The sequence below is a fragment of the Homo sapiens genome, chromosome 3, assembly GCF_000001405.40.
Source record: "Homo sapiens chromosome 3, GRCh38.p14 Primary Assembly".
NCBI classification, from domain to species: domain Eukaryota; kingdom Metazoa; phylum Chordata; class Mammalia; order Primates; family Hominidae; genus Homo; species Homo sapiens.
This window is the reverse complement of record NC_000003.12, coordinates 146,054,415-146,175,929: the sequence shown is the minus strand read 5'-3', so window position 1 is coordinate 146,175,929 and position 121,515 is coordinate 146,054,415. Positions and strand designations below refer to the sequence as shown.

General features: G+C 35.9%; 1 protein-coding gene and 1 long non-coding RNA gene across 6 annotated transcripts, besides 3 other annotated features; both read left to right on the top strand.

Annotated features, from left to right (window-relative positions):
• PLOD2 (procollagen-lysine,2-oxoglutarate 5-dioxygenase 2) lies at nt 14,746–106,490 on the top strand. 5 transcript variants are annotated; one of them, XM_017006625.3, is made up of 21 exons: nt 51,699–51,792; nt 52,605–52,665; nt 53,897–53,959; nt 54,682–54,818; nt 65,482–65,645; nt 69,286–69,398; nt 71,588–71,651; nt 73,078–73,175; nt 84,029–84,130; nt 87,219–87,344; nt 89,022–89,143; nt 90,657–90,761; nt 94,067–94,192; nt 96,673–96,814; nt 98,006–98,068; nt 99,035–99,148; nt 102,578–102,643; nt 103,265–103,369; nt 104,507–104,653; nt 104,763–104,888; nt 105,058–106,490. In XM_017006625.3, the coding sequence occupies exons 4-21, from the start codon at nt 54,757–54,759 to the stop codon at nt 105,211–105,213; spliced, it is 2,001 nt and encodes a 666-aa protein (XP_016862114.1). In that variant the 5' UTR covers nt 51,699–51,792; nt 52,605–52,665; nt 53,897–53,959; nt 54,682–54,756; the 3' UTR covers nt 105,214–106,490. The 5 variants fall into 5 exon arrangements, with proteins under 5 accessions (NP_891988.1, NP_000926.2, XP_047304276.1 ...); NM_182943.3 differs by lacking the exons at nt 52,605–52,665; nt 53,897–53,959 and adding an exon at nt 14,746–15,049 and having other exon boundaries at nt 51,701–51,792; XM_047448319.1 differs by lacking the exon at nt 53,897–53,959.
• Nucleotides 40,888–41,660: an enhancer, noted in NCBI's record as "OCT4-NANOG hESC enhancer chr3:145852057-145852829 (GRCh37/hg19 assembly coordinates)". NCBI's record gives its function as "activates a minimal SCP1, AML or CMV promoter by ChIP-STARR-seq in primed H9 embryonic stem cells {active_cell/tissue: H9 hESC(primed)}" and the evidence as "EXISTENCE:reporter gene assay evidence [ECO:0000049][PMID:30033119]".
• Nucleotides 65,471–65,671: a silencer, noted in NCBI's record as "peak4856 fragment used in MPRA reporter construct". NCBI's record gives its function as "represses an SCP1 promoter by STARR-seq MPRAs in K562 erythroleukemia cells {active_cell/tissue: K562}" and the evidence as "EXISTENCE:reporter gene assay evidence [ECO:0000049][PMID:32103011]".
• Nucleotides 78,039–78,588: an enhancer, noted in NCBI's record as "OCT4-NANOG-H3K27ac hESC enhancer chr3:145815129-145815678 (GRCh37/hg19 assembly coordinates)". NCBI's record gives its function as "activates a minimal SCP1, AML or CMV promoter by ChIP-STARR-seq in primed H9 embryonic stem cells {active_cell/tissue: H9 hESC(primed)}" and the evidence as "EXISTENCE:reporter gene assay evidence [ECO:0000049][PMID:30033119]".
• Nucleotides 106,745–109,586, top strand: LNCSRLR (lncRNA sorafenib resistance in renal cell carcinoma associated). Its single transcript, NR_146297.1, has 2 exons — nt 106,745–107,111; nt 109,245–109,586. It is a non-coding gene; the product is annotated as a lncRNA sorafenib resistance in renal cell carcinoma associated (long non-coding RNA).
• Nucleotides 109,587–121,515: the final 11,929 nt, after the last annotated feature.

Below are 121,515 nucleotides of genomic sequence, written 5' to 3'. Positions count from 1 at the left end.
GAGTCTGTATTGTATTTAAGTGCTTCTAAATGTAAAGAGAGAGAGGTGAGTGTGTAGGAGAGAGGGCCATTGATAAGGTACAGTGTGTGAGGAAGTTGCAAGTGAGTGGATCCAGAGCAAAATTGGAGAGACTTTCCCGGGAGAGTCAGCAATGACAGTAAATGCAAGTCCATCTATGGTTGGAGCAACAGAAGTAGGAGGGGAAGTTAGTTCAAAATCTTTATACTGATGACCTCTGCTTTTTCTGTAAAGTAAACGGTAAGAATTATTTTAAGAATGACACTGTGGGTTGGATGCTGAGGAAAGAGGTAGATAGTTGTACAAGCCATTCAATTAACAGAGAAAGCTTCCAAGGATCAGATAGCCTTACGTTGGCAAATGATCGAAAATGAGTTCTTGCATTCCTGAAATGTCTCATGGAAAAAGTTAATGGTTTTCTGTTGTTATTTAATATTGTTTATTCAGATTGTACTTAGCTCTTGCAAAGAGCAAAAAATTGAGAAAAAGGTTATCTTATAAAAAAGATAATAATAACAACTTGGAGTTAGGCATCTTAGGTACATCTCATTAAATTGAACAGCAAATTAAACAGTTTTTAAAATTTTATTTTAGGAAAGGTTGTTACATTCTTCTTTATGCCCACTACAGAGTAAAAACAATGTGACTATTTCTAATGTAGTATATGGCTTGCAAGTACAGAGCAAGAGTTATTTCATTTGTGAGGTTGGAAACTAATACTTGATCAAAAATCATTTGTCAAACTAACTTCCAAAGTTTCCTAAAACAGAATCGCACTGATGTAACTTTAAAAATAAATATTGGGCTTTACCCTGTTTCTGATTCAACCAAAGAAGACATAACCCTTTCAAGCAATTCGATGAAAATATCAAACAATGCTATATCAAATTAATTCATAATTCAGGTTGATAAGACATGTTTTCCTGGGAGTTCACACTGTGAGGTTGGTAGAAAGCCTTGGTGTAGCTCTGGGCCTGCTATCTGTCATGGGCCCAGGAGGTAAGAGAAGGCACTTTCTGATAAGAACTCATTGGAGAAGCAGAAGATCTCCATGCATAGTGACCTTACACAACATCTTCCTTTTTACAATTACTACATTCCTTTGAAAGAGGCTAAATGTTTTATCTCTGAAATGCACACAGTGATTACTGGCACTATGAATGATGCCAAATTGTATTAGCAGATCCTTGTGGCAACTCAGGGAAATGTAAAACCTATGCCTCACGTTCCATAGCTACCTCTTCACTCTGTCATGAGACCAAGACCAAACTTTCTTCAAATGATGCACTAAAAAAGTCAATAAAATTCCTTTTGTAGGTGGGCATATGAAAGCCTCAGCAACATTTGATATGAAGGGAACAATATTGATTTAGATTGTCTTGATGGTGACCTTAGTATCTATGAGTACTTGATTCTCAGAGTTATGTTACTCTAGTACTGCAGATCATCCACAGATTTATTTTATAATTTGAATACAATTGGTTTCTTAGTTACGTTGAAAATTGAACTTTGTTTAATTTTTGAATGTATTTTCTCAAATTACTGCAAAGAACAAATTAATGCAAAATAAAATAGCAGATGTTTTGTGGACCTTCTCTCTTGCATTAGTGCTTAAAATCATTATAGGAAAAACACTGGATTGAGTTTAGAAAAATGAAAAACTAATTTGTCTTGGTTGTAAAGATTATATGTTTTGAGAGTTTTTATTAAAACTGATATTGAATTTGAACTACTTTGATAGCTTTAACTTTCGTTTAAATTTTTTTGACTTAATGCTAAACTGAATTTATATTTAAAATAATTTAAATATACTACAAAGGTTTCAGAATATACAAATGCAGTTACAAATCATGTGCTGTCTAGAAAGCTTGCTAGGCATATTGTTTTACATGTTTACATATTGTTCATGTTTTACATGAACAATTGGAGGTTCCAGTTTGTTTATGGAAGTTTTTGAAAGGATTTAAATTATTTCATAATCAAGCTTTTAAATTTTACTTTATGCAAAATCTTATTAAAAGCAATCTTAACAGGGCTATAGTTCAATTTAAAATCTTTCTAGTTTTTATGTGTATAATACTTAATTATTTCTTTTTTGTTTTGTTTTTTTGAGACAGAGTATGGCTGTGTCGACCAGGCTAGAATGAAGTGGCACGATCTTGGCTCACTGCAACCTCCACCTTCCGGATTCAAGTGATTCTCCTGTCTCAGCCTCCCAAGTAGCTGGGATTACAGGTGCCTGCAATCACGCCCAGCTAATTTTTGTATTTTTAGTAGAGACAGGGTTTTGCCATGTTGGCCAGGCTGGTCTCGAACTCCTGACCTCAGGTGTTATTTTAATTCTATTCACTTTATGGAAAAAAAAGGATGAAATTGAGCTCTCTTTGGACCATACCCAAAAGGTAGAGTCACCTCCAATCCATTTTTTACATGGCAGTTGGAAAGATATTTTTCAACAGCAAATCTGATTATGTTTCCCTTGCATTTCAAACTCTTCAACAACTTCCAATTGACATTCCCATAAAAGCCAACTCTCTTCCACCAAACGTTCTTCCAACTCCACCCTGCCTCTTCAGTTCCACCTCCTCTCACACACCTTGCTCACTACTGGTGAGCAATTTGTGTTTGTCTTCATGCTTTATGATTTTCAAATCCCTACAATACTCTCTCCCTAACTCCTCCTTCATCTAGTGAGTCTTACAATTTCGGTCTTCATTTAAACATTTTCTTATGAAACCCTTCCCTGACTATGTTAACCCTCCATACCAGCCCACATCCACACACTTTGTACTTCTTCCTTTCATCACATTTACAACACTTTTAATTATTTTTTCATCATCATTCCCTATGCTAGATTGCAGGTTCCCAAAGGACTGGAAATGTTTCTGTTCCCAACACACTCTATTCCCAGTACACATGATGTACACGGTGCCCAAAGTTCTACAGATGAATCAATACATTTTTTATTTAATAAAGCATCAAAATAGTTTCATAAAAGACATTTTCATCCAGTCCCTGAGAGCTGCATCTATTGATTTAAAGTACCTAACTTAGCACATTTTATTTCTTCAAACAGAAGCATGAATAAAGCAGAGTAGTTTAGTTGGAATCACAAGTATGTCCTTATCAGCAGATGAAACAAACACAGACTTTCTACAAAGAACCCTTAAAACATTTTCCTCCAGATCACCTCATTCCCACAGGTCAAGTTCAAATTTTATTGAGGTGTAATTATATAGATACAGTAAAATAAATATATGTTATGGAATGTTGACACCATCAAGCTCACTCTTTAGTGATTAAGTTCATTTTGATGATACAGTTTTTAAAGAATATATGTTTAATATGTTGATCATTCAGACTTTATATACAAGTTTCAAGAAGCTGAAATTTGTATGCCTGCAGATGAAAATTTCAGTAAGAAACAAAGCAGTTCTTGTTAGAAAAAGACTCATAATTTGGAGCTAGTATGTATGTTGGAATGTGAAGTTATGTGATAGGGCCACAAGCCAAATATAAAGTCTTTATAGGAAGTCTCTGTGCCTCAGATCCTCTGTCTCTCCTGGCATAGACAGAAAACTATTCCTCCTTTGACTTCAACTCTTCAGTGAAATGGGGAATTATTGTCTGCAGTATGTAGGATAGAAGGAATTGACTAAGGAACTCACCTAAGATGAATATAACATAAAGTAACACACTAAAATTATGGCAGCTAAATGAATCTCTACATTCTGAGTAGTAAGACCCACATGATTATTTTAGCCCACCCTATTCAAGAACTAGAATATAACAGCCAAACTTAAAGGCCATACTTCCCCTACATTCAGGAGATCGAAGTTTTCTTCTATAGAGAAGTTGCATCAAGGCTGGGCGCAGTGGCTCATGCCTGTAATCCCAGCACTTTGGGAGGCCAAGGTAGGCAGATCACCTGAGGTCAGGAGTTCAAGACCAGCCTGGCCAACATGGTGTAACCCCCTTCTACTAAAAATACAAAAATTAGCTGGGTGTGGTGGTGCATGCTTGTAGTCCCAGCTACTAAGGAGGCTGAGACAGGAGGATTGCTTGAACCCAGGAAGCAGAGGCTGCAGTGAGCTGAGATCACGCCACTGCACTCCAGCCTGAGTGACAGAGAGAGACTCTGACTCAAAAAAAAAAAAAAAGGTAGCGTCAAAAGATACTGACATTGGGAGCCTTCCCCAAACAAAATGTTTAGATGTTCTCTTCTCTCATCACCTTACAAAATGTACGCCAGTTGACAAACCCCACCTTTGCACATAGAGCTGTCATCTTTTAAACACCTTTTCTGACTAGAAAGTCAAGGATAAGTGGACCATATGAGGCAAGCTTTCACATAAATATAGTGGCCAAAACAAAGGAACTGAAGAAAACAGAGCGCAGGCATGAAATTGAAGAAAACGATTAAAAAAACCACTCTATTATACTTGAAGAATTAAAAGACAGTGTATTCATAAAACAATGGACTGACATTTAAAGATGAACATTCAGAAAATAAGAAACGGCTTCTAAAATTCAAATTATGAAATAAAAATTTGAAAGAGGCAGATACATTTAAATAATATTCTAAATAGAATAAAAAGGCAAATAAATGAAAAATCAGAGAAGGTAAGGAAATTAGAGGATCAATATAGGAGAGAGAATAGAGAAAATGGAGTGGAAAATTTTTCAAAAAATGGTTCACTGAATACACAAAACAATGAATGACAGAAGATTTACCCCAAAATGCATCATTATGTCACTGTGAATTTTAGAATACTGTGAATACAAAAGATTATAGAGGGAGGGAGGGAGACAGAGAGAGAGAGAAGAGATACAGATGGTAAACACAAGCTTGATCAGAAGTCATTGTAACAATAAAACAATCTGAAATACTGAAGGAAAGTGAAAAACAATCTAAAGTTCTATATTCGCTGAAACTAGCATTTAACTTATAAGAGTGGAATGAGTAGATTTTTAGGCATGAAAAGTTTCAAAACATTTACATTTCATGAACTTTTTCTCAGAAAGTTACTGGAGGATGTGTTCCACCAAAACAATGGAATGAATCACAGGAATGAGGATCTAATAAAGGAGAGAAGTTAAGGGATTCCAATGATTACAATGATGAGAAATCCCATGGGAATTTCAGCTCCATCAATCCAGGTAGGAGAAGGATGAAGGTTTCCTCTAAGAGAGTCATCTCCAAGACAAAAGACAAAGAAATTGCTGGATGTGACTGACCCCATTGGTTGAAGTTTTACAGCTTATCCCAAAGAATTAAAATGTAGTGGTGGCACATAGAAAACTAAGCAACTGAATAAAGAATTTAATGATAGTTTAGTACACAGTAAATAAATTTAAAAGGCAATTATTAATTCCAGGAAAAGCAGAAAACATACAAGAAAGGAAACTGAATTATGGTAGATTACTTAGCTTAACAATAAATATTATTTATACAACCACAATCATGCAAACACTATTAATCTAACTAAAATTGTGACACACATGCAGAGGATTGGCGATGGTATGTTTGTGAGTGTGAATGTGTGTATGTATGTGTGTGTGTGTTGGGGGGGGGAGAGAGACAGAGAGAGAGAGATAGAGAAACAGAAAGACAGAGAGAGAAAAGAGACTTCTGCCAATCTACCATCTTCCTTGGTAGGCAGTCAACTAATAGGTAATGGACTATGTTGGTTACCCAACCATTCATAATTCTTGCTCATGGGGCCTAAATTTTGTTTAAGTTTCCAAATCAAACTGTCTCCTGTGTGATTCAGAGAGAGCTGACATCATCTACAGCTCTAGGGATAGATATGAAGCTAAACATGAATGGCAATCATTTTCCTCTGGCACGATTGGTTTAAAAATGGCCACATGACCTAATTCTGGCCAGTGACACAAGGGGATGTCTTCTAGGCAGTTTCTGGGTAAAGACAGAAATATCAGCACTTCTTTTTCTTTTTCTGGGTAACTTCCTGTCAACATAATGCCCAGGACTTCTGCAAACATGTTGTTACCAGTACAAGAACCATAGGAGGGCAGGCCAATAACATCAGAGAGAAAGAGAGGCAGAGACCTAATAGACTGTGCCTGGGGACTTCCCTGTCTCTGGACAACTTCATATGTGCAATAATAAGTTTTATTTAATTTCAGCCAAATCAAGAGGCTAAGAAACAGCCCAGGGTTTCATAGATGATAAGTGGCAAAATCAGGATTGGAACCCAGATTGGCCTGAGTCAAAGACTTGAGGTCAACATAATTTCATACTGTCATTGTTGAGCAGTCTTTAAAGCATCCTCTTAAAAATGGAAATCAAATTTGTGATAGAGAAAGAAATTAGTGCGTGTGAAAGTGAGGGGATGTGCCCTATTGTCAACAATAAAGACTACAAATAAACTCTAGTAACTTACCTTCTATTGTTTTATTCTCACAATAAAAGTGGTATTTTTGGTTTTAGGTGGCTGCAATGTCAAAATTGATTAGTTTCTTGACTATGAAATAATTATGTAACTTTAATTACTTAATTATAGACCATTGTCAAATACACCTTAGCGATATCAACAACAAATGACAACAAACTATTACCTTAAAAAGATAATTCAAATTATTATTTTATCTGGGACACTATAATATATTCAAAATAATCCAGTTTCCCAAATTCAGAAAATTTATTTTTTCTTTAATATGTTTTAATTTTGATATATTACAGACTAAATCAAGTTATAACAATTTAATTTATTATTTAGCAGAGTGATTTGCTTTTGTATGTAGGTATTCAAAGAGAAAGCAGGATCTAATTCATTTTGAAAGCTGAAAGACAAAGAGCAGTGTCTGGAATGTGGTCCCTGCACTAAAACTATTTGTTGAATGAAAAACTGTGCATCTACTTTAAGAAAATCATAAGTGGAATAAAGATAAAATGAGATTTTTGACTTTTGGGATTGATTTTGGCCAAATTTGCTGTGTGGCTACTAATTGTATCATTTATTTATTTTGATTTAGGCAATAAATTATAATTATTGAAAAACTGAAGAATTCAAAGAAGGCATTAAAGTAGTTGATTTGATAATATTTCTCATTTCTTGAAATTTAAAATGTTTAAGGAAAAAATTTTTATTTAATAACTTGTTCAAATAAGTATTTGTCTTTTATTATAGCTAAAACCTTTTTTGGTAAATACTGATAATCCTTTGCACTTAAATAATGTTTTTAGGATAAAATTGGTGTCAATAGTCTCTGAATTCCAATTTTTAAGAACCATATTAACAGCTGGAAAAAAAAAAAAGAGGGCCCACAGACATTAACAAAGTAACACTGCAACAGTAATTAAGAAAAATACTGTGGTTGAAGTAAAAGATAATTAGAGGGCAGTAACCAAATGGTTACCTTTCAATATCAGAGTGGTGTGATGTAATGTTAGAGAACTTTGCAAAATAAGATGTCTGCAGGGAGTTCACCGACCATTTCACATGCATTCAGCAAATGGGCTGCATGATCATTATAGTGATCTTCAAAAAGGATGAAGTGGCTCTGTGCATTGTGATCTGTGTCTATAATACAGAAAATTATACCTGATGTAAACCATCCCTTTTAGAAACCTGTAATGAAAAAATACTCTTAAAGAAGACAACACTTATAATTCTAAGGTGCTGCAGTGAGACTGGGCATGGTGTGGCACACTGGCCAATGCCATGCTTTTCTCTATTGGTATATGCTTTAAAGTAAATTCTCCTTACTTTCAGTTCTATTGCAAAAATGTTTCCTTTTTTGGAAAAAAAAAGCCACATAATGCATTACCCAGATTTTAAGAATGGCAGATTAGGAATACCATTTGTACTTTTATGCCATATTTCTGAAGGATATCCACTTCCCTAAGACCAAAGTTTTATAATTTTCTATGATTTTATGCTCTCTGTTCTTTATATAACATCTAATATTAGAGTTATTTACATCTTTAACAAAATAACATCTAACATTAGAGTTTTACAACTGTTTCTATTACATAATAGATCTCAATATTTTCTTAGGTAGACTATACTTCATTTCAAGATAGCATCCTTAGAGATCTCACCAAGTAGAATTATAATACAATTATTTAACTGAAAGTTTCTGGTTGAATCAAACACTTGTAATCAATGTATGTTAATCTCATGTCCGTCATAAAAAGCTCTGCCAGAATAGGGATGATCAGAACCAGCAGACTAAGAGCCATGGGAAAGACAGGTAAAGAAATACCTAATAGCAGATGGTAAGACAATGCAGGCAGGAGGCCTTGAGGAGGTTCAGAGATTCAATTAAGTGACAGAACTCCATTTTCTGGAAAACTTAGAAGAAGATCAGGAAAGATCTCAGTCTGAGATGAATTAGGCAATCAGACAGGGATCCAAAATAGTGACTAAAATACTTGAACCAAGGTATATAAGGGCATGCTTAATCATAGAGGAATAAAGTAACAATATCATTATCAGAAATTGAGTATAGCATACAATCAGAACTGACTTAGAAAGATTCAATTGCATGCTGAGCCCAAGAATTATTGATCATAGACTCCTTGTGTTCTCAATTCTTACGGAAAGGATTGGTTTTAGATTCTAGGGGTAGGACAAGAAGCCAGTCAAAATTTATGGGGGTCTAAAACATTAGAGATCTTTTTAAAAAAGATTATGTGAGTTACAAGTATAAAATAAAATAAAGAAGTGAGTACTTATTTAGAATAAGAAAAGAAAGCCCAATAATTTAGAGAATCCTTGGAGCTCAGGGCCCTTTTTTCTAAGATTTCCCCAGGCCGTTTCCAAGAAGTGTTTTCTTAGTGATTGTTCCTGATTACAGCTTGGCTTCCCTTCCAGCCTAGCATATCGTACAACTCCCAGACACTCCTAGCACTTACAGGGGCCTTTGCAAGTGAGGGGCATTGACATTTAAGCTTCAATAGTTTCAGGGTAAATCTGCCTCTGGGCAGAGCAGATGTCAGAGAAAGGAGCTAAATGGTCCCGAGAAGCAGGAGAATGAGAGATTATAAGGGCAGAGAGTCAGTTAAAAAAAAAAAAAAATCATTAGAAACTACTGTTGAACAAGAAAATGTTGACTATACACGGTGATTAATCATAATTAATGCTAATCTGGTGTTACCTATGCCAACACGTAGGTCATCGTGTGGAACTTTGGTCAAACATATTTGGAAGACTGAATGTGAATGCCACAGTGATTGCTGACCCTGAAGGATGATTCACGGCCTAGACAGTTCTGCCCAATCATTTTGACTAGTCACAAACATCTGCTAGAATCATCTTCAAAATACTTGTGTTTGCTGGCATTCTTTCCTATCCTGGCATGCTCTTCTTACTTTGAACTTGGCTGAGCTTAGTTTTACATCTGACATCATTTTGCTAGGTACAAGGGTTTCACAACTCATATCCACAGAAAGAAGATTCCAGATAAGCACACTAAGATGACTAAAACGTAGAATTAGTGTTATTTAAAAAATATACTTTAAAGTGTCCTTATCTTCTCTTGAAGACAAATAAGAAATGAAAGAAATAAAACACCTCAGAAAATAAACCATGCTCATTTTCCCTGTGATAAATTACTGTTTTTGTTGCACGAGGAAACCTGTTTTACTTTTGTGTTAAGCAGGTCATTTATTGTTTAAGTCTAGCTCCTAGGAAATTCTTCCCTTTACTATTTTTGTTTGGTTCTTTTTATTTTTAACTTCTTAAAATGTAGTTGGTCTCATATAGGCTTTGTTTGAAAGGACGTTCAGCCTTGAAAAAGTCACCTGGTAAATCATTCCTGTCAAATTACAGCTTAAAGAATTAAAAGGGAAAACTGCTGGGGCCCACGGACTATACTGCAAACCTCTCATATATAAAGGGGAGCTTCAGATTTGTGGCAACTTGATCATCCTAAAATTAGAGAGGTCATCCCCTGACATCTGCAGCAGAGACCTGATTTAGAATGAAGAGTCACAGCACAAAAGTTCTGCTTCATGGTATTCTCTAAGCCCTCATCTCCAGTTTATATCTTATATTCACTGTAGTTTCTACTCCCATCTAAGTTCTGATCTTAAACTTGTGTTTCCCAATGCTATAATCAATGACCTCTCTGAGGCTTCCTCCTATTCCCCAGTCTCTCTTCTGTAATACTTTTCCTATTTATCTGACTTTAACAGTCTCCTTTGCTGATTTCTTTTTTCCTCTTTCCTCAAAAGGGTCCGCCCTCTCTGAGTTTCAGCTCTTGGATGTCTGGTGGTTTTTCTTTGTCCTCTAATTCATTTAACATCCCCCTTCCTCTGTACCTCCAGGGTTATTCCGCGAATTCCCAAAGCTTTACTTCTTATTCACTCCACAAATATTCATTGAATAAATATTCGTTGACTCCTTTTTCTCTCCTACGCCCACATTCAGACATCAAATTTTGTTGACTCTACATTCAAATCTATCTGGAAATTGACCTTCATTTACTGCTACTGACTTGCTTAAAGCCTCCGTCATCTCTCTCCTGGACCACTGCATTAGCTTTCAAGTTGGTCTACAGGTCTACAGACTTTCTGTTTTATTTCTCCACTCACTCTCCCTTATCTTCCTCTAATGTGGCAGCTGTGGACTCTGTGATCCTTTTTAAATCCTACTTCAGATCATGTCACTGCTCTGCTTAGAACCATCCAAATGGCTTTTCAATTCATCCAGGGTAAAGGACAAAGCTGTTACTAGGTTCTACCCTTATCACACTGTCTGTTTATCTGCTTGCCTCCGCCCTGCTTGTTACCTTCTCAGGCTTCATCTCCTACTATTCTTATGCACAGTCACTGAACATTCAATTGCCCTCTTGCTTCCTCACAACACTCCAGGTATTTCTGGTCTCACAGTCCTTGCACTTCCTGTTTCTTCTGCCTGGAACACAGGTCCCCTGTACATCCTGGCCCCCTCTTTTTCTCACCACTTTCAGGTCTTTGCTCAAGAATCGTCTTCTCAGTGGGGCTTTCCCAGGATCCCTTACTAAGGTTTTGGTATACCTCCCCTCCTTATTGGTCCTTCCCAGTTACCTTTCCTGATTTACTTTCTCTCTACCACTTATTACCTTATATGTTTATCTCTGTTTCACCTGAAACTAAAGCACAGTAGATTTTTGTTTTTTCTGTCACTAATAAATTTGTTTTTACCAATATCTATCTAGAACAATGCCTGAGATATAGTAGTCATGGAATATTTTTTGAATGAATCAATGAATAAACAAATGTGCTACTATGGTACTTACTCTTTGATGATGAAAAATAATTGAATCCTGACCTTAACAGACACACTGTCTAATAATAATTCTAAGAAAAGACCCTGTCACAAATGAGAGAGGTTTGCTTCAGAAGTTAGAAATCATGGAACAGGGACATCTAAACCCATCCTGAGGTAGGGTAAGTTACCCCAGTTGGGCTTCCTGTAGGAGGTGGCACTTGAGCTTGACAGACATTAGCCCAATGAAGGAAGGAGGACAGGTTTTGTCATCCTTTTTTTTTTTAGATATAGGGATAACATGAACAAAGGTATGGTTGCTGAGCAAATGCTGCTTCTCTCATTTCTCCTCAAATTTCCTTACCATTTCTGAGCATGTCACCCTGACTTCTTATGATCAAGAGTTACATCATCAGAGTGGCTGCTACCATAGCAGGTTGGGAATGCCTGGGAATTAATGAGTGTCCCTCAGCCCTTAAGTCAATGACTGATAGGTGTTGGGAATATATATCCCAGTTCTCTGACCCATTGACCAGGATATTTTTGAGTGATATATAGTACATCAATTTTGTGGGATTAAGCTCCCATTACCCACTGTGGTTGATTTAATTGGATATTTTCCCTTTCCTGTGTCATTTTAGCTTCACCTATCTGGTTTTCTCAAAACTCTCCACAAACCGCTAGTCACTGAATTTGGGCTCATGCTTGGGCTTCAGAGGAACCCAAATGATTCCTACCTAAACTTTAGAGAATTAAAGTGACAAAGTATTTGGTCTGCTTTAGGAGATAATAAAGCAAACTACGTTGGTTGGGTTTAGTTTGGCATGAAGGAATCTGAATACTAGGTTAGGGAATGTGGATTGTTTCCAAATCTGTTATGAAATCTGTTTGGGGATGAAGCAATCAAAAGGATATCTGAGTATGATTAATCTAGTTGTGGTATATAGTGGTATTACACTGGTGGTAGGGAAAGTCTACAGGAAATGGCATAGGATACACTCAAGAGTGCATTAGTTAGTGAGGTAGCAGTGAGAATGGAAAGGAATAGATGAAGAGAGAACATGAAGGGAAAAAATGACAAGATTTGGAGTCCGGCTCTGTGAGTTGGCGGGTGTGGGGGATGGAAAGAGAGAAGTAAAAATGTCTGAGGCCATATGAGTTAGAGAGCAGTAGTATCAACAGAGATGAGGGAGCCGAGTGGGATCTGGATTTGATGAGTTAAAAGACATATCAGGCCGGGCTTGGTGGCTCACGCCTGTAATCCCAACACTTTGGGAGGCCGAGGCGGGCGGATCACGAGGTCAGGAGATCGAGACCATCCTGGCTAACACGGTGAAACCCCGTTTCGACTAAAAATACAAAAAAAAAAAAAAAAAATTAGCCGGGCCTGGTGGCGAGCGCCTGTAGTCCCAGCTACTCAGGAGGCTGAGGCAGGAGAATGGTGTGAACCCGGGAGGCGGAGGGAGCTTGCAGTGAGGGGATATCGCACCACCGCACTCTAGCCTAGGCAAAAGAGCGAGACTGTCTCAAAAAAAAAAAAAAAAGACATATCGAGTTTTTGCCAATGGAACATCCAAGTAGAAATGTTCAGCAGATGGCTGGAAATGTAAGAAAGCAGGAAGGATTTGGTTTGAGAATTGGGGCTCTTTCAGACTGTTAGAAATGTCTAGGTATTTGAAAATCCCAACACTTGCTTTATACGAGTCTCACAGCACAGATGTTGTGACTCTTAACAGAGAAGGAAGAATGTCAAAATAACCTGAAATTATTAGTGGACTTTTGGAGTTTAAACACACACACACACCTGTGATGCAGAGAAGCCGGTAAGCATTCATGAGGGGAACGGGGGTTTGGGAGGGCAGGAAGCCAGGTTGTAGCTCTCCAAGTTCTTAAAGATACTGGAGAACCAAGGAAGCAAGAAGTCAAGTTCAAGGAGTTTGGCAATTGCAGGTTTGGCTTTCTGGAGACAGATCTGGCCAAAACACCAGCCATTCCTAGCAGAGTCCTTGGACTCAGAGGACTGATGCTGTTTGCTTTGTGCCTAGTTTTATGAAGCTGTACTTGCCACACATGAAAGGCTGTTATTAAGGAATCCATCTTTTAGCTTTTTTTTTCCCCTTCAGACTAAATAAACCTTATTTCATTCTTCTCACAGGTCATAGTTTCCACTTCTTTAATTATTTGTTACTCTTCTCAGAACTTTCTCCAGTTTTCCTCTTCTTTTAAAAAACTGAGACCAAACCTTCAAAACAGAGTAATAACTGGCTTAGTTCTGGGCACAGGAAATGATTCTTTCTAAAATGTCACATCCCAGGCAAGATTTCTTTGCAGGGTTTTCCACCTGTTTTTAATGCTATCAAGATGAAAGCATTAAGTTCATGTTATCTTGATATGTTAATTTTAGACAAAACGTGATCATAATGGAACACATTTTTCCATAATTTTCTGTCTTAATTTCAAAGGCCCAGAGTTATAACGGGTGTTGTCTCGATTCTGTTTTTTTCTAATTTCACGAAAATTTAGGCAGGAGATTCCAGAATGGTAGCAGTTTGGTTCTCTTTCTCCTATAAAATAGCTTATGTCATTAAATGTATGAGGCAAAACTGTCAAGCTTTTTTCTTAATTGTGCTTTTGCTCCCACTCATTCCAACAAGTTAAACCCTTGGCTAGTTAAAATGTGAGAACAGAAAAAAGGGAATTTTCTTAGACATCAGTCAAAAGTGGAAGCAGTGGGGGCCAAGGCTCAGAGATCTCGACCTCTCCGACCACGTCTTTGGGAGTAATTTTCCATGCGGACTGGAGCACGATCTTGTAAGCACAGCCCCGGCATTACACACGTTGGGCTCCGATTCCGCAGGATTTACAAGCCTCATTACTGGAAAGAGTCTAAGGCTCTCTTGGCACAAGCGGCGGAGCAAGAAATGTTCACTGGACAATAAAACTTTCGGTTTACGGAGTAAAATAAAATCACGGCCTTCCTTTTACAGGGTGATGAACCTGCCCCTGAATTAATGAGGGGCGATCCATTTCCATGGCTTAAGAGTCTGGCGAGGTCCCAGTCAGCCAAGATTGCCGCAGATTTGCAGTCACTTCAGACTGGGTGGAGTATCCAAGTCCATAGAAGAGCAAATTCTCACCCTTCGAGGCTGCTGTGGAAGCTACCGGGGCTGGGACAGCAGAGAGGAACCCAGACGGGAACACCGCCCTCCCGCCAGACTCCCGGCGGCTCCTCCTCCCTCTCCCAAACCCACTCCCAAAGCTAAGTGCAGGCTTCCCCGTTCCAGCCAGAAGCGCTGCGTGAGCCTCCACACGTAGCCGCAGGCAGCTCCTTAAATAGCGTCCGCGCTGAGCAAACAGTCCAGACGTGGGGCCCAGGAGGGCGAGCTGAGGCGACCGCACCGGGCGCGCAGCGGCGGCGGGTCAGCCGGCGGCCAATAGCCAGGGCGCGGCCCGCCCCGTCGCCTCCCCTCGGGGAGCCTATAAGGCCTCCGCAGCGCCCCGGGCGCCTGCTGCTCCGTGCCTCCACCGACGACCTCACTCAGCTGCGTTACGCGCCGCTCCGGCTGCCGGCCGCGCGCCTTGCCCGCCGGCTCCCGCCCGCAATCGGCGGCTCAGGGCGGACCCGGGTCTCTGCGTTCTCGCGAGAAGCGCGGCGCTGCGGGGCCGTGGGCGCCTGAGCCCGCGCGGCCCTCGAGGGCCGAATATGGGGGGATGCACGGTGAAGCCTCAGCTGCTGCTCCTGGCGCTCGTCCTCCACCCCTGGAATCCCTGTCTGGGTGCGGACTCGGAGAAGCCCTCGAGCATCCCCACAGGTGAGCACCCCGCGGTCCGCCGCTGTCCCGCGAGGCTCGGCCGGCGGGGGGGCAGTTCATTCATCCACCAGCCCTTCCGCGGGGCTGGCCAGGTGAGTAGTGGGGGCCTGTCCCTCCTCTCCAGGACCGCCGGGGTCTTCCCCAGAATTGCGGTCGGGCGGCGCTGGTCCCTGGGGAAGTGTAGGGGCACCCGCCCTCGTTGACTCCTTGGAGTTCTCGGTGAACTCAGCGTGCCCGAATTTCCCTGCAGAACAAGTTGGAGTTTCCTTTTGGACTTGCAGGTCATGGGCACCAACACCTTTCCTGCAGCTCTCCTTTCCCCTCCTTTCCGAGAGTTGGCATGGATTTATCCTTGATGGACGAGGCAGTACTCCTTCTGTGACCTAAACACGGGGCTTAGTGTACTTTCTAATTGATGGTGACACATTCCTTCCAGCACCCCAGGAAGCAGCCGGTAACACCTCCCTCTTGCCAAAAACAACGCTCGCTCGAAAACCTTAGTTGTTTTCAGTAAGGCTGCCTGGCTACCCAGTACCTCCAGGCGGCAGCTTTCTTCCTTTGGGATCTGAAGGGGAAGCTGTGGACACACAGCTGCTCCCCTTACCTACCCTTTTCTTGAGCCCGGTGCTGTCTCTCGTTTTCAGAAGCTGTGTAAAACAAAACGTTTTATATTTAGCCAGATTAAAGAGAGTTTCACCACGTCTGTCTAAACATGCTTTGCTGCCTTTTGTGGCACATGAAAAATCCTTGGAGTTTTCCACATTTGTGCTCTTTGTGCTCAACTCTCTGAAATTAGATCTTGCATTTAAATGACCTTCTAATGTCCTTTTTGTTTTGTTTTGTTTTTTGTTAAGTCATCTTGGCACCATTTTTTCCCCCAAGTTTATAATAGAGTGCTTTTCTACTTGAACTTTTCTTAAGCCTAAGGACAGAAATTTCTATTTCAGAGTTACATTCAGAAAGTGACATTTGGTTTGCAGTCCAGCTAATCCATGTAGCGATAGTTTTGTCTTCATCTTTAAGTGTTTCAGAAAGCGTCAGCAGGCTGAACTGCCTATCTTTCTACAAAACAGTGCTTGCTTTGTTAGCTTGAGAAACTTCAGCATTCAGATGGATTTCTATCAGTTACAGGATGCTTTTCTTTCTGTTAGGTATATGTGACCATTTAAAAATGGATTTCTGAACCCGTGTGATTCCTCTAAATTTGAACTAAACTTTTGCATAATTTAAAAATATTTCTTCTAACATAATATCTGGAAAGTAGAAAGTAAATACTTTCAGCAAATTTGGAAGTAGAGAAATTTAAAAAGGAAAAACAGAACAAAAAGCCTTCCCCAGAAAAATGTCTTTCTTTGTTGAAACACCCAAGGAGACTTTAACTGGGAAATAAAATAACCTCTAAGGACTTTGTAATATTTAGAGAGGCCTCTTTGGCCTTTGTATATTTTATTCCACTTCATTGCCAACACCCCTAACTTTTTAATAGAGGACATCCCTTTGTATCTGCCTTTATATTTATAGTCAAAATCAAATTCCCTTCTCACTCTGGATTTTAAATTTCATGGAACTGGACAGTAAACTTTTAATGGATTGTGATATCAGAGAAAGAGAATTTTAGGTATGAAAGTTTCCTCAGGAAACGACCACATGAAACCCACTGTTTAAATCTGAGGACTGGTCACTTGGTAAGCAGGCATGGAGAATTCGGTTAGGGTCGAAATGTGGGAAAATACTAATTTGTGATAGGTGAAGCCAGCAGTAGTCAGTTTGATTACAAATTTCGGTGTAGGTAGGTGTTCTCATAGGTTATGTGATAAACTAATAAATGTAGAGGTAAACTGCTTGATAAAGTGGGCAGAATCATGGACTGTGGTCTATTTTATTCTTTACAAGTTTCAACTGAAAATTACTAAATAGAAGCTTATTCGTTGACATAAATATCAAGATCTTCTATAGGACCCTAAATTGTCTAGCTTAATAGTTCTTTAAGAAGAGTGCTTATCATCTCTAACCCTGTATATTTGTCAACATGTCCCAGCTAACCAAGAAGAAATGGTTTAAATCACAATTTCTTGGCCCTATTGACATTTTGAGCCAGACACTTCTTTGCTTTGAGGGACTATCCTGTGCATTGATGTTTAGCAGTATCCTTAACCTCTGTGCACTAGATGCCAGTAGTATAACCTTTCTAATCTGAGCACCAAAAAAACAAAAAAGGCCTAATGTCCCCAGAGGGACAAAATTGCCCAGGGTTAAGAATCCCTGGATTAGACTAATCTATTTGTATTTGAGGCAATATGGCATTATAGTGTTACTGGAATGATAACAGCAAATTATTTTTGAAAACAAATATTTATAGTGATTTTCAGTTTACCCACTGTAGTTGGGAATGTGATACACATTCATCAATTTTTGGAGTGTAGTTTTTCCTAGCTCTGGTGCTTTGTTGACCAGAGTTGAGAACATAGATTTTTGTTAAATTTTTGAGAGTTCTGTGTGCTGTATTGATTCCTTTTGGTTGCCACTTTATTCTTAGCATGGAAAGACTAAATAAGATTTTGGCTAAAATAATCATTTTCTCTGAAAATAACGTATAGGAATTGTTACCTGAAAATTATATCCTTATGGGAGCTTTCAGAGGCAGAACCTTCTTAATCAGTGCCAGTAAATCAGGTTCATACCCTGATTTATCTTTCCTGCCCTTTCTGCCTTCTAGATGGGATAAGGAGAAGGTGGATGTATTCCTGCCAAGTCTTTGCCGTCATGTCTCCAGACCTGGATAAAATTTGTGTGTGTTTTCTGAGGCACCTTACTATTCTATGATCCAAACTGGGCAGAAACCAAGTTTTGGGCAAAAACAAAGGAAATGGTTTCAAATGTTTCTGTCAAGACCAGTATTTTTGTACCACATTCATTCATTTATAAACTCTCTAATTTACTGTGGTACATTCAAGGAAAAAAGGAAAGGTTTGTCCCTATCTACTGATGCAAACCAGCAATTTATGGGGTGGAGAGGAAAAGAGCAAGGGCCTGGAGAAACCTCTGGAAGAGAGAGGGTCTTGTCCTCTGTACTTTCTGTATTCTGTGCTTCAGCCACACAGAATGACATATCATCCATAAACAGACTGTGCCTTTTATTTCACATGACAACAGACATATAAAACTACTATAGAGAATGTGAAGACAAGAAATGAAAATTAAATTGAGCTACCCTTTTCTATCCAACACATGGGACAAAGCATCTTAAAATAAACTCTGATTGTACCAAATGTCAGGATGGGAATTGACCGTTGATGGAAGCACAGTGTCTTTGGAGAACAATTTAATAATATCTACTGGAATTGAGAATCCGCATGTCCTGTAATCCTAGATATGTGCATGAATAGCACTCTCAAATTTCTGTTCCTTCCTTTTTAGTTTTTTGAAATCCTGTTTATTGTTTAAGTCTAGCTCCTAGGAAATTCTTCTCCTGGCTATTTTTGTTTGGTTCTTTTTATTTTTAACTTCTTAATGTAGCTGGTTTATACAAATCATATTTACTTTGTACTATAGGTCCTTATGTTTAATAAATTGTAAACTCTTCAAAGTGAAGGGCTGAGTTTTATTCATTTTTATGCTCTTCAGTATCTACACTGTTGTTTTGCCACAGACATTCTCAGGTTTTGCTTACTGAGTTTCTGGCCTGTTCTGAGAATTATGAAAAGTAGCGTGCAGTCAATGAGGTTGCTAGTTTCTTCTTCCCCCAGAACTTTATCTGAATTCACTGAGCTTCCTTTCTCTGCTTGGGAACCCATATGCTACATGATTTAACAGCTTAGAAGTGAAATATCTGCTGCCTTGTTTCTGAACCATGTTTGGCAACCCTTCTCCACGGGTTGTATTTCCCGCTTTACCTGCTTTACTCAATACAAAGTGGCACCTTCACTATTACTTTCAGGTAGTTGGGTGCCATAATTTTTTTTATTGGTGGTGAAATGGAGATTTGGGATGGTTACATACCTTGCACAAGCTCACATAGGTGGAAAGCAGTAGAAGAGGGGCCTGTGCCCCTTCTTCAGGCTGTGCTTGTCTTTCCTGACCTCATAATTGTTCTCTTGGACTTTTGGGACCTATGAGAAAGAAACAGAAACTGGCCATCAGTGACTTAGAGAAACAAAAGGAAAGCTTTGCTAAAAGGGAAAAGGCATAATTTGCAGGTTATGTAAAAGGAGGAGAAAGGAGTAGGCACAGGCTGAAGGAAAACTGGGCCCTAGGCCAGAGTGGTAAATTATGGCCCATAGGCCAAATCTAGCAGACCCCAAACAGCTACCTGTGTTTGTGTGGTCTGTGAACTAACAGAGATGTTTACATTTTTAAATGGTTGAAAAATATCAAAAGGAGAATAATATATTATGAAACATGAAAATTATATGAAATTAAAGTTTTATTGGCTCTCAGCCACATTCATTTGTTTACTTATTGTCTGGCTGCTTTGGTGCTACAAGGCAGAGCTGAGTAGTAGTTACAGAGACTATGAGGCCTGCAAAGTCTGAGATATTGACTAGCTGGTCCTGTACAGAAAAACTTTGCCGAACCTTGCCTTAGGAGATGACATTCCCACTTAAGTTGTGGCTCATGCCGATCTGCTGCTCTGTGGGAAGGAGCTGGCTTCTGGACAGTAGCAGCTGGCTCTGGGCATTTCAGAGACCTGTTTTTCATTTTAGAATTTGCCGGTGATTCCTGTGGTGTTTTGCGTTCAAACATAGAGTTTCTCTGTTACATCTTTTTAAACACAGCACTTGAAGCTATCAAGACATGTTCTTTGGTGTAAGTAGTGTTCTCATGATCAAAAATGAATTAAAAACACTGATGGCTAGTTGGAAAGGAGATGCATATTTCTTCTTCAGAGCTTGAGTATATTCTAGAAATTTGTTCTAGAAACCTGGTTATGAATTTGTGGCTGAGCTCCTGGGAGGAAATAATTAGCACGTTTATCAATGAGTATTTTTATTTTTCTTTAATCATTGCTATAAATTAGGCTAAACTGAGAATTTGGTGGCTTTTAAAATGACATATTCTTTTTAATTTACATCTTACTCATTTGCATTTGTTGTAGAATGCTTGCCTCCCCAAACTGAACTGAACAGAACTAATTTTCTTTCTTTTTTCTTTTTTTTTTTTTTTTTTGAGACAGAGTCTCGTTCTGTCGCCCAGGCTGGAGTGCAGTGGCGTGATCTCGGCTCACTGCAACCTCTGCCTCCCGGGTTCAAGCAATTGTCTGCCTCAGCCTCCTGAGAAGCTGGGATTACAGGTGCCCGCCACCATGCCCAGCTAATTTTTGTATTTTTTTTTTAGTAGAGATGGGGTTTCACCATCTTGGCTAGGCTGGTCTTGAACTCCTGACCTCGTGATCCAACCCCCTCGGCTTCCCAAACTGCTGGGATTGCAGGTGTGAGCCACCGCGCCTGGCCAATGAAACTAATTTTCAAAGCTATTGAGATTGCAGTTAAAAATAGTTATCTAGAATAGTAGAATTATAGAGACTGTTATTTAATTAATTAATTAATTAATTTATTTATAGACAGGGTCTCACTCTGTAGGTCAGGCTAGAATGCAGTGACGCTATCATAGCTCACTACAGCCTGAAACTGCTGGGCTCAGATGATCCTGCTTATCACCTCAGCCTCCCAAGTAGCTGGGACTGCAACTCTGTTGTTGTTATCTTTATTCTGCTTACCACCTTAAAGCCTACATGTTGCAACCCATATTTGGTAATTACACTACTAAAGATGGTGCAGCAGTACAGAATTGATTACTGCCCGACTGTGTCACAAAGATACCTCTTCAAAAAATAGTTTATAATTTAAAAATGTAGTATCTTCAAATAAGTTTTTGTTTTCAGAGTAACTTTACAAGCAATTCAAAGAGCAAAGATACATCGTTTTTATACACAAAAGGAAGATTTTCATTACAGATTTTCTTTTGTGTATTAAAAGAGGGAAGTGTACTTTTGTTAATTTTAATTTGGTTTTCTTCAAAACAATACAATCAGGTTTATGCATTTACATACTTAGTTACTGATTGACTCATGCATTTTTTTCAGGCCTTGATTGTTTTAGTAGCACATTGTGGCAGATTTAGGAAAATAAAAATCATTTTAAAATTTCTATTAAAATATGGATATACTCCCCCTTTCTTGAATTTATTTCTTAAAGGAGATGTGATTAAGTGAGAAAATGCTTAATTTGTTAGTGTGGAAATATGCTTCATGTTTACAATTTCTTTTCCGCTATAAGAAATTAGGTTTAAAGTTTAGTTTGTATAGGTTTGTAATTAAATTTTAACCAGGAAAAAATCTATAAATAGCAACTGGATAACCTTTGCTCTTCATTTCAAGAGCAATTAACACTAACTTTTTTTTTTTTTTGCTGTTCTTTTTTATTATTAGTCTTCTCACAAGGGAGTATCAGTTTCTGTGCAAGTTCATGAGTGATGGGGATACTCCCCAGGCATTATCAATACAGAAGTGACAAGGTATACTACATTGGAGTGTCCTTTCCTTTTTTGGTTGAAGAACTACTGTATTTATAATAAAAATCTACACCAGAAGTTTAAAGAAAAAACCGTATTTCAAGTTTGAATACAATAAAGAACATGATTATTACTGTAAATATACTCAATAGACTTTTAATACAAATAAAAGTCTTGGTGAACATATGGCTAAAATGAGGGGCTACTTGAGGCAGGAAAGTGGTCAGGAAAAGTGTTTCATATAAACATTGGTGAATTTTCAAAAATGGGCCAGAGTTGAAATTAAATATCATTTGTTACACTGATAGTTTATTGATTTTAATATTGCTTTTATTATCTTGTGTGCATAAGACATCCTGGTGCATTAACTAATCATCTGCTCATTTAATTTGGGGTTATATTCTCAAATTTTTACAAAGAACTTTCTCATTTGCTTTCTAGTTACTGCTAACCTATTTTAGGGTTCCTTCCAAACGGTAGGTGAGAGATAGGACTTTCCTCTGATTTAAATGCTGTTTTTCTTATCTTTTTTTTTTTTTTTGTGCTGTGGACAGGTAAAAATTCTTTATGGAACAAAGGAATTTTCAAGTACACATAATTTTTATTGTTCTTGACAGTACTCCTGGTCAGTCTCGGACACTCAAGTGCAGTAAGGAGATACTGAATATGCATCATGCTCCACAGCTTGACCCTCCCACAGGCACAGCAACAAGCGAAATAGATATGTGGATTTTGGCAACCTTGGCTTTGTGATGCTAGGGCATCGATCTGGCCTGGGAGAAGAAAAGCTCCAGAAGCTATACTTTATTCCAGAGCCCCAGCACACAGTGTCTCATAGGCAAGGCTGCTCTGTCATTGACTATTCTGTTTTAAATGGTTTGAAGCCACAACTTTTGTGGGCTTTCAGGTGCGAAATACTTAACAGATGCTGCACACAGGGCTAAGAAGGGGGCCAGTAACATTTAGGTCTTTTAAAATGCATTCTCTAACAGGTTCTTTAAACATTTAAATCTTTCCTTCCTGTTTCTAGCAATGTACTAAACACCAACAGCTATCTCATCTTTAAAAATTCTGCAAATACAGAATTTAAATTATTTCTTTTTGAAAAAAGGAACCAGCTAACAGTTTGCTGGTAGACTAAAATGATCTCCATAATGTGATCACCTGGGGAAGTCTTAGAGCGCTGTTGTTATGAAGAGGGCGGATGGGTTCTTTGATGGGATTTTCCGGTCTTGTCCAAGCCAGCTCTGAGGCACCTTGTCTTCAGAGGCCTCTTCTCCTGCTCTGGCTATGCTGGTTCTTTCCTGGCCTCCAGCTGGCACCACAGTGGTGACCAGAATGCCCTGCTGGTCCAGGGCCTCTGGAATTCCTGCCGGCCACGTCTAGAGAAGGACAATCCTCCTTTTCTTCTTAGTTTAGTTTAGACAAGGTTGGAATTTTTTAAACAGTGACTTTACTAAGTAACCAAGGGCAAAACAAAACAAAACCTCACACTGGAAAATCACCGAAGCAAAGAAATGAACAGACTTACAAAGCAGAGATTCAGAGTTCTTACTCTTCTCTGACTTTGGTATAGTTCTGTATTGAAATTCTAAGATTCTTGCAGGGAAAATAATGTATATATAAAACTGAGCAAATCAAAGAAGCACTTATGGGTAAGCAACCTGGATACCTGCACACCCAGCACATTTTGAGGGTTCATGAATTCTGTGTCCTTGTCCAGCGTTTCTTTCTCCCCTCTTCACTCTCATTCCTCACTTCTTCCTACCACTTTCTTTTACACAGATGACTCTTCTCCATGATTGGAGTCCATGAGATCCATGGGTAGACAAGTGGTAATAGATGGTCTAGGTATATTTGTCATTTCTTAGGGACATATTACATTACATATTAGCATAACTGTAGCCATTGGACACTTAATTTTCTTCACTAGATAGAATTTTTTTTTTTTGAGACGGAGTCTTGCTCTGTCGTCCAGACTGGAGTGGAGTGGTGCAATCTCGGCTCACTGCAACCTCTGCCTCCCGGGTTCAAGCGATGCTCCTGCCTCAGCCTCCTGAGTAGCTGGCATTACAGGTGCGTGCCACCACGGCCAGGTAATTTTTGTATATTTAGTAGAAACGGGGGTTTCACCATATTGGTCAGGCTGGTCTTAAACTCCTGACCTCAGATGATCCACCTGCCTCAGCCTCCCAAAGTGCTGGGATTACAGGCATGAGCCACTGCACCTGGCCAATAGGTAGAAAATTTTTATGCTGTTGCCCATGACTATTTTTGTATTGCTTTAATTCTTGATTTTAGTAGCAGTTTGTGTATGCTTTTATAAACCTATATAATTTAGTAAATCTACATTAGTTTATTTAGCTAAGCTTTACAAATTCCCTCATAATACAACTTTTTTAGAGGTAACTAACAGCATTGTAAATTTTTAGATGCAAATGTATGCCAACAATAATTCCCATTGTGTAATACTGTGAAATTTTGGTAATTAATATTTTAAAAAATAATTGGAGTATTTATTGACTGGCTAGTCTGTGTTCTGTTGCTTTGTGTGAAGGAAAAACAGAAAAAACAAACCAGAATGAACAAACAAAAACCACACAAGGCTCAGTTCCTGTTCTGTATTGAAATTCTAAGATTCTTACAGGGAAAATAATGTATGTATAAAACGGAGCAAATCTGAGAAGCACTTACGGGTAAGCAACCTGGGCTGCAGGGAAGAACACACACATCTGGCATCAGGAAACCTACATCTAAGTTCTCATCCTTCCACTCACCAACCTTGAGCCGATTCTTGAGCCTCGTCAGATTTTACTTGTAATTTGTGATCCTTACAGTGCTGTGATTTGATGTCTCTTGACTTTTTTTTTTTTGAAACGGAGTTTCGTTCTTCTTGTCCAGGCTGGAGTGCAATGGCGCGATCTTGGCTCACTGCAACCTCCGCCTCTCGGGTTCAAGCGATTCTTCTGCCTCAGCCTCCTCAGTTGCTGGGATTACAGGCATGCGCTACTATGCCCTGCTAATTTTGTATTTTTAGAAGAGACCGGGTTTCTCTATTTTTGTCAGGCTGGTCTTGAACTCCCAACCTCAGGTGATCCGCCCACCTCAGCCTCTTGAAGTGCTGGGATTACAGGCGTGAGCCACCGTGCTTGGCCAATGTCTCTTGACTTTTAAGTGTCAGAATGGTGGTAGAGACAGAGTGCTGCAGGAATCAGAAAAGAGGTCTCAAGAAAACTTACTATTATTTGTTAGGCCAAAGAAGGCATAGATATAAGGTTGTTTTGTGTTTTAAATTCTACTTTTTCTACTGGTTGTTGTATCAAGATCTGGACTTGGCCAGGACTTGGTGTTGCTTTTTTCTCTTAATTAGCTTTTGATTTAGATGCAGGACAGTAGGCCAAGAATAACTAGAATTAAATTTACATTTAAAAAGGTTCCAAGTGTTTTTATATGAGAAGAGAAAACAAGTCTGGTGTTTTTATGAAGCTATTTTCTGTTTTCAGAGAGGAACCGTATCCTCTTCAGTACATTTAAATATTGTATGCTGTTAAAAAAATAAACTTATATTCATCTGTTTCAGTCCTGACCTTTAAGTCAAATAAATTAATAACAATTATGCTGGTAACTTTTTTTTTTAACTTTTATTTAGGGTTCAGGGGTACATGTGACGGTTTGTTACACAGGTGAACTCATGTAATGGGAGTTTGTTGTACAGACTATTTCATCACCCAGGTATTAAGCCCAGTACTCAGTAGTTATCTTCTTTGCTCCTCTGTCTCCTCTCACTGTCACCCTTAAGTTGAGCCCAGTATCTGTTGTTCCTTTCTTTGTGTTTATGAGTTCTCATCATTTAGCTTCCACATATAAGTGAGAATATTCGGTATTTGGATTTCTGTTCCTGTGTTAGTTTGCTAAGGATAATAGCCTCCAGCTCCATCCATGTTCTCGCAAAAAACATGATCTCATTTTTTTTTTAATGGCTACGTAGAAGTTAAAACGAAGTTTTATGGTATGTGCTACTTAAAAATTGGGGACCCTTTTCTAACTTGTTACATAAATAGTCATCAGAATACCTAGATTCAACTTTTGGATTCATTAATTATCTTTAAAATATGATTGCATTTAGTGAACTGAAAACATGGCAAATAAAAACGAAATCAGTTTGTGGGAGCAAAGTATTTATGTGCATACGTATATGTGTATATGTGTATGTACACATTTGTGTTTACTAGCCATGGAGGTTATTGTTGAGCCTTAAGAAAGGAATAGAAAGTATGAATACATTTTAATCTGGACTTCTTTGATATCTTGCTAGGTCATTGTCACAGCAGCATTTGTTCTACATGTGTTTGCATCTTTAGAATGGAGCATATCTAGTGAGTGGTACACTCTGAGACTTAATCCTTGGAGAAGATGGTGGTGTGCACTGCTTTTTTTTCTGGCTATTTTTCCTACTGTTTCCAGGTGGATTTTATGTAAATTGAAGGAAGCAGTTCAAGCAGAACAACTGGAAGGGAAAGAGTGTGACTTAATTTTAAAAACATATATAGTTACTTATACAGTTGTTTTTTACGTGTAAGATTAGCAAATATTAACAGAAGTATTTAGCCTGGGTGTTGGTTTTGGAAATTAACTGTTATTTATTGAATAAGCAAATAAATACCAGTAGCTGAGTCTTTTGTACAGTATATTAGGTTGAAGAAAAATTTGGTTTATTAAAATGATAAACTTTTATCTTATTAATATCACTTGATATTTTATGTTCCTCAAGCATAAACATATTTTTTTAAAAAATGAAGTATTACATTTTAAACAGCAAGTAAATATCCTAAAAAACCGGGCTCCTTCTCACTGAATGGCTGTGTTACACCAGTACTGTCAGCTCCATGGGTTATGGCAGAGTGGATAAGTGAGATTTTTTTTTCATGTTGAGATAAAAGATAAACTAAGAAGTCTACTTTTGAACCATAGACACAAACTTAAAAAATAACTATAATTGATAATTATATCTGATTTTCTATAACCAGATTTAAATTCTTTATTGATGCAAGACATGAATTTTTCTTAATAATTCTCAGAATATCCCACACTTAAATTAGTTTAAAAGCATATTTGGTTTGTAGAAACTTCTTTCGAAAAAGAGTCCTATTCAGTTTGAAGAGGTGATGGGAGTGAGAGGGTCAGTGAAATAGAGGAAGGGAAGTTGCTTTTAAGTGTGGTACAAAATTACAAAATATGTGACTTGAATGAGTTCACAATTAATTCAGAAAAATCTGAACTAGAAGCCACTGCTGAGTGCTGGCAAGGGAAATTATGCTTATGTAAAATGTGACACTGAATTCTTCCCTGAACAGAAATTTGGTTTGGGTAGTTTCATCCTTGGGATTTATTTCTGTGGATTATGCTTATTGTGGTTGTAGCATTTCATATTAACCGTAACAAATGGAATATCCCAGCCATTCTTTGCATGCTATGACTTTCAGCCTATGGTCCAGTGTGCATGGACCCTCTTGCAACATATACACTGAGACAGTGTATAGTGCTGAATTTGTTTTTTATTTGGTTTCAGGAAGTCAGCTGGTTACTTCAGTAATCAGCAGAGATTCAGAAATATAGATGTTGTAATATTATGCAACCATGGATGTGTTTTATATCACTTGGTATTTCTGATAAATTGAGGTACAAGTCTGTTGTGCTTTGAATTATTGGAGAGTTGTGTTATTTCCTCTTTTATTATGATTAAGTGTATTACAAAGAATTTGAGGATGATGTTTTTAAAATACTAGGGTAAATGCAGAAACAGTACAGAGGAGTGTTTGCTTTCTTGATATAGCCAGAGGGCGCTCACTATACAAGGAGACTAGAGACCTCTAACTTTGAACTTCAAAACTTTGAAGTCATTTTTTTCTCATTCCTCTGATTTATTCTTCGTATTTAGGTATAGTGCTTTGCTCATTATTTTGTCTCTGTCTTTTTTTGTTTGTTTCATCTGTAGTGAAAAGTGTGTGTGTGTGTGTGTGTGTGTGTGTGTGCGTGCCTGCCTGCCTGCCTGCCTGTATAAATAATTAGATATCTATTAGATATTTGAAACGGGTAAAGATTATTTTTAACATGATCTTAATATTGTTATTGCATTCAACAGTGATTCCTTAATGTTATTTAATACCTATCCAAATTCACCTTTGCCTCTTTTTCTCAAGTATGTCTTTTTATAGTTGGTTTGTTTGATCCGGATCCATAAATTTATCTTCCTAAACACCTTCCAAGCTGTCACTTACCTTAGTCTACACTGCAGGACTCTGGTAGCTTCAGGGTCAAATCTAGCCTAAATATTGTTTTTCAAAAGCCTCAAATTAAGTTCTATGTTTCAGGAAATTTTACTTAAAAATCAGAATCTTTCTTGTTTTGGAGGAGAAAAAAGGAAAAGAAGGCCTGGAAACCCTGGGTTTTCCTTCCCGTATGGCAACAACAGCTGGCTGACTCTGAGAAGTCCTCTCCTTGGATGGGGTGCTTGTGCACTCCAGTCACCATAGCAGGTGCCTGGCCTCTTCACTGATGTGTTTGCAGCCCCCTCTCTGTATACATCACTGAATTAGATAATTATCATTGTTTCTGAAATTATTTTTCTTGTCTCATCTTTCTTAAGTCCAGTGACTCTTCGCATGCTATGACTTTCAGCCTATGGTCCAGTGGTTTTGTCCCCCCTGGAATATTTGGTAACGTCTAGAGACATTTTGTTTTGAGCAGTGGGTGCTACTTGCATCCTGTCGGTTGAGTCCAGGGACCCTGCTAAAGTGTCCTGCATTACACAGCATGACCCCATCACTCTCTCCCAGCCCCACCCCAAGAAAGAATTATCTGGCCCCAAATGTCAATAGTGCTGAAGTTGGGAAACTCTGCTACAGTCTGATGGCACACTTCTAATTTCACTGCCCCGCTTCTAGTGTCTTCTCTATTTCCAAATGTATTTATTATCATTTCCCAATTTGCACTCTGTTCATACTGGATTCCTCACTATCCAGTCAAGAGATCATGCTTTTACACATCTTTTGGAGGAGGGGGGATTATATTTCCAGGTTCCTTGACTGTGAAAATACTGTCTGTCATTTTTTAAGGCCTGAACATAGATATATTAAGTCTTATATTCTAGTGATTTTTTTGTAGATTTTTATTGTTCCTTCAATGTTGAACTCCTACAGTATTCTCTGCAAATATATAATCTGTGATTTAAATTAGTATTTAGTATGTTATTCTCAGTCTTTTCATATGAACTAACTTTACATTCTTAGTTGGATTTTAACCTGCAAGAGGATAGAGATCGTATCTCTTGAATTGCTGTGCCTTAGAACTCCCAACCTCGGAAGCTTCTCTGCCTATAGGCCTTACAGAGGGATAGTCCATTAACCCATGGCTTGCCCTAGTCACAACTAACAAGATAAGCAGGAACCCTATGTTGGTCAGGGTTCTATTCAAACGAAGAACCCATTTTAGATATCTTGAGCAAAAACAGATTTAACAAAAGTAATTACAAGCTTATACAATTACTGGAAAGCCTGGAAGAATGGGCTTTAGCAAAACTTTCAGCAGTGACTTCTAGAATAGCAGAAATAGCTGACCAAACTAGGAGGCTACTACCTCTGTCCCAGCGGGGAATCAGGAGCCCACCATTGGAAGTATTGAATTCAGAAATAGGCTTCCATAAATGTAACCCAGGGATGGAGAAGCTGTCTCTGTTGATTCCTTATGCCCATGAGGCAGTGACTATACCAACAATGCAGAATTCAGCCACAGCCTTTGCTGCTGTCCATATGTCTGTCTGTCTCTCTGCCTCTCTCTCTCTTTCTCTCCCTCTCCGTCCACCCGCCCTCCTCCCCAGTTCCCACAAAGTGTGAGATTGACCCTAGAACACTGGTGTAGGGTAAACCGTATCCTTCTGACCATGCTTACCAATGGAAATGGCCAAAAGTGATAGGGATAGGACCATCTGTTTTTCAAATCTCACAGGAATACATCTTAGAGGAGGGGTATAATTTACATCCAAATGTTTAGCTCCAAAGAACTTGGAGAAATGCACCTTTAATATTTGATTTTCTCATGACTTTTTCAGTAATTGTTCTTCCTGAAGCTTGGCAAAGCATTAAATTATTTTAAATTTTTATGGATGTTTTTGACAATAGGGACCCAAGTAAGGGCTTAGCATTACATGAAATACATGCTTTTTAACGTGGAGCTCTATTATAAAGTTCTAAGCATGTTGAATACTTTGTCAGCTTTTAAGAAGACCAATTTCTAATAAAGTCATGGGAAAAAAAGAAACTTATGAAATAGAGGCAACTAAGTAATAGAAATTTATGTCCCCTCACCATCCTTATTGTTTTGAGGCCAGTGGATTGTAACTTTTATGGAAGAGACGGCATGGTACAACTTAATCCTAATTACAATTTTATGATATTTGTTTGACTTATTCATTCATTTCTTATTTACTAGTGCTCTTATTTTATACAGCACCCTATAACTTTCAGTAAATTCTTAGCTGACTAGTGTCACTTTTCTGAGATAAAAGTGGGGCTTACTCACAGCTTCTGGATTTTGATAATGTCAGTAATAAAATTCTGGCTCATTAAGGAAGGAAGGATTTAATTTGACTCAGCCTTTTAAAAATTCATGATAACAAAAGTACAAAAGAAAACTTTGTGGACTACCATAACTGTACTTTCTAATTGTAAATTTATGTTTCACAATTTTTATTTGAAAGTTTGGTTTTTATGTAATTGTTTTTTACTTTTGTAGTTTCTTTGCTCGTAACAGTAACTATAGTTAAGCTTATGGCTGAAACTCCTGCTGAACAAATCTACAGAGGAGTATCTTGCATTCAAATTAGAATGTTGATCTTCCTCACATTATTTGGAGTTGGGACACCCCAACTACACATGGTATTTATTTATTTTAAAATTTCATTTGTTTTGCTCATTGTGATAATTTCAGGTGGTAGGTAGATGTACCTTAGTGTTCAAATTAACACATAGACAAAACTAGATTGGGAATGGCTGGATTAGATTAATACATGCCTATCTAGGTTTATTATGTCACCATAGCAGTTTTAGTTTTTGGTTTTGTATGTGTGTGTTTAAAATGATACAGCTAAAAACATTTGCTTTTATTTTGATGAAGACAAAAATATTTGGGGAATCTGGATTTGTTTTGGTGATATGCCTAGGATGTAGTCAGTTTAGCCCTTCAAATGACGTTTGTCATCTAAATTATTCTGAAAGCTCTAGTAAGAAATGACAGAGCTCCTATAAGAAATGTTGAAGCACCAGTAGAAATCAGTAAGAACTAGGATATGGTAGATCTAATGAAGATGGCATAACTTCGTTTAAGAGTTGTATTTTCGGTTACAATGACAATAAATGCTTGTAACTGAAAACAGAGATAGTTAAGAATAAATTTAAATTTGTCCATGAACACACTATCAATTAGTAAACAATGTAAAACACTGTGATAGTATTCATTTTTTTGTTTGTATATCTTCATGTATTTTCTTTATAAAATCAAGATATACATACATATTGATAAACAATAAAGCCACAGTTTTGTATTTGTCTTATTTACAAAATAGTATATTTTAAGCATTTCCCATGGCATTGAATATTCTTCAAGCCATGATTTTTAAGTAACATTTTTATATCTGTCACGGGATTATACCATAAGTTTTATAACCATTACCTTATTCGATATATAGCTTGTTTGCCATTTGACACTAACAAAAATAATATTGTAAGGGTATTATTGAAAATAAGTTTTGGTTTCCATTTTTACCTATTTTTATAGGAAAAGTTCATGAAACAAAATATTTAAATAAAAAGATATGTACTCTTTCTGTCTCTTGTTACATATTGTGGAGTTGATTTCCAGAAGGTTTTATGGATTTTCACTTCCACGAGCAGTGTACAAAAGGGTATGGAAATCTTGGCAAGCATTACTTTTCAAAATACTTTCTTCAAGGTTTTAGGGGAAAATAGTGTCTGATTCTCTTTATCCTCCTTTTTTATTTCTTAAATTTATAGTGATTTATTTACTTGCTAAAATATTTTTTGCCACTTCTGTTTCTTATGTGAGTTGCATATTCGTATCAGTGGTGTGTACATTCTAGTGGAGTTAGAAAGGACGGTAAACAAATGTATTGGGAAGGTATAAATCTTAAAAAGAAAAATAAAATGAGATTAGAGTGATTAGGTTGAAGAATACCATTATAAGTACTGTTTTCAGGAGATGCTTTTTATCTTTGGTTACATTTGAGCATAGAAGGGTGGAGGCTTTCTGAGAGAGGAGGATTACAGGCAGCGGGGACCACAGTATAAACGCTCTTAGCTGAGGATGTGTTTGATGTGTCTGCAGAGCAGCCAGGAGAACAGTGTGCCTGCATTAGGGACAAGGAGGGGATAGTGATGGAAGAGATCAGATTGACAGTCAAGACCAGATCTCTTAGGTACTTGGAGTGTGGACTAGGGTAAGGAGTTTGGATTTTATTGAGAACAAGAGGTAAACCCTTAAAAAAATTTGGAGAGAAACGCAAGATATGTGTGTGAATTAGAATAGGTTATTTTATCTGGACTTTTGGTTGGTGAATGTAGTACAGGCTGATTTCAGCCCCATTTTCCCCTTTAGCCTCTCTAAAGGGTGGCTGTATTATATAGTACAGTTGCTAAACTATATACATTGTGGCCCTGAATTGATAGAGTTACAGCTATATCATTCCGGCCAGTAGAAAGAAGGGATTGACAATGGCCAGGGTAGATACAGGGAAATTCTTTAAGAGATGATTTCAGTAGTCTAGGGAGAAGAGGATGGTGCCTAGGTTTAGACTACTCACAGAAAAGATGGTTAGGAGAGGCTGGATCCTGTAATGCTGATAGAATTTGTGGTCAACTTAGATGGGGAATGTGAGAGAAAAACAGGAGTTAAGGATGACTCCAAATTTTATTCTTAAAATTTTGCATCTTAGAAGTTTTAATTTGTTTAAGTCTTAACACCAATTGAGTATATACTCTACATGCTTTTTTTTTATATTCTCACTCATGTTTACATAGATTGTAAACACGAGTTACTCTGGTGACTGCTTTACTCTTATTTTAATACTTACTATTAAAACTTATAGTCTTCTTTGTGTCTGTAATGTTATCTAAATGTTTATTCAGCAGAATGCTAGTGGTGGAAAACAGGACCCTAAAAATATTTTTACAAGGGCGGTCGGAGTGTTTAACTCTAGGAAGTAGGCCAAAATAGCTGCTGTGATGCACTGAGCAGTGAGTTTGGGAAAAAGCATTCTGCAAAATGTCAGCCGATAGCATTGAAAAATAGCAGAGCTGCTTGAAGCAGATTTTTCAGTTTACAGAAATTGTGTTATAACCAAAGCATGGAAGATGGGAACAAATGGCAGGGGAAATCTGGCTACATGACTGTAAGATCAGTGCTGCTGCAGAGAGTCCCTGAGTCAGCTTTGGTTTGTACCAAGGCATCAAGTGTATTTGGTTTGACAAGAGATTGGAATGTGCTGACAATGCCCCTTTCTTATAATCTTAGGCAGTATATTACAAAGCTTTATTTTGAATGTAGCTTTTATCGTTTGTTATTTATTGTACTTAAATTATGTTTAAAGGCAAGCACTGGGATATTTGTGTGCTTAAACTTTGTTTAAGGGCAAGAACTGGAGATTTGTGTGCCTGGAACAGACCCTACTCTGCCTCCACTTTCCATTTAGGTCAGTGGGCAATTAATCTTGTAATATGAAAGGTTTCAGGTTTGTAGTGTTTTTATTGACCAACCTTTACATGAAAGTACATCTACCATGTAGCTGGAAAAAGATCCCTGATAACTTTTCTATGTACCACCCTTAGTTTTTGGAAATAGGTAAAGGAAGAAAAAGTGACAGACTGAGAATGAATAGGCAGAGAGATGGAAAAAACAGTAGAGAGAAGCACCAGGAGGGGTAGATTCATACAGCTGGATGGTGAATTTTGCACTGATTTGTTTTGCTAACTTAAAACTTGTTGGATTACATAAATTTCTATTAAAAAAGAAAACACTGCATTCGTATTAATTTAGGCATTATTTTTCTTGATGACAAAAATCTGAATAAAAAAACTAGTTCCTTTTAATAAAGGACATTAAATATCAGTAGATAATAGCTTTACTTGTAGTTTATTTAGAGATACTTTCAAGGGATAAATACTTTTCTCATCTTTTTGAAAGTTATAATTTGGCAATTGTTTTCTGACAGGAACATTTGGTTACATACAGTAGATGTATGGTTAGATACAGTAAATGATGTTTTTGCCAATTTTCTAACTCTCTGGGAACAGAAGTGGAGAATGTTGAATCCCATTCCCCTGTTACACACATTTCTTCACCTGGTGAACTCATTTGTCCTCAGTTTTAGGGCGAATTCCTCACAATTTTTTTCATAAACTTCCAATTTAAAATAACTTTCTCTGTTAAAACCTTTCATCCTCTTCGTGTTGTTGAACTTATTCTTAGTTTTACTGCAGTTTCCATTTTAAATTGTTTGTGGAATTATTTGCCACTGTCTCCCCTCACAACTGTATTGTAAGACCCATGAAGACAGGGATTGATTTTTCCAAAAATGTTTATTGAGTGACTTCCTTCCAAAAATATTTATTGAGTGCCTACTGTGTATCAACTAGGATTTGGGGATCTATTAGGTTTACATTCTCTTCAATTCCAGCATTTACTTCGTTTACCATTATGTCTCCAACATGTAGCACAGTGCCTGATAAACAGTGAATGTCAGTATCTGTTGAAAGAATAAAGATGAAAGCCCTTTGAGGAGTATTTGCAGGGCTCAAATGTGGTGTGGAGTCAGGGGTTAAATCTGTAGTTGAGGAACATGAACTTCTCCTGAGGTTGGGGATTTCTTTCCCCATCTCAATCTGAAATTTCCAACTGTCCCTGTTCTAACTTTTCTTTCAATAAAAACGAGAACTTCCTTAGTGTTAGATCCATTTTGTAAACTGCGTCTGGGGAATGTATGCAGTTTAAGTAAACTGCAAGATAAATCACAGAAGAGTTAATGCAGTAGTGATCATTTTATTAGCGGTCCACATTAATAGAATACAGCAATTTAAATTGTAATGTAGTTAACTTTGTCCTTTTTTGGGGTTGTAATTAATCTAAACATCCAGCTATTTATGTTACTTATAATTAAAGGTAGGAAAGCCATTAGATAACTCATTTGTTCATACTGTGTATTCAATTATCTGATTTATTATTTATCTAGTTTATGTACTGAGAGTACATAATAAAACTTAATAAAACCTCATAATAAAACTTATTAGGGGGCAGTAAATGAAGAAACATGTTGTGTTCTTGACAGAGCAGGTACATGGACACTCAGACATTAAAATGGAGACCAGGAAATTAAAGATCAGAAGCAGCATGTGGAAAACATTCTGTCTGGGGCCACTTATTATAGGAATAAACAGCTCTGTAGATTTAGATGTTCTGGGGAAGTACCCTATCATTGGAAAATATGGTAAGTGATCATGAGTCCTCAAGAAGAGGTTATATTTGTTTGGTATTCTTTGCTTAATTATCACATTTGACAGAATGATTTGCATTATTAACATTATTAATAGAAAGTGTTTAGAGAAAGTTGAAAGGCACCATGGTTTAATTGACTGGAATGCTTTATGACTAAAAATGCAGAGAGTAGTTTGTGAATTTTCAGGAACTGATCCTATTCTTTATTAAAGCGTATTGTGTATTTCTGAAAAAGCACACATAGTATAGTTTAATTCAGACTCTCTGAGCTGTATATACTTCTAATTATATACTAGTTTATGAAATTACTGAGTTCCTTCTACTTTGAGAAATTCTGGAATTAAGAATGAGTGAGGATTGTTGGGGAGAGGTCGTTGAAGCTGACAAAACACTGAATGCTTACCCTCGTTTCTAGGTCACAGTGAAATCAGACTTCACTGGGGAGCAGTTTTCTGATGAGGAATGTCATGAATCCTTTCAGAAATGGGAATGTCTCTGTGTTTGTCTCTGTAATGTAGAGGCATCTTGAGAGGCTGGACTTTTGATGAATTGTCATAAGAACTGACCCCATATAGCATTGGCTCAGCTTTCTAACAAGGGATTCTTATTTCCTGCTACATAAATTCCCCAAATGAAACATTGACTCTTTCAGACATAACCTGACCCAGTGCACTGGGTCATACTGGAGTATCCTGACCCTGTATGGATTTATACTGCTGAGAAAATTTAAATTGCGTTCAAAAGAGAGCTATTTTATGAACATCTACCTTAAATATGCATCTTGCTTATGACTAATTAATGCCTTGCTATGTTTTTGTGGAGCAGTCTTGAAGAACCAGGTGGCGAACCATTCATTTCTAATGTGTTGTAGCTAGGAATTAGTTGAATTTGACTGTATACGAGGTGAGGAAAGAGAAAGGGAGGAAGGCAGGGAAAGACCAGCTTTTCCACAGTGACATTCTTCAACAGTATTTTTTGCCAGCAGCTGATATTTCTTCCCTAGTGCTGTTTCAATGTGTATATTCTAAGCCTTGTAATAAATTTCTTGCTAATGACTTAAAGTGATGGCATTTGTACAGGAATGTGTAACTGTTGGCTTGATTTTATTTTACAAACTGGTTTGAAAAAGAGAGAAAATCCTCTGAATATTCATTTCTGCTTAAGTCCAGTGGAAATCTCAGTAAAATATTGGATGTGCAGAAAAGCTTTACACTTTAGGATGAGCTGCATTATTATCTTTTTCCTGCATCATAATAAAACCCTTAATCCAACATTTAGGTTGTTTGATAGTTGGCGTTTATAACGCTACCGGGGTGAGCATTTATCAAGATAAATTGTGGAGATTTGTGTTCCTTCAGGATAGGGAATGTGGCATTTAGAATTCTTATTGTTTAGAAAGTCACAGAAGATACTTTAAACATTTCTTAAAATTTTATTTATGTAACAGACTCATCTTTTCAGGTTAGATTTATGAGATAATTTGGAGTCCTTCACTACTTTAAACATTTTCTTAAAATTTTATTGATGCAGGAGACTCATCTTTTAAGATTAGTCTTATGAAATAACTTGGAATCCTTCTTCACTGCTCTTTTTCACAAACCCTGTTTAATCTGTCCATCAATGTTGTTTAGTCTGCCTTAGAAACATATTCAAATGGATGACTTTTTACCTCCTTTACTACCGTTCCTTGTCTGTATCACCATGGTCTCTAACCTAGAACACTGTTCAGAACACTCTTCAACAGATTTCCTAATTTTGTCCTTGGCCTCTCCTGTGATAGCAACCAGGGTAATCCTGTTAAACTTGAGTCAGATTATGAGATGCAGTATTGCATAGCAGTTAAGAGCACAGCCTCTGGAGCTAGTCTTTCTCGGTTCAAATATGAGCTCTGCCACTTACCATATATTTAAAGTTGGGCAACACAGTTAAATGTAATATTGGAAGAGCAGTAATACTTGGATTAAATGAATTAATAGTATCTATATGGTAGACATTGTTATTATTGTATTGTTATTACTGTTATTTTAGTAGCTATTATATCATCTCTTTACTCAGAATCCTCTACTAGCTTGCTATTACATTTGAAGTAAAAACCAGAATCTTTACAATGACCTCCTAGGCCCTGCACAGTCTATTCATTCTGACTTCTGAACTCATCTCATTTTCCCTTGCATAGTCTCTTCTGGCCATTCTGGATGCCTGCTGTCCTCCCTTTTCTTCCACTGCCAATGTATGAGGCCTGAACCCAGCCCAGTCATATTCTCTGTATTTGTTGTTTCCTTTTACTGGAAAGATGTCCCTCAAATATCTGCATAGCTCACTTCCTTTGCTTCAGGTCACCCTCTCAGTGAAACTTGGTTATGTCATCCAAGATAGCAACCCATTCAAGACTCCCTGCGACACTCTATGACACTTCGTTCTTTATCTTTAGCCCTGAAAGTTAAATGCAAATTTTTGTTTGTTTTTTTTTTTGGTTCCCTGTATTGGAATATAAACTCCATGATGGCAGAGGCTTATTTTTGGTCTCTTGTCCTGTCTTGAATGCTGAGTCTCTAGAACAGTGGCACATAGTAGGCACACAGTAACATTGAAGGAATTAGTGAACTTATGGCACCTGGTTAATTCTCTGCTCACAACCTCATGTGGTATCATCTTTCCCATGTATACCCAGTATTCTCTTAGCTGTGCCCCCTGTGGTCTGTGATCTGCTCCATCTTGGCTTCCAGCTGTCCACTCTTAATTCTAAATGGTAATTTGCAATTAACCATTTCCTGTCTTTTGAATAATGAAAACACGAATCCCTCTCCATTTCTGACTAGCAAAATATTCTCATGTCTTTGAGACCCACTTAACTGTTTCTTCCCCCTGCGGTATTACCTCAACTTGTCTTGATTTCTTCCTCCTGTGATTTATCGTTGCCCTTCATTGTTTAACCTCCTCATAGGGCTGTTATCTAGAATCAGAAATACCAATTTTTTTATTATTTGGCATACCTAGGATGGTATTTTTTTTAGTGTGATCCCTGTTGAGCGTCATCCGCATCTCTTCATGATGATACCTGGTACTCGGAATTTATTCCCCAGGAGCTCCCCATACAAACTGAATCAGAAACTCTTGGGGTGTGACCCAACAATCTCTTGTTTATACAAGTATTTGGGTAGTTGTTCTAGTCCATGCTAATGCTTGAAAAGCACTGAGCAAGGACATTGGCATGATGGTCCAGTTTCCAGACTGGGAATATCTGAGATTAAGGGTCCAGTTGGGGCCAGTGCTGTGGCTCATGTCTGTAATCCCAGCACTTGGGGAGCCCAAGGCAGGCAGATCACTTGAGACCAGGAGTTATAGACCAGCCTGACCAACATAGTAAAACCCTATGTCTACCAGAAATACAAATTTATTAGCGGGGTTTGGTGGTGAGCACCTGTAGTCCCAGCTACTCAGGAGGCTGAGGTGGGAGTATCACACTTAAACAGTGGGAGCTAATTGAATCAGAGGTCATTACGTCTTAGGAGAGTTTTTGTGAATGTGGCAGATAGAGCTTCTTACTGCATCAAAATGGTGCTATAAAGCCAATTATTTAGAAGCAACATTATGGAGCTGTATTCCTGTTATTTTCAGAATTTTTATGCTTTGATATATGGAAAATACCTTTTAGTCAATTCCATCTTTTTTAAAAAATCGCAGGTCATCTTGGAATCATAGTTGAAATAAATAGTATTTCTCATTAAAGCATTAACATGTCAGTTCATCATAAGTTTGGTAATTCAGAATGGAACCAAAGAACTTCATTGTTTGGAATACAGGTTGGATATCCCTTATGCAAAATGCTTGGGACCAGAAGTGTTTCAGATTTCCAGTTTTTACAGATTTTGGAATACAATCATCTGTTGCATAACGACAAAGATACCTTCTGAGAATTGAGTCATTAGGCAATTTCGTCATTGTAGAAACATCATAGAGTGTACCTATGTAAACCTAGATGGTGTAGCTTACCACACCTAGACAATATAGTTTACACTACTGTTTCTACACTACAAACCTGTAAGGAATGTTACTGTACCGAATATTTAGGTAGTTGTCACACAATGGTATTTGTGTATCTAAATATATCTAAACATAAAAAAGGCAACCCATTGTGCTATGACTGCTACTATATCACTAGATGACAGGAATTTTTCAGCTCCATTGTAATATTATGGGACCAGTGTTGTATATGTGGCTCATCATTGATGGGAACATCATGTGGCACATTACTGTATTTATATACACATAATGAGATATCTTGGGGATGGGACCCAAGTCTCAACATGAAATTCGTGTATGTTTCATATATACCTTTTACATATAATGCAATATTATATAATGTTTTAAATAATTTTATGCAAGAAGTAAAGTTTTCGCTGTCCTCCTCACATTAGGTCAGGTGTAGAATTTTACACTTGTGGTCTTTCAGCACTCAAAAAGTTTTAGTTTGAATTTTGGATTTCTGGGCTAGGAATGCTCAACCTGTAATATGAATTGGTAAAGTCTCATCAGGTTCAGTATTTCATTTATTCAGCACTATGCATATGACAAGATATCAGTGTAAAAAATGAAACTATAAAAGTACTGGAAGAAAATATGAATAATTATTTTATAATTGCAACATGTAGAAGGCATTTCTGAAGTGTGAGAAACAAAACCCAGAAGATGTAAGAATTAATGGCCGATTTTAAAAAGTCATAGAAAAATAAAAATTCTATCTGGAAAAAAAATCATACAATCAAAACAAAGTTCAAAGATAAATGGTAAGTGGGGAGAAAATGTTCAACCCACAAGGTTTACTTGGAATTTATTGTAGAGATACAATCTTACATGTAAGAAATTACTTGTGACCATCTTTATCAATTGCAGTTTTTTGATATTTAATTTTTTTTTTTGGACAGCAGTGCAATGGAAACAGCTTAAATTTTTACCAGCATGCTGGTTAAATAATGGTTCATTCATACAACAGAATATTATATGTCTGTACTCTATTTGGAAATATCTCGAAGAAATACAAAAATTTTAAAAAGATGCCGAGTGGAATAGAGAGTATGCACGTGTATGAGAAGTATCCACTTGTGCATGCATTAAAATATCTCTTAAAGCATACATCAGAACCAGTTTTATTGATATTTTCTGAAGGGAAGTCAGTTAAATATCTGGTAAAGATTATCACTTTCTACGTCACCTAGTCCAAAATTTAAATTACAAATAAGGAAAGATCAGTCACATATATAAATATATTTTTTAGATCTCCAACTTGGCACGGTGAATGCTAGAATGTTTCTTGTATTTTCTGGGATATACTCCATAAAAAGATACCTCCTTACATAAAGATGAGAATTTATGACAGTTTTCAACACAGAGTGAATAATAAACTTTTTTGGAGTCTTGTGGTAATTCCATAGAAGATGATATTTGTAGTTGTCTTCATCAAATCATCATTTAATTTTATGTACTGAAAATACATAATATACAGATTCAATTTTCTAGTAATATCTTATATAGCAACTTCAACTCGTAGAACAATGTGGAGAACTTCAGCAACTTGTTAGGGGAGGATTCTGAGCTGCCAAAACTGATGCTATAAAACTTTCAAGACAGTATGAGGATGGGCTGCTCCTCAATTTAAATGTATTCATTTTATGCAAGGTAGATGCAATGGAAGATATAAAATCAACTATAAAAATCATGTTATTATGTGTTCATGGCAATGTGGAGTAAAGTAAGCAAATATTTCACTATAATTGAAGATGGTAAATGAAAGTTATGACTTCTGTCCATTTTTGTTCCTGTTTCAGTCACACCACGCTTTATCAGGTCTGCTTTTAATTTTGTGTAACTCATCCATTTATTTTCATTGCTTTAATTTCGGCAGACTTGTACATAAAGGCTGTTTATTTTCCGTTATGAAGAATAAAATGTTATCTTGATTCAGGCACCTCACCCTTACAACTTTCTCTTAGAGCATGGCTTGCCTAAGCATAAGCCTAACTCAAGCTTTCTGCTCCAGGGCAACTCTCCTTATTCATATGCGAATTGGCAGGAATGTATTACCTCAGCCTGTGCTGGTTTGTCCTGGTTCCTGACTTTACTATTGATCCCCTTTTCATATAAGCATTGAAAATATTTTTAGTGTCTGTGTAAAATATGAAATAAACAGTAACAGATCATATGTGTTTCAGCAAGCTACATAACCTTGGTATCAGATTTCTGGCAGGCAGTTCATATTCTCTAATAAAGCATTTGGCTAGCAGATGGGTTACCCCATCCCACTCAAAGAAGGTTTCTCATTCATTTGTGGAGGTTGCTGAAACCTTTGAACCCTTGGAATTCAGCAGATTAAAGTCCGCTCTATTTGTGAAGGGGCAGATCCATTTTCCTTTGACATTAAAATTATATCTAGTATATACATTTTTATAACATTTGAAGGGATCAAATGTGTTTTCCAAGTCATAAATTCTGGAAAATGGTCCTATACTCTTTGTTTTAATTTTTATAAAGATAGGAAACATACTGCTTTTCCAAGATAATCTTTTCATTTTGGATATTGTTTATTGTACTTTGTATTGATATGTAATCCGCACTCCTCATTAATTCCCTTCTCTATTTCCACCCCAGCCAGTTCTTTCCACTAAAATCATATAGAGAAAATCTAGTATTGTTTTCTCTTCAAATGTAATGAGTTGGTGGGGAGATAGTGAATCTTTCTTCTTTTTTTCATGTAGAAAAATTCTCAATCCCTCAACTATTCAGTAATGATGTGATTGCTAGACCCCTGAACCTACTGGTTAAACTCCTTATTTGTCAAAATTCTCCTTAATTTAGCATCCCAAGCTCTTATAATTTTCCACAGATGGGCTATACAGATTACAGTGTAATCATCACTTCTCTTGTTAAGATAGCTTTTGTTTTTGTTTGTTTGGTTTGGTCAGCCATCTCACATTTTGGCTCATTTTTGAGTTTGTATTCAAGTAAGGCCCATAACACACTTTTTTCCCCCAACTTTTTAAAGTCAAGTTTTACTCTGATTGAACCTCCTCCCCGCCCTGTGTGATCATTCTTTGCTGTTTGAATTTTACTTTTCCCTTCTGAACTCTGGAAAGAATTTGCTGAAACTCAGTGTATAGTCCTTGGCTGCAATCCAGCCCTTTCATTTCATCTCTCTGTTTCTGGGAAGGGATTGGCATACATGTGGAGGAGCAGCTCCCACCTTTTTTAACTGCTTATCATGTTTAGGTTGAGTTCTTACCTTTTAGGTCATGGACAATTGTTGAGACGCAGAAGTAGAGAGGTATAGGGGTGATGAGGGCCTGTGGGATTTACTGAAGGGAGTTATTGCAAGCAGTTCTAAGTAAAGTGTTTTTTTGTACAGATTGGAAAAATTATATGGTTCATATGTATGTATTAATGACTTTCTGAAGTATATGGATACTTTTGAGATTGTGAGAATGTAAATTTATTTAAATGTCACTGTATTTATTTCAAGGTTTTCTCATAATTTTCTTGATCAGTTGTTGCTATAACATGGTTATAGAGTAGCCCACAATATTTTATATTAAAAATTACACCTCATACTAGGAAAATGGAGCCTTTTATTTTTATTTTTTTGAGACGGAATCTTGCTCTGTCGCCCAGGCCGGAATGCAGTGGCGTGATCTCCGCTCACTGCAAGCTCCGCCTCCTGGGTTCACGCCATTCTCCTGCCTCAGCTTCCCAAGTAGCTGGGACTACAGGTGCCAGCCACCACACCCGGCTAATTTTTTTGTATTTTTAGTAGAGACCGGGTTTCACCATAGCCAGGATGGTCTCGATCTCCTGACCTCATGATCCGCCCACCTTGGCCTCCCAAAGTGCTGGGATTACAGGCATGAGCTACCGGATCCAGCCAGGCTTTTATTTTAAAATTCAAATCTTTGTCTAATATTTATTCAAGTTTTATTGACCATAAATATACAAATTTTGATTTTTTTTGCAGTATAATCTGTATGTTTTAAAAAATGTCTTGAAGCTTTCATAGCATTTTGAAAGTTACTAGCTACTAGAAATTCTTGATCATAATATTCCTTTGAGTTCTGTCTTGAAATTTGTCAAACATTCACTATTGGGTTACCTAACAGACCAAAGCACACATGTGGGTATATCACTGGAAAAAATGAGTATCCAAAGGGATGATCAGGAAACCTAAAAAAAAAAGTTCTTAATGTTGGCATGTATAAAATTTTTATTTGAAAAGAATGATAAAGATATATCATGGTTTGGTTTGAAGTATCTATAAAGGATGGGGATGGTCTCGGTGCACCTTGGTCTTTCACATATCTATTATCTCTGGAAGTCTTGATCTATCCTTCTACATTTGGTATCTAGTTAGTATTGGACCTTATGGTTCTAGAAGAGTTTATTTTTAACTTCATGACTCCTATCCAGGACCATTTGTCTTACAGCCTTTCTGTAAATAACTGGCGATACTTGCCCTCTCCATCCCACTGCACATACTGCTATGGTGACCAACTCATTCCAGTTTGCCTAGGACTTTTCCAGTTTTAAAACTGAAAGCCCTGTATTTCTGGAATCTCCTCAGCCCTGGGCATACTGGGATGGTGAGTCATTCTGCATACTACCCTCCACTTTTCAGCACTTCTCTTAATTTGTGGTTTGTCTGTTCATTGTCCAGAGTGGGCTGTGGAAGCCCAGGCATCCATGTGAAAGCTAGTGTGTGTGAAGATGCCCTCTATGTAGCATTAGAGGTTGGAAGTGACTTTTTTCTTTAAGCATACCATTGCCCCTCTTTTTCTACAAAAATGGTAGGAAATCATTGGATGTCTCTTGACACATCCTTTTTAGGTTTTTTTTTTCTTGTTGAAATTGTGACGTGAATTACTCTTGAGGAATTTTTGTCTTGAATTTTTTTCAACAGTTCTGCAAAATAAAATTAATTCTCTTCAACAATTCCACAAAATAAAATTAGACTTCGTGCCTTCAGTTCGTCATAGTTTTTGGTGACTCAGTACTTAACAAAGCAACAAAATTGTGTGCAATGAAACCTAGGAAAACCAAGTTTTTTAGTAACTGTGAATCCCGAGTTGTCTTAGATTGGTTACCACTTAACTGCAGGATCCTGGATAAGTCTTGTTTTCTCTTTAGATTATGGTTTCCTCCTTCATGAAAGAAGTGGGCTTTGCTAGACTGACCCTGAGGTCATAATTCACATTAAAGGAAATGACTTTCAGTCAGTGGAAGAGCAGGGTATGATTACTTTATGTACCAAATACTTATTTTCTGGAATCCATTTGGAGTCATTTTTATATCTCTCTAGCTTCGCCTCTGAGTACAGAACACAGCATAATGCACTATCCCCATAGTACCTCTTTCAGATAAGACTTTCTGACTGTAGCTAGGATAATATGTCGGACATCCCCAAGACCACCTGCGGGTTCAGTGATTCACCAGGAGGACCTACAGGATTCAGCATATGGTTGTACTCATGTCTATGACTTATTATTGTGAAAGGATACAAAGCAAAATCAGCAATGAGAAAAAACACATGGGTGAGGTCCAGGGAAACCAGGAATAAGCTTCTAACAGTTCTTTTCCAGTGAAGTCACACAAGATCTGCTTAATTCTCCAAGCAACTAACTGGTTGTGACAACATGTGTGAAATGTTTACCTACCATGGAAGCTCATTAGAGATTCAGTGCCCATAACTTTTCTGGAGAATGGTCACATAGGCAGCCTCTGTACCAAAATTTCAAGCACCCAGAAGGAAGGCAGGTGTTCAGCATAAACCGCATTGTTTGTATAATTTAGCCACAGTGAGCCATCTTATCTAGGAATGATGGGAACCCTTCCCATTGGAAGACCATCTGGAAACCATATGGAATCCAACTTTTCAGATGCCTGCCAAGGACCAACCTTACAAGCAGATCTTTCTAAGGATAGAAGTCTTAAGTTGCTATCTCTTTTCTGAACATAATAAAACTCAATGATTGCTTCAGCCCTTAACCTGTTGTCACCAGGGGAGGCCACATGACATTGAGGAATAACTCTGAAGTTCTACTTCTGGCCCTACTAGTAATTTGTTAGGTGACTTTGGCTAAGTCGATTACTTTACTGGAGTTTAACCACCTGTGAATTTGAGATGATTATGCTAACTACATAGGGATTTTGTTAAATTATTTCATTCACACCTACATGCAAGACATATGATATTACTTGCCCCTGAGTCCACTCATTCTGAAATGTTTTTTAAGAACCTACTGTGTGCTTAATATTGTGATAAGCTCTGGAGGTCTAATTGTGAGCAAAAGAATGTTCTCTGCCTTTCTGTAACTTACAGTCTCATTGGAGAGAGAGACTTTAATCTCACATAATTTGAGATTATTCATAATTTGAGATTATGCAAATTAATATGTAATTACAATTTGTGGTGAGTGCCCTGAAAGAAAGGTAGAAAGTGCAGTGAAAACATGGGTACTGGCCTACTCTAGTAGGTCAGAGAGGGTCTCTCTAAGGAAATAGCATATGTGTAAGAATCTCAGGTTTACCTAGGCAGTGGCCACATCAAGATGTCAGGGAGGAATATTAGATAATGGTCTTGAAAAGGCTCTTCTCTTTGAATGGGAGGGTGCAGGCATTATTAGAAAATAAAAATACAGGCCAATGTGGTTGGAGAAGAGAGAACAAAGTGGAGAGAGAAAGTGGATGAGATTGGAGAGGAGAGAAGTAACCTAGGACCACATTGTGGTAATGGAGTTTCTCTACTATCCTAAGAGGGTATTTACCAATGAAGTGACATGGTCAGATATCTAACTGTTTTGAAATGATCACTCTAGCTGCTTTGTAAACAGAGGTTTAGAGTGTACAAAGTTGGCCTAAGAGACGATTGCAGAAACCTGAGCTAGTGCTGATTATAACTTGAGTTAGAGTTATTATAGCTTGCTGGGAGATGGAGAGGAATGTAAAGATTTGAGAAGGCGTATCTAGAGTTACTTGCTAAACTGTTTGAATAAACAGCTTCACGACTATTTTTCCATAATTTTTAAAAACAATCTGGATAGCATCTCTGGTAGAGAAAGGGATGGGAGTTATAACTCGCTGAGTTTTGCACATCACCTACAGTCTATCTTGCACATGCATCCTTTGAATATATGTGTGAGATGCTGCCTAACACATATGTAGGAGTTTGTGTCGACTGCTTTATATATACTAACTCATTTTACTCTCATGGAAATACTGTCAGGTAGATGCTATTACAGACATATTACAGTTGAGACGCAGAGTTTAAGTAACTGACCAAGTCAAAACCAAGAAGAAATAATAGAGCTGGGATTTAAGCTTTACTTTGCCTTCAGATCCATATGGCCAACTATATGGATAAGTAGCAAACTTATGACCCTTAGGCCAATTCTGGCCCTTGGCTGTTTTTGCACAGCCAGCCAGACAACTACAAATGTTTTTTACATTTTTAAAAGGTTGTAAAAAAATAAGGAAAAAATCAAATTGTATTAGACAGTGTATGTGGCCCATAAGGCCTGAAATATTTACTATTTGACCTTTTGCAGAAGAAGTTTCTCAACATCTCTATTATGCTTTTACTACGAAAACATTTTTCTTTAGTAGAAAGTTGAGAAACAGTAATCTTTACAGATAAAAGACATGTCTGGTCATAAAATCAGTTAGTTGTAGAATGAGAACAGTGTACTCACAGTTACTTCTGTGGCACAATAATTTTTTTTTATTGTTGCCAGTTTAAAATTAAGAACTGTGTTTAAAGTTACTTGAGAAGATATGGATAAAAGGCAGCTGGGCTAGTGCTGTTATTTAACTGTGATGCCCTCATTAAGAAAATTGATTTCAGTGCCACTGAGACTCCGTCTCAAAAAAAAAAAAAAAAAAAAAAAAAAAAAGGATTTCAGATGGACTTCAGAAGCTGCTTTAGCATTTGGTGACAGGATATATTAGCAAAAACACTTTCTGTTTTAAAACCATGGTTTGTTTTTGAATAGAAAAATTGTGTCACCACTGAATATTGGTAAATTGTGTTCAGATATCAACAGCTATTTGGAGAAAAAAATGACTCCAACAATGCATTTTTTTTTTCTTCTAGAGCTTTGAGGACATAGCATGTTTTGGCCTTTCTAAACAAATTGACTTCTTGATTTTTGGGGAAATTATGAAATTCATCTGAATTTTCAGACAGAGCAAAATATACAGCCATTTAACAAATATTTATTAAATCTTACTGTAGTGATAGGCATTTTGGAGGATTATGTAAAGATGATTACATAGTCTGCCACTGATTTTCATTTGGTAAGTTGTTGTTCAAATCTACCACACTGTATAGATGCATCACCTGTTTCTTATTCATGGAAACTGTATTGATCTGTTATCTAATAGAGTCCAAAGGTGGCAATAGAGGTTACATTTGGCTACTGATGAGCTTCCATTTGCTTGTTTTTTTAACCTCATGGTGCCAGGTATCTTGCTGAAACGAAGAAAATGAGATAGCTTTTGCTGTTATAGATTGGTGGTATTAGTGGTTGGCAGGTGCCTGTTATTGAAGCACCATTCCTTAGTCATCTCACTGTATCATTCATTTGGCTTGTGGAGGGTGGATTGGAAAAGGTATTAATTATAGTTATTTAAATTATAATACTGTTTGGTTAAAGAACTCTGTACATTTTATCTTTCCTTATCCTTAGATGTGTCAGTCTGCTAAAAGATTTACATTGCATAATTTTCTATCTTTCTTTTGATTGGAAGTTTAGAGATTTTACATAAAGTTGTACTCTGTCTTTATAGGAATTCTATATTTTTAGTTATTTGATAACTTTCCATACTATTTTCCATGGAGGTTGAACTAATTTACATTCCCACAAGCAATGTGTAAGTGTTCCCTTTTCTTTGCATCCATGCCAACATCTGTTGTTTTTTGACCTGTTAACAATAGCCATTCTGACTGGTGTGAAATGGTATCTCATTGTGGCTTTGATTTTCACTTCTCTGATGATTAGTGATGTTGAGGATTTGTTCATATATTTCTTGGCCACTCGTATTTCTTCGTTTGAGAAGTATCTCTTCAGCCATCGCAGTACTGGGTATCTACTCAAAGGGAAAGAAGTCATTACATAAAAAAGACGCCTATACTCATAAGTTTATTGCAGCACTATTCACAACAACAAAGTCATGGAACCAACCTAAAAGTCCATCAGTGGTTGACTGGATAAAGAAAATGTGATATATATATATACGATGGGATATGACACAGCTATTAAAAAAAAATGAAATCCTGTCCTTTGCAGCAGGATGAATGGAGCTGGAGGCCATTATCCTATGTGAGCTAACTTGGAAAACCGAATGCCACGTGTTCTCGCTTATAAGTGGGAGCTAAACAATGGGTACACATGGACATAAAGATGGAAAAAATAGACACTGGGGACTCCAAAAAGCAGGAGGTTGGGAGAGGGTTGAAAAGGGTTGAAAAGTTACCTGTTGGGTACAGTGTTCACTATGTGGGTAATGGATATACTAGAAGCCAAATCCCCACCAATATGCAATATACCTATGTAACAAACACGCTCCTGTATCCTCTGAATCTAAAATGAAATTTAAATAAATAATAAAAAGAACTATTCAGCTGAGCTCATATTGCTGAACCATACGAAAATAAAGTTTTATGTTTTTTAACACTGAATTTTGTGTTTGTATGCAACAATGAGTAACTGAACGAGGGACTTGGAAAATATGTGTTGACTGAATAAGTGAATGAATAGATGGAAAAATAGTAATTATAGGGATTTTTAAACATAACAAAAAATGCAGTTTCAGTATTTATCACATATGGCCAGTCTTGTTTTAATCTATCTACCCCAATTAACTTTAAAACAGATTGCAGGCATGATATCATTTGATAGGGTATTACTTCAGTATGTGTCTCTAAATTATAAGGACTCTTTTTTAAAAAAAAGTAAATGAAATTAGCATGCTAAAAAATTAACTAATTTCTCAACATCACCAAATACCTAATTAGTGTTCAAATTTCTCTAATTTTCTCACAAATGCTTTTTTATAGCTTTTACAAATCAGGTCCCAACTCAGGTCCGTGACTAACATTTGTTTGAAATGTCTCTTATGTTAATATTCTATATATTTCCCTTCCCTTTTCTGTCTTTTGCCATCGATTACATAAATCATTTGTCCTATAGAATTTCTCATGTTCTGAATTTTATTGCTGACATCTCTTTCCTGTCACCATATCTTTGTCTCTTTATTTCTGGTAAATTTGTAGCATAAATGGTAGTGAAATCTGAAAAGTACGTATCCAGTTTAGGTTACGTTTTCTAACAGTAATACTTCATAAATGGTGAGATGGTTGAATTCTTGAATTGGTTAAAAAAAAGCATGTGGGTGATACATGTCAACACTATTTTTTTTCTCCAACTAAGATTTTTTTCTTATCATAGTCATGATACTGAATAGCAACTTAGAGGAAACAGCTGTTCATGTGTAATATTACTAACCAGACCTTTCTTTAACAAAATTATGTATTTGTGATTTGGTTGAGGTTATTTATAAAGAGCAATAGTACTGAAACAGTAGGAGTTCTTATTTGGCATAGGATTGCTGGACATGGTCAGACTACACATGATTAAGCTTTGCCTTCTGAGTCATTGGATTTGGTAACATTTTTGTCTACTCAAGGGTCTGGCCAACTTTACTTTTCCTATTAAGGATGATGAAATCCTTGCTGTTAACTTTATACTGGAATTGTAAGTGTGAAAATCCATCCAGTAAAAACTGAAACTTGTAGTTAATTCTTATGATTTATATAGACAAATTTAAGAAATGTAACTTTAAATAGAGTAATTTTATTACAGATAGACTTTAAAAAGCTCTTTGTTCTTATAAAATAAAATGTGGTATTCCCTATTTTGAAATTTACTCTGAATAATGTTAAATTTTCATAATCAGTTAAGCTCTGTTTGAAACTTTATAAATGAAAACTTTTTTAAATAGTTAATTTTAAAAAGTATTCTTAAAATACATTTACTAGGGCCTCATCACCTAGGCTGGAGTGCAGCCGTGTGATCTTGGCTCACTACCATCTCCGCCCCCCGAGTTCAAGCGATTCTCCTATCTCAGCCTCTTAAGTAGCTGGGATTACAAGTGTGTGCCACCATACCCGACTAATTTTTGTATTTTCAGTAGAGATGAGGTTTCACCATGTTGACCAGGCTGGTCTCAAACTGCTGCTCTCAAGTGATATGCTCACCTCGGCCTCCCAAAGTGCTGAGATTACAGGCATGACCTACCGTGCCTGGCCAAGAAATACCTTTTTCTTAGAAAAAAATCTAAGAATGTTGATGTTTATCTTCATGGAAATTATTTTTTTTGGTTGACTATTGAATGTTTGAATTTAGTATTTCTTTGTATATTGTACTTACTTATATTTTATTGTAGTTACTTTCAAAATTTGACAGATAGATACATTGGTTCATCTGCTATAATTTTTAACTGATTCCTATAATGCATTATTGCCATGTTTGGTGATTGTTGCTTAGGGGATACTCAAAACCTGAATTCTTTTCTTATAAATAGAGGGCAAGTGAGAAACAAATGATGTTACTCAGAGAATATTGAAAAGATGTTAGTTTTGCTTTCTTAGTGTGTAGGTCCTTCTAAATCTTCAGTTAAAAAAAAATGTTCCAGCCCTTTTGGCATTTGTTGATGCACTTGTTTCTTTTGTGCATTTTTCCAACATGCCTTTTCCTATTAAAAATAATCATTATCTGTAGTAGCTTATGTAGGTGTTTTGAGACAATTCCTTAAATCTATCTAATTTTACTAAAAAGAAGTGTTATGTTGGATTGAAAGTAATATTTCATTATAAAATGGTAGCTAATAGTTGTATATTTACTAGGGCAGTGGTTATTTTGATTCCATTTATTCTTTAAAGAGAAACCAAAACACAATAAATAATGTTGTCGCTTGTAAGAATTTTCATGAAAAAGCAATCCCGGATAGGAGAAAAAAATTAAGATTTTGTTTTAAATATTTGCTCCCAGTTGTCACAATTTATTTTAGAAAATTAGAATCAGATTTAATGATTGTATCTGTTTTTTTTGTGTATGTCATTATTTTGATGAATGTAATTTGCTGATCTCCTCACTGGTGATGTCATAAATCAGGAATGATTTATCGATGATGTTGAAGTTTGTTGATTAGATAATGTCAGAGAATCTTAATCATGGATTATAAAGTTCATTTTATGGAAGTTTTTCTCAATATTGAAATACTTTATTGATGGCATGATTTTTCTTAATCATCAATATACTTTTTTGCGTTGAAATAATTGTCATTTGAAGGTTCATCATTTGGCAGTAATACAACCAATTTGAGTCATCTATTTTTTCGACAGCTCTTTGTTTAGTCTTGTGTAGATAAGTAAACCAGAATATTCCCACGGGTTTAGTGAGGTCTCAATTACTGTAGTGAGTTGTAAAATGTGAGCATTTGATATCTTGGTAAACCTTCTTTTGTTTCCTTTTGTCTTTGCAGATAAATTATTAGTCATAACTGTAGCAACAAAAGAAAGTGATGGATTCCATCGATTTATGCAGTCAGCCAAATATTTCAATTATACTGTGAAGGTATGGTATATCCTTTAACCTATGAAGATCCTATAATGTGTGCCTAAAGTATGTTTTTCATAACAGCAGTACAATCTGTAATCCTCACAAGGAAGATAGCATTTGGTTACATAATTACTGTTAGTTCATGTAGTTTTTGGCTTTATTAATATTTCCTAACACAAAGAAATGGTGGTAAATGCTTGAGGTGAGGGGATAGCCAAAGTATTCTGATTTGATCATTACACATTATATGCCTGTATCAAAATATCACATGTACCCCATAAATATGCAACTATTATGCACCTGTAATAATTAAGATAAAATAATGCTGTGCCACTCAAACAATAATTTCTGAATTTTTGCCAATGCTTTGTATAAATATACTCTATAAAACAGCAAAAAAAAGTTAATATGTATTTGCATATATATATATAATTTCTTTCTGGCAGGTCATGTACAAATACAATGTAAATAAGATTTGGCAGGGATTTTTTTCACTGACTGCATAATTTTTTCTGTAATGGGTTTTGCTATCGTAGGATGATTCTTTGTTTGCAGGGAATTAGAAACAAATGTGAAGAGGGTGCCTTTTCTGTCTATTATTGAGAATTGCTTTTGTTTTTGCTTTTTTTGTTTGTTTGTTTGTTTTCATTTAGAGGTATTTGGGAGGATTGTTAATGTATTTTTAACCAAAGCATTTTAGAAAACTTATCTCCAGGTGAACATCTCATTGACAAGTGATCAGAGGAAACTTGGGGAAATTGATAGAACTATTAAACTCAGCTATGAGAGGCCTGCCATTTTATTTACTTACTTGTTTTTTTTAATAGAAAGAAGGATCTGTCAGCCAAGTCTTTTCTACAAATAAGAGGAGAACAAGGAGATACCTAGGTAGGAACACAAAAAGCAAAAAACTTTTTTTTTAAAAAAGAAGAAAGATTACTTTTTGGAGAAAAACTGATCCATTTGAGTATGTAGTATATTAAAAAGGTAGTTTTTATTAAATAACCACTGGAATACTAAGTATAGATGTAAATATAGAACAGCTAAGTGTTAATATAGAACAGCTAATAAACAGCTAAACTTTGCTGAAAAAGAGATGTAGTGGTAACAACTAGATGTTTAATATAGGATAAATGAAAAACATGTTAGAAATATGTTACTATGATAGATGGAAAATGTAGCAGTATGCACTGATAGGAGACACTGTGGAAATAAAATTAGGATAAAATAATGCTGAAATCTAGTTGGGGAATCGTTAGGGTTCAGAATGGAGAGAGAGTAGAATGTTTCTTATGTGCAAGGCACCTTGTAAGGAACTTTATATATGATATGCTGTTAAGTCACTATATGAACCATGTAAGGTAGATACTACTTTATTTCTGGATGAGGAAAACTTGTCCCAAGGCAAATAACTATATAAAGTATAATATCAGATCTTGGACCCCATCCCCACTTAACTTACTGGAGTTTATGATCCTTTTGCTCTCTCCTCATGTAATGCAGTGGTTCCCAAAGTGTGGACCCCAGACCACCAACATCTGCATTGCCTGGCTACTGATAAGAAAGAAAAAATAATCAGGCTCCCCCTCAGACCGACTGAATTACAAATCCTGGGAGTGATACCCTGAAGTCTGTGTTTGAACAAGGCTTCCATGAGATTCAGATGCACACTGAAATTTGACAACCACTAGTGTAGTGGAAAGAACATAGAGGGTGGTGCTTAACATGGTGTATTGCACAGAGTAGACTCTCAGATGTCGTTGGGTCCAATGTTGCATTAGGATTAGGGATTCCAGATGGGTTGTGGAACAAATCTCAGGGCCAGAGGAGGCCAATTTTTAGAGCAAGTACTATTAATGCTTCTAGATTAGCCTAGTTTGAATCCAGATCCAAAACAGCTTGAGTTTTCTTGGGTTGTGTTTTTCCCTCAACCTGCCACATAGGAAGTGATAAGTTATAACAGGACATTTGAGGCTGGGAGCCCCACAGGCTTTGCCAGCAAGATTTATCTCCGGCTCAGTATTAAGTAAAGTTAGAACTAGTGGTATTTATTATTAAATTTTATTTTATCCTTTTCTTGTGTGTTTATTTTTAATTTCATTCTCCATTAATTTCCCAGATCTCTTAGTAGATCATTATAATGGCAACTTCAGACTTTGTTTTGATGAAATGAAGAGAAAAGGTGTGTGTTGTGTGGGGGAAGGGACGTGTATTGCACTTTCTGTTCCCTTAGAGTCAGTGTGTCATCATGCATTTCCAATTCAGGGAGCAGCTGCTGAGGCTCAAGCAAATAGTGAAGAGAAAGGGTACAGGGTAATTAAAATCAAATTTAAATTAATCATACTTAGGCAATATCTTGCATTGAAAAATCCTTATTAAGCTTTAGACAATTACATAAGTTTAAGATGTATAAGGTAAAGAAGGTGATTTTTTTCTTGATGCCCTCTGCAATTCCCTGAAAAACCCATTTTGGTTCAGTAGGAAAATTGCTTAAAGGCCCCTCATCAAGGAGTCACTGAGCTTCAATGTTGATCATAAAGATTTCCTGCCAGATTGAAAAAAAAGTGATATGGGAAATTTATTCATTTTTCTTCTTTATGGTCTAAACAAATAGGAATAAAATGATGTAATGTGAGAAATACTTTCTGGGTCTACTTCCTTGGATTAGACTCACAACTTTTGAGATGGTAAAAATTGAGAAGGGCATTTTGGGGATGGATAACATTGAAGAATTATGATCTGATTTAGGCATCTAGATTTTTTTTTCTAGAATCATGATTCCATGAAACATTAGAAGAGTGGTTACGGTACAGTACTGTTCAAGTTGATGATGTCTTTAAGTTTTTCATAGTACTTTCATAATTTGAGTTTTGCTCAGGAATGAAATGTTGATTTTGTTTATAGGTCCTTGGTCAAGGAGAAGAATGGAGAGGTGGTGATGGAATTAATAGTATTGGAGGGGGCCAGAAAGTGAGATTAATGAAAGAAGTCATGGAACACTATGCTGATCAAGATGATCTGGTTGTCATGTTTACTGAATGGTAGGAGAAACACCCTGTGGATTTTAAAATCTATATTCAATTACTTTTTAAAGAGCTGAGATTTATATTTGTAGATGATGTATTAAAATATGGTTGGGCACGGTGGCTCACGCCTGTAATCCTAGCACTTTGGGAGGCCTAGGCAGCTGGATCACAAGGTCAGGAGTTCAAGACCAGCCTGGCCAAGATGGTGAAACCCTGTCTCTACTAAAAATACAAAAAATTAGCCGGGCGTGGTGGCAGGTGCCTGTAATCACAGCTACTTGGGAGGCTGAGGCAGAGAATTGCTTGAACCCAGGAGCAAGGTTGCAGTGAGCCGAGATTGCGCCACTCTACTCCATCCTGGCAACAGAGCAAGACTCCATTTCAAAAAAAAATTATTGACAAGGAATTATTGTTTTAAAAAGTAGATATTACTATTCTGTAGGTTGCCCGTTCGCTCTGATGGTAGTTTCTTTTGCTGTGCAGAAGCTCTTTAGCTTAATTAGATCCCATTTGTCAATTTTGGCTTTTGTTGCCATTACTTTTGGTGTTTTAGACATGAAGTCCTTGCCCATGCCTATGTCCTGAATGGTATTGCCTAGGTTTTCTTCTAGGGCTTTTATGGTTTCAGGTCTAACATTTAAGTCTTTAATCCATCTTGAATTAATTTTTGTGTAAGGTGTAAGGAAGGGATCAAGTTTCAGCTTTCTACATATGGCTAGCCAGTTTTCCCAGCACCATACAGAAAGGGAGAAAATTTTTGCAATCTACTCATCTGACAAAGGGCTAATATCCAGAATCTACAATGAACTCAAACAAATTTACAAGAAAAAAACAAATAGGGCCATCAAAAAGTGTGTGAAGGATGTGAACAGACACTTCTCAAAAGAAGACATTTATGCAGCCAAAATACACATGAAAAAATGCTCATCATCACTGGCCATCAGAGAAATGCAAATCAAAACCACAATGAGATACCATCTCACACGAGTTAGAATGGCGATCATTAAAAAATCAGGAAACAACAGGTGCTGGAGAGGATGTGGAGAAATAGGAACACTTTTACACTGTTGGTGGGACTGTAAACTAGTTCAACCATTGTGGAAGTCAGTGTGGTGATTCCTCAGGGATCTAGAACTAGAAATACCATTTGACCCAGCCATCCCATTACTGGGTATATACCCAAAGGATTATAAATCATGCTGCTATAAAGACACATGCACAGGTATGTTTATCGCGGCACTATTCACGATAGCAAAGACTTGGAACCAACCCAGATGTCCAACAATGATAGACTGGATTAAGAAAATGTGGCACATACACACCATGGAATACTATGCAGCCATAAAAAATGATGAGTTCATGTCCTTTGTAGGGACATGGATGAAGCTGGAAACCATCATTCTCAGCAAACTATCGCAAGGACAAAAAACCAAACACCGCATATTCTCACTCATAGGTGGGAATTGAACAATGAGATCACATGGACACAGGAAGGGGAACATCACACACGGGGGCCTGTTGTGGAGTGGGGGAATGGGGGAGGGATAGCATTAGGAGATATACCTAATGTTAAATGACAAGTTACTGGGTGCAGCACACCAACATGGCACATGTATACATATGTAACTAACCTGCACGTTGTGCACATGTACCCTAAAACTTAAAGTATAATAAAAAAAAAGAGGCAAAAGTAGATATTACTAGTTATAAAACTATTGTATTAATCAGTTCTTGTGCTGCTACAAATTCCTGAGACTGCATAATTTATAAAGAAAAGAGATTTAGTTGGCTCACAATTTCACAGGCTGTACAGGAAACATGATGCTGGCCAGCTGCTTGGCTTCTGGAGAGGCCTCAGGAAACTTAGGATCATGGCAGAAGGCAAAGGAGGAATGAAGGTCTCACATGATTGGAGCAGGAGGAAGTGAGGGGATGTGCTACATGCTTTTAAACAATCAGATCTCATGAGAACTCTATAATGAGAACATCACTAGGGTGATGGTGCTAAACCATTAGAAACTGCCCTCATGATCCAATCACCTCCCACCCAACCCCACCTCCAGCACTGAGGGTTACGTTTCAACATGAGATGTGGGTGGGGACGTAGATTCAAATTATATCAACTATGGTCTGAGATGATGTAATTAAAGATGATGAATTACCATAAACACTAATGAGACAACATGGCAAGAGCTAACGTTTTTGTGAAATTCATACTTTAGTCTTGAGTTAAGAATAAAGATCATAGTGAGCTTTACTATTGAGACGGGTAACTTAATGGATTCTGGTTAAACAGAAGAAAAAAGACCACGCAAAGTTATAAATACAAGTGAGACATTAGAAAGCCTGTGTTACTAAGAAAGAAGAACCTTTTTAATGTAAATGTATTTTGTGTAATATTTCACTCTCCTAATTAAAATATCCACTCTTTTTTGCCATCTTCTTATAATTTTATAATAACATCAAATTGTCATGAGTTATTAGTTACTACTTCCTTTATTTTATTTTCTGTGTCTTATTTGTTTTTGTTATTGATTGCTCATTTTAAGTCCCCATGAATTTTCCCCTCTAACTTAGGAAGGTCTTTTTACATATTTTTTCTCAATTTGAAAATATAAAGACACAAATTATTTGCAGATGAAAATAAGAGTAATATTTTTATGCATTAGTATAAATAAGAAAGTTATAAATTATGAAATGAAAATAGATGTTAATATAATGAAGTCCCAGTGCCGTACACACTTAAAAATTTTCAAAAGATACATAACACTTGCATCTGTAAAATTTTCCTGTTATATTTTACACAAAATATTAAGTTCTGCTTGTGGTTACCTATTTTGCAAGATGAAGTATGGTAAGGCAAGTGTTAGCCATAGTGTACTGGGAATTTTTCTACAGCATTTGTTATTTTTTTTACACTTAGAAAAAGAATACCAAGTTCATTAAAATAGCTCTGTAGAATAAATACTGGGTATGTTTTGGTTTAAAATTACCATGGATTTCAAACAACCATATTAGTCAGCTTAAACTTGCCACATGTACATTTTCACTTTGGCTCTGAGGCAGATTCTCCTTGTAAGAGTTACTACATGTGAGTCAGAAATGATTTTACATCCTCAAGCTTCCTTTTGGGTTTTAGGAAGAACTTTTCTCTACCATCACTCTCGCATCACCATCCCCCACCTCCGGCCCCCTATCTAATATTTGTCCTTGTGGACAACTGGTATAGTGAGGGACCTATTTTTTTCTCATGAGAAGAAGGACACTGTGATATACCTAAAGCCTGCTTGAGGTTGAGTTTGTTGATTTAGATGATACTTTAGGACCCAGCTTGACAGAAAAGATAATAAAATTTTAATGGAAGACACAGTGTCTTCCAGGCACTGTTAGTGTTTGGGATATATAATGGAAACAAACAGATAAAATTTCTGACATCTCCTGTGAGAACAGCCAGCTAACTGAAAACATGGGTGCCCACTCAGCCAAGTTGTTGTCTAAGAAGAGTCATTAACATTTTCTGCATCATTACCTACCATGACTATCCTGTGGAAAAAACCTAGGGGTCATGAGAAAGTAACCAGGAGGTTAAAGAGGGATGAGCAATTGAAGCCACATAAGAAATTTTTTTTACCCTTCTTATTTTTTAAAAACAACACCCTTTTTAAAAAGTTTATACAGAGTAATGAATCTAGTTGAAAATTGTAATCTAGGGCCTGGGAGAATGAATTAAACTGTTTGTAAATGGTTTGAAATATGATGCCCATTCTGTAACACAATTCCTAAACTCTTAATTAAGGTTAGCTCTGGTAAAGGTCCAGAATTCAGGATATGTTCATTTTAATAAAGCAAAACATTCTTATTTTTTATGTGGTATTTTTAAGGACAACTCAACTGTTTTATGGAAGCATAGGTCACTATCATATGAAAATATACACAGATGTATATACTTAGTGGTTTAGATGAGCCTTTTAAGAAACACAGCTTTGTTAGGGCATAATTTATATAACATGCCATAAACATTTGTAAGTGTAAAATTCAATGAATTTAATTAAATTTACAGAGTCGTGCAGTCATCCCCATTATGCAATTTTAGAATGTTTCCAATACCCCATAATTATCCCGTATTCCATTTAGACATGCTAAAAAGCCTGAATTAATTTAGAAACAATTTTGTCGCATTCCTTCCATGGAATATGTATTCTAAACTTACTTTTGGATGAACGTTTAAAATTAGAAACTGGCTCTTTATAATCTGTAGGGTAAGATTTATTATATTTAATTTAGATAAAAAAATTTAGATATTTGGCAAGGTTTTAGGTTATTCTCAGAACAAAAGGAAAACTGAAGATATCCATATATGAGTGAGACCATCTGATACTGTCTTTTTGTGCATGGCTTATATCATTAACCTAGTAACCTCCAGTTGTAACCATTTTATTGTTGCAAATAACAGGATTTCCTTCTTTTTTATGGGTGAATAATATTCCATTATGTGTGTACTCCGTATTTCCTTTATCCATTCATCTGTTGATACATACTTAGATTTGTTCCATATATTTACTATTATAAGTAGTGTTGCAGTAAACATGGAAGTATAGGTATCCCATTGATATACTTATTTTCTTTCCAACAGCACAACAAAAATATCCCCCATGATCAAGTGGGATTTATCCCAGGAATGCCAGGATGGTTCAATATTTATCTGTTAAAATTGTATTTGTTTTATGCCAACTAACTCCCTTTCCCTCCCTCCAAAATTTATAAAATAATTTTAATCATTTTATTGTGATTTTATCATAATCTGTTGTGCAAAGTCAACTGGGTACGTGGGTGTTTTTAACTGTGTGTGTGCGTGTGTGTGTCTGTGTGTCTGTGTCTGTGTGTCTGTGTCTGTGTGTTTTGAGGGTGGGTGGTTAGGAGTGGATCCATAGTATTGGTTTGTGATGTTAATTATCTCTGGAAATATAGACATATGCTTCAGGTGAAGATATGATGAAAGAATTATCAGGTGTGAAGCTACTTCTGTGCTGCTAATAGTTTGGATGATTATAATTTTTGCTGAAGTTTATGCCAATAATGATAAAGGATTGGGGCTAAATGACAAGGTTAGGGAACACTTCTGTTGCTTTCTTTTTTGGCTATATGGGAGCTTTTGCTTCTTGTTGAGACTCAAGATGATGGATTCTGTGGCTTGTACCACTGCCTGTTTTTGTAAAAAGTTTTATTGAAATGCAGCTGTGCTCATTTGTTTACATATTGTCTGTGGTGGCTTTTGCAACACAGTGACAGAGTTCAGTCACTGTGACAGACAATATGGTCATCAGGACCTAAAATATTTTCTGTAAAAGGCCAGAGAGTAAATATTTACTGACTCCCGCTTTAGGCCATAGTTGAGAACCATTGATACAGTCTGGGAACTGGCACAGAATCATTTTTAAAATAGTTTGTCAGACAGTCTTATTTATGAGTGAGGAAGAGATGGGTAATGTAGAGGTCTCTAGGGTTTTAAAATTAATCTAGCCTTGTGCCTTCTAGTGGGAGTGGAGAGGATTTGAATGCAAAATAAATTAAGTAGATGGAATCAATAGGATTAAGGAAAAGATTCCATGAGATAGGCCATGGAAAGAGAGGAGTGAAGGGTGAATGAAAGATTTTCAACCTAGGTGACTATGTGGTTGATGTTGTCACAGAAGTAGGGAACACAGAAGGACAAAAAGGAAAAACACTTAGAAAATCTCAATCATCTATTGAGATAGAACACTGACATGTCTGGCAGGGGACTCAGTATGACCACATCAGGTAGAATCTTATGGTTTTTTCAGGACCCAGGCATACTTACCACAGTTATATGTGGAAAATTTTATTTTCTTCACATGTAGATCGACTCAATTTCTGTGAGAATATTTTTATGACCTGTGTATCGGGGGAACCACCCCCAATATTTCAACGTAGGTTCTTTCCTATTTCCCTAAGTGTTGGCCGGTCTGAGAAATAAAGGGAAAGAGTACAAAAGAGAGAAATTTTAAAGCTGGGTGTCCGGGGGAGACATCACATGTTGGCAGGTTCCGTGCTGCCCCCCAAGCCGCAAAACCAGCAAGTTTTTTTGTTTTGTTTTGTTTTCTATATTCATTTTATTAATTCATCCCCCCCAAGTTTTCTACAGAATCCTGGAATTCTTCTCAGTGTAGTCAATACATTGATAGTTTGTCGATTTTAATGAAGACATCCCTCTCAGAGCCTGTGCTGTTCCGCAGTTGGGATTGATGCGTCTCTAGGCCTGCAGGGACTTCCCTTCACCATCATATGGGAATCCTCTGTGACTCTACCCTGTGTGGATTCTTCTGTGCCCTGTTTTTCATGTCTTCCTCTTTCTTAGTTTATTCCCTTAATTTGGTGGAGCACGTTCTCCAGTAGCTACCTCTACTTTCCTTTTCCCCACTCTTCGTACCAAATTTTGCAGATTGGGTTCTCCAGAAAGTAGAATCTTAGGTGGAAATTAGTGTGTGGGAGGCTTATTAGGAATGCTTGTTGGATCAATGCTTATGATTATGCAGTTTGGTTGGATTCATCTGTGTTCTTCTACTGATTTTTCCTGGGGTCACTTTTGTGGCTGCAGTAATCTGGCTGCTCCACTGAGAGTATGTCTGGTTGTTAGCTGGGACTGTTGGCTGGATACTTTTGCTTATCTACAGGTCATCTCTTCGAGGATAATTTGGGTTTCTTTTGCTGTATTAGTCCATTTTCACGCTGCTATAAGAAATACCTGAGACGTACTTGGTTTTCAGGGCACTACATTGCCTTGAAAACCAGCAAGTTTTTATTAGTGATTTTCAAAGGGGAGGCAGTGTATGAATAGGGTGTGGGTCACAGAGGCACACAGAGGCAATAAAATATCACAAGGCAAATGGGGGCAAAGCGAGATCACAGGACCGGGGCGAAATTAAAATTGCTAATGAAATTTCGGGTATGCATTGTCATTGATAACGTCTTATCAGGAGACAGGGTTTGAGAGCAGACAACTGGTCTGACTAAAATTTACTAGGCAGGAATTTCCTCGTCCTAATAGGCCTGGGAGTGCTACCAGAGACTGGGGCTATTTCATCCCTTATCTGCAACCGTGTAAGACAGACATTCCTAGAGCGGCCATTTTAGAGACCTACCCCTAGGAAAGCATTTTCTTTCTCAGGGCTGTTCCTTACTGAGAAAAAGAATTCAGCGATATTTCTCCTATTCGCTTTTGTAAGAAGAGAAATATGGCTCTGTTCCGCCCGGCTCTCAGGCAGTCAGACCTGATGGTTACCTCCCTTGTTCCCTGAACATCGCTGTTATCCTGTTCTTTTTTCAAGGTGCCCAGATTTCATATTGTTTAAACACACATGATTTACTAACGATTTGCACAGTTAATGCAATCATCACAGGGTCCTAAGGCTACGCACATCCTCAGCTTACGAAGATGACGGGATTAAGAGATTAAAGTAAAGACAGGCATAGGAAATCACAAGAGTATTGATTAGGGAAGTGATAAATGTCCATGAAATCTTCATAATTTATGTTCAGAGATTGCAGTAAAGACAGGCATAAGAAATTATAAAAGTATTAATTTGGGGAACTAATAAATGTCCATGAAATCTTCACAATTTATGTTCTTCTGCCATGGCTTCAGCCGGTCCCTCCATTTGGGGTCCCTGACTTCCCGCAACACCTGTGTGCATTTTTTTAAATTTGACAATTTGACTTTTTACAGCCAAAATAAATTTAAGTAGGAAACCTTCCTTGCCCTTTGAGAAGTTTTAAGTAAGTTCAAATAACTTTTCTAAAGTATTTAAACACAGAAATAGCAGTGCTACTCGAATGAGATAGGAAAGGTTTCAGCAACGTGAAATTTTTCTTCAAAGGCAATTATGTGATAACTTTTGTCTTAACTTTTTGCTTTAAAATAATTGTGTTTTGTTATAAAGATAATACAGGCTTATAAAACGCTAAATTATAAAAGTTGCCATAACTCTTTTTCAAACAACTGACATTTATTAATAGTTTGAGCTATACTGTTTATATAATCTGTATCCATCATTAGGGTTTCAAAGACAAAAAATATTCACTCACATTCCAAAAGTGCATTTATAACTTTTTTTAATTTTTAAATTTTATTATTATTTTACTTCAAGTTCTGGGATATATGTGCAGAACGTGCAGGTTTGTTACATAGGTATACATGTGCCATGGTGGTTTGCCGCACCTATTACCCCATCATCTAGAGTTTTGTTTTTTTTTTTTTTTGAGACCAAGTCTCACTCTGTCACCAGGCTGGAGTGCAGTGGCATGATCTCAGCTCACTGCAACCTCCACCTCTCGGGTTCAAGCAATTCTCCTGCCTTAGCCTCCCAAGTAGCTGGGATTACAGGCGCACATCACCACGCACAGCTAATTTTTGTATTTTTAGTAGAGATGGGTTTTCACTATGTTGGCCAGGATGGTCTTGATCTCTTGACCTCATGATCCGCCCGCCTTGACCTCCCAAAGTGCTGGGATTGCAGGCATGAGCCACTGTGCCCGGCCTCATCTAGGTTTTAAGCCCTGCATGAATTAGGTATTTGTCCTAATGCTCTCCCTCTCCTTGCCCCCCGCCCACCGACAAACTCCACTGTGTGATGTTCCCCTCTCTGTGTCCATGTATTCTCATTGTTCAGCTCCCACTTATGAGTGAGAACACGTGGTGTTTGGTTTTCTGTTTCTGTGTTAGTTTGCTGAGAATTATGGGATTCCACCTTCATCCATGTCCCTGCAAAGGACATGAACTCATTCTTTTTATGGCTGAATAGTATTCCATGTTGTATATGTGTCACATTTTCTTTTTCCAGTTTATCATTAATGGGCATTTGGGTTGGTTCCAAGTCTTTGCTATTGTAAATAATGCTGCAGTAGACATATGTGTGCATGTAACTTTATAGAAGAATGATTTGTAATTGTTTGGGTTTATACCCAGCAATGGGATTGCTGGGTCAAATGGCATTTCTGATTCTAGATCTTTGAGGAATTGCCACACTGTATGCATGCTGCTACCTGCAAAATTTCAGACTCAGTTTAGTCAGAGTCTCCAATCGTAAGATGCTCTGACATCACAAGCTATTTTTCCCCATCTCCAGGCAATGCACAAAGGGTCTGTTTATCACTCGCATGGTAGTCGCTCTTTCAGAGACTTTAGTTTATTTGCCTCACTTCTCATGGCCTAATTACCCATAAAACTGGTCTTATTTCCCAGTCTTCATTATTAAAAAAAAAAATTATCAACAACTTATAGTCTTGAGGAAAATATCACCGTTAAATCCGGTTGAGGAAATCAGTTGTACTTAGCAGAAAAAGTACAGTGTTGTGTTTTGTAATGTCAGATTAATCAGTTTTTTTTTTAATAAACAGGGCAAAGTTTGAGGTTTCAGTCAGAAAAATTTTATTGTAACTTAAAGTTCAGTTTCAAAAGTACAAGTATTTGGCTAAAAATAAAATTTTTTAACATACACATTTGTAAAAACTTTGAAGTGAGTTTTCCTCTGTCTCTCCCTTTACTGTAGTCCCTTTCATGTTAATTTTTAACTTTGTTCAGTGTTTACAGTGTGCCAGGAGTTATTTTTAATTTTTTTAAATTATAACTTGAGGATATAGATACTACTTTTCCCTCCATTTTATACTTTACACTTAAGTGTAAAGAGGTTAAGTGACTTGTCCTAAGGTTATTCTCATATCAAGTGGCAGAGGTGGGATTAGAAACCCACCTGGCAGACTTCAAATTGTATGCTGTGAGTGACTTTACAATTATGCTGTTAGCTACCTGGGATGGTAAGTCATTAATTTATCATCATTGGAAACCTTTGGTCTTAAGGTGCACTGATGTAAAAAAATGTAAAATAATTTGTGATTGTAATGAATAAAGAACTTATTGCAGAGTAGAAAAATTTTAGATAGTGGCTGTTATACTTCACATTTTGTTAAGTCATTGTGATTCTGTGAATGAACCATGAGGAAGAAAGTCATCAGAAAAATCAATGAAATTATATTATATTAATTAAATTATAGTGTCAGTTTTTACAAAAATTAAATTATAGTGTCAGTTTTTACAAAAATTTTCTCCCAAGTGTATTGAGCTTTAAAAACCTGCAGTTGTCTGAACGCACTTATTTTAAGATTCCATGCTAAACAGTCATTCAGATATTAAACATACATTGATGACATTTAGCAGTTAAACACATTTTGTCAAAAATAATTCTTCAGAAACTAATGGACTGGTACAAATTTACTTGAAATATTAGGCAGTTATGGCAACTTCCGTAAATGATTCTATCTGTATTATAAAGTTATACAACAAGTAACTGTATTTCTAACATTTTAATGCTGTTTCAGAATTTCAATTTGGGAATAAGTGATTCCTGAAAAAAAAATTAAGGCTAACACTAAAAAAGCTGACTTTTATTTGGACTTCATTTGCTAATGTAAACTAATAATTCAATACAATTCATATAATTTAAGTTGAGAGAAATTTTGTTTGGTGTTCTGTGTAAATAGTTGGCACAGGTATTAATCTTGCATTGTATTCTTGATTCTGACTTTTGTTAGAGAACTTTTCATGGTTTATGTGCCTAGATTCTGACAAGTGTATTTTAAAACACATTTTTTCCTCATTGAACAGCTTTGATGTCATATTTGCTGGTGGTCCAGAAGAAGTTCTAAAAAAATTCCAAAAGGCAAACCACAAAGTGGTCTTTGCAGCAGATGGAATTTTGTGGCCAGATAAAAGACTAGCAGACAAGTATCCTGTTGTGCACATTGGGAAACGCTATCTGAATTCAGGAGGTGAGTTAGATACTGGAAGAAAAGTTTAATGCAAGTTATAAAGACTAATGAAACAACCATTTTTGTAGATGTAGTAACTTTAGATATGAAGTTTTAAATAACCCTTATTTTATTATTAGTATATTGACAAAGCATTTTCCCATGTATTATGTGAGTTGGTGTTCCTAAAAACACTAGGTAATATAAATGTTATAATTACCAAATTATAAGTGAGGAAACTCATGTTTTTCAAATTTAAGTGACTTCTAGAGATATTCTGTTGTTAAAGGAAGAAAAGTATGGATCCAGTTCCTTTAATTATGACACATTGAGAATTTTCTTGCTCTAGGATAATAAGTTTAGTAAGCTTCCTTACTTGAAAAAAAATTATTCTCAGTCCGCAATCAAGTAGCTTTTAAGAATAGGTATTACTTAATATTATCTGATTTTAAACATTATGGGATTAAATAAATGATTTGTCTTGAACCCAGTAGTGAAAAATATCTAACATTGAGTGTCTGGGTATACTTAAAATATTGCATTAGCTGTGCTACCACGGATTAAAGGAATGAATTACCACATTCCTCAGTCCAGCCTTTAGAAAATTAAATAAAATTTGACCTTGGAAATTATAATGGCTACAAATTTATTTTTACTAGTTTGAGATTAATGTAAACATAGGGACAAAAGACATAACCAAATAGGATGAAGGACATGTTAGAGAAACAAATTGGGTACAAATTGCAAACCACATTGGAAAAATGGATTTTGGGGGTGATCTACGTGTATATAACCAGTACTATCCAGGCTAGTTAAAATAAGTGCTGCTTCAGGTAGCAGCATATCTGGGTTCTAGGCTTTGCTTAGCCACTAGGAAGTGATTTAGTTTCTTGGTAATGCCTCAATTTCAGCTCTTTGCACCTGCACTTTATTTTATCAACATATTCCCACAGTTGTACCTTGGAACTTTGATAGCTCATATAGATTTTGTACTTTTGAAACCTTAAATTCCAGTTTGCACTGCCTGGTTTGAAATCTCTTTTCCTCTTCGTCTCAATATTTCTACAGATAATGCTTTCTGGGATCTCTTGACCATTTTCTTTTCTCCAAATCTATCTACCACCTTTGGATTTAACTTCCATATTCAAGTGAGAACCCAAGGTTTATCATATTGGTTACTCTGTGCTTCTTGCCTTAGCAGTCTTTCTCTGTTAGATTTCCAGCTTGTGAACCGTCAAAGCCTCTCCCTAATATGGCTACCCACCATCACTTCTCTGCTTGAGCATGCGGCTCATGGATGGGTGCTGCTTCCACATCATGGCCTCCATACTGTCAAGACCTCAGTAATATATGGCTAATCTTGCAACTTATTCTAAGTCCTCCATTGTTTAAAACCAATTTTTTAAAGGAAGTATGTAGCCATGGGACTCTGAGACATGTTTTATTTTATACTTGTTGAAATTTTTCTGAAGATGACTTGCATAGTGAAATCTCGTAAATTTATTTCAAATAGTGATGTATGTACTCAGGTGGTTAGGTTTCAGACAGACTCACAGTGCTTTGGAAGCAGCAAGAAATTAGCAAGCAAGTGCAGTTGTAAGTCAGTTTAATTAAGGAAAAGGTGTTTTAAGTGGGAAAGTAATCATAAAAGGACATCGAAGCATCATCCTTATGCTTTCTGTAGTCAAAATAATTAGAGAAGGGCAGAAAATATAAATATGTTTAATAAAAGTTTGAATAATTTCATAGATCACATATTTACAGTTATTTAAGGGACATGAGTTGTTTGTGGGCATACTATTTAGTTTTTAAAAATAGTTTTTGGCCAGGCACGGTGTCTCAAACCTGTAATCCCAGCACTTTGGGAGGCCTAGACAGGAAGGTGACTTGAGCCCAGGTGTTCAGGCCAGGCTGTGCAACGTAGGGAAATCCCATTTCTACTAAAATTTTTTTTTAAATTATCTGGGCATGGTGGCACATGGCTGTGGTCCTAGCTACTTTGGAGACTGAGGTGAGGAGATTGTTTGAGCCCAGGAGGTCGAGGCTGCAGTGAGCCATGAGTGCACCATTGCACTCTAGCCTGGGTGGCAGAGTGAGAGCCCCATCTCCAAAAACAACAACAAAAAGAGTTTTTAATAGAAAAATATAAATCACATAAAATATGTAATGTGAAAATAGATGTTTTTTTTTCATTTATTGAGGACATTTGGGGTCTGTAAAATAAGGAAACAATTTTTGAAGAACAGTAATATAAACCATTGGAAAATGTTGAGTGTCTCTGTGTGGTACATTTTTCATCACAGAAAATTGGCCATGGGATTTAAAAAATGTATTGTCTTCTCCCCAGAATTTTTTTATTTGATGCCAGGCATGGTGGCTCACGCCTCTAATCTCAGCACTTTGGGAGGCTGAGGCGGGCAGATCACCTGAGGTCAGGAGTTCGAGACCAGTCTGACCAACATGGCGAAACCCCATCTCTACTAAAAATACAAAAATTAGTCGGGCATGGTGATGGGTGCCTGTAATCCCAACTACTTGAGAGGCTGAGGCAGGAGGTGGAAGGCGGAGGGGAACTCGGGAGGCATAGGTTGCAGTGAGCCAAGATTGTGCCTTTGCACTCCAGCCTGGGTGACAGAGCGAGACTCTGTCTCCAAAAAAAAAAAAAAAAAAAAAAAAAAAAAAATTTATATGGCAAGAACCAAAAAATGAGCAACCATTGATTGGTTTTGGTCATGTTTTCATTTTTTCTTTTTTCTCCAATAACAGTAATTTCCCTGGACCTATTTTTTTAATTCTTTTAAGAAAATTTTAATTTTGACAGTTAAAAAATAGATTTTTCTTCAACTCACAGGAGTAACATTGGTTCCTTTTTAAAAGTATTGAATGTCAATGAAACATAGCAGCTTGGCTGCATTTCCATAATTCAGAGGAAGATTCAGACAAGAAAAATGATTCCGTTCGTGTCTTTAATAGACAAATGTTATTGGCGGTCTTAATGCTTATGCTTTAAGGCCAAGGAGAACAATCCAATTTTAGACTTCCTTTTTCCAGACTATGACACAAAAAACCTAGCCAGAAAATGGTTTAGCAGGCACAATAATGACTGGCCAAAGTAATGGAAACATTTCCAAAATGTCTTAGATATAAAATTTCTTTGGGATGTTTGCAGTTAGTGACAAATCCAGCATTCGTTTGATTGCATTAGCATCTCTGGCACTGACAGTAAAACCACTGTAGTAGAGATTTTATTCTGTAAGAAAGAGTGAGTTCTCCGCAGAGAATCCAAGAAGAGCTTTTTAGAAGGTCAGAGAAAAAATTCTTGTCTCAGTCTATTCTTTTCCTAGTAAATCTGTTTCCCTTAGGAGCCTTGGAAAACATTAGTTCTCCCTCTTTTGTCAATTACTTTTGGAGACACATTTATTTAAAAAGAGTTTGGTTATTTTCTGTTTTGCAGTTGGTAGCAAACACTCTATTGGAGTTTATATATAAAACAAGGGGCACTCAATAATTCATATTTCTTTCATGGTGAGCTGTGAAATTCCAGCCTAAGAATTAGGCTTCATGACTTCACAACTCTGTTCAACTGGTCAGTGAAATTAACATGACACCAGTTTTGGTCTTTGAATCCTAAATTATCTACTTTCTCTCTGCTGTGTTGCAGGATTTATTGGCTATGCTCCATATGTCAACCGTATAGTTCAACAATGGAATCTCCAGGATAATGATGATGATCAGCTCTTTTACACTAAAGTTTACATTGATCCACTGAAAAGGGTGTGTAACAGCTGCAATTTTTTTGTTTTATTGATTTGGTTGTTTTGTGTGTTATATTGTGTTAATGTGGAGTGGTCAGAAACAAAGGTTTTATGATAGTATGGCAAATGGTAAACTGAATTTCAAAATGTTGAAAACATATTTTAATAGGTGAGATTGGTTTATGTCACCTGGCTGGATATCAGCACTAGCTTAGTATGTCTTTATGGCTTCTCTTTTGTGGCCAAGTTGGCAAACTTGCCGAACTTGGTTGGATCAGGCAGAAGGAAAGAAGAACTATATAATGCAGTGCTATATGTATTGAAACACATATTGAAATGACTTGATACTAAAATGAAATGGCAGCCCTCACACCACTGTCATGGCCCTACCTCCACTGCATACTCACTTAGGCTGCCTTAAAATAACAGAATAGGTTACATTATCAAAACTTCTGAGCTTGGAGATTTAAAGAGACAATAATGAAATCCTAAAGATTCTAGACAATGTCTTCTTTTATATTCTTGAATAAATAACTGTCATTTATTAACATAGAGCATTAGAAATGTGTATTCTTGTATTCACTCCATCTTGGCAGCTATAATTGTTTTCTCAGAAGCTACACCAAAGCCATTTGATACCAGAGTGAACTTTTGCAGTTTAAAAAAATGCAGTGTATTCTCATTTGTAGTCTTTAGCCTTGCAAAGCCCTTTGTACCTCTCTGAGCTTCTTTGATCCTAGATAGGCTAGAGGCTAGACTCTGTATCCACACTTTATCAGTAGAGAAACTGAGACCACATAGTCTGTGACATTGTAGGGACTGGATCCTTGGTTCCCTGAAAACCAAAATCTGGACTTTTTTTCTGTTTCATATGATGATAACATAGACTTTATGTGTTTAATTGGCTACAATTTTAAAAGAACACATTTTCTGGTATTTTGAAATGACATGTGAATAAAGCCACTCAAAAGACAGTTTTTAATTTGAAAATTACCTGTGATACCCTTGAGGACAGAGACCTTCCTCTGAGATTTGGAGCCTGGAGATTATGGGTGTTGAGAAAACATTGAAGCCAAAAGCCCTGGTCATTGTTCAAGTGTTTGGTGGCCCAGAGTGGATAGAGCCTGTAAGGATGGGTGTGATCCTTTTTAGGAGACTTTATAGCCAATTTGTGGATTTCAAATATTTGAGAATTTGGAGCCTGAAGATTCAAAGAGATGATAATGAAATCCCTAAGAGGTTAGAGCCTGAGGATCCACGGGACTGTGCTATAGACACAGGCTTTTGTCTTTTATTCATAAGAACACTTAAACTGTAATAAATAAAGCAACTCAAAATAGCAGTGGTCTAAATAAGAAATATGTTTTATTTAAGTTTTTTCCTTCTGTCACATTGAAAGTAATTAAGAAGTAGGGAGCACAAGGCTGTTAGGGAGGCTTTATGCTGTCAAGAGGGATAGCTCTTTTGTTGCTCCACCATTGGTCCATAGCTCCCAGTTTTAATCTTACTTCCTTGTCCAAAATTGCTACTTGAGTTTCAGTCGTTGCATTCGTATTCTGGGCAGCTAAGAGAGGCACGGTAGTAAAAACAGGCCATCTCAGTTTCATCACTCTCTTTAAGTTGCCTTTCTAGAAGTCTTACCAAATAGTTTCTCATACTTTGATCAGAACGTATGTATGTGCCCACTCATAATACCCAAAGGAAAATCTGTTTTTTTATTTTAAGCAGATATATGCTCCTGAAATCTGAGTTCCCTTATTGGGGAGTTGAGGGAATGTTGGGTACAATAAGCAGTCTTCCATAGACCCTAGAGAGAATATTCCTGAAATTGATGTGAGTGAAACTCTGGAGTACAGTAAAGCAAGATTTTCTAATTTGAGAATACTTTTATCATATTTACCAATATAAGTTGATATTTAATAAATTTACTGTATATATTGGATACAGATATAAAAGTTACTTGTGTGTTTGTAGTTGCTGTCATTAGGAAACAAGATTTTCTTTAAGTGTATTTTGCAATGAGTTGCAACTATCGCAGTTTCTACCTTTTAGCTAAATACTTTAGTCATCTAAATATTTTGATTAGACACTTAAGATATAAGAATATTAAACTTTAAATTCCCTCAAAGAACAAACTATATTAATATGATAGGAATGTTTGCTGTTTTTGTTGTCATTTTCAATATCATTTCTATTCTTATGTTTTAGGAAGCTATTAACATCACATTGGATCACAAATGCAAAATTTTCCAGACCTTAAATGGAGCTGTAGGTATGCTTCCTAAATACCGGATTGCTTACGTATACAAACAAACACCTGTGTTTTCAACTATCTTTCCTTTGTTATGTCCATTTGGGGGCTGTGACTAAGGTCGACAGTGTAAATATTGTAATTATTGTAACTTAACAAAAATACTAGACTTGAACTTAACATCAGTACATTAAATTAAAATCATTTCCTATGACTAGTGTGAAAAAGATAAGCTTCTGGCTTTAGGTAACTTAAAATTTAGTGTCTCACCATTTGGGAATTTTAGATAAGTTTATAAATTAATTACACTTTATTATTACACATTTTCTAGTGAAATTCTTTGTATTACGAATTACCCAGAGTATTAGAGTAGATCCTTTTGACCCAGCTGAAAGATAACTGGTGACAACTAGACAGTAGACTGGGGAAGAGTGTGTGTGTGTGTGTGTGTGTGTGTGTGTGTGTGTGTGTGTACATGCTCGTGTGGATATGCATATGTGCCTGTGTATTATAGATACATATATCTTGATAAAATACATTAAAACTAATCAATACAGTAAAATTTAAAATATAATTTATTAACACATAAATACTTTTAAATATACATATAAAAATTGAGAATATATTGCAATTCAATCAATACTTCAAGTCAGTCCATTTAGTAAAAAGATTCTTAAAATCTAGTCAGGCATGGTGGTGCGTGCCTATAGTCCCAGCTATATGAGAGGCTGAGGATTGATTGATCCCAGGAGTTCGAGGCTGCAATGACCTGTGATTGTGTCCTTGCACTCCAGCCGGGGCCAGAAAGTGAGACCCAGTCTCTAAAAAAAAAAAAAAAATTCCCACAATGCAAAATGTTTAGTTTGGAGTGCTCAGGAAATTTTAAGACGATGGCTCTGCTCCTCTCTGACTTGAGTTTTATCTTGCTTAATGTGCTAAGTCTGATTTTTAAGAACTGGAAATATTATCATTGGTAGCCAATTGTAGAACCCTTGCTTATGCCAGACAATATTCTACTCACCATGCATATATTGTTATTATCTTCATAATAACCCTAAAAGACAGACGTGGATACCATTTGATAGATGACTAAACTGAGTTACTAATTTAACTTGGCAAGAATAACAATACTATGAAGGGGCAAAGGCAGGATTGCAAGATGAATTATTCTGACAGACAGCTCACTGGCTTAGCACCTCAATCACTTTACTGGTGCCAGGTTGGAGTGAGTTTGGTATCTGTATCTGTTGTCACTGTCATCCTTCATTTTGGGTATCTGCTGGCTTGGAGTAGATGAAGTTACTAGAAGTGTTGTAGCACTTGGAATATTACATCCATGAGAAATTTTGTAATGATGATACACACACATACACACACAGACACACGAATACAGACACACACACACGTATTTTAAATTACTAAAGCCTATTTTCTCTTTTTAACCCAGATGAAGTTGTTTTAAAATTTGAAAATGGCAAAGCCAGAGCTAAGAATACATTTTATGAAACATTACCAGTGGCAATTAATGGAAATGGACCCACCAAGGTAAGTAACAGTTACTTTTATTTGGCCAATTCTTGGAGATAGACTATGGATTGATATGTGGAATGTCATCTATTTTATTTTTAAAAATTTCTTTCAAAGACTTTATTTTGGTGCTAAAATAAAGACTTCATCTTTTACACAGTATATCATCTGGTTTTATACTAATTAATTAATCAAACTGATTTTTCCTCAGCAGAGTGATAGCCTTTTATTCTATTTACAGCACATTTGGCGTTTTATTAAATAATAACAACTAACTTGGGAGTGAGCCACATTTCTCTCATACTGGGTATCCTTTCTCATTAGGAATTGCTCAGGACATTAAGAGATCATTTGTTTCACCTGACTTGCCGTTTTCTAAGTTAACAACACTGTTAAGATTGGGGTATTACAATATGGCCAGAAAGCTTCCTCTTTCTCTTATTTCATTAACTACAGTTAATGAAAGTGACATAATTTGACCAATAAAATTTTGGATGCCTTTCTGTTTCAAATGTGTATAATTGAGCTTGCTAAAAATGTTATTGACTGCAAAATTTATAGATGAAAAGTTTGTTTTGCTTGGGTCCAATCAAGCTGGAACATAAATTGCATTGAAAAAATATAGTAATACTGTGCTTACAACAACCTTCTGACATGCTGAAATGCCTGGTTTAAGTACCTAGAAAAGGGATTAACAGATTTTTGTTGTGGGAAGAAAATACTGGGGGATGTGGGCTTCTGTTCCAGAGGAGTGAGTGATCTGAATTCCAGGAAAAGCTATGTGAATGGAAAGAAATGCAAGGAAAACGCATGCTGGCAACTTCTGCTCCATCAAACTGAAAGAAGTAGATTCCCGTCTCTTCTAGTTAATCTTTCCCCTTTGGTTTTCATCCCATTCCAGCCTTCCTACAAAGCAATCTCTATCTTGTGCCCTCCTTCAGTCTCTATCTTATAATCAGTTTCCCCAGCTCTGTCATCTCCTCATTAGCATTTTAAAGACCAGTAAGTCTCCTCCATCTTACAAATGAAACCAAACCAAGCCAACACAAGGTAGAACATCCTCTTCAATCCACACTGCCTTCCAGGCTGCACCTGGCTTTTCTCCTCCCCTTCACAGCCAAAGTTTCTTAAAATATAGATAACTCGCTGTCACTACTCCACCTCTTCCCATCACAGTAAGAAATGCTCCTGTTAAGGTCCATTGTGAAATCTTTGTTGAGTAGTGGACATTGTTCAGCCCTTATTTTTATTTCACCTAAAGACAGCATCTGACAATTCATTGATTTCGTTTGGTCCTACTTGAATGCTCCTTCCCTTTGCTTCCACGATGCTCTGCTGCTTTGTCTATTTATTTTCTGGGCTTTCCTCTTCAATCTCTATGGTTCTTCAAAATATTTATTTTAAAAATTTTACAGCTCAGTTTGTGTGCATGTAGTGACCCTCATCCTTACTGTTTTAGTAAATGTTCACAGGGGCCTGTCTGGGGCCTCTTCCTTTTCTTTTCCATATACATTGTTGGGTAATTTGAGTCATTTCCTCATCAGTGAATTCTCTCAATGCTGGTGGTTTTCAAATCCTTCCTCTAACTCCTGTGTCTTTCCTAAGCTCCAGGTCAGAATACTCAAGTGGTAGATTTCTGTGTTACATATACCCAGAGATTAAGACTTGCAGCATTACCTCCCCTTATAACCCAGTGGTTAACCAGAACCTGGGTTTTGTTTTGGCTCTAGGCACTTCCCACTCCAAAAGCCCTCTGTTCTAACTCCTGTGCATGCTGGTTTTATCTGATTTTCTCAGTGGCCATAGCAACTTTCTTAGTTCAGGCCACCTGCAACCTCCTTCTAGTAGCAATCACACCCCCAGCAGCCTGGAACTAGAGTATTCTGCCAAAGCAGAAACCCTGTCACTCTACTCACCTATATAATGATTTTCTGTGAACTTAGGTATGAAGTTGAAAATCCTCAACTTGTCATACAAGGCTCTTTATGTTGCTCCTGCTTTAGTGGCCACCAATCTACCACCCCATTCACTCTCCCACTCCCAACCCTACACATGCACACCCTCTTCACATTCAATTTCTTCTCCTTTCTCCCTCTCCGCTCAGCAATACTACATTACTTTCAACTTTGCAGAAGTTTCATGTTGCTGTGTCTACAAATCTTCTGTACATACATGCTTTTTATATATCCTGGAATCCTCTCCCCCTAATTCCCACCTGCTGCATCTCTACCTGCTAAGTCCTTCTTATCTTTTAGGTGTCAGTGTAGTCTTTACTTTTTGGGTCTCTTGTATGCTTTTGTAATCTCTGGAGCTACTTCTGTTACAGTATGTATCACACACTGGACAGGAATGATATTTGCCTGTTTTCTGGTCTCTCTTACTAGGCCTTTGGTCTAGGAATTACAGAAACCTTATCTGTCTTGTTTACTTTTGTTTCCCCAGGGTCCAGCACATGTGTAGCGAATACTACGCTTTCAACAAATCTTAATTGAATGTTAGAGTCAATAATCTAATGACCTAGCATTATTCTTGGGAGTAGTAAGGCAGATTATTTTCTGGCAGGGCAAAAGCATTATCAAATTACTATTGGTTGGCTGGGCATGGTGGCTCACACCTGTAATCCCAGCACTTTGCAAGGCTTAGGTGGGTGGATCACTTGAGGGCAGGAGTTCAAGACCAGCCTGACCAACATGGTGAAACCCCGTCTCTACTAAAAATACAAAATTAGCCGGGGTTGGTGGCACATGCCTTTAATCCCAGCTACTGTAGAGGGCTGAGGCAGGAGAATCGCTTCAACCCGGGAGACAGGTTGCAGTGAGCCAAGATCACGCCATTACTCTCCAGCCTGGGCAACAAGAACAAAACTCTGTCTCAAAAAAAAAAAAAAAAAAAGTTGGTCACTGTAACTTTCCCTAGGCAAATTTAATAGATGAATCCCTTTACTATGTGTGTGTAGTCACTGTTTTAGCTGTCTGTGATACTGTCAGTGCCAGTTAGTCAAGAGCTGGTAGAACCCCACTTTTCCCATAACTACATAGTGTTCTGTTCCTCCTTGGTAATATAATATTTTAATCAAATTTAGGCTGGTGCGGTGGTTCACACCTCATGTCACGTTAGGAGGCTGAGGCAGGCAGATCACTTGAGGCCAGGAGTTCGAGACTGGCCAGCATGGTGAAACCCTGTCTCTACTAAAAATACAAAGAAAAAAAAAAGAAAAAAAATTAGGCAGCTGCTTGTAATCTCAGCTACTTGGCAGGCTGAGGCACGAGAATCGCTTAAACCTGGGAGGCAGAGGTTGCAGTCAGCCAAGATCGGGCCATTGCACTCCAGCCTGGGCGACAAAGCGAGATTGTGTCTCAAAAATTTAAATGTCTTTGAGGAGTGATTTTGGTCCTGAGAATTTAGTGATTATGGATAAGGCCTTATGTTCAGTGATTTCAACGTGATCACCAATTCCTTCCAAATTTCCAGGATGATGCTGACTGGAGCTTTAAAAAGTGACTAAAGGACATATCACAAGAAAAGGAGCACTAATCCTTAATCATTTAGAAAGACCTAGGTGTACTAAGAAATATTAAGTCTTCTTGGAAACATTTTCAGTTTGCACTATCACTGTTTCTGGCATTTCAAGCTATGTGATGCTCCTATTATGTTTTCTCTGATATTATCATATCTAGTTCATTTTGTTATTCTATTAGACAATAAAATATGAAGTTTTATTATAGATATTATATTTGGTATAATACAAAAACTCGAGAAAATTTGAATATGTAAACATTTAACACTAATACTTTATAATATTAGGTTAAAGTTAAATAAATTCAAATGAGTATGTCACGTATTCTTCTTATCCAGGCTGATGGGGAAAGAAGGCTGATTATTACAAACATTTTTTAACCTTTATAAAAGGTGGAAGGATTTTTTGGTATGATTTTTTGTAAGTTAGTTTTACTTATTATTTTGTTTAGTAATGGATGTTTATAATGATAGTGGTTTTGAGCCATAATATTGAACTAAACATTTAAGCAGTTTTTTCATTAAAAATGTATATAATCTATAAGTGGTGAAGTGATTATAGTATGTTGATGATACTAAAGTATAAAAAATGAGCTTATTTCCTACTTTCTCCAAATTTTATGCCATTGGAAAAAATATTAACAATTTTAAGTAATTTTAAAAATCATTTATACTGCCCTCCCATATGGTTTTAATTCATAGCTGTTTTCAGTTTTTATGTCTCCTCAGTATATATCTATGAACATTTATATTTTCCTTTGTTTTCATAGTAGTATATAAACAATTTTGTGTTTCTTAATTAACATTTTATTTAAAACATATTTAGGTATTTTAAATAATTATTTTCATACTTGGTCTGTATAAATCTAATATGAATCAATTTTTAGATAGAAACTGGTTTCTAATTTGAAGGTTTACTTTTTCTTGAAACCCATTTATTGTTAGTAATGTATAAGATGCATATTTTAATGTTCAGCCTTTTCTTTTAAATATCAAACAATATACATCTTAATTATGAATTTGGTAGCTTTTTAAAATTTTACTTTAAGTTCTTGGATACATGTGCTGAACGTGCAGGTTTGTTGTACATAGGTATGCATGTGCTGTGGTGGTTTGCTGCACCTGTCAATCCGTCATCTAGGTTTTTAACTCTGCATGCATTATGTATTTGTCCTAATGCCCTCCCTCCCCTTTCCCTCCACCCCTCAACAGGCTCCAGTGTGTGATGTTCCCCTCCCTGTGTCCACGAGTTCTCATTGTTCAGCTCCCACTTATGAGTGAGAACATGCAGTGTTTGTTTCCCGTTTCTGTGTTAGTTTGGTGAGGATGATGGTTTCCAGCTTCATCCTTGTCTCTGCAAAGGACATGAACTCATTCTTTTTCATGGCTGCATAGTATTTCATGGTGTATATATGCCACATTTTCTTTTTTTATTATTATTATTATTATTATTTTTTTTTTATTGATCATTCTTGGGTGTTTCTCGCAGAGGGGGATTTGGCAGGGTCATAGGACAATAGTGGAGGGAAGGTCAGCAGATAAACAAGTGAACAAAGGTCTCTGGTTTTCCTAGGCAGAGGACCCTGCGGCCTTCCGCAGTGTTTGTGTCCCTGGGTACTTAAGATTAGGGAGTGGTGATGACTCTTAACGAGCATGCTGCCTTCAAGCATCTGTTTAACAAAGCACATCTTGCACCGCCCTTAATCCATTTAACCCTGAGTGGACACAGCACATGTTTCAGAGAGCACAGGGTTGGGGATAAGGTCACAGATCAACAGGATCCCAAGGCAGAAGAATTTTTCTTAGTACAGAACAAAATGAAAAGTCTCCCATGTCTACTTCTATCCACACAGACCCGGCAACCATCAGATTTCTCAATTTTTTCCCCACCCTTCCCGCCTTTCTATTCCACAAAACCGCCATTGTCATCATGGCCCATCCCCAATGAGCCGCTGGGCACACCTCCCAGACGGGGTCGTGGCTGGGCAGAGGGGCTCCTCACTTCCCAGTAGGGGCGGCCCGGCAGAAGCGCCCCTCACCTCCCGGATGGGGCGGCTGGCCGGGCGGGGGGCTGACCCCCCACCTCCCTCCCGGACTGGGCGGCTGGCCGGGCGGGGGGCTGACCCCCCCACCTCCCTCCTGGACAGGGCGACTGGCCGGGCAGAGGGGCTCCTCACTTCCCAGTAGGGGCGGCCGGGCAGAGGAGCCCCTCACCTCCCGGACGGGGCGGCTGGCCGGGCGGGGGGCTGACCCCCCCACCTCCCTCCCGGCCGGGGCGGCTGGCCGGGCAGAGGGGTCCTCACTTCCCAGTAGGGGCGGCCGGGCAGAGGCGCCCCTCACCTCCTGGACGGGGCGGCTGGCCGACTCCCCCCCCCCACCTCCCTCCCGGACGGGGCAGCTGGCCGGGCAGAGGGGCTCCTCACTTCCCAGTAGGGGCGGCCGGGCAGAGGAGCCCCTCACCTCCCGGACGGGGTGGCTGGCTGGGCGGGGGGCTGACCCCCCCCACCTCCCTCCCGGACGGGGTGGCTTCCGGGCGGAGACGCTCCTCACTTCCCAGACAGGGTGGTTGCCGGACGGAGGGGCTCCTCACTTCTCAGACGGGGCGGTTGCCAGGCAGAGGGTTTCCTCACTTCTCAGACGGAGCGGCCGGGCAGAGACACTCCTCACCTCCCAGACAGGGTTGCGGCCCAGCAGAGGCGCTCCTCACATCCCAGACAGGGCGGTGGGGCAGAGGTGCTCCCCACATCTCAGACGATGGGCGGCCGGGCAGAGACGCTCCTCACTTCCTAGATGGGATGGCGGCGGGGAAGAGGCGCTCCTCGCTTCCTAGATGGGATGGCGGCCGGGCAGAGACGCTCCTCACTTTCCAGACTGGGCAGCCAGGCAGAGGGGCTCCTCATATCCCAGACGATGGGTGGCCAAGCAGAGACGCTCCTCACTTCCCAGACGGGGTGGCGGCCGGGCAGAGGCTGCAATCTCGGCTTTTTGGGAGGCCAAGGCAGGCAGCTGGGAGGTGGTTGTAGCGAGCCGAGATCACGCCACTGCACTCCAGCCTGGGCACCATTGAGCACTGAGTGAACGAGACTCCATCTGCAATCCCGGCACCTCGGGAGGCCGAGGCTGGCGGATCACTCGCAGTTAGGAGCTGGAGACCAGCCCGGCCAACACAGCGAAACCCCGTCTCCACCAAAAAAAAACGAAAACCAGTCAGGCGTGGCGGCGCGCGCCTGCAATCGCAGGCACTCGGCAGGCTGAGGCAGGAGAATCAGGCAGGGAGGTTGCAGTGAGCCGAGATGGCAGCAGTACCGTCCAGCTTTGGCTCGGCATCAGAGGGAGACTGTGGAGGGAGAGGGGGGAGGGGGGAGAGGGGAGAGGGGAGAGGGGAGAGGGGAGAGGGGAGAGGGTATATGCCACATTTTCTTTATCCAGTCTATCATTGATGGGCATTTGGGTTGGTTCCAAGTCTTTGCTATTGTAAATAGTGCTGCAATAAACATACATGTGCATATGTCTTTATAGTAGAATGACTTAGAATCCTTTGGATATATACCCTGTAATGAGATTACTGGGTCAAATGGTATTTCTGGTTCTAGATCCTTGAGGAATCACTACACTCTCTTCCACAATGGTTGAAATAATTTACACTCCCACCAGCAGCGTAAAAGCGTTCCTATTTCTCCGTATCCTCACCAGCATCCGTTATTTCCAGACTTTAGCGATTGCCATTCTAACTGGCATGAGATGGTATCTCATTGTGGTTTTGATTTGCATTTCTCTGATGACCAGTGATGATGAGCTTTTTTTTCATGTTTGTTGGCCACATAAATGTCTTCTTTTGAGAAGTATCTGTTCATATCCTTCGACCACTTTTTGATGGAGTGGTTTTTTTTTTTTTCTTGTAAATTTGTTTAAGTTCCTTGTAGATTCTGGATATTGGATGGATAGATAGCAAAATTTTTTTCCCATTCTGTAGGTTGCCTGTTCACTCTGATGATGGTTTCTTTTGCAGAGCAGAAGTTCCTTAGTTTAATTAGATCCCATTTGCCAATTTTGGCTTTTGTTGCAATTGTTTCTGGTGTTTTAGTCGTGAAGTCTTTGCCCATGCCTGTGTCCTGAATGATATTGCCTAGGTTTTCATCTAGGGTTTTTATAGTTTTAGGTTTTAGGTTTGCCTTTAATCCATCTTGAGTTGATTTTTTATAAGGTGTGAGGAAGAGGTCCAGTTTCTGTTTTCTGCATATGGCTAGCCAGTTTTCCCAGCACTACATATTAAATAGGGAATCCTTTCCCCATTGCTTGTTTTTGTCAGGTTTGTCGAAGATCAGATGGTTGTAGATGTGTGGTGTTATTTCTGAGGCCTCTGTTCTGTTCCATTGGTCTATATATCTGTTTTGTTACCAGTACCTTGCTGTTTTGGTTACTCTAGCCTTGTAGTATAGTTTGAAGTCAGGTAGCATGATGCCTCCAGCTTTGTTCTTTTTACTTAGGATTGTCTTGGCTATACGGGCTCTTTTTTGGTTCCATATGAAATTTAAAGTAGTTTTTTCTAGTTTTGTGAATAAAGTCAATGGTAGCTTGATGGGAATAACATTGAATCTATAAATTACTTTGGACAGTTTGGCCATTTTCACGTTATTATGAGCATGGAATGTTTTTCCATTCGTTTGTGTTCTCTCTTATTTCCTTGAGCAGTGGTTTGTAATTCTCCTTGAAGAGATCCTTCACGTCCCTCGTATGTTGTATTCCTAGGTATTTTATTTTCTTTGTAGCAGTTGTGAATGGAAGTTCACTCATAATTTGGCTCTCTGTCTATTATTGGTGTATAGGAATGCTTGCAATTTTTGCACACTGATTACAAAAGATAAACAGGGGAAGAGCTAATCACCTGATCTACACATGAACATAACTCATTTCTGAAACTAATTTGATTTGTAATAAAAATAGAGATGTGAATTTTGTGCATAAAAGCTGTAGTACTTGGGTCACTGTGACCTTGAATAATTGGATATGATTTTTAAAAGGAAGAAAGAGGAAAGGATTTGGGCGGAAAAGTTTCTCTGTCAATGAAAATGACATCATACTTGGAAACATTTTGATATTGTGAAAGAAGAATCAGGAAAATACTATCACCTAGTAGCCCAGGAGTGCCCAGAGCAGCCTAACTGCATAAACAGCCTTCTGCACCGTCTAGAGCTGCCAGCAAAAATGTCTCTAGTTTTCATGAGGAAAACAGATGTAAATGGGGGGTGGTGATGGTGGATAACCTCTGCCTGTGTGGTGAGAGGTCCAAAAGAGGGAAGTTTCTAGTCAAAAGTAATGTTTCTAAAATATCTTAGTTATCTAGGAAACAAATTGAGATAAAAAGCAGAGGGTAGGAAAGTGACAAGTTTAATTCCGAAAACTAAAAGTGCTGTCTTTTATGCTCTAACATTTTAAAACTAGTGATCATTTTAATATTCATATAGGGATTCTAGTAGACTGATCAATAACTCATGAAATAAATTTTACATTTTTAATAAGATTTCTGAGATGGTGGAAATACCAGTCTTTATATATAATAGAGATTTTAGACATGGCCAAATATTTGGGAAATTTTTTCTGTCTTTTAAAAAAACTTTTTCTCAGGATATTTTAAATAAAACTATGCTTTTCACCCTTGCATATTCTTTATCTTTTTAAGAAATAATGCTAAATAGGGGATACATTTCCACATAGATATTTTTCCTTCAAAACCATATTTTGTAGAACACAAATGATTAATGTTTGCCTTTGTCATTTGACAACAGTAAAATATTTATTTCTGTTTTTATTATCAAGACACATTAAAATGACCACATTGACTCTTGAAATGTCGTTAATATCATGACTACATCTTTCCTGCCTTGTAATTTGTTTCCTGAATTATCCTGTAGTCCAGAAGAAATGTGAATGGCTTACTTGTCCATGTCTTCTAATTTTGCTGTAGAGATTAAATGTAGCTATATCTATAATATCTGTACAACACAAAGTTTTTCCCATTTTAAAGTTCTTGTTTCAGCAGTGTTTGTTTCAGTGTTTCAGTACAATAAGAATATTTGAACAGGATCCCAAATATTTGAGAGGAATCTGGCAAAATGGTACCCAACTACTTCATGTATTCCACACTTTAACATCCCCTTTAGGACTTTAAGAAGCTAGAAAACTCTAGTTGACACTTTGGTACATTTTTTGATCCCCATGTTTAACATGGACTTTTTTCTTTTGATTTCATTTTACCTTTCCAATGAAAAATTATTGATCATATAATGATAATAGGGATTTTAGGTGCTTTTAAATAGCATGAGGCAAAATTATAGTTTGTGGAAAGAAAATTTAAAAAGCCTATTAATATGAATGCTCATACCACTACTGGGTATTAAAATTGCAGAAGATGTAGTAATTTCACTTGCTGTTTACTCAGCAGGATCTTCCCTAACATGTTCAAATTCTAGGGATATTAAAAATTTTGTTTGAGGGTTCAGAGCAAATCTAAGTGTGTCTACCTCTGTCACCTATCCTTCTTCCTTCACACCACCCCTCCCCAAAACACACAGAAGAGCACAGAATTTTTTTTTTACAGTTAAAATGAATACCAATAGCTGTTTAAGAACAGATACCTCACAAAGGGGATACTCAGAGAGATCTGAAAGAAAATGGGTAGAGAAATAATATTGTACTTTAGCTTACTGTCACTAGGATTTGTCAGATGACTGTTATTAGTGGTTGCCCTAGATCTGTTTTGATCTGCAAGCTCTCTTTTCCTGAATCAGTACCCCTGAATCACTGCCCAGAAGCTTAGCTTATAGTAGCATAGTTTCCTGGAAGAGCTTAGTGTCTTTTGGTGACAAAGCTTACTTAGTATTTATTTTGTGTGGCGTTGTGTTAGTTAGAGGTCACATTACTACTGCCCCATTTACTGTAGGTGTCTGTGCTCAGCCTTTAAACAGGTTTATCTTATTACTAAATTACTATTCATGTGACTCTTATTTGTATTTTTCCTAATAAGTCTCACTATCCCATTTAAAACTCTATTTCATTGTTTGCTTTTTCTTTTTTGATCATCCTTTCCGGTATTATATCTAATATAATATGAAATAAAATGACCTTTATGATTTATAAGACTTTTTTTTTGACATTTCTAGACATACTTTGTCCTGCTTTACAATTCATATTCTGGAGAAGACTATTCAGTGTGCACCTACAGATGATATATTAGTAGAATTACTAAAGGAATATACCTGCTGCAGAAAACATGCTTTTAAATTAGATGATTATAGAATGAAACCACACCGATGAGAGGCCTGCTTTCATTAATAACCTTTTCCTTCATTTACAAGATTCTCCTGAATTATTTTGGAAACTATGTACCCAATTCATGGACACAGGATAATGGCTGCACTCTTTGTGAATTCGATACAGTCGACTTGTCTGCAGTAGATGTAAGTGGAATTGATTATGTGTGAAATGTAGTAATAGAAAGTACATTGTCATGAAATACTGTGATTTATAGGAAAAAAGGCAAATTATTTTATAGTTTTGATTTTATGATAGATAATGGGGATATAGTGTTAAAACATGATGATTCAGCCATTTGCTAGATTTGTGTTTCAGAACTGTTTTTTGACAGAAAAACCAGCTAATAATTGAACCTAATGAAAGAGTCCTGTGGTTAATATTTAATAGCTTACTACGATTGAGTGCTCTTGTGTTTATTCTGTTAGCTTAGTCAAAGCATTGAGAAAAAATCATTACAAGGCTTCAGCATTTTTATTGACTAATTTTATCTGTGCTGGATTTTCAAAGTTGATATGTAAAAATTAATACTACCTGATTATATAACAAACGACTGTTTTAACTACTTTACATATAATAACTCATTTAAACTTCACAAAACTCCTAAAATAGGTAGTACAATTGACTCAGTTTTACAGACGAGAAAACTGAGGTGCATAAATGTAAGTAACGTGTTTAAGGGCACACAATTTTAAGTGTTGGAGTTGGGATTTGAATATAGGGAGTCTGGCTCCAGACTACTGTATGTTCTTGACACTGTGCATTTTTACCTGTGTGATGTGTATATTCTAGGCATGTTGCTACTTGTATGTATTTCATAGATAGTTATATTTTATCATTCATGTTTTGAGGGTGAACAAAGAGTTGAAAATATTCATTATTAATCTATAAAACATTTTTATGTATCTTTGTTCTAACATCAGCCAGAGCTGATATCTTACAACAACATTTTTATTCCAAAAAATTGCTGACATAACATGGAAGATTATATGTATGAAGCATTGATTCTAGGGAGTTTTGTCATTAAGACTGATTTTTTCCTTCATTCACTGTAAGTTCATTGAGTATCTACAGCAGCCAGAAACGTAGAAGCAATATAGGCAAAAATAAAGCTCTTAGGAATATAGTACTACTAACTCCTGAACCCATGCAAATGCAAAATACTTTTACTGTAATATGTTCAAGCTCCTGAATTAAATAGTTTCTATTCTTATCATTGTCTGAAAGGAGTATAAAGAGTAACTTGTGTACATGTAGGAGCTTATGAATAGAGCCCTATTTTACTTGAAAGTAAGGTTTTTGGCCAGTCTCTCAGATAGCAAACTGTTTCCTATCTGCAAAGAATGCCAGAATATTTCTGAATGAAGCTGCATCATGAAGATGTTTAAAAATTTATCCTGATCTTTTTTTGCCGAAAGTAGTGTTGTCTTCTGGAGGGCGAGTTAATACTTTTTATCTGTTTCGTTTCCTTTTGTATAAACTTTCTGGTGCAAAGATAGAAAAATATTTATATTAACATTTTTTCTTTTTGCATGTAGGAGTATGTAATTTAATACTTAAGCTGTTTTGTCTTACAGCTTGTTAAAATGTGATAGAAAGGAAAACTATTCATTCCATTATGCATAATAAAATTACGTGCTATATACAGCTGTTTTTCAATAGGGATATAAAAATTAAAATTGTGTAGGTAGTTAAATCCCAAGCCTATCATAATGTTAGATGTGGGCCATAGGCAAGTTTCTTTATATGTAAAGTCATAGTGATTATCTCAGAGTGTTGGTAGGAATGTTAAATGAAATTTTACCCACATATATATATGAATATACATAACAAATATATAAATGATATTCTATTTGTATAAATTTAATATACATACACAAAGTGGTCAGTATTCAATAAATGTTAACTGTTATAATGTTGTTGTTATATAAACATGAACTTAGGTTAATAATGGTGATGTAGTGGATTGAAACCCAGCACTTTACCCTCAAATATATGTGTTCTGGGTTACTTAAATTTCTCTAAATCTCATTTTCCTCATGTGCATATTTGGGAAAATAACCTCTAAGGCTTTTATGTAAATTAAATGAAACGCATCATCTCATTTGATAAAGGAGAGTTGTGACCTACTTTTAAAATTATTTTTCCTATTAAATTGAGAACTACTGGAGAGTAGATATTTTGTGTTCTTTGTATTTGTTTATTCATTTAATAATAAATATTTGGGCAAGTGAATGAATAGATGAAGAAATATGATAGTGTACAAGGTGTACTTTTATGTGAGCATATGTTATTATACAGATAATGGAGTAATGTGTGAGGTACCGTGTATGAAAAAATGGAAGAAGGTTGCTAATTCAGCACTTAATGTATAAGGTATTTAAAAATATTTGTAATTCTTTTGTTCAGACTTTAAGACATGGCTTTAGTAAGACATTATAAACAAGTCTTCCATAGATTTCTGGTCATGACACTGTTACATGGGTGTTTACTTATGTTCCTGTCTTCCCCATCTACTTGTAAGTCTTTCAAGCCAGGAACTTTCATTCCTTTTGCCAAATATTGCCCATCTTGTGGATTGGAATGTATAATGGCTATTTCAGAATTGTTTGTGCAATTAATGAAGGATAAACTCCACACCAAAACATATCTAAAGAGAACTTAAGAAAATATATTAAAATATATACATTAAGATAAGATATATTAACATTAATGAAAGAAAATAGCTCTCCTTATACATAATATAATAATGAAAGGAAATAAAAGGATAAAGTCTCAGGTCTCCCATGATTGCTTTTTATGTGCTCAAAATTAAGCCCTGAACTTTAAGCCGAGGAAACAAAAAGAGAAACACAATTAGTATTTGGTTTCTTAGACGAAACTTTCAAAATAGCTTTCAGATGTGAAGAAGTTTCTGCAAGGGCTATTTTAAAGGAAGCACTGACTAGTAGTGTAGGCAGTACCATGAATTACATTCATGTAATAAATAGGATAATTTCATCTTTAAACCTAACTCATAACCAAGATGGGATTCAGTAAAATCACTTTGATTGGGGGGGCCACAAAAATTTGTTTCAAGTGTTAGAGAACTGCCATGGAGCAATTCAAATTTAGCAGATTATGTTGAATTGATATTCTAGTATTTTTTATGTCATGCTGATTAACATTTGAATAAAATTTAAAACAAAACCATACTAATGATAATTTTATTTTTATGTTTGGTGTAAAACAAAGGTCCATCCAAACGTATCAATAGGTGTTTTTATTGAGCAACCAACCCCTTTTCTACCTCGGTTTCTGGACATATTGTTGACACTGGATTACCCAAAAGAAGCACTTAAACTTTTTATTCATAACAAAGTAAGTATTTGAGAAATGAATATTTTATGTCAAAACTATTTTTGGTCTTTTTTGGAACTATTTGTTATTTATGTCAAATAAAATTCATTGGGTTAAGTTCAGTGGAGGATTTTTGGAGTAATTACAGCCCTGCCTTTTTAGGACCTAAGGATTTTAGATTCTAGAGACTAGCACCACAATATTGATATGAGCCACATGAAACTGCCAGTTTCTGTAGATCAAAAATGGCTGAATATTAGCCATCATCATATAGCTTAAATTAATATATAATCAAGGAGATTCAAAGGGCCTTAAATCCCTTTGCCTTTGGGTTAGTTCTGGTACTTTCTTCTATAGAATTGGTCATTAAATTGTTTGTGATTTAAGACAATAACATATAAGAACTTGAAACAGTTTCCAGATAGAGTACTGTTTTGATTAATTACACAAGGGCATGCCATTCCCCAAAGGATTTTGATACTGTCATTTTCTTCAAAAATATTCAGAGCCCCCTACATACCTCCTACATATTATCCAAACTTGAAAATATTTTTCCTCAGTATTTTTACAGTTATTTCTTGTCTACTAAAACCACTGGTATTTAACATTGTCTAGAAAAACTCAATAGCTGTGAAGTGTGCGATTTTCTCTCTTCTGTCCTAATACTGTTTGTTTACCATTGTTCCTTTTTCCTAATGTAAATGTCAGCTAACCATTCACATTGTCCAGAGAATATTTTAACTGCAGAAAACTAGCTTAAATGGATTTAAAATGGTGAAAAATTGAGCATTTGCTTTGTAAAATATGTTGTAATATATATACTTTCACTAAAGTATTTTGTTTTTATGTATTGTCTTTTGTTTATATTTTCCCTGCTTTCATGGGGCCTTAAAATCCTTGATGGCGGACGTTTTTGTCTTATCTTTGGTTATTTAGTATTAACTCTATGTTGCTTTTATGTGATAAGTTATTTTAAAAATCTGCAAAAAGCAACAGCTTTTCAGAAAACTTAGAGACTTGACAAATAAAAATCTCTGAAATGCTCTAATGATGGAGACAGATAATCTTACCTGAATTTTAGCACAGTCGAATCACACTAAAATTGGTAACCTTTATGTTGATGGTTTTCCCATTAATCTGTCCATAGAATTTTGTTAAATTTTTCCTTTTTTTGTTAAGTAAAATTTTTTTATATATGACCATTTATTTTACTCTCTGGTTTCAAAGGGTATTTTGTAAAATGTGATTATTTAAGTTTATAACTCAGATTGATGGCTATTATGCTTAGTAGACATTTTTTCTAGATATTTCACAACATATATCTAAGATTTCTAGGCTACAGGCCGTGTTTTTCTTCTCCAGTTGGAAACATTTTATATTACTAAGGATTTAAGTATTTATGCAAACACCTATTAAAGATTTAAGTATTTATACAAAGACTTGTCTAGCAGTAGATATTGACAGAATTTTGAAGCATCTTCTCTTTAAGAATATTGATATATATGTATTTAAGATTATTCATGTGACATTTAAGTGATATTTAAATATACCGTGTTTAATATGGTTATTATTTTATATGTAATTGAATATCTGAATTGTAGAATTCATGACCTTGAATGTGAAGCACTCTCTAATATGAATACTTCAGTCATCTGATTGTCTTATTCTCTAATTTTTGATTTTTAAAATATGTTACAGGAAGTTTATCATGAAAAGGACATCAAGGTATTTTTTGATAAAGCTAAGCATGAAATCAAAACTATAAAAATAGTAGGACCAGAAGAAAATCTAAGTCAAGCGGAAGCCAGAAACATGGGAATGTATGTTTTAATAAATTAAAATTAAATTAAATTATTTTACTAAGGAAACGTTAAGAAAAAATAAACTTTTAAATTAAAATTGTTATGCCAAATTTGGGTGTCTCAAACTATTTGTTTGCGTATGCAGTAGCCAACTTAGACTGTGTCTATGTTTGTACGTATTTATACATAAAGGGCTGTAGAAGTTACTTATGTTTTTCTTTTAATGGCTACGAGTCCACATATTTAATCAAATGATGAATCAAGGTAAGATCAATTTTTTTTAAATGCAGATAAATGAATAGTATGACTTTCATAGCAGTGACTTAAATTTAAATGTACACTCTGAAGGTTGTGTGTGGTAAAAGTGTGTTTATTTAGACTGTGGGGGAAACAGGTGCTCTTACTCTCCAGTTAGTCACTGAGCTAGATAATACTGTAATCCCAAGAAACGGGCATTGTAGGCCTTTTGTTTAGCCCTGTTAATGCTTCATTCTACTAATAAAACTCTAGTAATAGTAAAAAAAATCGTGTATTCAATGAATATTAATTGAATATGCCAGGAACTGTGTTAAGAGTAGGTGATAAAAAGGTGAAGACATGATCCATTCTCATCAGGAAATAATCTTATCTACTACGAACCCTCATGCCTGTGCTGCAGAAGCTGAGGTCCCAGAGGGATGGATTCTGACTAGATTAGGGGTCTAGGGATAGACAGAAAAGAGGCCTCTGAAAAACCAAACTGATGTTATTACTAATGATTCCATAATTTATTCATTGGAGAATCCTCTGGGTCCACATTCAGAACATATTTTCTTTAATATTTTTCATGATTGTACCTAGTGCTTCTGTCTGGTATTTTGTTTGATAGTTGCTTCGAACAAATATGGTGTGGAGACACACACTGACAACAGCAAAAAGTGCTGACTGGGACCGACAGTGAGGGAGGGGAGCCCAGAGGGAAGTTGATAACCCAAATGTCATCTGGTATCTCCAGTTGTTCATTCCTTGATATTGCTGATGATAATGTTACAAACTGTACCAGGGAAAGCAAACATAGTCACTGCCCCTGGTAAGAAGGCAGGGGAATAACTATCTTAGAAAATTTGATGAAAATCAAGTTTGTAAAATATTAATACCTGAAAAGTCATATACTTACATCTCCAACATTCATTTAAAACTGAGTTGTGGGATATGTAAGTTGCATTTGTGTGCATGTGTATGTATGTATGTATGTATGCAGAAACATTTTGATTTGTGGATGTTTTATGCCTTAAAATATTTACTGGCTTGAAAATATATTTTAACTGGCTTAAAATTTTAGAGGTGAGCTCCCTGTGAATATCCGTGTTAAATTGACCATTTTGAAATTTAAGACAATATATATATCGTTTCAGATATTGTTCCACTATTTTGATCAGAAAAGTATGCTAGAGAACCATATTTTACATAAAAGAATATATATATTAACATTTTTCAGTCAGCAGATATTTATTTTATGTCATGCCCATTTCATTTTCTTTTTCACTGTTAGGGACTTTTGCCGTCAGGATGAAAAGTGTGATTATTACTTTAGTGTGGATGCAGATGTTGTTTTGACAAATCCAAGGACTTTAAAAATTTTGATTGAACAAAACAGGTACTTTCTAAAATTCGATATCAATTTATTGTTAAAATGATTATTTTTCATATTGATGTGAACATACTGTAGTAATTGTGTATTTAGTAAATTGAGGGAACTTAGTTATGTTCTACAGCTAATAAACTTTCAATTCAAGTTAATTATTTTTCATTTAAAGGAGTCATAGAAAACAACCTGAATACATCTGGAATTATTTAATATTAGTTATAATCACAAATACAGTTACTTGGCCCATTTTTCTGTTTAAAGCTAGGTGAAATTATGATACATCTGATACTAAAATTTAGAGTTGTTTTATTCTCTATAGATATTTTTAAAGTAGAATTTCACAAAACTTCTGACCAAGATAGTTATTGCATACAGAGTTGTAGTCCTTAGTATCAGAAGGAAATTTCAGAGGTACAAATCATCCCACAGTCATATGTGTAGCTTTATTTACTGTTGAACTAGTTATCACTTCACAGTGTCTGTTTGCTCATTTAACTCAATTGAAATGGGAAAAAGACACCATGTATATCAGCTTACAATGATACTAAGTTTGTTTGTCAATACTACTGCTAATACTAATAATACCATTTTTACTACTCCTGCTAAGACCTCACCTTTAACAAGTGCTTATTAAGTGCCAGGTATTGTTGTAAGTACATGTATTAACACAATTATTTCTCATAATAAATAGAATGTTTAGCGGGTGAAATGTTAGAATGATTGTTTTTATTTTGTTAAGTAAGATACATGGGAAATGTAGTATGCTTTATTAACCCACCCTATATATAATATCTATCTATATATATATATCACTAGAATTTGTAAATTTGAGAATTTAGTTCTTACTTCAAAAATCTAAGACCTCTCTGTAGCAACCTGTATATACAGCCCAACTGTATAGCTGTGTTATAGATACTCAGTATCTAAGTTAACTATCTATATACATCGTAGGTAATTTTCCAAAGCATATGAATGAGGTTTTGATCATTTGGCAAGGAAAAGCAGTTGTGACACCCTAGAGATATGAAATAGTGTATGATTTGTAACTCTTAAAACCTAGTTTAATTCAGTACTATTTTCTTGAATTTGCATTGTTTTCTCTTAATTTGATTGAAATGCTATAGTGTGTAATGCCCATATGCTTTTTAATAATTAGATATTTTCATTTTATGACTATAATTTATATATTTATTAATTATTCTCTTAGTGAACTATTTAATGAATTTACACTATGTATTTGACATATATCCCTCTTAATATTAAACATTTTAAATCTTCTAAAAGAAAAAAAATTCCCGGCCGGGTGTGGTGGCTCACGCCTGTAATCCCAGCACTTTGGGAGGCCAAGGTGGGTGGATCACGAGGTCAGGAGATCGAGATCATCCTGGCTAACACAGTGAAACGCCATCTCTACTAAAAATACAAAAAATTAGCCGGGCGTGGTAGCGGGCACCTGTAGTCCCAGCTACTCGGGAAGCTGAGGCAGGAGAATGGTGTGAACCCAGGAGGTGGAGCTGGCAGTGAGCCAAGATTGCGCCACTGCACTCTAGCCTGGGCGACACAGCGAGACTCCGTCTCAAAAAAAAAAAAAAAAAAAAAAGAAAAAGACTTACCTGCCATCTGGGGCCCTTGCCCCTTAAAGAGTAAAACTCAGGCTGTGTCTCCATGGAATTCTGTTAGTTAATCAAAGGTTTAGGTTTATGTAATACCTATGGTTCTTGCTTCTGTATCTAGACATGTGGTTTCTATAGTCTATTGACATATGCCAGGAATGTTGCAAGATTTAGTAGATTGGACTGAAGAGTAGAGAAAGAGATTTGACACATCTTGGGCATGTGGCTTTCTACCTTCTCATCAGCTCTCTTTTTTCCTCTTCTCTCCCTATCTCTATTTGCTCCCTTGCTCTAAATTTTACTCCTTAAATTGTATAATAATATGAATCATTCCTCAGCTGCCATCCTTACATTTTTATTCACAAAAACATTGAGGTATACAGCAGATGAATTTTGGTTTCCCAAATTTGTTGGTTTAAACCTTTTCAGGAGGCAGCTGGGATTATAAATTACAAGTTCTTTTTAAATTAAATGTTTGATATTCATATTGAATTATTTCCCAAATTAATGTATGTAGATTCTAATTCATGTTATTATTTCCAGTATTGTAGGTATTCAAAACAAAACAAAACATGTGTTTCTGATTAATAGTTTAGTAGGAATTCGGAAGAATAAACCAAAATTTATTATTTTGCATGATGTGTATTTATTTTTATTTATTTATTTTTTTGAGATGGAGTCTTGCTCTGTCGCCCAGGCTGGAGTGCAGTGGCATGATCTTGGCTCACTGCAACCTCCGCCTCCCGGGTTCAAGCGATTCTCCTGTGTCAGCCTCTTGATTAGCTGGGATTATAGGTGCGTGCCACCATGCCTGGCTAACTTTTTTTGGTATTATTAGTAGAGATGGGATTTCACCATGTTGGTCAGGCTGGTCTCAAACTCCTGACCTTGTGATCCGCCCGCCTCGGCTTCCCAAAGTGCTGGGATTACAGGCATGAGCCACTGCGCCGGGCCCGATGTGTGTTTATTTATTTCACTTTTGTGCATGTAATAGAAAGGGCCCGGCTGGTCTTCACAAGATAGAGGTGAAATAGGTTTTCTTTTTTCATATAAAGAATAGTTGTTCCATAAATTTGCTTTCTAAAATAGTTAAAGGAAAGTTCAGTGTTGCCAGGACTAGCTTACTGTAATCACAAGTCATTTTTTAAAGTCATGGAAAACTGGAAACATACTTAAGTAATTTGAGACTTAATTACAGGAAAGCTTTGCCTGTTTACAAACATCTCAGTTCATCTTCATTCATTTTTTACAAATTCAACAAATATTCATTGAATATCTTAAATGCACCAGGGGCTGTTGTTCACCCAGTGACAATGAAAATATTTGGTTTCATTTAATATAGGTTCCGAAATACTTTAGTTAAACTTAAATATAATTAAATAACTAAAGTAGTTTCCCTCTGTTGGATGTAAGCAAGGCATTTTTAAAAGTCATTTTTATGTATTCATTAGCATTTTCAATTACTTTTTCCTTCTTTGTTACTCTTTTTAAGAAATATGATTGAAAATTAGCAATATACTTACTTAAGAAAAGATGTTGGGAAAGAAGATCCTTATTTTATTTTTATTAACTACAGGTTTGTTGAATGAGCTTTCTTGTGTTATATGTCATACTAAGCCCAAAATACATAATTCTGTGGTAATTTAAAAATAAATAATTATATAGGTTTCTCTCTCTCACACACACTCTCTCTGTCTTTAGAAAGATCATTGCTCCTCTTGTAACTCGTCATGGAAAGCTGTGGTCCAATTTCTGGGGAGCATTGAGTCCTGATGGATACTATGCACGATCTGAAGATTATGTGGATATTGTTCAAGGGAATAGAGTGTAAGTTACTTGGTTTAATATTTTAATGTGAAATACCATAATCTAAAGATGTAGTCTTGTTAGTATTACTTGAAATTTTTTTTGCATTCATCTCTTTTCTTTATAGTTAATGGGAATTTGAGAACCCAAGACCACTTGGAATCCTGAAATACTAGTATAAAACTAATATCTTAAAAAAATGTTTTTAAAGTCCCAAATCTTCAAAGGAACAAGCTCATTGCTGTGGGGAATACTAAGAGATAATATATGTTTACCATACTCACATTATGGTTGATAGAAGAGTAATACTCTTTATTTAAAAGCTTGGAAAGGGGATTTAGTTTACTAACTTTTTAATGGTTATAATTAAGGGTTGTTTTGATAGGTTTTAAAATTTATAATTAAGCCAACAGTAACACTAACAGCCAGAACATTCCAGTATTCCTGATTGCATGAGTTTTTTTGTGTGAAATAGCTATTATTCTGCTTTAAATACAAGTTTTTTTTACCAATATTAGATTTTCACTTCTAGAGATTGAAAAGAATATATTTGCTGAAAAGTGTGTGCATGATTTATATTTATTTCAGAGACAATGGTTGATTACTAAAAATAATCACAATTGAAATAGTTTTGCTAAGGTAATATTGGAGAAGAATGTCATTCTTTTTTTCATACATATGATGGACCAGAGTGACTAAGACATTACATGCTTTGCCTTAGTTCTCAAACATGTCAGCCTGATTAAAAAGGGGCAGTATACTCTCAGGACTAAAAGGATGTGCCCTTACATTTAGAAAAAAAAAGGCACACGTTTCTGTTCAAACAGTTGAGTGGTAAAAAGATGTGTTGCTTGTGGAAATAGTAATTGGTGTGGAAAGCTTCAATCTGAATGATGTAAATACAATAAAGGTTTTTGTTAGCTGCAATTAAAATGCACAGTGGAGGAGAAAAGACTATTAAGATCGTATTCTGTTGTTTCTGTGCAGTTGTATTGACTCTGGGTGAGTTGTATAGACAATATACCTGATTGTATCTTTGGGCACATCACAAATGAGGGTTTGTGAAAGTAGAATGGAAAATTTGTTTCAAGTTGCTTTAGGCATTGGTGATTTTCTGTCCAACCTCCTGTCATTCTTGTCTAAAGTATAAGGAAAAAAATATGGCAGAAGCTTTTGATCTGGAATACACTTCATGTCCAAAAGCTACACGAAGGAGCAACTGTGTGTGTGTGTGTATGTGTGTGTGTATAAGTTGAAACACTGAATAATTCCCCAGAGATTAATTTCTGAATTTAGCTGACACGTTGTATACAGTAATTCCCCTTTATCTATGGTTTTGCTTTCCATGGTTTCAAGTCTACTGTGGATTGAAAATACGAAGATATGTTGAGATAGAGAAAGTGTAAACATTCATGTAACTTTTATTACAGCATATTGTTATAGTTGTTCTATTATTGTTGTTAGTCTTACTGTACTTTATGTATAAATTAAACTTTATTATAAGTATATATGTGTAGGAAAAAACGTAGTGTATGTGTAGCGTTTGTTACTATCTGCTTTCAAGCATCCACTGGGGTCATGGAATGTATCACCCTCACATAAGGCGGGGACTGCTGTACTCCTTAAGGCATTTTTCTTTGAGGCTAGTCTAGTAAGACATAATATCATATTTCCGTTAATATCTAACTGCATTTCTTGGTCAAGATCTTGCCTTGATGTTCTCTAAAAGAAAGGCGCACAGTCTTAGGGGCAAAACTTGTTTTGCAGTTTTTATGAAATCAGTCATGTTCAGAGTGAGAATATAGATGTGGGAAAGGATGCAACGTTCATGTGCTCCCAGCTGTATTTCTTCATGTTTTCCTTTTTCTATAAAATATTTAAGATGGCTTAATGAATGGTAAGAGAATATAATTTTGGAGAATTTTAGGCTATATTCAGTGGTATTTTGGTAAATGTGTAACAACTGGCTTTTGGAGGTGGAGGATTCCCTGATTTAAAGTGCTTGCCCATTTGTTTGGTGTAAATACTTCTACCATGGCTGATTTCAAGTTTCCAATGTGAAATTACTGAACATGGACTTGGCAGAAAAAGTTAACTTTGGGGAGCCAGTATGAGCTGGGTCTAGTGCACCACTGGTTGTATGTTATGATTCATGCTATCAAATTCTTTAATTTTAAATAGAAACACCGTCTATACAATAGATTATAATAGTCTAATTGTAACAACTGATTGAGATATGATAGCTATAATACAAATGCCAAACAGATACCAACCCAAAATTGAAATGTATCCAAAGGGGCAGTGGTTTATCTCCTAAATCTCATTAAATATAGTGTATACAATGTAATCTTATATATATATCATTGAATATATTTGTATGTTGATTCAATAATTTATGTATACAAAATCTAAACACAAAGCATTTATTTTAAAAAGGTAAAAATGAAACTTAAAATTGTTTGTATTTGTGGTATATAAGAATGTCTTCTCTTTACTTTCAGAGGAGTATGGAATGTCCCATATATGGCTAATGTGTACTTAATTAAAGGAAAGACACTCCGATCAGAGATGAATGAAAGGAACTATTTTGTTCGTGATAAACTGGATCCTGATATGGCTCTTTGCCGAAATGCTAGAGAAATGGTAAGATATGCAGTGATGGCTTGCTTGAATGTTCTTATAAGATGGCTTGCTTTACCAGTTGGTGTGTCACTGTGTTTTGATGCCCTTTGTCTTGCTAATTTGTAAGTACTAGCCAATTTTTTTGGTTCTGTGTTAAAAAATTTGGGAGTAATTTTGGAGATAATTTAACATTTACTTATAGAAATGGTATGAAAAATGTTAGTTTTTGTGCTCGGGCTAATTCATAGGCAACCGAGTTGGATTTCAGTAATAAAGATGTATTTGTTACAAATCAGCTTTGCTCTTTTAAGAATACATCTTTAATTTGAAATTCTATAGTGAAAACTTGACCTAATTAAAATTAATTAGATAAGCTTCGATGAAACAATATTTCCAGATTTAAGAATATTTTTGTTCTAAAATTAATGTCCACATTTTCTCTAACTAGGTAAAATTTTAAAATTATTATTAACTTCACATTCTTAGAAAGCAGGATTATTACCACCAAACTAGTAGAAGTGTTGAGATACATAGTGTATTTACTCTAAATAAAATACTAATGATACCTTGCTGCACTACAAATGTACTTTTATTATAAAACTTAAAATGACTAGAAAATAATTTTTCAAAATGCATAAACATGGCTTAGAATATATTGATATGATTTTTGGTTTTAGAAATGATGGGGCTATTTTATTTCCGATTTCCAAATTTATATAAGCAATTGTGATTTGATGAAAAGTCAGAAAAGTTGGCAAGTATTTTTTTCTTAGTTTAACAAAGCATGTATTGTTTGAATATGTTTGTTTTCTCTACAAACCTGTGTGCATTATTATTGAATATCCTCAGTACTTGTGATAGTATTTTGTGCTCATGTTTGGCTAATTTGACTCAACAGCGCATCATGGAATGGCCTCTCTTACTCATTTTTTCCGTTGTCTTATGTGTCTAATGAAAGTTCTGCTAAGGAATGAGCTTAGACTTATGTTTGACCCCACCACACCTCCCAAAAAGAAAAGAAAAGAAGGGCTGAAAGAGCTGGAGATGTTTCTTTGTGTGTGCTATAAGCTTTGCTTGTTCTGCATGTTGTCTATGAAGGACATTTCAGAATGTTAGCTTTTGATCAACAGCTGCTATTATTTTTATTTACCAAAGAATACCTGAGAGAGCGGGTGTACAGGTCAACTTACCCAATGCTTCTCTTCATTTTAGACTTTACAAAGGGAAAAAGACTCCCCTACTCCGGAAACATTCCAAATGCTCAGCCCCCCAAAGGTGTTATTTTTACTTATTTTATTTATTTTTGTTTATTTAATATTTGATATAGTATATTGCCTAGTAGTAAAGTTTCTTTAAGGGCCTTATTTGCATTTAGCTTGGTAAAATGTTGATTTTCATCAGTCATCTGTGTGTTTGCGTGTTTTGTGTGACTTGGGCATGGGTCTTGTGTGATAGTCAACTCTTGGTTCTTTGAGCTGATTTATATTTTATGGCTGACAGGTGACAAAGTTAAACCTAAGTCCCTTTCATTCTTTTTTTAGGTTTTTATTTCTTTTTAAAGGGAGAGAAGAGGGTAGAAGTAGGTATAAAATAGAATTTGATTACAGTAAGGTTTAGGTGCACCTTATTGAGTTATTAATCACTAACTCTTTTACTATTAAAACAGGTCCAAAAAGAAACACATTACCTAGTGGTGTTTGCCACATTTGTCTGGTTTGGGGCAAGAATATGAGACTGGTTTTCTTTATCTGCCTTTATAATGTATGACTCATTTGCGTGTTAGCCTTTAAACATTAGAAAAAGAAAGGAATGAAACAGACTGGTGAAATATAACTGGCAGTGAATTCTTGATTAAAAATGTGATGCTTTCTTTGAAAGAGAAAGAAGCCAAAAGAGGTATAATTCATTGCACTGTGTCTCAAAAATATTTCTGCTTTCAAACAGGAATTTTTTCCCCGATGTCTACATCTAGGATCAATGAGAAAGGGACAAAAACAGTCCATTCTTCTTTTTTTCAGTTGAGTGTCAGTGCTATCTACTAGTTTTGTGTGGTGTCTGAATTCATAATCAAAATTTGAGTTTTTTATTTTAAACTATGCACATTTTATATGAATACTAAAAATGCATGTTCATAAATGAAATATAAAGATAGAAATTAATATCTTCTATATATTTTTCCTATGATTAAATTTACTTTTGTACCTACCTCTAAGATTAATACTGTTATTTTCTGGCATATAGGGTGTATTTATGTACATTTCTAATAGACATGAATTTGGAAGGCTATTATCCACTGCTAATTACAATACTTCCCATTATAACAATGACCTCTGGCAGATTTTTGAAAATCCTGTGGTATGTATTTCATACTCAACTTTATTATTTTTCTATAACTGTAAGTGGTTATAAATCAGTTGGTTAATAATATGAAATGTGGTTAGAGGCTTTTTAAAATGACATAAGGTGAAATGCACATCAAAACCACAATGAGATACTGTCTCACACCAGTCAGAATGGCTATTATTAAAAAGTCAAAAACAACAGATATGGGTGAGGCTACGGAGAAAAGGGAATGCTTGTACGTTGTTGGTCGGAATGAATTTGGAAAGCAGTTTGAAGATTTCTCAAAGATCTTAAAACAGAGCTACCATTTGACCCAGCAATTCCATTACTGGGTATATAGCCAAAAGAAAGTAAGTCATTTGACCAAAAACACACATGAACCTGTATCTGTTCGTTGCAGCACTATTCACAGTAGCAAAGACATGGACTTAAACTAGGTGTTCATTAATGGTGGATTGGATAAAGAAAATGTGTTACATACACACCATAGAATACTATACAGCCATAAAAAAGAACAATATTATGTCATTTTCAGCAACATGGAGAGAACTGGAGGCCATTACCCTAAGTGAATTAATGGCACAGAAAACCAAATACTGCATGTTCTCACTTATGAGTGGGAGCTAAACATTGGGTACTTGTGAACATAAATATAGGAACAGTAGACCCTGGGGATCACTAGAGGAGTGAGGGAGTAGGGAGGGGGACAAGGGTTGAAAAACCAACTAATGGGTACTGTGCTCACTACCTTGGTGATGGGATCAGTCATACCCTAAACCTTAGCATCATGCATTATACACTTGTAACAAACCTGCACATATACTCCCTGAATCCAAAAGCTGAAATTGTTTTTAAAAAGTAAATAAAAAGAAAAAAATTAAAACGACATAATTAATTGTATTTCATGATCTATAGAGTAGATCTAAACTTGACCAATAACTTGTTTTTATTAAGACACTTATTAGCTTTGGGGAAGGGAATTATCAATTTGTTCTCTTTCAATATTCTATTATTTTTGTTTTGTGTATTCAAAAGCACCATCCAGTTTTAATCACAATTTTAGAAACATGTTTACAAATAGTTCACATATTATAATAGTTTGATTTTTTAGAAGAAAATTCAAAAAGTTTTGTTTAGGAAAATACATTTTTTAAAATTATTTTTTGACAATTTTGTGAATGTACATCAAAGATAGCCAGAGAGAATTGCAGAGAAAGCTGATTGATTCAGCATATGGAGTCTTAACTTGAAGAAACAATTTCCTTTTAAAATCTGTTTTCTTCTTCTTTTTTTTTTTTTTTTTTTTACAGATTTGAGTGGTACAGTAATTAGCTCCTTTTGTGTTTTACAGGGACATCTTTTTGTTAGGCAAGTGGCACACTTATTCAAGGGAAAATGCTGTCTTCAACAATCAAACCTGTAACACTGCTGTAATGATTTTCCCCTTGCCAATAGTAAAAGTTTTAAATTGCAGACTCAATCCACCTGATGAGAATTGTCCTTTATTTTGTAGGAATAGTTGAGATATGGGGATAGTAAATGTAGTAGTCTCTGAATATTCTGAATAGGAAAATATTATCTTTTGACATTTTGTTATTTTAAAAGTACTTTTGTTCCATTTTAACCACATACCTTCCTCTTTCACAGAAATAAAGCTGAAAAGAGGTGTTTTCTAGTCGTGAGGGTAGAATTCCATATTTCACTTCACCATTGAATCTCTTGGTGTCTTGAGGGATAGAATTATTTGATTTCTTGGGTGACATTAGGTTCCTGGTCAGATATCCTGAATTATATCCTGAATTGTAGATATTTGTGTAAGAATTCAAGTCTTTGGAAAGTAAGCAATGAAAATATCAGAACTGAGTAGGAACAAGTTTTCTTTCCATGGCTTTCTTTGTTAAAGCAGCCTGATTAATATGCCTAGTGAGGGATACCCCATAGCAAAATGCTTATTGATTATCCCATTATCAGAATTTCTAAGAAATTAATAAAGTCACAGTTTGCTCAATGATTTGAAAGGTGATCTAAAATGAAATGTGAATACTAATGCCCTAAAATAAAATCTTAGGGGATTTTTTTTTTTACTTTAACTTGAAGAAAAATCAGTATTGATGCACAGGAAAAATGCTATAGGTAAAAGTTCTTAAATCTTATGGATGATTATTCAATTTCTTGCCACATTTTAGAATCAGAAAGCTAATTAATATTAGAGGGAATAATGAGATAATATAGAAATCTGATCCATATATACTATATAAACATGAAATTTATTAAAATTTTGAAGATACCTTTGTTTCCTCCACATAAAAAATGTTTGAGTTACATATAAACAGATATGCAAAACCAGTGACATAAATTATGGTATAAATATTCAGCCCCTAAAATCTAGCCTCAAAAGATGTATTTAAGGCAAATATCTTTTAAAACATCTTTTGATTGGAATTATTTTGAGTCTGTGTCTCACTTCCTCCCTGCTGGCTCTCTGTATTTGCACTTTGTAAAGAGAAAATTAATAATTTCTAGAAATATTCTAAATTTCAGAAGATATCTTTTTGGATATTTATATTACTCCATGTATTAATAATATTTTAGTAAATATCCATATTTGAATAAAGAACTTGTCCCAATAAAATAATTCTTTAGCTTTTGTTGAAAAAAGTTGAGATATCTTTGTGTGTGGATTTTATGCCAGAGATTGGTCAAAAAGAATCAAATTCATGGATTAGAATAAAGAGAAACCATTTTTTAATATAGAGCCCTAACCCTTAATTTTAGTAACTGAAAGAAGTGCAAGTGCTAGTAAACTCATGATTATTCCTTGATAAATATTAATAACTGAAGTGAAGGCAGAAATTTTAAAAACTCATTTAAAAAATCAAATTTAGAGTAATTTACTATAGACATATAAGACAGACCCTAGTTAATTAGTTCACTAATTCATTTTTACAAATACTTGTTGGTAGAATTTTGCTCCTTGTCTTTTACCTTTAAGCACACCTTTATTTACCTACTCTGTGTATATATTAAAATACTGATGGTCCCCAACTTACGGTGGCTTTACTTAGGAATTTTCAGCTTTATGTTGGATTTATCGGGGTACTGTGTGTTTTTAACCTCCCACGGGTTTATTGGGACATAACCCCATCGTGAGTCAAGGAGCATCTGTAAAATGTGTAAATCTATTCACTGTAAGATTACTTAAGTTTTAAAATCCTGAGGTACAATATTTCATAAATAAAAATTTTGTATTTCATAGAATGACATAAGCATATTCAGAACCAGGCAAAGATTAGGCTATATACTGTGATTTCTGAAAATTACTATTTTGTCCACTATACATAATCATTTATAAGTTGAATAATTTCTAAAATGCATATGCTTTATACTTTTCAGTGAAGTATTTATAAAGATATTTGTTTTAATATGTACTTCTTTTTATAGGACTGGAAGGAAAAGTATATAAACCGTGATTATTCAAAGATTTTCACTGAAAATATAGTTGAACAGGTTTGTATTAATGATTACAAAGTATAGAAAATTTTGCTGTTATTTTCCAGAAGAAATATTATTAATACTACTTTCACAGAAGATGTGAAAGTGGAGAAACTACCTTTTAGGTAAAATTTATTTGATTCAATTACTGATTAAATAGCATTAAGGAACATACAGTTGTAAAATGTAGAACATAGAAATTAACATTTTAAAAGCATGCCTTTTTAAAAAGCATGCTCCTATGTGTCATAGCTTTCTGAAACCACTAAAAATAGAAACTGTTGACAGATCTCTGATGTAGAACTCTTGCAGTGAAAGCTTATCTTTGGAAGAAACTGGGCTGTCTTTCTGGAAGAGTCTTTTCTCAGAGACATCTTTGAAACATGAATTCTCTTTTAGCTTAGTGTTCAAAACTATTGTTAATACCTAATTTTTGAGAATGTAAGATGTCATCAATTCTGAGGTGCACCATTATTTATGTACCATGAGAAAAAAAATACTGTCAATAAACCATGACAGAAAACTATGTTTCCTAGTCATACAGGATTTTTTATTTTACACATATTAAAATAACTATTTTAGACTATTAAGACACAGAAGTTATTATGTCTTCTAACGATGATGCATATTTTATAGCCCTGTCCAGATGTCTTTTGGTTCCCCATATTTTCTGAAAAAGCCTGTGATGAATTGGTAGAAGAAATGGAACATTACGGCAAATGGTCTGGGGGAAAACATCATGTAAGTTGTAATTTCACACTAAGAACTAAAATGTATGTGGGGGTTAAGTAGATACTCAGAGAATTCGGAGGGGTTATATACTTTTTCTCATATGTCTCTGAGTTCTAGACTTAGATAAATTGGCTAGCCAAGGCTCTGATTTCAGTCTACTTCTCCCACCAACCAATTTTTTTAACACTTAAGTAATTTCATTAGTTTGGGCGGGTTTCTCATTTATGCATGTAATTACACTGGATGTTCCCTAAGGGTCGATGTCCTCAGGCCAGAGTTTGTTAGGTAACACATGTCTTTACAGAGTGATGTCACTCTTTTCCAAGGCCACTTTTTATTCCTTGCGTTTTCACAGTGAGCTGTGGTGAAAATTCTAAGGCAAATGTTATCTGGCTCTGAAAACTGTTTTTGTGTGTAAAGATAGGAAGGAGGGATCTGAGTGCCTTAGGTGTAATTCAGTTTTGCATTTGCATTCAGTGTCAAAGACTTGGCAGGAAATACTACTGCCAGTGGTTAGATGTGTTTCTTTCCCTCTGAGAACAGACATGCCATTTTAGCAGAATACTCTGGAATATTACTGCCTCTGCACGGTTATGTCCCCCAGGTAATGAGCTGATAAGGGAGAGGGAAGCTTAAAGTATAAGGAAGAACTTAAGTTAGTGGGTGATGAAATAATGAAAAGCAATCATTCAAAAACTTTTGAGTGTTACAAATAGAAGTGAGGAAGGGCGGGGAAAGCTTGTTTTTAGTGTTTGGTAATACAGACAGCAGATATGCTAAGTGTATGCTCATCAAGCAGCTGAGACTGCCTAAAGGGTCACTGTAAAAAAAGACTCATTTTTAAGAAAGGATGTGAGGGCTTAGGAAGTCAATTTTATTTACTTTATAGCTAAACTTCACATATACATTTAAGAAGTAGGAAAGGAGTCTACTGACCTTACATTACTTTGTTTCGTCATTGTATCATTGACAAAGCTGTTACCTAAGTTATTTTGATAATTTTACAGTTAAAGCAGATGATATACCACATTGGAACAACTGTTATTTTTATTGTCTATTATGATCTGTGGTTGAAAAAAAATACTATAATATAAATGGGAATTGCACGTGGAGTACAGCTTATTATGTCATTAATGTTGTTTCTAGGATAGCCGTATATCTGGTGGTTATGAAAATGTCCCAACTGATGATATCCACATGAAGCAAGTTGATCTGGAGAATGTATGGCTTCATTTTATCCGGGAGTTCATTGCACCAGTTACACTGAAGGTCTTTGCAGGCTATTATACGAAGGTAGTTATCCTCTCACCCCTCCAGCCTATTTCTTACCCATTTTTACACAGGTGTTCTTTTTAATGTTTTTATTAATAAGCAAATCCACTGGCTTACTTTGCTTTTTCAGGGATTTGCACTACTGAATTTTGTAGTAAAATACTCCCCTGAACGACAGCGTTCTCTTCGTCCTCATCATGATGCTTCTACATTTACCATAAACATTGCACTTAATAACGTGGGAGAAGACTTTCAGGTAATTATGACTCTTGTGTTTTTAGATTTTTCAAAAGAAATATATCATTATGAAAAGGACTTTGCCTTAGGCCTTAGTTTCTTTTTTAAATTTTGCTCAAATGACATAATTTGAATTTTGCCACTGGTTAAATATAATCTGATGTATTTCTTCATTTTAACTTTTTTAGGGAGGTGGTTGCAAATTTCTAAGGTACAATTGCTCTATTGAGTCACCACGAAAAGGCTGGAGCTTCATGCATCCTGGGAGACTCACACATTTGCATGAAGGACTTCCTGTTAAAAATGGAACAAGATACATTGCAGTGTCATTTATAGATCCCTAAGTTATTTACTTTTCATTGAATTGAAATTTATTTTGGATGAATGACTGGCATGAACACGTCTTTGAAGTTGTGGCTGAGAAGATGAGAGGAATATTTAAATAACATCAACAGAACAACTTCACTTTGGGCCAAACATTTGAAAAACTTTTTATAAAAAATTGTTTGATATTTCTTAATGTCTGCTCTGAGCCTTAAAACACAGATTGAAGAAGAAAAGAAAGAAAAAACTTAAATATTTATTTCTATGCTTTGTTGCCTCTGAGAATAATGACAATTTATGAATTTGTGTTTCAAATTGATAAAATATTTAGGTACAAATAACAAGACTAATAATATTTTCTTATTTAAAAAAAGCATGGGAAGATTTTTATTTATCAAAATATAGAGGAAATGTAGACAAAATGGATATAAATGAAAATTACCATGTTGTAAAACCTTGAAAATCAGATTCTAACTGGATTTGTATGCAACTAAGTATTTTTCTGAACACCTATGCAGGTCTTATTTACAGTAGTTACTAAGGGAACACACAAAGAATTACACAACGTTTTCCTCAAGAAAATGGTACAAAACACAACCGAGGAGCGTATACAGTTGAAAACATTTTTGTTTTGATTGGAAGGCAGATTATTTTATATTAGTATTAAAAATCAAACCCTATGTTTCTTTCAGATGAATCTTCCAAAGTGGATTATATTAAGCAGGTATTAGATTTAGGAAAACCTTTCCATTTCTTAAAGTATTATCAAGTGTCAAGATCAGCAAGTGTCCTTAAGTCAAACAGGTTTTTTTTGTTGTTGTTTTTGCTTTGTTTCCTTTTTTAGAAAGTTCTAGAAAATAGGAAAACGAAAAATTTCATTGAGATGAGTAGTGCATTTAATTATTTTTTAAAAAACTTTTTAAGTACTTGAATTTTATATCAGGAAAACAAAGTTGTTGAGCCTTGCTTCTTCCGTTTTGCCCTTTGTCTCGCTCCTTATTCTTTTTTTGGGGGGAGGGTTATTTGCTTTTTTATCTTCCTGGCATAATTTCCATTTTATTCTTCTGAGTGTCTATGTTAACTTCCCTCTATCCCGCTTATAAAAAAATTCTCCAACAAAAATACTTGTTGACTTGATGTTTTATCACTTCTCTAAGTAAGGTTGAAATATCCTTATTGTAGCTACTGTTTTTAATGTAAAGGTTAAACTTGAAAAGAAATTCTTAATCACGGTGCCAAAATTCATTTTCTAACACCATGTGTTAGAAAATTATAAAAAATAAAATAATTTTAGAAAGTTTTGTTGTTCTATTATTGGTGTTTATCTTCCAACGTGAATACATGATGGAATTGTCTGAAAGAATGAAGCCTTTGATTTTTCATTTTGCTTAGTAGATTTAATGATATACGAAACTATTGAATTATAAATGAAATTATAAAATCTTCAATTTTAGGATGACTAGGGATTTGATCTAACTCGTTTTCCAAGTGAGAAAATAGAAGCCAAATGTTATTCAATATAGGTTTATTTGTTTATTAATATTTTCTGGGTCTCTATTATGGGTCAGGCACTGTTCCAGGCACCAAGGATATGTTGATGAAGAAGACATTATAGTCACTGTGAGATGGACTTAAAAAGATAAGGAAGTTGGTTCTACTCCTGTTCTCTTCTTTGGCGACACTTAATACCCAAAGAAAATTTCTACTATCCATCAACTAGGATAAGGAGACATTTTAGTAATGATTTGTGAATTATGTTACTGTACATCAGGAATGGTTTTCAAAATATGTAACACCTGGTATGATGTAGATGCCAACTCATCGGAACAGACTCTGGTTATAAAAGCAGATCGGTTCGTTCCTACCAGTGCAAGCCAGCTTAATATCTCTTGTGGTACAGTTCAAAGACATCTCCCAGGTACTAGTTATTTTCCATTTTGGTATCCATGGGTGGTTACTTAGCATAACTATTTCAGTCTCATGCCATGTTTTCAGAAATGGGATCCAGGTAGTCTATTGAGCACAGTTTTTTTGTCTTTCCTCTTATCCTACATTCCATGAAATAATATAAAATGTAGCTTTAAAAAGATGATTCATAATTACTGAGAGAAAATTAGAAAAATTCCCATAAGTAGATTAAAAAATTTGAAAAACGGAAAACGAGTAGAATTGGAAGGATGGAGAAAAATACAGCTTGAAACACACAGAGCAGAAGATACAGAAAGTACATCTATTGTTTGATTCATTCATTTTATGCAATATAATAAAGGCTTTTTAAAAAAAATACACACACACACCCATATATATAAACAATTATCCCCTGAATAATATGGGCGTTAGAGGCACTGATCCCCATGCAGTCGAAAATCCACATGTACCTTTTGACTCCCTCAACACTTATCAACTAATAACCTACTGTTGACTGGAAGCCTCACTGATAACATAAACAGCTGATGAACATTTATTTTATATGTTATATGCATTATACACTGTATTGTTACAATAAGCTAGAGAAAACGTTATTTAAAAAATTATAAAGAAAGATAAAATATATTTACTATTCATTAAGTGGAAGTGGATCATCATAAAGGTTTTCATCCTTGTTGTCTTCGCGCTGAGTAGGCTGAGAAGGAAGGGGAAGAGGAAGGGTGTCTCAGGGGTGGCAGAGACAGAAAAAACCGGCATACACATGAGCCCGCGTAGTTTAAGCACATGTAGTCCAAGGGCTTATTGTGTATCTGCAACAATCAGATATCTCTGACAGATGAACCTGATAAAGTCACACTATTTAGAGTATGATACCATTTATGTTAAAAACAAAATACTATATATGTGTGCATAAACCTACAGAAAATTTCCTAGAGAGGAACAACTCTGGAGAGTGGTATGAGATCACGGAGGAGTAAATAGGATTTATGCCTTTTACGTTTTACACTTGTGTTTTTGAAATATTATAGAAATATATTTGTATATTGATTGTTTAAAGAAAAAAAGACTAGAAGGAAAAGGAGACATTCACGTAACTAATTTGAATAAATGGAAGCATATGGATGTCAATAGTAACCGTGTGTGTGTGCGCATGTGTGTGTATGTGTATACATACATTACCAAGGTGCTTTAAATGCTCACCGTGGTAGAATTTTTTCTAATTCTTAATGCGCATAGGAATCAATATGAATATTTTCCTTAATATAGATACTTCAGTAGTCATCCAGTGCATTAATCTTCATTCTGCTTCATCTTTGAAAACACTAGTAATTTATCTGTATTGGTAACTTAACTAAGAGGTCAAATATCCTTCTATGGAATAGAAATGTGGAAAACAATGAACATATGAGTTGAGTGGTCCATCCTCGTCACAGAATCTCTTTATGTACTCACTTCTGTTTTCCTGTCTGACATACGTATGTCTTGATTTATTTGCTTTTTATGCCCTAAAGCCCATTTTACATGACATGCTGGTAACTTGTCATTCATTTGGAATTTGGAATGGTTATTCAACAGATGTCTTAAAGTTTCAGAAGAGCCCAGTAGAATTTTTAGTCATAATTGAGTCTGTGTAAATAACTCCCTCTGACTAGACTAGAGGTTAACTGTTGCGGAATATTGAAGTCTTCAAGACTTCATGAAAGCAGTGTATCAAACAGAACTGTTTGTTTTGTGGTCTTTTAGAATAGCAAGCCACAGCATTATTTAAGAATAATTATTAACAAAAAGCCATTGGGAAGAAAAATAGGGAAATGTATAAAACTTTTTAATGCAATGAGTTTTGGATTAAAATAGAAGTACACTAAGAAATAATGAGAAGAGAAAATTGTACATGTAGAAATGCTTTAAAAATGTGAAGTATTGCATAATTACATTATTTTGATAAAATAAATTAGACTGGGAATGTAAGTAAACAGGCTAGGGATTTGTGAACTTTATAAGTCTTAAATCTTTCTAATAGCATTTAAAAATGTACGCAACATCACTGTTCATCAGAGAAATGCCAATCAAAACTACAGTGAGATATTATCTCACCCTAATTAGAATGTCTTATATTCAAAAGACAGGCAATAACAAATGCTTGAGAGGATGTGGAGAAAAGGGACCCCTCCACATTGGGACCACTGCTGTTGAGAATGTAATTAATTACAACCACTATGGAGTACAGTTTGGAGGTTCCTCAAAAAAACTAAAAATGGAGCTGCCATATGATACAGCAATTCCAGTGCTTGATATATACCCAGAAGAAAAAGAAATCAGTGTGCCGAAGCAATATCTGCACTCCTGTGTTTGTTGCAGCACTGTTCACAATAGGTAAGATTTGGAGACAGCCTAAATGTCCATCCACAGATGTATGGATATATTTTTGTTTTATTCTTAATATATTAAAATAGATCAGGAAACATTCATTTGGAAAAGTGGTTTCATTCCTGACAGATATTATTGAAGTGGTGGTAATGTTTGTTTATTTAATAATTCAAGAGACGATGAGTTTAGCATGCTAGTCTATCTTCACTGAAATTTGGTTGACTCAAAATCTGAATACTCTCTTTTGAAAATTAGAAGTTTCTGCCTGTTTAACAATACAAAACACAAATAATCAACTGAAAGAATTATTTTAGAAGATATAATGGATGATCCTCTAGTCAATATTGGATAACAAAATAAGGATGTAATGTAACCATTACATTTTGTAATGGTTAATGAATTATTCTGTGATTAATTACAAAATAATTTTGAAAGACATTTTAACACTGGTTTAAAGTCACTAAATCTGGGATCGTGATGTGAAATGACAGAATAATTCTGCATCTACTGAAGACAATTTATATATGATAAAGCTCAATAACTGCTAAGTGAGAACTGGACAAATTAAATGATAGTTTTCTTCTGATAATTAATGTTTGGAGAATTGATTAATTTTAAATAGTGCATATTTGCAAGATGAGATTATCCTATTTTATTAAATTATTTTCGTCTGTATTTACATAGTTTTTGTATCTTACAAATCTTGCCAAATTGTGACATCACAGCTCCACCTTGTGGTCAAAATAGTTAGCTAAATTTAAAGCAAATGCAAGAGCTTTATAAAATCATGCTATCAAATTTTTTCCCAAAGGCTAATACTAATAAAATGATAAATATTGGATGCTTTTATTCAGGAATTATTTATATATTTTTAAGTATGATACAATACAACATTTTAAAAGGAAGAATTGTGACACCTTATTCTGAAATAAGGAGTAGCTAGCATATTTCTAGTTAATACTGTTGAAGTGATTTGTTTTCTGTTTTTATCTAATTTGTAAACTGCTAATCTATGTTCAATAGAGAATATTTACTTGGATTAATAATAAAATAAGCATAAGAGTAGTCAGATTCGACTACAACTGATAAAGCAATTTGTTTAGAGTAGATAAAATTACTTAATTTACATAATATTAAAACAACAGCTCCATAGGGTCCTATTGTAAAAACAAAATTTTAAAAATTGTTCTTTGTTAGGAAAAGGTCAATAGTAATTTTTCTTTATTATCAGTACGGAACTGGTAAGTGCAACAATGAGGACAAGAGTCTTGTAGTAAAATTTGGGTGATTCAGATACTGTGAAAGTTACAATCCTTGTTTTGACTTTTTGAAGATTAACAAAATTTATTCCTGCTGAAGTTATGCACTAAATTAGTTCTAATTTACTCCAGCTGTTGCACATTTACTTACTGACCACACAGCCACGCTGATCACCCTTTTCTTCCTTTGGGTCACTTAGTGTCTTGGCTGCTGGATGAAATCAAGGGGATCTTCAGCTAATGCTAGAGTGGCATCATTGATTTTCATATTGTCTCAGACAGCTTTCCCATTGACCTATGAGCCAAGAGGAGAGGGAATTTTAAAAATATGTGTTTTTGAAACGATTTTGTGCCTGTGATAGCAAGTCGACAAAGATGGTCCTCAATGAACCATGCCTCCCAGTACTCATACCATTGTGAACCCAGGTGGGTCCTTTGTAACCAATAGAATGCAGTAGAAGTGACTGCCTAATTTCCACATTGAGTTATGAGAAGCTTTGTGGTTTTGAGCTCTTGGAACATTTACTGTTAGGGCATTCTCTGTAGAATCCAGGTACCATGCTGTGCCCATGCCACATGGCAAGGCCATGTGCAAGCACTGTGGCCAACAGCTGAAACCAAGCTCCTGCATCAACTTCTACCACATGAGTGAATTATTTGGACATCAGTCCCAGACAAATCCCAGTTCAGATGAATATAGCTCCTGTCAACATCTGCCTGCAACCACATGTGAGACCCCTCAGCCAAGAAACACCCAGCTGAGCTAAGCAAACCCATACAGAACTATAAAAGATGATAATTTATTGAGTCACTAAGTTTCCACATGGTTTGTTACACAAAAATGGATAACTGAAACAGGATTAATTGCCTATAATGTATCTCTAATAGGCTTTCCTTCTCAGAGCACTTTGCATACTGGATTGTTACTTACCTTTCATTCTCCTCAATAAGGCCGTGGGCTCCTTGAGGGCAAGGACTGGGTCTTATTCCACCTTTTCAGTTTTAGCATATAGTCTGGCATATAGTAGGTATTTGTGTGTTAACTGGAAGTTGGTTTTATATCTGAAATTTTATTGTATTTGAATCAAAATGATCCCTGAGGGGGAATAGGTGTTTTGAATTTAAGAGGTAGCCAAAAAATAAACCTATGTGTACTGTAGTTGTGTGAAGTAAAGATGTGTGAAATATTGTACAGTTTGTCCCTGAATAAAGGAATATGTAGGTGGCCTCAAGTTGGATACAGTGATGCACTAAGACAGTATAAAAGGAAACTGCTATCACTGTTATCCTCAGCATTCTGGGCCAAAGGACTGAGAGAGGGAGGGTTCAGTTTATGAGTAATTTGCTTAGTGTATGCTTACTGTGTGTATTTGTATTAAACATTCAATAAGTGTTTCAAATTGAATTTACTTTTATACATCTTAAAGCAGTTTTCTAAAAGGTGCTTTAAAAAGTGTTATTTTATATAGTGACTACAAATTCTATATCTTATCCTCTAAGTTTAAACTAGAAAATAGTTCTAAAATAGAAATATGTGAAGACAGTGGATTTTCAAATGCCAAGGAAAGTGTAGCTTTGATATGTACTGACTCTGGAACTAGTGTTGTTACCCCAGTTACAGATTCGATTGCCCATTGGGTGTGGCCTTTCTTGGTTTTGACCAAATGTCATTTTAACATCTATTCAGTCTGGTCTTAAAAATGTGATAAATAATGGAATGAAAACTTTATAATTTCAGAATTATGGACCTGTAGGACTCTGTTCAAAATATGAATTATTTAGGAAAGTTATAACTGTGATGATGTCAGAAAAAATAGAACTTAGAACCTCTCTTGAGGTTCTTGTGAAGTCCTATTTTTTAATCAATATAGAGGAGCTATTTTTAAAATTGGTAAGTGAATTGCCCAATCTGAGATATTTAAAAGGTACCAAAGAGCAAATTTAAGTGCATAAAGTAATAAGAATTAAGAGGGAGCAATGAGATTCAGGAGTTATGATTAATTATATTTCAAGTAGGTATGTGGAGAATGAACATAAACACATCTAACTTGCCATCTAACTTGCCATTGATTAGAGGGGTTTCATCTAATTTGGGACATTTGTTTTGACATTAAATTTTCTAATCTATTATTTTTGGACAGAATATCATCTACACTGTATTCTAGACAGTTTCATCCTCCAATAGATTTTCTTGCAAATTTTTAATCCAATGTTACATTATTTTTTTAAGTTCTAAAATGAAGACAGAACAAGAATTACAGAACATGTACTTGTCTGTATTACATAATTAATTAGTGTCCTCTCTCAGATGCTTGTAGCCCTGAATCTTAATCTTCATTGAGGGTTTACTTTTGTTGACAGTTACATGTATAGCTAGCTGAATATACGTGGGCTTCCCAGATTTCCTACCTACCAATAGTTAGGTGGGATTATGGAACTGCTTTTGGCCAGTGGCCAATGAATGGAAGTTATGTGGATTACTTGCAAAGCCACACATTTATGAGCCCGTTTTAGAGACCTTGAAGCATATGTATTGAGATGCCTGGATCTCTGAATCACTATTTGGAAGTAAGTTGTCCTTAATAGCTGCTAGGACCACAACAGATTTATACGAGAGAGAAATGAAGTTTTCTATGTTAAGCCACTGAAGTTTCAAGGCTTGCAAGACCGCTTATTTTAACCTGACTAAAACAACAATCACATGTGTGAGAAAAAGATATACACTTTATTAGGAGAAGATGAATTTAGGTTTATGTTGATTTACAAATAATAAAAATCTAGAGTTATCTTAGGATTTTGTGATTTAATTTGTGTCATCGAACAATAGAATCTGAGGACTGGAAGTAGTGTTAAAAGCTATATAGTCCAAAGTCTGTCCTACCTCTACCCTAAACAAATCATCTTTCAGGCTTTCCTGGTTGTTGATCACCCAGGTTTACTTGAAAACTTCATTTAGTGAATGTTCATGAGTATCTGTTACAAGCCCATGTACCTGAAATTACAAACATGATTTAGATATCAACCCTGCATTACAATCTGGTGACAGGCAATTTACTGCATTCTAACACAGAAACAGCAAAGCTTTTCTCATAACTGTAATGAAGACTGTCTTTTGTAACTTCTTTGTAAAGTTTATGTGGGTACACTTGGAAATTATATGAAAAACCTAATACCTTTTAATATGGGTTTATAAAATATTTAACAGCCGTAATCACAACAGTTGCCTCCCACCTACCACCCCTCTATGCCTCACCTTATTACCTTTTCCACATTTAAAAATACCAGATTCTTCACTAGTCTTTGTCTGACCACCCTCACTGCTCCTCCCAGCTGACTGGCTTGCTGATTTTACAAAGTCCTAGTATCAGTATCACTCTCCTCTACATTTGGAATGGTTTATCAACATAGCTGTGGAAGGGTGGTGGCCAGATCTGAACTTAATATGCTAGGTAGTACTAGGTATAAGTGGTATAGAAGCAAAGAGAAGACTCATTCATATTTTGTATTTTTTGCTAATAAAATTAAGTATCAAATTACTTTTGGTGAGGGATGGGCAACTGTATTGTACTGCTGATAATTTGCAGTCAGGAAAAATTTTGTTTTCCTTCTCATAACAACACTGTTAAGCCATGATTCAGTTTACTTTCACATTTTTCTTGAGCCAAGTATAGAATGCTATTAAATTAAATTTTATTGGTTTTAAATTATAATTTTAGCCTGTTTCAATCTTTGTGAAAGCTAATTCTATCACTCAACATAATTAAGTTATTCTCCTCTTGGGCTCGTGCCACCCAAAATGATGAGCTAGCTTTCGACAACTGAGTCTTGGTAATTTACAAAACTGTTCAGAAAGACGAACCAAAATTTGAATGGCTTGCTGTGTTCTGTATAAATTTATAATCGAAAGTCTGATCATGGCTACAGGTTTTTTTTTTTTTTTAACTTGTTCTGTTTTTCAACAAACAATATACTTATTTGCAATTAAATGAAAATAAAGCATTGAATTCTGAAGTTTTAGAGAATGACCTTAGAGATTTTTAGTGGTTGTCAGCCTTAGCCTCCTATTAAAATCATCTGGGAACTATTAAAAGCATTTAATGTTGTGACCCTACCTAGACCTATTAAATTCCATTCTCTGGGGTGAAGCCAGGCCATCAGTTATTTTAAAAGTTCTCCAAGTGCTTCTAATGTGCAGCACAGGTTGGGAGAATCTGATCTAGCTTAGCACTTAAAGGTTATAGTGCTACCACTACATAACACTTCTATATTGAGTTTACTGTAGTATATTAATGGAGCTATCTTAAGTGGAAAATGTCTGATCAATCATTAAATAGCAATCTAAGTGAAATCTATAACTAAAATTTCTATCTGGAAAGACAAAAAGAAAAACCAACTTCTCTTTGAGGGTATGCTATACCCAGAGACTTGGCTAGTGCTAAGGAGGGCATGGTAGACTTCCCGAGGTCACACAAAGAACAAGCAGCTCATGCTTGGTTCTACCCAATAGTCTGAGTCCCCTCAGTCACTCTGTTTTAGCCTCTAAACCACTAGGACGTGATTTGAGAAATTTCATGAAGCCTCAAGGTGTTCTTTCAGGTTATTTGTACAATGGGGAAGAAAATATCTATAGTTCAACCTCTTTCCCATACTCATGACAGATCACCTGGCCTGTGCTTCAGTATTTTACAGATTGTTCATCTGTGGCTGAAAAGCTCTTATCAAAATGCTCTTACTTTTATTGAGCTGATAAAGTTGCCATCCTAACTTCTATCCATTGGTTCTGGCTCTGCCTCCTGGAGGAACACAGACTATGTTGATTGTCTTTTCCCTGTGTTAGCAATGCAGATGGATTGTAATTTTCCTAAATCTGCTCTTCAAGAAAAGATTTCAAGTTTTGAAAACCATATCATCATCCTGTCCTCGGTGACACCTGTTTCTCTCCTTTGTCAACATCACCTTTCACAATGTGTCACCTGGATAGCAGATCGAACAACCTGGCTATAATAGTGGTTCTGATAGCCTCCTTTGATCTCGTCATTGTATTCTAGAAATGAAGCCCAAGATTTTATGTATTTTTACCGCGGTCATACCACGTTGATTTAAAAGATCAATGATTTTCAAGCCAGGCTGGACATTAAAATCACTTGGGAGAGCTTTGAAAAAATATAGCGATATCCTGTTTTACCCTTGATCAATTAAATCAGAATCTCTGGGGATAAGGCCCAGGTACAGTGATTTTTAAAAGTACTTCAATGACCCTAATATGCATCTAAGTGAGTTCTATCCTTAAATGTGGTTTCTCTCAATTTGTAGGTAAATACAATATTTTGTTGTTGTTTGAATGTAAATATCAGGCTTTTGATCTGTTCTAGTTTAATTTTCTGATAATAGTAGTCCCAGAATTTTCAAATGCAATTCTTTAAGATTGCAATGAAGTTAGAACTCTTACGTTACTGTTTATGTCCACAAAATGTTTAGAAAAGTTTGAAAAGGATTTTGAAAAAGATTAACAGTGTTAATATTTCTTATATTGTTGGGTTTATGCATAATATAATTTGGTTAATATGTATCATAAATAAAAGTATTTTAAGATCACATTGTGAACTTGTATCATCATTGATAGCAAATGACATAGCTCATAAGCATGGGATCCAAAATTGGTTTTCCAAATTTAAGGACTTTCCAAGTAAAACAAATTTTAATGCTATGCTCATTGCTTCTCTTTTTATTTAAAACATTGGGTTTTAAGACATAACCAAAATAAACTACTTTTTATTCCTTTGACTTTAGATATCTTTCAGCTGTTAAAAGGAGTGTTGTTTCATAAAGCCTGACAGAAAACTTTCAGTCTCTCTCATCTGAAATTAATCACAGTATTGAATAAGAGTTACCCGGAACAACTGCAATGATTTAAATTTGTGACCCTGGATCATTTGGCAAAGGCATTTTTCCCCCAAAGTTTTTAAGATTGCCTGAGTATTTCAGCATAGTGAATAGAATTTTATAAAAATCAGTGTTATTAGCCATTTGCATAAAAGGCAAGTAGCAACCTTCATGGTATCCCCCATTATTCTTGAAATATTGCATACATTGTTGGTGAGATGATATACAATTCTAAAGGCACTGGTTCATAGGCTAAAGTATCATACATTGATATTTATACTATCTGTCACACTCAAAATGAATTAGAGATAGTCCAAAGGAATAATGTAAATACTATTAAAACGAAGACAAGAAAGGTCAGAAAACACTGAGACAAAGCAGTTGAGAGGCTTATTGTAATTGCACACACACACAAAAAACTATCATTAAGCTCTTTTGATGCCAGCTCAAAAGAAACACAATGGGTTATGTATTTGAGGCCTCCTTATATTTTCATAAAGGCATTCCTCTTAGTTAACCCTCATCTATTCTATGTATACATTAGAACTTCACCAAGAGATTCAGTCTTGCTTTCAACTCTGAGTTCTAATCTTATCTGTGCTTAAGGGCCTCCAGTAGGTCAAGTAACAAGTTAACACCGATGCCTGCCTTGCTTTGACTTTTTCTTTCAAATCTGTTAACATCTATTTTGAGCCAATGGATAAACTGTGTATTCCACTTACTAGAACTGGATTTGTTTTGTTCCTTTTGTTGGAACACTTTCCTAGATATCTTGATTCTCATAGCTGTTACCATAAGACTGAAGTCCTATTAGGGATTTAAAAAGGTCAGTTTTTGCTTTATGAAGATTTCCATTAGCCTTTGACACGCAAAAGATTACATAACAAACCACCTCCAAACACAGTGCTTTAACATGCTGATAATTAATCTTACTGATCTGTGGGTTAGTTAGGTTTAGTTTAGCGAGATTTTCTCCATTACACATCTCTCATCTCCCTCCCAGGGCAAGTGGGCTAACCCCAGCAATGTTTTCCTCATGACAACCTCAGAGGTAAAAGGGGGCAAATAGAAACATACAAGGCCTCTTAAGGTCTAGGCTTGAAACTGGCACATGATCACTTCTACTTTATTCTTTTGCTAAAACAAGTTATATAGCTGAACCCAAATTGAGTGATGGAGAAATACTCTTGGAACTTTTACTAGGAGAAACTGTAAAGTCATATGGCAGAAAATATTGAACCTCGGAGTGTTTTTGGAGGATATAAATTGTTATTTAAATACATTAAAATTTGTGATTTCAATTTAAAAATTAATGTGTTGTCCGGGTGCGGTGGCTTATGCCTGTAATCCCAACATTTTGGGAGGCTGAGTGGGTGGATCATGAGGTCAAGAGATCAAGACCATTCTGGCCAACATGGTGAAACTCTGTCTCTACTAAAAATACGAAAATTAGCTGGGCATGGTGGTGCACGCCTGTAGTCCCAGCTACTCAGGAAGCTGAGGCAGGAGATTTGCTTGAACCCGGGAGGCAGAGGTTGCAGTTTGCCGAGATGGTACCACTGTACTCCAGCCTGGCGACAGAGCAAGACTCTGTTCCAAAAAAAATAAAAAAATAAAAAATAAAAAATAATGTGTTAATGTATTACCAAATTACCATTGTAACATCTACCAGTAAAATGATTTTTCCTTTAGCAATTCATTTCTTTCAAGAAATGCTTGAGGGCCCAGTCAGAAGACTATTTACCTTTTCTTCTGACATAAAACTCACATAATCTTGGGCAATTAAGTTTTTTTCTCAACAAAACTTTTTTTTTTTTGGTGTACAGTTTTAACATAAAGGTAGATTTGTGTAACAATCACTATAATCAGAATATAAACAGCCAAATCACACCAAACAATTTTTTTTGTTGCCCCTTTGTAGTTAAAACTTCCCCTTCCTCATAACACCAACTAAACTGATCTTCTATATAGTTTTGCCTTTTCTAGATTGGCATATAAATGGAATCATACAGTATGTAACCTTTTGAAAATGCTTCTTTCACTCAGTATAATACCTTTGGGAATCAACAGTGCTATTGCATCGATAAATTTTTCCTTTTTATTGCAGAGTAGTAATCCATTACATGGATAAATTACAGATTTAACCCATTTACCTACCAAAGGACATTTGAGTTGTTTCCAGTTTTGAGTAATTACTACAAACAAAATTTTTAGAAACATTCATGTACATGTTTATTGTGACTATAGATTTTCATTACTCTAAAATAGATAGCTAAGAATGATATACTATCCTATGGTAAGTAGCTTCTGTTTTAATTCCACTGTTTGTGCCTTTTTGGATTATTCGAATGTTTTAAGAATTCCATTTTATCTATTACATTTTTGAATATCTTCCCAGTGGCTACTCTAGAGATTACTCTCTCTCTCTTTCCCTCTCTCTCTCTCTATATATATACTTAACTTTTCACAGTTTACTTAGAATTAATATTCCCCTTCATGTTTTAATTGTAATACTTATTAACTCTGTATATTAAACAACCATCCAAAATGTTATAATTTTTGCTTTTAACAATTATACATCTTTTTAAAACTTGGGCATAAAACAGTCTATAATATTCATGTGGATGTTACCATTTGTGTTGCTCTTCTTTCAGGTTTCCCTCTAGTACCTTTTCCCTTCCACCTGAAAAAATTATGCATTTTATTTCATAGTAGATTTGCTGTTGATGAATTCTATTAGTTTTCATTCATCCAAAACCATCTTTATTTCATCTTTGTTTTTTATTGTTGCTATTGTTTTAATTTTTGTGGGTACATAATAGATGTATATATTTATGAGGTATGTGAGGTTTTTTGATACAGACATACAATGCGTAATAATCACATCAGGATAAATGGAGTATCTATCACCTTGAACATTTATCCTTTATTTGTGTTACAAACAATCCAATTATACTCTTAGTTATTTTAAAGTGCACAGATTTGTGTAAATTCTTGTTGACTATAGTCATGCTGTTGTGCTATAAAACACTGGATCTTATTTATTGTATCTATCTATATTTTTGTTCCCATTGACTAATCTCCCTGAACCCCCATAACCCTTCCCAGCTTCTGGTAACCATGATTCTACTCCCTATGTCTATGAATTCAATTGTTTTAATGTTTAGCTCCTACAAAATAAATGAGAATATGTGAACTTTGTTTTTTTGTGTCAGGCTTATTTCAGTTAACATAAGCACCTACACTTCCATCTATATTGTTGCTAATGACAGGATCTCGCTCTTTTTTTATGGCTGAATAGTATTTTATTGTGTATATGTACCACAGTTTCTTTATCCATTCATCTGCTGATGGACACTTAACGTTACTTCCAAATCTTGGCTATTGTGAATACTGCTGCAATAAATGTGGAAGTGCCGATATTGCTTCAATATACTAATTTCCTTTCTTTCGGGTATATTTCTAGTAGTGAGATAGCTGGATCATATGGGTAGCTTTATTTTCAGTTTTTTGAGGAACCTCCAAACTGTTCTCCACAGTGGTTGTACTAATTTACATTTATACCAATGGTGTACAAATGTTTCCTTTTCTCCACATCCTCACCAGCATTTTGTTATTGCCTGCCTTTTGGATAAAAGCCATTTTAACTGTGGTGAGATGATAGCTCATTGTAGATTTGATTTGCATTTTTCTGATGATCAGTGATGTTGAACACTTTTTCATATTACTCTTTGCTATTTGTATGTCTTCTTTTAAGAAATGTCTATTTAGATCCTTTGCCCATTTTAAAATCAGATTATTAGATTATTTCTATTGATTTGTTTAAGCTCTTTATATATTCTGGTTATTAATCCCTTTTCAGGTATATAGCTCGCAAATATTTTCTCCCATTCTGTGTGCTGTTTCTTCACTTTGTTGGTTGTTCTCTTCGCTGTGTAGAAGCGTTTTAACTTTATGTGATCCCATTTGTCCATTTTTGCTTTGGTTACCTGTGTTTGTGAAATACTACTCAAGAAATCTTTGTCCAGGCCAGTGTCCTGGAGAGTTTCCCCAATGTTGCCTTGTAGTAGTTTCATAGTATAAATTCTTGGGTTAAAGTATTTCATTCATTTTGATTTGATTGTCATATATAGCAAGACATAAGGGTCTATTTTCATTCTTCTGCATATGGACATCCAGTTTTCCCAGTACCATTTATAGAAGATATTGTTCTTCCTCAACTTAAGTCCTTGGCACCTTTGTTGGAACTGAGCTCACTGTAGATGTATGGATTTATTTCTGGGTTCTCTATTCTGTTCTATTGGTCTGTGTACCTGTTCACATGCCATAAACATGCTGTTTTGGTTACTATAGCTCTGTACAATAACTTGAAGACAAGTGATGTGGTTCCTCCAGTTTTATACTTTTTGCTAAGGATAGCTTTGGCTGTTCTGGATCTTTTGTGGTTCCATATAAATTTTAAGATTCTTTTTTTTTTCTGTGAAGAATGTTATTGGTATTTTGTCAGGGATTATGCTGAATCTGTAGATTGCTTTGAGTAGTACAAAAATTTTAACAATATTGATTGTTCCAATCCATGAACATGAAAATATTTTCTGTTTTTGGTGTCCTCTTTAATTTCTTTCAATATTTTATAGTTTTCATTGTAAGGATCATTTACTTCTTTAATTTCTTTATCTTATTTTTAGCTATTGTAAATTGGATTACTTTTTTTATTTCTTTTTCAGATTGTTTAATGTTGAGATATAGAAATGCTACTGATTTTTGTATGTTGATTATGTATCCTGCAACTTTACTGAATTTGTTTATCAGTTCTAATAGTTTTTGGTAGTTTTTCCAAAAGTAAGATCATATCATCAGCAAACAAGGATAATTTGACTTCTT

Bases quoted from the DNA above. Each gene is read 5' to 3' on its own strand.
- PLOD2 (NM_182943.3), top strand. From the start codon at position 14,941: ATGGGGGGATGCACGGTGAAGCCTCAGCTGCTGCTCCTGGCGCTCGTC. The intron at 84,131-87,218 runs GTAAGTGGAATT...TGTAAAACAAAG, and splicing joins TCGACTTGTCTGCAGTAGAT to GTCCATCCAAACGTATCAAT. The intron at 98,069-99,034 runs GTGTTATTTTTA...TCTGGCATATAG, and splicing joins AAATGCTCAGCCCCCCAAAG to GGTGTATTTATGTACATTTC.